The sequence below is a fragment of the Lygodium microphyllum genome, chromosome 7, assembly GCF_053477565.2.
Source record: "Lygodium microphyllum isolate KBCC chromosome 7, Lygodium_microphyllum_v1.1.10, whole genome shotgun sequence".
NCBI classification, from domain to species: domain Eukaryota; kingdom Viridiplantae; phylum Streptophyta; class Polypodiopsida; order Schizaeales; family Lygodiaceae; genus Lygodium; species Lygodium microphyllum.
In genome coordinates, this window is record NC_141141.1 from 9885057 (window position 1) to 10029235 (window position 144179).

Consider the following 144179-nt stretch of genomic DNA (forward strand, 5'->3'; position numbering starts at 1 on the left):
TACACAACTAGGATGGGAGGAATACATCTTAACTCATCATAACTCCAAGCAAAGATATCATGAAATTCTTGAATCAATGACACATAGTCCTGCACCACCATAAGTGCCTGCATAGTGGCCATATTGGGTCCTTCCACGACCCCTAGACATGACATTCTGTTTTTGATAACAATCCCTCTCAAAATGACCAAACTACCCACAATAATGACAAGTGCCTTCTCTCTGTGAAGGACTAGACTGTCCTCTACCTCTAGGGAAAGATCTCCCCCTGCCTCTATGCATGAAGTCACCACGGCCAAAGTTACCTCTTCCACGAGCAAAACCATAATTAGCACGACCAAGTGAAGAGCCTCTAGCTCTAGATGAGCTGCCACGACCTCTTTGGTGATAGAAAACACTATCTCCACTTGCATTTTTGCCACTGCTAGATGCATTTAATCCCATCTTGATTTCTTCTATAAGTAGCAATCTAATAAGCTCCTCAAAGTCAGGCATCGAGCCTCCTCTAACTGAAATAGAGGTATCCAAATATTTGAAAGCTGGTCCAAGTTCATTTAGTGTCACTGACACTAAATTATCATCATCAACAGGTGCATTAATGGATGCAAGGTCTTCAGCAATTTGCTTGATTTCTGCCACATGGTCATTGATACTGCGATTGCTATCCATGCACCATGTAATCTCTACGTGAGTTGTATCTTATGAGCCTCTGTACATGTTCCATACATTTTTTCTATGATTTCCCATGCCTCCTTACAAGTACTTGCCTTTTTTATATGAGGAATCAAGGCTTCTAAAATACATATGGAGATCCAATGCAAAACCTTCCTATTCTTCCATGTCCAATCCTTATACGCTTTCTTTTGGTCTTCAATTGGATGTTCAGGAACTTCTGGACATTCATCATCACTTGTTATGAAGTCCCATAGACCTCTACCCATCAAAAAATTCTCGATCCTATAAGACCAAACAGCATAATTGTCTTTGGTCAATTTATCTCCCACAATTTGAGTGATCTATGCCGTGTCAAACATTATGGCTGCTACAAATTCAGAAAAACTAGCAATACAAACTGTCCACAAATGATATTCTACAGCGTGCCCCAATCCGAAAAATCAATGGTCCAATCCAAGACCAGACCAAAAAGCATAAAAAATAGCCCAAAAATGCATGTAAAAATAGCTTCCAACAATATGACTATCATACATGTGTCCAAAAATTGTCATATGCATCCATCCATGATGCCAACATATCATACATTCAGTTCCCAACAAGAAACATCCAATTCGGATCCCAAACGATGTCCGTATGACCCAAAATGCATTAGAAACGCGAGTCTAAAATTGACCATTTTTCCTGCACTTTTTCTATAGTTTTTTAATGCCAAGCTGGAAGTACAGATCAAGCTGAAGCTACAAAAATTTTCCCAAAAATTTTGAGCAAAAAAACGGCCTCCAAATAGCCTTCCGTAAGTTGCATAGAACCTGCCCTTGACTTCTACACATTCCCAGAATAGATATTGAGTAGATTCTTCATGCATTTTACAGATATTCCAAATATGTCATGGGAAGGATTGTCCAACTGCTGAAGAACAATATGTGATACTTTCTGTTCCGTTTCAAGATTAGCCTTGAATGTATCTTTATGCAGCTCATTTAGAGAATCTGATATGGCCATATATCGGTGATCCTAGTGTATGGCCTAAAGCAATTGCTCCGTTGTAGTCCTCTCTCCTCTCTCAACCAAACAAATGACAGGAAGTTTGCTCTTTGCTATCGATAGTAGAATTGTCTCCAAGCCCTTGCCTATGGCACAGTTTGCCACCATTGATTACTAATGATTGGGCTGACCTGCTCTTTGAGCTACCAAAAAGGCATTCATGTGATGGTGGCACTAGCCCGAATTAAAGCTGTTGTCACAACGCAATCTCCCCAAATCTATTGATCTCTTGTTCAAACCATGGGCACCGTTTGTGCTGCGATCTGTTTAATCATCGCTTGAATTCCCAATTTCTCTGCCATAGTTTGGCTTAAAAAGAGCAATGGAAACTGTGCAGAGGGGAGACAATCCGACTTTGGCTATGGTATGCTCGAGCTTTCTTATCTCAAATGTAGGGGACTCCTCTAGAAGAACATCACAAGCAATCTAATCGTCTTCTTGGCCATAGCAGCTCACGGCCTGAACACGTGCTTTTGACCCTTATTTTCAAAGAGTGGGACATTCTCCACATGCTTTCTACTTACATGCAGGAACTAGACTTGGAGGGGATGCAGCAATGATGTTGAAATACCTTAGGAGGGGTGTGACACAAGGAGCCTCGTAGTAGCAGCGCAGCCTCTCGTGGCCTCCCATATTGCCATTCCTTCTCTGCCAGACATGGACTCATGAGGAAGCATCACTCATGCCCATGGCATTGGGCATAATTAACTATGGCTGATAGTGGTGTATCATTTGATGCTCTGATACCAAATGAAAAACATAAATTAGAGGAAGACTAGGATGGAGCAAGTAGTGATGGTCAGGAGCTACCTGCTATCTTCTCCTTCATTATACTTCTTTCATTCTCAGAGTCGACTACAAGTGGTATTCCTCCAGTGATGGATACCCTCAACTTAGGGACACTTTACATATGCTTCTACTTTAGGATACATACAACCATAGGGTATGAATGTCATATTTATCAACAAACTGAGCTAGTTTCCAACCTTGAGATTGGTAAGCCAGTTTTATTTACAACTATAATGATAAGATATGAATCTATTTAAACTAAGCCAAATCTTGCTAAAGTTTGGATTGTCATATTAATAAGCATAACATTTCTATTTTAGAATAAAGTTTGGGTACAAACCACTAAGCAAGTAATGCATTATGTTGACCATTAATCCAACATGGTCCTTACATAGACCATAAGTATGAAAAGGATATCTCATCTTATTTTACTGAAACAAGAACTCATAATATGTTGGCATTAAAAATGTCGCTTACCTCCTTATAACATAATTCTATTCCCATATTAGGATTAATCTTATGGGTATGATTTTATTTTATGAATCAAAATCAAGTAGGTCCATTTCTCATCAAGATTCTAGAACCATATAAGTCCTCCAAGTTATAACATCCTGTTAAGCTACACATATGAGCAAAGGAGTATATGTACCCATGCATGCTTTCCCTACATAGCTACTGAGCCAAAAATTAGACTTACCTAGCCAACTATATAGTATGTTCTATATGGTGATTTTCATATGAGACTCTATTTTTGTCCATCAACTAGGTTCTTATGCCTAAAGAAGGAGTAGCCTTACTAAGTTGCGATAAATCTTAGTACATCTAAGACATAGGCAAGCCTTAATATCCACAATTACTATGTTTAGTATATCATTTCTAGAGCTATAAGTTCTAGATACCATGGATTTATTTGCCAATTATACTATCCAATGTCAGAATCTTCTCCAGATACCAATTCAGTTTATAGTTTCCTATATAATAAGAGGGGTTAGTATTTTAAATTAGTAAAAATAATTGTTATGCCTAGTCCATCATATTTAGAGTTATGAACTCTGGTTTATTACTGCTAGATACCATGGATCTATTTGTCCATTACACTATCACATGTAGGAATCCTATCCAAAAATTAGATTGATTTATAATTTATTGTATAATAATTGGGATCAATATATTCAAAATATTAGTACTCAAATCAAGATTTAGCTAGTATTTATAGGCAATAACCAGCATTCTAGATCATGTAACAAAGGGTCTAAAATGGTACCTTGACATCAAACAATATAGTCCCTTTAAGCCAACATGTGTTCGCTTCAATTTACCATCGATACTTGATGTTATAGATAATCTAAATATCCCTACTCCCTGTATTGTTTGTATGTAAAGTCCAATTTGTGTTTGTTTATCTAGATCAAATATGTGTATTCTATAGGTGGCCTCTTCATACATTTCATAAGACTAATTTTTTATCTCCATTCATGGTAATGTAGAATAAATACTATTTTATTACCATTGTCCCTAGTGGTTTATTATGTCAATCATTTCTTATTTCACAGTTTGAAGCAATTTCAAACCTAATCTATCAAATTAAGCAATGCTCATATCAGTATTGTATTCAATACAATTTACTTTGCAATGGAGGACTAAGTATTTTGGTAAGTCTTGTCATAATAAAATTCTCTTAGATAATATATATACCTTTTTGCATCAATCTTTATCTTCACCATCAATCTTTGCATCCATAGCATTAGTCAGATTAGTGTAGTCAAGCATTTTTATCAAAAATTTCCAAATAACCAACTCTGTTACATTTTTAACCAATCCACTCACCAACTAGTTCTAATGGATAATATTTGACTAATCCTTTAAAATTTTAGTAAACAACATTATCAATTTTCATTATAGGGTTAGTCAGTAGAGCCATTGGAAAATCCATATTGCCATAAAGGATTAAAAACACCTATTGTACCTTAAAAGGGTGACTTATTAGTAGCCATATTCATCAAGTTCCATTTTTCTTATACCATCTATTTAGACAAGATACATGCATTACTACATACCATATTAGTCCATACATTTCTCTATAACAATATCCCTTTTGCAAATTAATGTGTGAGTTAAGGACATCTAATGTCATACCATTCTATGCAAACTTGACATGTTTTTTAGATACGCCTTGGAAGATTTATAGTCACACAAAACCATGTATGAAGTATGCTTCATTACACTCTGCTTAGAAGTTTTGCATGTATATGATGCATAAATTTTATGCAAATTACACATTCCATAATGTTTATATGACTAGACCTAGAAATTTATCATTTTTCAAGAATGAGACAATATGTTTAATTATCATAATTTTAGAAAAAATCATTTCTTTGAAATAAGTGAACTAAGTGCAAAAGATCTTGATATGCAATTACAACAGAAGAAACATTATATTATATAGGTAATACTTGTGATATACAAACCTCTTGTGCCATGTTTTTTGGCTTGTTACTATGAGCATATATAATTGATTCTTTGCCATGGTAACTTATCCTTTTTCCATGCCATACTTGACATATAATCCCCAATGTATGGTCTAACTAGTTTGATTTGAGTGTTTAGAAATGTGGCACCAAATGTGTTATAAGTGTGTTTGATGGAAATAATGTGTTATGGGCATATACTCAAAGGATCATCCTAAAGAAAGAAACATGTCATCTTCTAAACTGTTAGTAATAAACTTATTGCTTATGATGCATAAATCATCCATAAACTTGAAATAAAGTTTTTAATTAACGCTTAAAGTTCTTCAAATTTTTCAAGTCTAAAAAGTTTCCTTATGAATTATATTTCAAAAAAACAAAGATAAACATTACACCAAAGCATGGATACCCCATAGGAATACCTTTAATTAGCTATTTTATAATGTTTCCAACCCTAATGAAACAATTAACAAGAATCTCTTGGTTAAGGTCTATAAAATTTTCAAGACTTAGGATCACATCTTTTGTTTTCTTAGTCATTTTTATTGATTTTTAACATTTTTTGAGGCCCAAATATCCTTTTTTAAAGCAAATTTTCTCAAGCCAATGAGTAAGTTAATCAAGAGTTCATATTGATTTTGGATGATCCAATAAGCATTTGTTTGGAATTTTGAAAAGGTGGTAATATGCTTATGTAAGCATTCTGTATATTCTTGAATGGCAATATCTAAGGCTTAGAGAGCCTTGGCTAAAAATGAAGTGACTGAGGAAAATAAGCAATTATGCACATTTGTAATCCATCTAAAGGAATTTTCGTAGACTTTATAAATACCCATGATGAAAGGAAGAGATATGTTTTGAGGTTTGGGAAGATCCAATTCCTTGAGAAGAGGAAGTAAGCTAGTAAAAAAATCAACTTCATTGAGTTCAATTTCAACAAATTCTAATCCATCAATTCTTTTTAGTGTAGTGACCCTAAAAAACTTTTTGCACAAAAAATGGGTGTGTGTACTGCTTTATCAAGTCCAATTGTAAAAATTATGTTTAGTGGCACATCAAAGTTCATTTAATAGACTTTTATCAAAGAACCAAGGATTTTGATTTTGTTTATATTGTGGGAATTTGTTAAGAGATTCAGACATTACTATACTTTTAAGACAAATTTTATGTTTCTAACATATCTGGACAATGATGATTTGGCATATGTTTTTCCAACTATCTCATAATTCCTCTATAATTTTGAATGGATTTAAAGGTACTTGTGGAATATGGTTGAGACCTTTACTAAATATTGCAATAAGGGGTGCATCATGGAAGATTTGTACATTGTCTGTGATGACATGTAGGCCAAATTCCTCAAGTTCCTTACAACATTGTTGAAACCTATTAGATTTACTACATGCACATTCATTTTGAATATTAAATGTTCTTCAAAGACTTCTCTAGGTTTATAGGCAAATTTTCCCATAGAGTTTTTAAACTTCCAACCAAAAGCAATCCGGCTATTCTATTTTCCAAAATTATCAACTATTTCAAAGAATACATCCCTAGGTTTAATGAAGTCAAAATTTTTGTGGTTTCCTTGCCTGTTTTCCAAATTGACAGGGTTCACATACCTTATGCATTTCTGCAACCTTGAATTTAGGCAATCCTGCAACAATATTTTGGGCCTGCATTGATTTAAGTCGTTGTACATTAACATGACCAATGCGTTTATGCCAGATATCAATATCTGCAACTACACCGATCCCATGTGCAAACATTGCTGCACTCAATTCAGGCATGTCTGCATCCAACGTAAACATTCTGCCCTTCTTCTTTCCTTTTGCTATCAAGCGACCTTTATTTTTCATATCCTCAACAAAGCATCCATGAGGATTAGATCTGACCTACAAGCCCTGCTCAACCATTTGACCAACAGAAACTAGATTCTTGGTGATATTCGGGACATGAAATACATCGGACAGGTATTTCTTTTTCCCATCCTGCATAGACAAAGGAATTTTTCCAATCTGCACAATAGGATGTGCAGTATCATCACCAGTCTCCACAAATCCTGGTTTTTCCATTTTCCTTACATCCTCCATCCATTCTGCATGACCTGTCATGTGGTTTGATGCACCTGAGTCAACATACCATACATCATTGCTTTCTTCTGCACTTGTCACAGAATTGTTCGTGTGCTACACCATAAACAAATGCTCATTTCTGTCATCACCCTGTCTACTAGAAGATGCATAATTCCCTTGTTGCAGTTTTCCATTCATGATGTCATTCTGCTTTTTGTAGCAGTCTTTAGCCATATGACCCATTTTACCACAGTAGTAGCATTCAACATTACTGTTTGCATTTTGGCCTCTTTGCCATCCACCACGACCTCTTTGGCTCCCCCTGTCTCTAGAGTTACCGCGTCCTCCTCCATAGGACTGGTTTTCTTGAGTTTGCTGCATATTCTGATTTCTACCACGGCCTCCAAATCGGCCTCCTCTACCTTTGCCTCTACCTCTTCCAGCATTTGAGTAGAAGACAACTTCTTTTGAAGTTCCTCCTGAAGAGGATGCATCACCATTTCTCTGCTCCTCAGAAATTAGAAGAGCAATCAACTCCTCAAAATCAGGAAATCTTTCACGGACGGAAATGGATGTTCGGAACTGTGCATAATCCTTTCCTAGACCATTCAAGGTCACGGAAACTAAATCATCATCTTCCACTGGCAACCCAATGGAAGCAAGTGCATCTGCGATCTTCTTCACCTTCATGTGGTAGTCATTGATGCTCATACTTTCTCTTTGCACATTGTGCAACTCTTGCTTGAGCTGCATTTTCCTGGCTTGCGTATTTGTACTATACATTTTTGACAGAGTATCCCATGCCTCCTTTGGCGTACTTGCATCCTGAATATGCACAATCATAGAGTCTGAAATGCTGATAGACAGCCAATACATAACTTTCATGGCTCTCTCATGCCATGCTTTAAATACCTGCATTTGCTGTTGATTGGGAACATCAGGAAGAACTGGTTCTTCTTCATTTCCTGCAACAAATTCCTAATATCCTTTTCCCATAAGGAAATTCGTCATTCTAAACTTCCATGCTTTGAAGTTGTTCTTGTCAAGCTTTTCAGTGACAATCTGTGAGAGAGAATCAGACGCCATTACAGAACACTGCAAAAAATTATGTCACTGCAAAGAACACAGCTTCAGCCTCACAGGGGCAAATCTGCAAAACTGACGGAAGTGGTATTTGACCACACAGTCACTTCCTAGTGACAATTTTGCATCAATAGGCAACAAGGATGATTCTGTAACTCCCAATGTCTCCGCACACAAGCATACAATGCAATTTCTACAGTAACTTTTCACCGACCTATAGAACAGTGGTCGCACAGCATAAAACTGGGCCTTTTCCTGAGTGCGTGCAGAAAACTTCCGCCTCCAAAACAGGCCCCGAAATGGTCTCAAATCAAAAAAACAGGGTCACCTGGGGCTAAAGCCTGTTCCCGCAGTATATACTGCCCTCTTACTTCACCGCGAAGGGTGTCTCAACTTGAGACAATTCACTCTTGCACTTTCCGGCTGTGCTACCTGCAGAGACTTGTTCCCAAACCAGAAAAATGAAAGCAACACTGGTCTTCTTACCAGAACACCGCAAACTTGGCTTGCTTTCTTGAGCTCCTTACCACGAACAAGGCTCTGATACCATGTCAAGATTGTGGGAGAGAAGGAAGGAGTCTCACTTGTAGCTTTCTTGCTTGCACAATGGGGGAATACACACAGAGGTGGAGGCTGAAAAGAGTTTTCCTCTTCTTAGTTTGTGTAAGCCAAAAGAACTCTTATACAAAGAAATAGAAGAACCCTATATATGGGTCTCAAACCAAACTCAACTAACTAAGGTGGCATACTAACTGAGCCACGAACTAGAGTAGATAAGGATAGCTATCATCTAGCTATTATTCATGGGCGGTGTACCAACCGCATCTGCCAATTGACAAGTCGGTGACATAAATGCACAACGGTCACCCTGGCATATCACGAGTGGAGCTCGATATCTCAACAAGACCTACTCTGCATCACCAATTTTGAGATCTCTCTCTGTGTGTTGTTCGGATGAAAAAACGTCCAACACGAAAGTTGTAGACCTCGTTGTTTCCGATAACTCGAATGAGCCATTTTTAGAGATCGTCTTTCTATCACAATATATTTTTAAAATGGATTCACCATGTCTGTTTTAAGAAAAACAGCTTTTTAAATTGTACTCTTAACTTGTGGTCCATGCAACCACCTTAAGGAGAGTTCATTAGATTGCCTTGGGCCTCAACCTTAAGATTGACTTCCACACAAAAGCTTGTGTCACTTTAGACCTTAGAAATGGAAAATCACTTCTCTCCTCACTTCCATAGGATCATATCTCTCGTCTTTCTTAGTGAGAGAATTACCTATCTCATCTTTCTTAATGAAATACCTTAAAACCTTGACTTGTAAGGGAGAGGATGACCCCAAATGAATGCAATGCTCATTACACAGAAGTAGACATTCCCAAGCATCCCCGAATGCACACATAAATACATATACACAATGCTAATGCACTTCCTGTTCTTAGAACTCAATCTATCTTCATTTATGTGTAACTCCTTGATTCTTGTGTACACTCTTACACTTGGCAGTCACTTCTTTCCCCCTTCATAACTTGTACTGCCTGTACCAGATATCCCCATCACAGTGCTCTGATCACCCCATTAAGTGATGCACTAGGAATACTAGTCTCTAAATGGTCTCATGGCCATGCTAGTTCATCATCAACACTTAAAGAAAAGCAAGTCATTAATTTATTGACATAAATTTATTAAATAGAGAATGCGTAATAAGCAATCAATTTAGCGACATTTTATATATAATTTGAAGATATTATTGTTTTTGGGTACAAGTATTATTGTCGAATTAGGGTTCTCTGAATACTTTGGTGCCTTGGTAACATCTTGCATGTCCATTGTTCCTCTACATTGACATGGTCTTTTGGAAGATGAAGATCCTCTACTTGATGATGCCGAAGAGAGCAACCTTTTGTTACCAAGTTCTTCTTTTTGTGGTCATAATATAAGTTCGATGGTATTTGCAATGAGAGTATTAGCCAGTTTGGGCAAGAGACTCATGGTTGGCGAAGAATAGTAAAGATTTTTAAGGGCCTCAAGCATATAAGAATGGAAAATTTAGTAAATGATGAGGGTTGATCTAATTTCTACTAGGATAGTGGCGACCCATTGAATGAAGGCAAAGACTTGTGTAGATCTTAATGAAAAAGTAAAGAAATTGGGAAAGCTTTGGAAAACAAACCAAAGTAAATGGTCTATCTAGATAATAGAGGATGAGCAAGGATTATTAGAAGTTCCACATTGGCATTTGATGATGGGACAAGATGCATTCCAATAATTTTTGAGAAATTTCTTTAATTTGGTTGTTTTATCAACATTTAAGACACCTTTGGTTCATGCTATAAGATGCTGACTAGAGCACTTATTATGATGAAGATTAGATAGGTTAATAAGATGGAGATCAAAAGGAAAATCAACAGACAAGAGTTGTCAAGATTGAACTATAGAATATTTACACTGGTCAATACCTTCTAGAGAAAGACTACATATAAGCACCGATGATTGAACAGAGAAAGGGCTACAATGGTTAATTAATTCAAAACCCCATTACTTGTGCTCAAGTCAAATAGAATCTAGTTCAAGTTGTCAAGAAGGAAGGAGGGGAATTACTATTGCAAAGGCTATTGGAACAATTCTATTATATTCTTTTGGAGCCACTTTTTTAGTAAGTGAGGATATGGTTTTCTCTTCTTCTAGGTCCAAGAGATCAGGGTCAATAAGTGGAATATATTCGCTTTCCATTGCAATGGTGGGAAGAGGTATTAGGGGTAGGTCATTAACCTGGTATGATTTGTTTACTATACTTGGCAAGGAAGAAACATGGAATTCAAGATCACAAGCATCTTCACAATTAGTATTTGGAAGAGAACCCAAATGTCTTATCAAATTATCAACCAAAGAATTGGGTTCTTTATGAGCTTTTATTAAAATAGCAATCCAAGCATTAGTTGATGCTATCTTAAGTGTGGAGAGCATTTGGTCAACTAGGGCTTGGGCTTCAAAATCCAAGAGTTTTTAATGAAAATTAGGGCCTTTGAAACAAGCTAGTATGGATTGTGTAACAATGGGAGGAGGTTCCAATCAAATTAGTATAGTACCATAGCCTAGCTTTACCAATGAAGGGATCCAATTCTACAATTAGATAGGAATATATTAACTCAATCCAAAGCATATAAGTCTAAATAGCATACTAGCATACTTATTTTCTTAAATAGGTATAGTGTTAACCTAACCAAAGGTTAACAAGAAAAATGGGGGTGTGTGTGTGTGTGTGTGTGTAATATCAATATCCCTTCAAAATTTTGAACTATACATAATTAAGAAAAAAGTATGATAAGGGAGAAGTAATTTATTGATTATTTAGAATTTTAGACAGTATCTTGAACTAAAAAGAAGAAAAGATAAACTTTAGCACAAGTCTTTGAGCAGCTACGATTAGCTCCACTTGGTATTGTAAGGTTTAGGACTATACCTACATCCATACAACAATACCCAATTAGAATTAGCTGTATTGATGCATATTATAGGTGTTATTATTCTTAGCCACTTATTATCGATGCCCGTGATAACAAATGGACACTAATCCTAACAACCCTTAGACCCGTATTGGAAAGATAAGATCAGATGAAAAGGTGGACAGTGGGTAACTCTTCATCCATTGCCCACTAAGTAAATATTATAGCCGGTGGACATATGACAATTTAGATATTTCATAAAGCCTAGATTGAGTAAGTAATGGAGAACGAACCCTTGATCTTTCAATATAAATTTTATATATAATACCTATTACATCAAAGTAGGTTAACAATTAAAACCTTAGACTAGTAAGCCACTTTTATTTACGACTAAGATCATAGGATACTAATCTCCTTAAACTAAGCTAGTTCCAACCTTGAGATTGGTAAGCCAATTTTATTTACAACTATAATCATAAGATATTAATTTGTTTAAACTATGATAGTTTCTGCTAAAGTTTGATTAGCCATATTAGTAAGCCAAAAAGTTCTATTTTAGACTAAATTTTGGGTACAAACTACTAAGCAAGCAATGCATTTTGTTGACCATTAATCAAACATGGTCTTTATATAGTCCATAAACACGAAAATGATTGCAATGTATCTAATCTTATTTTATTGAAACAAGGAGAGCTCATAATATATAGGCATTAAAAATGTTACTTACCTCCACGTAACATAATTATGTTCCCATATTAGGATTAATCCTATGGCCATGATTTATTTTATGAATCAAAATCAAGGAAGTCCATTGCTCATCGAGATTCTAGAACCATATAAGTCCGCCAAGTTATGACATTCAACTAAAGATGAGTAGGCTACATATATGAGCAAAGAAGTCTATGTACCAATGCATGCTTTCCCTACATAGGTACTGAAAGCCAAAAATTGGACTTACTTGGCCAACTATACTGTATGTTTAATATGGTGATTTTCATATGAGATTCTCTTTTTGTCCATCAGCTAGGTTCTTCTACCTAAGAAAAAGTAGCCTTACTGAGTTGCAATAAATCTCAGTATATCTAAGACAAAGGCAAAACTTAATATCCACAACTACTATGTTAAGTCTATCATATCTAGAGCTATGAGTTTTGGATACCATGGATTTATTTGCCAATTACACTATCCAATGCCGAAATGCCTTTGTGAAAATGTTAGCTACTTGATTCTATGTGCTAACATATACCAAGTCAATCTCTCCTATAAGTACCTTCTCTCTCACAAAGTGATAATGCACCTCAATGTGTTTTGTCCTAGCATGGAACACTGGCAAGTGGACCATCTCCCTGCACATCCAAATCACCCAATAACTTTTGCGACCATACCACCTCACATGCTGCCATAGCAACACATCTATATTTAGCCTATGTACTCAATAAAGCAACTATAGGTTACTTTTTGCTTCTCCACGTAACTACTACACTAACAAGGAAAAACATGAATCTAGTAGATCTTCTATCAGACATGCTACCAACCCAATTTGCACATGTGCATCTAAATATATGCATCTTCTTGCCTCATAAAAAAGTCCATAATGCAAAGTGGACTCCACATACCTCAACATGCATGTAATTGCATCCAAATGAGGCTTTTTAAGCATATGCATAAATTGACTAACAAGGCCAACATCATAACTCAAATCTAGCCTTGTGATAGTCATGTAAATTAGACTTCCTAGTATCACTGAAGTTCACATTTTGCTCCAACGGCATTGAAAGAGGCTCACATGTTGTCATGCAATACTTGGATAACATATCCAAGCCATACTGCATTTGGAACATTTATATACCATCATCACATTTGATCACCTCAACACCAAGAAAGTACCTTAGCTCACCCAAATCTTCATCTCAAACTTCTTCTTTAAAAAGTCCTAGACTTCAGTAATCCCACTATCATTACCATCTATAATAATCAAGTCATCCTTCCACATAGATGACTATGATGAGATTAAACTTGCATCTCCCTTTCTCACATACAACAAGTGATCAACATCAGAAACATAAAAGCCAACATTGACAATATACTCTCCAATCTTGTCAAATCATTCTCTTGGTGCTTGCTTCAGCCCATAGAGCACATTCTTTAACCTACATGCATATATGGGATACTCTACATCCTCATAAGCTATTGGGGTTGCTCCATACACACCCCTTCTTGCAATTCATCATGCAAGAAAGCATTCTTGACATCCATTTGCTATAAACTCCAACCTTTGGTTGTTGCCAAAGCAATCACACATTTAATAGTTGCCATCCTAGCAACTGGATTGAATGCCTCTTCATAATCTATGCCATATGTTTGAGCATAACCTTTTGCAACCAGCCTAGCCTTATACTACCTGCTAATAGAACCATTTGTATTATGATTAATTTTGTAGACCCACTTATAGCCACTAGGTTTCTTGCCCTTAGGCAATGGTACTAAATTCCAAGTCTTATTGGCTTCTAATGCAACCATCTCCTCATCCATTGTTGCATCCCAATGATCATGACCAATAGTATTTTCAAAACAAGTGGGCTCGACATCCTCAACCGCCTATACCATATAAGCATGATGGTGAGTTACATAATCTTCAAAACAAATCTTTTAATAGGGTATCTAACCTTACTAGACCTATGTACCACTAGATCACTCGTTGGAGCCTTTACATTACCATGTGTTCTCTGTACACTTGGTGTCATGACTAAAGGAATACCAAGTTTATAATCCAAACTCTTTAAACCATTCGAATCTCTATCGAGCCTCAAATGACTAGTAGATGCATCATTACTATTCGACACTTTCTTATTCCCTTTGTCTTTACCTACAACACTTGCATATGCACTTGAAGATGTCAGGCTAATCCTGAGCTCACCGGTTGCTTGTAGAACCTTTGGGGTCTGCCCAATTGTGCTAGAATCAAAATTGCACATACTAAGCCTCTAAACCAATAACATTGCAGAGAAAAATTTAAATAATATATCATTCAACCTTTTTAACAAGTTGAATCTATAAATCCCCAAACTATGTCCGCACTTCGATCATGGCAAGAGCTAGTCAAGCTCTATTGAGAGGTCGGTACTACAAGTTGATATCCCATGAAAGCCCAATGATAAACAACCTTGAAAACTCAATACGGAGGAGGTTTGTGGTTGCTCTTGTTGATGCAGCACCCAGAATTTTGGAATTTTCTTACCACTTTGAGCTGCTAGGTGATTTGACTAGTTCATCCACCATTGACTAGCTAGATTGAGTCCACACTTGTTTTATGATTAATCTTGCTTTCAACCACCTCAAGATCAAATCTTAGAGAGCAAGTACATATATTTGTTTTTTTTTTCAAATTTCAATTCAAATAGTTAATCTCCCAACATTGGTGCGACCTCTGAGGAAGCTACCTATGTTTGTTACTGTGTTAACCTTTGCTCAACTAGGGCGATTGGGCGCCACCGCCAACATATGAACTCTTGAGTCCTTAGTGAATAGCCTAGTGAGGGTCGTGGAGAGCTAACTTTCGTGACATCTAGCTCCGAAAGACCGAGGGTGAGAGTGATAGCTATACGTGTGTGTTCCTCTCCGAGAGCTGAAAACGATGGAAATGAATGCATATCGTTTTCTAGAGCTGGCCCCATCGAATGAACATAACCCCCTAGAATAATGTATACGGAACGTGGGAACGTTGCAGCTGGGATGGGAAAAAAGACACGGCCGTCTTCTGCATCTTCCGATCTTCGTCGCGCTGTTCTTTCTTCTGGATGAAGATTCTATCGCGTGGGCGCACAATCGAGCAGCAAGCATCTCAGCACCAGTCTTTCCACTCACCATCGTACACACGTTTGTGTCAAGGTTACATTCATGAAAGCTCTCTCAATCAACCTCTAGAAGAGCGGCCAGGAGGGAACGACCCTGATCATCCATGGCAGTTTCAGAGCTTCTTCCTGTTCCATTCTAGGTTTACCGATCCAAACGAGCCGTTTCTTATTTGCCGTTTTCTCTTCTTACTAGCTTTCATATTGTTTCACCCTAGGTTTACTGATCGAAATGGACTGTTTCTTATTTGCCTTTATATCTTGTAATCAGTTCTTACAGAGAGACCTTGTTCCTATGGCACCACTAGGCCTTCTTCCTGTTTTATTGTAGGTTTTCTAATCAAACTGCTTGATTTCACTGTCTAATTTAGCTCTTACAGAAAACACTTGTGACTGTGGCAGCCCTAGGGCTTCTTGCTGTTCTTTTCTAGGTTTCTACACAAATCGGTAGTCTTTTTGGTTTTTTGTTTGGTAGTCTCCGTTACCATGGCTATGATAAGATCGGCTTTGATTTCGTACCTCCTTTCTCTTTTCTGCCTTTTCGTATTCTCGTCAGTTGCTTCTTTGCATCCTGATCATCATGCTACTTATGGCGCTTCTGCTCTAAGTCATCATTCATATGCAAGTGGAGTTTACCATGACTCCAACAAAGCAGGACAGTTGACTTCGGATCAAGCATCAGAAATCCCTTTTTTTGGCGCAGAAAGAGTTCTATCACACAATAGCCCTATCCCCTTGGATGCTGATGAAGAGAGTGATCCAAATGCAGATGATAGAATGCCAAAACAAGAGGTAGGAGTCACTCCTTCAAGCTCAAGAAGAACGCTCTCCCAGGAGGTTGGAAATCCAGCTACTCTCTCTGCAGGTGAAGCTCAAGTAATGCTCATCCCATCCAATTCAGCTGTGCTTTATAAATTTTGGTTGATTGTTATGCCCTTTCTTTCACCGAGCTTGATTAATGTGCTTAGATAGTGCAATGTGCAGTGAGACACGGCTTAGGTTAACGTAGAAGATATCTTTATGATTTTTGCAAAATTGTAGCCAGAGGCTAATTGCAGTATTGATACAGGATGGCAAGGCAAATAACACCGTGAAAGATGGCAAACATGATAGGGCTTCTACAAGGACTGAACAGACCAATCAGACTCCAGGTCCAGAACATCAACCAGCTCCGGCGGTTGCTCCTAAAGTCAATCCTGCAAGAAGTAACAAGACAGAAACTAAGGAAAGAAAGGATGCTAGTGAAGGTCCTGCCAATAAGGATGAAACTAGAAAGAAGACAAACAGTTCAACTGAACCCATGCAGCAATGTGATGATAGCTACTGTGAAGTCCCCTCTAAGGTTGTTACTGCTTGTTTGCAGATGTTAGGAGATGGTAAGTCTTTGCTTATTTGATTTGAATAAAGGGTCGGTGTATATGTATGCTATGGCTTGTGGTTTAAATTAATGTTCATTTTTTCTCTGGTTGTAGTATTGGTTCTATTGTTTTTCTGGATGAGAAGAAACTTTTTTATTTTTTGGTTTTATGAATGTCTTCCATCAGTCAAAGTTTCAAATAAGGAAGCCGCAAAAGTGTCCTATTTGGCATGCTGCACCATTATATCCACCAATACTTCGCAAGGGACTCACACTCTTATTTGCTTGCACTCAGTGGCACTGCCATTTTTTAAGTATTGAAAAAAATGCAAGGATTGTACAGTTGTGATGGACTGTGTTAGATGAATAGAGTTGTTTCTACTTCTCTAGAGCAGGATGTTGAGAAACCCTTCACCCGTAGTTTGCGTTTTTTGCGTTTCTGTGTTTTGCGTTTAGGATTTGCAGCCCCAAAAAGGGGTGCTATCCTAGACTGACTGTGCCTATCTATAGGCCACTCTCTCATTCATTCCTCACGGCTAATTCATTCAGTCCGTCACCTCTTCTCTCCAGTCTCTGTACTGCCCTCACACCCCTTTAGGAGGACATTGTGGTTCGTGGTTTGTGGCTATCTTCATTATCTTCCTTGTGCTACGGCACCCTTGTTTCCTTGTATCACATTCACTCCATGATTCAGAACTTCATCATTCCATTCATCAGAGTTTCTTCTCTCTTCTCTTCTCTTCTCCATGTTTATCGAGTTCACTCCATGTTCCTCCCCGCCAACCCTACTGTCTCGCTGGTATGTCATCTTTTGACATAGGATGGTATGCACAAAGCAGTAGGGAGTTGCTGTCGGTGTTTGATTTCCTTTTCTTGGACAAGTTGCCACACGAGTGTTCCTAAGAGTAGAGCTCTTACTTGGTATAAATGAAATGATAGACAGCCTTATATAGTGAAAAGGAAGTAGTAAAACCACTTTGGTTGACAAGAACGAGGCTGCTGCAGACTCATTGGGCATGTTAAACTAAGAAATGTGTATTTCAACTTAAACCTTAATTAGCTCATCTTCAACAGTCCCAAAAATGAAAATGTTACAAAGCTTTTATCTCCCATAAGTGAACCCTAAACTTTGGTTGGTTCCTCATTTATAAAGAGAAGGGCTGCATAGGCATTCAGCCATCCTTTGTTTTATAGATTAGACTCCCCTATTGTTGGCTTTTGATTCCACTGCTGTCCCACCTAATAGATATCTCAGTTTGTGGTGCTACAGCTTGCATTTTGCCGATCATGACTAATCCTCACACATCCTCGAATATCCAGCAGCTGTTGCCATCACTCAGGGTGTTACTAAATTGATTGCTTATTATGTAATCTCTATTTAATAAATTTATGTCAATAAATTAATGACTCACTTTTCTTTAAGTGTTGATGATGATCTAGTATGGCCATGAAACCATTTAGAGACCAATATTCCTAGTGCATCACTTAATGGGGTGATCAGAGCACTGTGACGAGGATATCTGGTACATGTAGTATAAGTTATGAAGGGGGAAAGAATTGTCTATCAAGTGTAAGAGTGTACACAAGAACCAAGGAGTTGCACATTAATGAAGATAGATTAAGTTTTAAGAAGAGGAAGTGCATTAGCATTGTGTATATGTATTTATGTATGTATCTGGGGACGCCTGGGAATGTTTATTTGTGTGTAATGAGCATTGCATTTATTTGGGGTCATCCTCTCTCTTACAAGTCAAGGTTTAAGGTCTTCTCTCACTAAGAAAGACAAGAGAGGTAATTCTCTCACTAAGACAAGAGACGTGATCCTTTGAAAGTGAGGAGATAAGTGATTTTCTCTTTCTAAGGTCTAAAAAGACACAAGCTTTTGTGTGGAAGTTAATCTTAAGATTGAGGTCCAAGGCAATTTAATGAACTCTCCTTAAGGTGGTTGCATGGACCACAAGTTAAGAGTACAGTTTGAGAAGCTGTTCTTTTTAAAAAAGACATGGTGAATCCATTTTTAAAATATCTCGCGATAGAAAGACGATCTCTAAGAACAGGCCACGTGGGTTATCGGAAACAACGAGATCTACAACTTTCGTGTTGGACGTTTTTTCATCCGAACAACGCATAGAGAGATATCTCGAAATTATTGCTCCAGAGTAGGTTCTGGAACAACTACATCTTGCATGAAGATCAACTCAAGTCTCTCTCCAAGAAGAGAAGCTCTTGAAAGCCTAAAAAAGAGGAGGCTCTCCTTGGGTATAAGGGAGGAAAAAGGAAGCATCACTTTGCATGCATCCAAGAGGAGAAGAGAAGGTGCAAGTGCTGCGGAACGTTTAAATCGAGTTCCAAGAGGAGAAGAGAAGGTGTAAGTGTTGCGGAAGCTTTACTGAAATCAAGTGCTAAGAGAAGAGCCGTACACATACTGTGTAGAAGAGAAGGAGACTCAAGAATGATCAAAAGGTGCCAACTTCTAAGTTGTGCAAGTGTTAGCCGGTTGTATACCGTGCAAGGAATTGTGATCTTGTTTCCAAGATCTACAAGTAAGAACTAGCTTATGTGTAACGGAGGAGCTTGCTCCTTGTCAATAATATAACTCTACAAGGGGGGGGATTGACCCATCTTCTAGTCCCTAGTGTGTTGCCAATTTCTCCCTCTCTCTCTTTCTCTACATATTTCTTGTCTCTCATCTATTCTTCCTTTGTATCAGCATAATATTCGCTATATATATTTTAAGTATATGAGAAAGTCGAGCTTGTATCTCGGTTTTTATAACAGTGGTATCAGATCATGTCTCTTTGCTTTTCTCAAAGTAAAGGCGATCCTTGCAAGAAGAAGGTAAAGATGGCAACTGATGAAGTGCCTACAAGTGAGCAATTACAGGCTCAATTGACAGAGTATCGTAGCTTGTTGGAAATTTCCAAAGTACGTCAATTGATTGACAGCTTAAGGGCAAGGGAAGAAGCTACTTATGAAGGACCGAATCCTCCAAAAGATGGTGATACTGGAAGAAACACCATTGCACCAATTGATGGTGAAGGTGCAAAGCATCCAATTGTTGAGAAACTTCCTAGAAGGAAGAAGGACTCTCGGGTCAAGAAGAGTAAAAAGACCTCACCTCGAGTGAGGCGGATAAAGATGGAGTCATCTCCCTCAGCAACTAGTTATTCCCTTGATTTCTCAAGTTCCTCCTCCTCCTCATCAACTTCTAGTTCCTACTCTTTTAGTTCTAAGTCTCGTATAATCCGCAAATGGACAAAGAGGAACCATAAGAGGAGCAAGCTTAAGAAGGCTAAGACTTTCAAGTCTGGGGATAAGGACATAAAGTTTGACTCGTACTATGGTAAGAGAGATCTTGCTAAGGCGTTTGCCTTTGTCAAGCAATTTGAAGTTGCTTGCTTTTTCTAATGGTAATTTCTCAGAAAAGTCCAAGCTAAGGCATGTAGGCATGCACTTGAAAGACACCGCTAGCAATTGGTGGTTGACCCTCATTTTGGAGGGAAGGAAAACCACGACTTGGGAAAAGTTTAAGAAGAAGTTTGTTGCTTAGTTCTTGCCTCCTAATTTTGAGAATGATGTCAAGGAGGAGTGGGATTGGCTAGGCTAGAAAGAGCATGAGAAGGTCACTAGTTATGTGGATAAGTTTTAGTCTACTCTTCTCAAGGTTACTCCTTTCATGGAGATCAACGATGAAAAGAAGAAAAGGAAGTTTGAAGCTGGCCTACTCCCTCATTTACACAGAACCATGAAGGTGTATCCACATGAAACCTTATCTCGCATGATGGAGTCTGCTATCATAGCTGAAAGTTTGCATACACCTGGCACATCTCGAAAGTTAGAGATGAGTTCTTATAGAGCTAGACAAGGGCAGCTCTATGATCAACTAAGAGATAGGACTAATCGAAGAAGACCTACCTTTTGTCAGAAGTGGAGCAACGGTGGAAGCATAAACATGTGCTGAAATAAACTGCTGAAACACAAGACAAAAAGAGAAAAGAAAAGAACACGATACAGATGAGAACTCAGATGTATGCACGGGAAATGGAATCCATATATCTGAACACGAGACAGTTGCATACAACAATGAGTCACTGGCTGCGTGGGCACTGGCACTGGCTCCTCTCTCCACAGAGTCTGTAGATGGTGAAGTGAAGTGACTGACTGAGGAGGAACCACTAAGTATAAATAGGCTGAAAAAGTGGGGAGCAATAATGCTGGTCGGACAGCATTAATGCTGGCCGACTGGTGCATAAAAATGCTCCACTGGCATAAAATGCCACACCAGAAAAATACCTAAAATATTTAATAAAAATGCCCAGCCCAGATCAATCTCAGACTCACACATGAGCTGACAAATACTCTGCTAACACCTTTATCCATGACCAATATTCAAAGCCAGAGGGTAACAAGAAGAAGCGTAAGTATCTCTTACTCTTTGAGATACAAAAGTACAAAGAGGAAGGAAGGTTCTTTCTTTGTGGTGAGTTAGGTTATATGAAGCCTGATTGTCCTCACAAAAGAACGGAAGCAAATGTGGTTAAAGATCCTTCTCCGCCATCCTCAAATTCTATTCCGGATGTACAAGTTAACACTCATTCAAATGAGAAGAAAAGACAACTCTTAAAGCGTTGGGGGACCCTCAACAATCAATAAGTTTTGATACTCTTTGATCTAGGTTCCACAGATTATTTTGTGTCAACGAATACTGTTGAAAGACTACAAATTCCATTGGATCGATTGGGAACACCAATTGGATCAAGTTCGGCATTTGAAGGACTTACAACCAATTCTACTTCTATCCAAGGAAAGTTGAATCTTAGAATTGGGGATTACCGCGACCAAGAATCTTTCCTACTTGCACCCATTGGTAACTGTGATGTTATCTTAGGCATGCCTTGGCATTACAAGATTAGATCTCTTTCTGATTTTGTTAAGAAGACCCTTGCATTTTAATTCAAGGGTCGGAACATAGTATGCATTGCTGATGCTGGAGATTGGGCTGTGCCAATGGTTAGTCATGTTAGCATTTCTAAAGAAATGAAGAAAGCTATTTTTGCGTACATGATTTTTGTGAGAGAGTCAAAAGAAGCTAATGATTCAAGGGCACTTGATGCCTCTAATGAACACATAATACCAACTAATGCTTCTAAGTTTTAGACTTTAAAAGAACCCTTCTCTTTAATTGATCAAGCCAGATATGATTTTGTTAAACAATATGAAGATTGTTTTAGTGATTCACTCCCAGGAGAGTTACCTCCTAAGCGCTTGGAACATACAATTGATCTTATCCCAGACAGTTTACCACCTAACCAACCGCCTTACCGAGTAAGTGCAAGTCAGCAAGAGGAGATTCTAAAACAAGTAAGCGAACTGCTGGAAAAAGGGTTAGTTCAACCTAGCTCTTCTCCATACTGCTCTCTAGTCTTACTTGTTCAAAAGAAAGATGGTTCTTTCCGTATGTGCATAGACTACAGATCTTTGAACAAGATCACAATCAAGAATCGTTTTCCTATCCTAAGGATAAATGATATCTTGGATAAGTTGCAAGGGGCTAGTATCTTTAGTCGCATTGATCTGAAGAGCGGCTATCACCAGATACGGATAGTACCTGAAGATCTTCATAAGACAGTTTTTCGTTCAACATTTAGACTATACGAGTTTCTAGTCATGCCATTTGGTTTGACTAATGCACTTGTCACATTCAATCGAATGATGGAGAGAATTTTCAGACCTCACTCAAAGTTCACAAGTGTCTTTTTTGATGACATTCTAATATTTTCACGGTCTGAAGAAGAGCATAGAAAACTTCTATCTACTGTTTTTCAAGAGCTTTGCAAGCATAGACTATAAGTCAATGCTAATAAGAGTGAATTCATCCTTTCGGAAATTCATTACTTGGGCCATATTGTTTCTCACAATTTGGTGAGAATGGATCCTAAGAAGATTCGAGCATTGTTGAATGGCCTACGCCTACTTCTGTACATGAAGTTAAAAGTTTCTTGGGCCTATGTTCATACTACAAGAGGTTCATACGAGATTTTGTGTATGTTGTATCTCCTCTACATGACCTTACTAAGAAGCGAATGCCTTTTTGCTGGGGATCAAGGCAACTACAAGCCTTTGAAAGAATTAAGTTTCTTGTGACTCAAGAACCAATTCTCATAGTTTCGGATCTTCAAAAACCTTTTAAAGTTCAGTGCGATGCTTCTAGGGATTGCATTGGAGTTGTGCTTAACCAAGAGCATCATGCAGTAGCATTTGAGAGCCGACGCCTCAAGGATCATGAGCTACATGCTCCAGTATATGAGAAAGAGCTTATGGCAGTGGTACATGCTCTTCAAGTATGGAAACACTACTTACTTGGTGCAGATTTTGTTATTAAAACAGATCACCAAAGTCTAAGATACTTCCTCACTTAGAAGAAGCTCTCAGAGAAACAGATGTGCTAGGCAAATTTCTTATCTATGTTTCATTTTCAAATCTTTCATACATGTGGAACTAAGAATGTGGTAATAGATGCTCTATCACGGCGACCTCGAGTGAATGCAATCATAATTGTTTACCATAACGAGTTCATGGATTTACCCAAAATGTATGCAACTGATTCCGACTTCCCAATCATATGGGATCAGCTTAACTCAGGTCAGTCAATTACACCTTACTCAATTGGAGATGGTTATTTGTATCATCATCAAGCAATTTGTATAGCATTACCATTGCGACACAAGGTAATGGATGAAGCATATACATCTCCATATGCTGGACATAGGGGTATTCTACCCACTACTCAAGCATTGGAAAGATATTTCTTTTGGCCCACTCTTAGAGCTGACATTGAAAGATATGTCCGTGAGTGCAAGATATGCCAAAAAGTAAAGTATGACAAGCATAAACCACCTGGTCTACTGAAGCCATTACCTATTCCCAATGAGCCTTGGGAAAGTATAGCCATGGACTTGATCATGGAGCTTCCTCGCACACAAGTAGGCAACGATGCAATCTGGACTATCATTGATAGATTCAATAAGCAAGCTCACTTTATACCTGTGCGAAAGACAATCAAAGTCGATCATATGGCTAAGCTATTCATTGCTCACATTTTCAAACATCATGGCATGCCTAAGTTCATTATAAGTGATTGAGATCTCCGTATGACCAGCCTCTTTTGGCAAGCTCTCTTCGAGAACCTCGGGACAAAGTTAAAGTTTTCATCCTCTTATCATCCTCAAACGGATGGGCAGAGTGAAAGTGCTAATTTTATTGTTCTGGACCTTTTGAAATTATCTATCTCTGATAATCAAAGAGAATGGGAAAAATATTTGTCTTTAGTAGAGTTTGCATACAATAATACGGTGCACTCTAGTATTGGTAAGGCATCCTTTGAGATCATCTATGGGAAGCCTCACTTACCACCCATCCTTCTTACGAAGGATAAGATCTTTGTAGGAGATGAGTTTGTTAGAGACATTGACACAGCTTTCATTCAAGTAAAAGCTACTATCCAAAGAACACGAGAAGTAGAAATGCGAAGCTGATAAGCATCGACGTAAGTTAGATCTCAATTTGGGACAACATGTTCTTCTTAAGTTTGAGAAGGCTTGCTTAAAGAAGCAGAAATGTCAAAAGGGTAAAGTGGTTAAGCTTTCTAATCGCTATTATGGCCCTTTCAAGATCACATATAAGATAAACGATTTGACTTTTTGTTTGGATCTACCAAGTCATTGGAACATTCATAATGTTTTCCATATAAGTTTGCTACGTCCCTATATTGGAGAACCTCCAATGGAACCAATCAAGGAAGATTTATCTGACATAGAAGAAAAAGAAAGAGTTCCTTGTGCCTGAAAGAATTTTACACCATCAAGACAATATTCTAAGGTTAGGTAAGGTATTACGAAAGTATCTGGTTAAGTTTAAAAATTCTCTCCCATTGGACGCTCAGTTTATGACTAAGAGAGAACTACAAGACTTTCCAGATCTTCTTAATAAATTCATGACTCTATTTAATAAATTCATGTCAATAAATTAATGACTCACTTTTCTTTAAGTGTTGATGATGATCTAGCATGGCCATGAGACCATTTAGAGACCAATATTCTTAGTGCATCACTTAATGGGGTGATCAAAGCACTGTGACGGGGATATCTGGTACAGGCAGTACAAGTTATGAAGGGGGGAAAGAAGTGTCTGCCAAGTGTAAGAGTGTACACAAGAACCAAGGAGTTACACATAAATGAAGATAGATTAAGTTTTAAGAAGAGGAAGTGCATTAGCATTGTGTATATGTATTTATGTGTGTATTCGGGGATGCCTGGGAATGTCTACTTCTATGTAATGAGCATTGCATTTATTTGGGGTCATCCTCTCCCTTACAAGTCAAGGTTTTAAGGTCTTTCACTAAGAAAGACAAGAGAGGTAATTCTCTCACTAAGAAAGACGAGAGATGTGATCCTATGGAAGTGAGGAGAGAAGTGATTTTCCCTTTCTAAGGTTTAAAGTGACACAAGCTTTTGTGTGGAAGTCAATCTTAAGGTTGAGGCCCAAGGCAATCTAATGAACTTTCCTTAAGGTGGTTGCATGGACCACAAGTTAAGAGTATATTTGAGAAGCTGCTTTTAAAAAAAAAGACACAGTGAATCCATTTTTAAAATATATTGCGATAGAAAAACGATCTTCCTTGGATTGGAGATCTATCAAATGGCACAAGGCAGTTTTATTTCACAACACAAGTATGTTACCGAACTTCTCTCAGAGTTTTGTGGGTTATCGGAGACAACAAGATCTACAACTTTCGTGTTGGACGTTTTTTCATCCGAACAACGCGTAGAGAGATATCTCGAAATTAGTGCTCCAAAGTAGGTCCTGGAACAACGACATCTTGCATGAAAATCAACTCAAGTCTCTCTTCAAGAAGAGAAGCTCTTGAAAGCCTATAAAAGAGGAGGCTTTCCTTGGGTGTGAGGGAGGAAAAAGGAAGCATCACTTTGCATGCATCCAAGAGGAGAAGAGAAGGTGCAAGTGCTGCGGAAGCTCTACTGAAATCAAGCTCCAAGAGGAGAAGAGAAGGTGCAAGTGTTGCGGAAGCTCTACTGAAATCACGTGCTAAGAGGAGAGCCGTACACATACTGTGTAGGAGAGAAGGAAACTCAAGAAGGATCAAAAGGTACCAACTTCTAAGTTATGCAAGTGTTAGCCGGTTGTATACCGTGCAAGGAACCGTGATCTTGTTTCCAAGATCTACAAGTAAGAATTGGCTTACGTGTAAAGGAGGAGCTTGCTCCTTGTCAATAATATAACTCCACAAGGGGAGGGGGGGATTGGCCCATCTTCCAGTCCCTAGTGTGTTGCCAATTTCTCTACCTCTCTCTCTCTCTCTCTCTCTCTTTACATCTTTCTTGTCTCTCATCTATTCTCCCTCTGTGCCAGCATAATATTCGCCATATATATTTTAAGTATATAAGAAAGTTGAGCGTGTATCTCGGATCTTATAACACAGGGGCTGTGTTTTCATCTGTTTGCGCCTGCCATCAGCTGAAGACAACTTTTCAGTTGTCGCCCAGCCTTTTTGGGGCAAAAGAGAGCTGTGTTTTCATTGTACAGCAGCTGCCCTGCTTCCTGCCATTGCTTTGGTGCTGCTGCCCTGATAGGAGGTGCTGCTTTTTCACTATAGCAGTTGATTGGAGTTGTCATACCCAACATTTTCAGGCCTGTTCAGGCCACCCTGCTGCCTATTGCTAGACTCAGCCTCAGGACTTCACTGTCTGCATTTGCAGCAGCTGATCGCTTCCTAAAGCTGCCTGCTATGTTTTGGGATCCATGTAAAGAAATACTTGAGCAAAGAAGATAAACTCAAATTGTATGATAATAACACAGTGAAAAACAGTAGAACGCAAGGGTGAAGAGTAACTCAAAAGAGAATGCAAATGAATAATCAAGCATACCATGCTAATGTGAATGCAATGACCTCAAACCTCCGTGTTTTGGTTGGATGGGGGCAGAAATGAAGTGAAGAGTGTGTTGTACTTTGAACAAATTATGAGATGTAGTAGGCACGCTTAGGAATTCCTTAGTTGCTGTAAACACAGATTGAAGTCTGGATAGATGGAAAACAGGGTCTGATAGCTCCAATCGATTGTTGCAATGAAAATGCAGCACCTCCAATTAGGGCAACAACGTTAGAGTGACAATAGGAAGCATAGCAGCTGTTGTATGATAAAAATACAGCTGTTTGCTGCCTCAAAAAGGTTGGGTGACAGCTGAAAAATTGACATCAGCTAATTGCAGATACCACTCCCATGGCTGAGTAGTTTTAGAGTAGGCCGACTGCATACTTTTAGGGCAGATTTCAGGTCTGCCTGATTTGGGGTTTTTTGGCTATTTATAGCCCCCTAACTAGTTGGGATAGATCATCTTTTGTCTTCCTTAGGTTGCACACTCCATCTTTGTCTCTGTCTCCAGTTTTGCCATCGTCATCTTCAATGTGATTCGGCCCATTGTTGTATTCGGCATTCCATCAGAGCCTAAGTAACGTTGTCGAAGGGTTTGTGAAAGCAAAGTCACGTCTTCAGAAGACCTTGAAAAATTTCAGGATAAAAGATCGAACAGATGAATAAACAAGTTGAGAAAATAATATCAGGACTTTGTTTTATTTCTGTCAATAAGAGTTTCAAGATTCAAGATGAAGAAATCCAAACAGCCTCTGGAATGCATAGATCATCTATACATTTCAAAGAAAATTTCCAAGAGTATGGTCTTCATTGATGAATAAGAAAGTGAATGAACATGGATAATTTTCTGATTCAAGTTCCATCATGATGACTTTTTACTGATATTGAGATGGCTTACGGTTCCTGGATTATCATCTGTTGCCTTTCAGTTCTTTCAGCTATTAAAGGTCACAATCCATGTCCCAGTGCTGTCATCAAAGATTCTCAGCTATTCAATACCTTATAGATGAATAATCGAGCTATGAACATAAGCTTCAAAATCTCCCTTCTCCCATAAATGAAACAGGGAATATGAAGCCCATAAATTGACCTTTAATATACCAAAAATGCATGTATCCAACAGTTACTGCAAGGATTCAAACATTGTGTTACCATCAAATTCTTGTTGTGCTGGGCATACGCTTATATACAACAAGTAGACCACTTTCAGCATCATTACAATTACTCCAAACAAGTAATAGGTAGGTTTTGGTGATTCAATTTCCAGAATGCATTGGAACAGTATGGCTTCATCTTTTGCTTTTTACGTGTGTAAACAGAAATTGTCTTGTAATTGAAGATCATAAAGAGACAAGGTATGAGGGTGTATTCCAGCATCTTCTAGTTCTTGAGCTGTTACTACCGCTTTGAAGAAAGAACATCCTTTGCAGGAGATCGTTTTGAGTACGTTTCTGGAGTTTCTATGTTGCTCTTGCATTTCACACCCTCGCAGACTTCATACTACTTTGTCCCGTTGAAACACCGTACCTTTGCAATTCAATACAAATTCAATCATGTGCGTACTGAAGAATCTTGACGGGGCATTGGTTGATCAGTCGGTTCACGGTAGCACACAACGAAGAAGGTCACTGAAAGAGAGAACAAATCAGTGGTGCTGATTCAATAATTGGGTTCCCTCTGCCAAATCCCTGACCGATCCTCTTCTCTTCCTCTCTTCCGTTTTTCCAAAGCAGATGACGATTTGTGAACAATTGTGAAAGGCTTCGCTTGTGGAAATCCATCAAACGGCGTTTCAATTCGTGGCAGTAAATAGGTCACGAATCCGCTATTGCCGCAGCGATGGAAACATGAAAGATCACCACCCCACCAAGATTGCTCCATTCCTCTTTTTCCCCGTAGACCCCAGAATGCCCGTTCTTCTGCTTTGTCTTCCTAGCACGACATCCTCTTCACATCGTCTTTAGCATCGACGTCCTCTACACAGTCGCCTCCTCCTTCCAGTCCATCAATACTGCTCGTTGAAGTTGTAGAGAAAAACGAGTCCTATTCAGCCGGCAGAGTACCGTCTCGTCGACTGGGTAATGTTTGCCCTCCAGATGACGACCTTCAATTCCATTTCGGATACATTCAACTCTTGAAGAACAAGTCCCCCATCCTCTCTCTGAACTCCTCGTAGATCTCCCTCGAATCCTCTGTTCCCCCTCAGATTAGCCTTTTTTTTTTTTTTTTTTTCCCTTCGTCAAGCTGCCGTTGAAGTCGCAGAGAAAAACGAGTCCTATTCAGCCGGCAGAGTACCGTCTCGTCGACTGGGTAATGTTTGCCCTCCAGATGACGACCTTCAATTCCATTTCAGATACATTCAACTCTTGAAGAACAAGTCCCCCATCCTCTCTCTGAACTCCTCGTAGATCTCCCTCGAATCCTCTGTTCCCCCTCAGATTAGCCTTTTTTTTTTTTTTTTTTTTTCCCTTCGTCAAGCTGCCGAGTATTGTCCCCTTTCCTTATCTCTGTTTTTATCCTTTCTTCCCTTTTTCAGGCTCCTTGCTTTTCCCTCAGAAAAACAAAACGCCCGATAAAGCTCTTCTTTTCTCCCCATAATAGCCTCAGAAAGGCGGCCCTTTCATGGGCTCGAATATGCCTCCACTAAATATGAAACACTAGAACCCAAAAATGTCCCAACAAGTGCCTTAGAACCTTCTTAGACCCTTCAATCATCACATGGAACCGAAAAGGTGTTCAGCACTAGTGGGAAAACTGCATTAGCAGCAGATTTCAGCTTTTCTACTCTTTGTACATCTGATAATGCAGTCCCATTCATTTCTAATGAAAGTAATGCTTCCCACCATTGTTGTACCAATTGCCACAAAAGCCATCTTAAACAATCAACTTTCTTTCTGTGAGAAGATCCTTACATAAACCGAAACCTTTCCAAATTCCTTGCTGTTGACGATATTAATTACACGCTTATTGTCTGTGAAAACATTGCAGTATTTGCTATTCACAGCAATAAGATTGATCGTGTACAGATGACCAGGCACCATGATCTTCTTTCCAATGACTCCACTGATTGCCATGTGAAATCGATAGTAATCCTGTGTGAGCATCTGCATGTAATGCTCGGAAAATTTCCCAAAAAAACTTTTCTTGGTTTCCCATCCATGTTCATAACATCTTCCTTCTCAATGAGGGCACCACAATGTTGAAATGTGATCTTAAATGTATACTGATTTGAGAAAATGCCCTCCTCTTGCATCTGTCTGTATAGTTGTAATGTCTTCTCTCCTTGACCCTGCTCAACATAGACTGAAAGCAACCCTTCATGCTCGCCACTATACTCATACGCAGAAAATAAATGTAAACACAACAACTAAGTATGTACAAAGTATCAAATCACACACACAACTTTTGGGTGGTTTTCACACCTCGAATGCGCAGCAATACGACATCCACCCCCTCTAATCCTGCGCATCCTCCGGATGGGCCAACTACCCATGATCGTTATCATCAAGATCCACAAACAGATTAATCTCTTCATTGTGCATTTCCGGTATATAAACAAGATTATCTGTCGTACCATCCGTCTCTTCCATTGGAGTTTCTTCACGTTGCTCTTCTCTTGAAAATTCTTCCAATGTATAATCTTCATCATTTCTTTTCTTGAAAATCTTGATTCTTTTTCCAGCAATAGGCACTCTAAGCACTGTCCCATCCAATTCTGTCAGCTCATATGTTGCATTATCAAAGACATGTCTGACTATGTACGGTCCAAACCATCTTTTCACCATCTTCCGAAGTGCAGTATGCTGATTTTCAAGACTGCTATCAAACACCAATACCCAATCTCCCTCTTCTATTGCTCTTGGCCGCAAGCGATGCCTGCTATCAAACCTGTCCTTATTTCTTAGTCTAGCAACCTTCAATCTGTCAATAGCTAGCTGAATATCCTCAGGTCTCCTCTCTAACTGTCGAATCCGAAGAGCTAAGAGCTCTTCTCTCGTCAAATCCTCCTGCCAAGGTAAAACTGACCAAGTCAAAGCACAAGTCTCAATCGGCATAACAGGTTTCTGACCATACATCAACTCTGCAGGCATATATCCTGTGGTAACACTATGAGTCGTACGATCAGCCCACAAAGCAAATGGTAGAAATCTCGGCCATTCTCCAATCCGTCCTCTGCATGCTTTGGCTAATGCTTTCACTATCGGCGGATGCCCTCTTTCACTCTTTCCGTTTCCCTTTGGATTATATGCTGTAGTTAGAGCCAACTTGATTCCTAGCTGAGAGAAAAACTCCCTAGCTTCATCTGCATCCAATTCACCACGATCCGCAATGATCTTACCCACACAACCATACCTGCAGAAAATTTCCTCCAATAAGAACTTACACACTGCACTAGTGGTCTTCGTTCTCAAATATCTGCCCTCAACATGATTAGTAAGATCCTCTCTAGCCAAAACAATGTATCTCATCTGCCATAGACCCATAGGCATGGTAACCAAATCAACTACCCACTTATAATGAATGCATAGCGGATAGGTCGGATGAAGCTCATCTCTATGACGCACTACTGAATACATCTGGCAGTCTCTGCAAGTCTCAACAAAGTGAGAAACATCTCTGTACATGCCTTTCCACCAATATTTCTCCTTGATTTTCTCATAAGTAGCCCATACTCCTCTATGACCAGCCCAAGGACTCTCATGAAACTCCCTCATCACCTGTAACTGTGTCTCTCTATCGCAGACAACCCGCAAAGGTAATCCACCTCTTTTCTTCGGATGCTTCCAAAGAAATCCGTCCTTGAGAAAATAACCATAGGCTTTCCTTCTGATCTTCTTAAACTCTTCATCTGTCCATTCATCTCTTTTGCTTAGTGTACTAAGGTACCTGCCAATCTGCAACCAATCTCCAACATAGAGCTCTTCTGTGAAAGCCACAATATCATAGACATGACAAACATGATCAACCATAGTGGCTGAAATTTCTGCATCATCCTCTTCTGCAAGTAGTGTCTCCTCATCATCATATCTAGCTCTAAACAACATATCTGCCACTGGATTATCCTTCCCTGCTATGTGTTTAAATTCCGGATTTAATGACTTAATGTATGCAATCCATCTCAGCATAGCTATATCCGGAGTAGAGCAACTCGTAATCATACCAATCAATGGCAAGCAATCTGTCTCTACCACAACTGAAGCTCCAATAAAGTACTCCTTGTCACATTTGAGAGCCGTGACAATCCCCAATAACTCCCTCTTGATTTGCGGATATCTCCTCTGTCTCTCGTTTAGGACTTTCGCCCCAAACCGAATAGCATACCTATTTCCATCTGCATCATCTTGACCCACAGCCCAACCTATGCCAATTGGACTAGTGTCAACTGTCAATACAATAGGCCTATCACAATTATAATCGGCTTTCCTGAGAGTAGGAGCATTCTGCAATAACTTCTTCAATTTCCGCATGGCTTTAGTGTGGCTCTCATCCCAATAGAATTTCTGTCCCTTTCGGAGCAACTGATACAAACAATCTGCTATGTGTGCAAAATGAGGTATCCAAATCATATAAAACACACAAGCACCAATGAATCTCCGTACCTCTGAAGTAGTAGAACAATACTCTGCAATCTTGCCTATAGCATTCACCTTATCAGGTGAGGGTTTCCTGCCATAATATCCACACATATGCCCAACAATAACAACCTCATTCACTCCAAAAACAGATTTTTGCCCTGAAAGTGTCAAGTTCACTTCTTCTAACCTGGCCAAAATCTTCTCACATGCTGAAATATGATCAGCCACAAAGTATCTGCATCCCTGCTCATTTAGACTCTCATTCTTCTCTTCTTCTGCACACCCCTTAATGGGCACATCATCCAAGAAAGGCATAGTAAGCTGAGGTATGTAATCACGAAGGACCTTATGCATGGCATTCATCATATGCGCAACAGAATTAGTGGCACCTTGAGGCAAGGTACACATCCTGACAAGCCCAATAGGAGTTCTCATGGTGGTTATGTCCCTGCTTTCCAAAGCCAGCTGAAACTGATCATATCCTGAATACAAATCACCCAAAGAATAGATGGCACGTCCAGCAAATGCCTCTGCAAACTCATCCACAACTGGACCTATACCAACATTCCTGATAGTAACTCTGTTCACTGGCTGCATGTCCTGAATAAATCGGAGAGTACCATTCTTCTTTGGAACTGTAAACCACCTGTTTGAGTATGGTGCAGATGAAGGCTCAAGGATTCCCATCCTGATTTTCTCATTCAACAAATCAATTAGCTTTGGCAAGTGTGCTTTAGGCACTGGAATAGGTCGGAGATTCCATGGAATATGAGGAATAGTAAAAATGACCATAGGAGCAACAATATCAGGATTCACACATCCAATCTCATGTGGGACAAAAGCAAATCCCCTTCCATGACGCTCAAGCATCTCCTGAAAGCATTGCTTCTCTATAGGTAACAAGAAATCACCATTTCCAATTTTCAATTCAGCAAGAGTCTCTGCTGAAAACTTATGACCAATATGCTCCGGATTCCTCAAAATTTGCTGTTTAGCAGCCCTCTCTATTTGCTGATCACTGTCAGATGGAAGCGGTACAGCAACCGGCTTCACCTTCTTATCCACAGTTTTGTATTTCGTGTCAACCCTGGCTTCATTATGCTCTTCTGCATTACATAAACCTTGCTGTAAATCAGCAATTCTGCACTCCAATGGCTGAATATTCTCAGCCCTCTGCTCTATGGACTGCACAGAAACAGCCCCAAACTCTGAATGCTGAAATATTTCAGCAGTAAACTCTGTTGGCTGAAAATTTTCAGCCCTCTGTCTCTCTGAAAGCTGATCATAACCAGCTGGAAACTCTGTTTGCTGAACTTCTTCAGCACTCAACACTCTTTGCTGAGTTACCTCAGCCTCTGACTCAATCTGTGACATAAAATCTGCAATTTCATGAAACATGTCCAGGGATTGCACTAATACATTACCATGACAATTCAGCATATCAGTTTTCAGCATATCACCCATCTCTGTCATCGTATCTGCACAAATCACACTGTCATACATCCCATCTATGTGCTCATCATCCTCCAAAATTCCTGCATTTTTCAAATTTTTCTCCTTCCTGCATATATACTGCCTGGCAGCTCTAGGCAACCTAGAAGTCTTCTGATAGCTCATCGAACTGTTTGCTGAAATCCCAACATAACTGGAGGAGAAAACACCGCTGTCAGGAGGCGAGAACTCCAATCTCCTCTGCTCTGTACCACCGTCGTCTCGCGAAACGGCGGTACCTAATGAAAACCCGAATCCCTCACAGTGGGTAAGGGTGCATCTCTGAGAGTATCTCTGTTTCTAACATGGTTCACACATACAGTCATAAACTGAACTGCTCTCATACCATCTTTACTGCGAATCCGTGCACAAGCAGATCCATCATCCATGACCTTTGTTTCCATGCGCATCTCTGTAATGAATGGCTGACCAAGAATTATGGGATAAGAGCATGAACTTGCACAAAGAAATGAAAATCCTCCTCTACATCACCAATAGATACCCTGACACTAGGACAGGCAGCATACAAATCACCTGCAGTGTTATTGGCGGCTCTCATACGCCACCCATGCTCTACATCCATAGGCCATCTGTTACTCTCATAAACTCCACGAACTATGAGATTAATCTCTGAACCATGATCAACCAATGCAACATAAGGCACCTGTTTCTCTCCAATCTTTACCATCGTCTCTGTAGTTGCCCTAGCCCAATGGCTCCGCGAAAAGTGGCTACGCGGTATCATGACAGGCTCATCAATTTCAGCATAATGCATAGGCTGAACCCTCTTCTCTACCTGCGGAAAAACAGAAGCATTATCAACCATAACCTCATCCTCATCCTCATCCAACTCTCCAATCAAAACTCCCTGTGTATCAGTGGTAGCCAATGCATGTCTTTTCCTCTTCAAGACCTCCTGAAACTGATCCTGAAACTCTCTTTTTGAGATGCCCAAAATCTCAGAAATAGTGAAAGTCACCTCACTGCCAAGTATCTTATCATTAAAGATTTTCTTCATGTCTGTAGATGTCTCAATATCGGACAGCAATCTGAATCCTGGCTGTTTTCTCTCTCTAGGCTCTTGCCTCTTTTCTCTCTTTTGAGCATCCTCCATCTGTCGATCTGGCCCTGGTCTTGAAGACGGTCCTGCAGTAGGTGGAGTAACAAACTCACCCCCTCTAGTCTTCTTAGCTGCACTTGGATTTTCTTCATCCCTCTTACGTTTCTCCTCAACAAATACATCTGCACCATGAGATTTAGCCAAATAAGCATAAATAGAGTACCTGTCAACAGGCGAGTCCCAACCTGTCTCTGATCTGATGCTAGAGCCTGCACTAGTCAAAACAGTTTGCTGAATTTTCCCCTTGTTTGCAGTCTCCATAGCATAAGTCCATAGCGCTGACTGAGTCTCTGATCCCTTCTCAATCTGTACTCCATATGCAGAAGCATCACCTCTAGCTGTCACATAAGAAGTACGCGCAGCCATGTCCTCCACTAACTTCTTCATTCCACCTTTACCAAAGTTGGTAGCAAGTGGAGCTCCTGTCTCAGTCAACCAAATCTTACCATCTCCCCAATATACCAAATTCTGCCTCCTTGCATCCTGGAAAGAGTCACAATCCCTGCAATGCTGATGCTCCGTACTATCACACCAAATACATCTCCGATCTCTCCTAGGTGCACTAGGAGCACTCCTAGGTGCAGTAGGAGCACTAGAAGAAGTAGTAGGCACAGTTGAAGCAAACTGCTCCTTCAACTTTCCCACTAACTCCGCTTTGACTGACTCAAGTGTCAAATCTGTGATGCCTTTGATTATGTCATCAATAGAGGTAGGCACCGATGGAGCGGATGGTTTTGGAGCAGAAGGTGTAGGCATCGGTCGTGGAACAGGAGGAATAGGTGGAGTGGTAACAGTAGGCACTGGCATAGGCCAAGAAACTGACTGAGGAGGAGAAGAAATAACAGGGATTGAAGTAGGCATAGGAGCTGATGATGGTGTAGGTGTCATGGAACCATTCTGTAGGCGAGTCTTCCATATCCTCCTCTTGGTCAAAGTCGAGACTGCATCCTGAGCATCCTGCCAATCAGTTTTAAGACCCATAGGCTTCATGCGATCTTCAAGAAGCTCACCCAATTCTTCTTGAAGAGCAGGATCTGCAGCTTGCAAGAAAAGCTCAACTTTTTCAACATCCAATGCTCTTTGTTCAATGGCATCAAGCTGACTATACCTCTCTTCGAATTCTCGAATCAACTCCGAAGCAGCGAGACCTTTGTTTGGCATGTAGACCCACTCTCGGAATGACCGCCGAGTAGCCATACCAAAGTCTTCAAGGAAGTATTCTTCTTTTAGGGCCTTCTTAAAATCTTGCCAATGTGTATTTTGAATAAAAAGATCAGTCACTTTTGTCCTCAAAGCAGGTGTGACAAGACGAAGGAAGTACTTACTCATAAGTCCAGCTGGAACTCCAAAAAACCCCATCTTGATCTCATATGTCTTCAAATATGCTGAAACATTGCGCCCGTCAAATAGCTTCTTCTCATTTTCAACTGCTTCAATAGCCTTAGTCGCGCTGTTTGCATTCTCCTGCTCCGAATAGAGTTGCCTTTGCTGAGACAACTGCTGTTGATGCAATTGTTGTTGCTGCTGCATATACAATTGTGTTTGCTGATTTTGGAGCTGCATATACATGGACATATTCTGCAAAATCTGTTTTAGATCCTCCGTTGAAGTACTTGATGCAGCAGTCATAGATGGAGCTGAAGTAGAGGCAGCTGGAATTGTAGAAGAAGTTGAAATAGAGGCTGAAGTGTCTCCCATCCTGAAATTTCTGCGACGCTTTCACGTCGGGTTCACCAAAGATGTCGAAGGGTTTGTGAAAGCAAAGTCACGTCTTCAGAAGACCTTGAAAAATTTCAGGATAAAAGATCGAACAGATGAATAAACAAGTTGAGAAAATAATGTCAGGACTTTGTTTTATTTCTGTCAATAAGAGTTTCAAGATTCAAGATGAAGAAATCCAAACAGCCTCTGGAATGCATAGATCATCTATACATTTCAAAGAAAATTTCCAAGAGTATGGTCTTCATTGATGAATAAGAAAGTGAATGAACATGGATAATTTTCTGATTCAAGTTCCATCATGATGACTTTTTACTGATATTGAGATGGCTTACGGTTCCTGGATTATCATCTGTTGCCTTTCAGTTCTTTCAGCTATTAAAGGTCACAATCCATGTCCCAGTGCTGTCATCAAAGATTCTCAGCTATTCAATACCTTATAGATGAACAATCGAGCTATGAACATAAGCTTCAAAATCTCCCTTCTCCCATAAATGAAACAGGGAATATGAAGCCCATAAATTGACCTTTAATATACCAAAAATGCATGTATCCAACAGTTACTGCAAGGATTCAAACATTGTGTTACCATCAAATTCTTGTTGTGCTGGGCATACGCTTTTTCTGCAGAACATATATACAACAAGTAGACCACTTTCAGCATCATTACAATTACTCCAAACAAGTAATAGGTAGGTTTTGGTGATTCAATTTCCAGAATGCATTGGAACAGTATGGCTTCATCTTTTGCTTTTTACGTGTGTAAACAGAAATTGTCTTGTAATTGAAGATCATAAAGAGACAAGGTATGAGGGTGTATTCCAGCATCTTCTAGTTCTTGAGCTGTTACTACCGCTTTGAAGAAAGAACATCCTTTGGAGGAGGTCGTTTTGAGTACGTTTCTGGAGTTTCTATGTTGCTCTTGCATTTCACACCCTTGCAGACTTCATACTACTTTGTCCCGTTGAAACACCGTACCTTTGCAATTCAATACAAATTCAATCATGTGCGTACTGAAGAATCTTGACGGGGCATTGGTTGATCAGTCGGTTCACGGTAGCACACAACGAAGAAGGTCACTGAAAGAGAGAACAAATCAGTGGTGCTGATTCAATAATTGGGTTCCCTCTGCCAAATCCCTGACCGATCCTCTTCTCTTCCTCTCTTCCGTTTTTCCAAAGCAGATGACGATTTGTGAACAATTGTGAAAGGCTTCGCTTGTGGAAATCCATCAAACGGCGTTTCAATTTGTGGCAGTAAATAGGTCACGAATCCGCTATTGCCGCAGCGATGGAAACATGAAAGATCACCACCCCACCAAGATTGCTCCATTCCTCTTTTTCCCCGTAGACCCCAGAATGCCCGTTCTTCTGCTTTGTCTTCCTAGCACGACATCCTCTTCACATCGTCTTTAGCATCGACGTCCTCTACACAGTCGCCTCCTCCTTCCAGTCCATTAATACTGCTCGTTGAAGTCGCAGAGAAAAACGAGTCCTATTCAGCCGGCAGAGTACCGTCTCGTCGACTGGGTAATGTTTGCCCTCCAGATGACGACCTTCAATTCCATTTCGGATACATTCAACTCTTGAAGAACAAGTTCCCCATCCTCTCTCTGAACTCCTCGTAGATCTCCCTCGAATCCTCTGTTCCCCCTCAGATTAGCCTTTTTTTTTTTTTTTTTTTCCCCCTTCGTCAAGCTGCCAAGTATTGTCCCCTTTCCTTATCTCTGTTTTTATCCTTTCTTCCCTTTTTCAGGCTCCTTGCTTTTCCCTTAGAAAAACAAAACGCCCGATAAAGCTCTTCTTTTCTCCCCATAATAGCCTCAGAAAGGCGGCCCTTTCATGGGCTCGAATATGCCTCCACTAAATATGAAACACTAGAACCCAAAAATGTCCCAACAAGTGCCTTAGAACCTTCTTAGACCCTTCAATCATCACATGGAACCGAAAAGGTGTTCAGCACTAGTGGGAAAACTGCATTAGCAGCAGATTTCAGCTTTTCTACTCTTTGTACATCTGATAATGCAGTCCCATTCATTTCTAATGAAAGTAATGCTTCCCACCATTGTTGTACCAATTGCCACAAAAGCCATCTTAAACAATCAACTTTCTTTCTGTGAGAAGATCCTTACATAAACCGAAACCTTTCCAAATTCCTTGCTGTTGACGATATTAATTACACGCTTATTGTCTGTGAAAACATTGCAATATTTGCTATTCACAGCAATAAGATTGATCGTGTACAGATGACCAGGCACCATGATCTTCTTTCCAATGACTCCACTGATTGCCATGTGAAATCGATAGTAATCCTGTGTGAGCATCTGCATGTAATGCTCGGAAAATTTCCCAAAAAAACTTTTCTTGGTTTCCCATCCATGTTCATAACATCTTCCTTCTCAATGAGGGCACCACAATGTTGAAATGTGATCTTAAATGTATACTGATTTGAGAAAATGCCCTCCTCTTGCATCTGTTTGTATAGTTGTAATGTCTTCTCTCCTTGACCCTGCTCAACATAGACTGAAAGCAACCCTTCATGCTCGCCACTATACTCATACGCAGAAAATAAATGTAAACACAACAACTAAGTATGTACAAAGTATCAAATCACACACACAACTTTTGGGTGGTTTTCACACCTCGAATGCGTAGCAATACGACAACGTGTTGAAAACAAAAATTTCCAGCTTGTTGTTTGTTGCAGAAAACACAAAATTTCTGCATCCATGTGAGTGCGTAACGGAAGAGGTATAGAAACATGAAGAGAACGGGAGAAGAGAGAGAGAGGAGGAATGGGGGTGGGCTTTTTCATCCCTTGTTTTCCCTGTAGTAGCTTGGCAGTAAGTTGTCAAACAAACTCAAGACTTGCTAAGAAGCATTAAAAAACCATTTAATGAAACTTTCGATAATTTAGATGTATTGGGGCTGTTTTAAAGGGCTAAATAGTTTATAATGCATTTTTAGCTCAATGCTCCCTCTTAGGCCCAAAATTGGACTCAGAAAGGAACTATAAGAAAATGTGAGAAATGGCACCGGCTATGGAGTGTTGAGCTAAAAATGCATTAGCTTTACTTAAACAGCCCCAAAACGTACTTAATGAATCAAACTTGTTCTTTAAACAGAAATGTGTTCTTAGAGAGTGTCTGCGTCCCATAAGCACAATCCCACTTGGGAGAACCCAAACTTTCTATAAATAGGTATGCTGCCCTCCATTCAGTCCATCTCGTTTTTGCAGATTGCTGCCATCAGTCAACTCACACATGGCAACCTCTCCAGCCTTGCAATGCCTTGGCACCTTCTTCTAGTTGTCACCTACTGTCTGGCATCTCCTTCTAGGCTACGTTTAGGTAAGCCTTCTTAACTAATAGCCTCAAGCTAAGCGGAGGCAGCCTCTCCACCATCATTTGGTGCTTGTGTTTGATCTTCATCAGCAAGGTGTTAGTCTCCACACCCTCTAGTTGCTTGTGTTTGGGCCTCCATCAGCTTGGCGACAGTGTAGTTGCTCCTTCTTCATTTGGCTACATCTTTTTGCTTGCGTTTGCACTCATCAGGAGCCGCTTGACATCACCACACCCTTTTACTAGCTGTTGCCTTTGTCTCCAGTAGCCTCTAGTGTGAGTGCTTCGTAGATTCCTCTCTCTTCTCAGTTCGACTGGTGGTCACAGACTTTGGATCTGTCTCTGGTGGACATCACTCTTCGACACATTGCTCTGCCCTGAGTAGCTGTATACTCTTACATTCATTTGCAGTTTTCATTCACTTCAGAGTTGTGTTCTTCTCTCCCTTCTTCTGTTTGTGTTTGAGTTTCTGTGTTTGAGTTTTGAGTTTTGTGTTTAGGGTTTGAGTTTTGCTTTTTGTGTCTGTGTTTGTCTCTTTGTGTTTTTGTTGTGGTCGTACACTCTGTGTTTCCTTAGTGCAAACCCTAGCAGTTTTCTTCATATGATATCAGAGCCGGTGCTCTTGTAAAGAGTATCCTGCAGATATTGTGGAGAGCTAGTCTTTGTGCGAGGCACACAATACAACTTGTAACAGAATCACAATGTCCTAGATACCTTCTTCTTTAATTCTTATAATGTCCTATCAAGTTGGGAGGAGGACACTCTGCTTTTACCTTCACCTTCTTTTTCTACTCCTATTCCAGATTTCACTAACATGATAGAGGACTTTGAGGAGTTGTAATAAAGCTAAATTCCATAGCAAGCTTTTAAACTAAAAATACAAGAAATAGATATAAAATGCCAGGAAGCCATCGCCAAGGTGGCTTGACAAGAAATAGTATTACCAATATTGGTTGAGAATCAAATGATGAGAGGCTGCAGTAAGGTATGCATCCCAAGCTATGGTGGCCAAGAGTATTCACCCTCTTAGATGGTGGGAGGTTGAGACCTCAAACAAGTAATGTTTGTAAAATGGCAAAAAGATGCTACACATGTTACACCTCCACCTTTTATACTTACCCTAGACTAAGGCATTTATGCTTTATTACAAGCCATCTCGGCCTAAAAGAGCTTTGTCCTCAAAGTTGGAATTGGGACAATTGATGAAGAAAGATTACAAGAATAGCTTGTAAGTGATGAATCCATGCTGAATGAAACTCCAAGCCGAAGAAGATCTCATATATCAATGAAGTATAGGTATGAAATTTGAATATACTGCTGGAAATTGTCCAAAACAGGCTGCTGCACAAGAATGGCCATAACTTGAAGAAGGAATGTCCAATCATCATGGATGAGCTATAGAAATGTAGAGGACAATCCCTAGTATCCAGCCATGCCATAAAAATCCAATTTTGATGACCATAGAGCAATTATTTTTAGGACAGAAATTTAATACAGCAAGCTATCCTGTTCAGATATTACTCTGTTTCTTGCAAAAGCCATGGAAAAAAATCAAGGTATGACGATGGTTTTCAAGTAGACTCCTCCATAGGCAAACCTCTCCATTTAATAAGGTACTCCAGCAGCGAACGGTTCCTTAAAACCTTTTCTCTTTTGCCAATAACCTTTTGAGGCTGATAAATGATAAGACAATCTTCATCCATGGGAGGTAACTCTTCTAAAACCTTTATGGATGGACCCACATATCTTAAGTTGGGAAACATGGAAGGTAGAATGAATCCTTGTTGAAGAAGGCAAATCAAGCTTGTATGCAAGCTCACCAACTCGTTTGAGGATTTGATAAGGCCCATAGTAGCGATGAGCCAACTTATTATGACCGCCTTTGAGAGAAGCATACCTAGATTTAGGCACTTTGAGGAATACCTAATCCCCTTCTTCAAACTTCAAAGGTCTCCGCTTTTCATCAGCATAAGCCTTTATAACATATTGTGCCTTCCGAATGTTTTCCTTGCATTGATGCAAAAGAGCTTTCATTTTCTCAACTTCAGACTTGGCCTGTGGATTCATGTCTTCTTGAAAAAGGGCTGAAGGTGTTTGCACTTTGTATCCATAAAGCGCTTCAAATGGTGACATGTCAATGCTTATATGATGAGTATTATTATAACGGAATTCAGCAAGATGTAACCAATGATCCCACAAAGCTCGAGTGTCATGGCAAAAATAACGAAGATAGACTTCCAACCATTTATTGACACGCTTTGTTTGGCCATCGGTTTGGGGATGATATGCCGTGCTAGGAGTCAAAATTGTTCCCATAGAAGTGAATAAACTCCTTCAAAAGCTTCCCATGAACTTAGTATCACGATCGGATATTATCTTCAACGGTATACCATGAAGCTTAAAAGCACATTTCATGAACTGTTCAGCCATTTACTTTGCTGTAAATTGAGCCTTGGTAGGGATAAAATGAGTTGATTTAGTCAACCGGTCCACCACCACATAAATGCTATTTTACCCATGCTTTGTTGTAGGTAAGCCCACAATAAAATCCATTGTAATATCAGTCCACTTGTCTTTGTTGTGCTAAGAAATGCACTTAGCCACTTAAACAGCCCCAAAACATGCTTATTTTAGGCTTATTTTAGCCAAAACCCTAAAACGAGAAGCGGATCGAGAAAGTTAAGTGGGAGAGGATCTGGAACTGTTATTTTCTATAAATTGGCAGTGAGCCCTCCACTCTTTTATCTATCTCGTTTTTACAGGTTTCAGGTGTTACCAGTTTGTTGCCCACACCCTGGTCACGGAGAACATCTCAACCCTTGCTGTCCATCACTATTCCCTACAGTTTGGTGCCTGTTTCTAGTCCTCCACACGCCGATTGCTGCTGTTTTTGCCTGGCGACTGACTGTTGTTCATCTGCACGGTTGTCGTACAGCCTGCCACGCCAACAAACATTTGCGTTTGCAGACTCCAGCTGCCGCCCTGACAGTTTTCTCTCTCCTGTCTACTGTCGTTGCAGTCTTTCTCTCTCCTGCAAGCTGTCATGCTTGCGTTTTCAGTAGTTCTCTCTCCTGCATGCTCCGTTTTTAGTCTTTCTCTCTCCTGCAGGCTGTCCTACTTGCGTTTTTAGTCTTTCTCTCTCTTGCAGGCTCCGTTTTTAGTATTTCTCTCTTCTCACTACTGTCTCTATCAGATCTAGCTTCTTACTGCTGCGTTTGTTGGTGTTCGATATCCGGAGGCTGACTTGCTGCGATTCGAGGTCCGTTCTGAGTACGACACTCTTCAGCTCATGACCCCTACCCTGATCCTAGAGATACAAGAGTTCGAGGTTCACTATTCATTCACTGCATAGTGTGTTTGTTGCATGAGCATCGTATTATTAGTAGTCATATCATTTCATTTATTCACTGTGTTCATTGTCTCTGAGTTATTCTAATCCTAACCCTAACTGTGTTCTTTTTATCAGTCTGTGCTTTGTCGTACGGTTTTTGTTTATGTTTCTGTGTTAGGGCATTTTTCTTCATAGCCTTGAGGAATAGGAAGTGACTGAAATAAACCACCGGGTAGAAGAGAGGAATCTTTATTTTGTTGACACGGAAGACATTGCATAACATAATCCTTAACATCCCTCCAAATGCCCTTCCAATAGAAACTCTTATAGATATTGTCAAACGTTTTGAATAACCTATGATGTCTCGCTAAGGGTGAAGAGTGTATCTCATGCAAGATACGGTATTTGAAAGAAGATTATGGTGTCAAGAATATTCTACTACGATACCATAAAAGACCATTGTGCCATTTGAAATTTGGATACTCTTCTCCTTTGCCTTGCTTAAATTCCTTTATCATCTTTGATGCTTGCTCATCAAGCAAATACTCCTCTTGGATATCATGGATCCAATCCTTATGCACGGTTGAAATTGTAAAAATGGAACATGCCCACATTCTTGGTAAGGTATCCGCCACCACATTGTCTTTTCTAGCCATATAAGATATTTCGAAGTCATATTCTTAAAGAGTAGCTAACCATCTTCGTTGCTTGGGAGATAAATTTGGTTGTGAAAGAAAATATTTTAGTACACGATGATCGCTTTTGATCTTGAAATGGCTACCATAAATGTAATGATGTCACTTTTTGATAGCATGCAATATTGCTAATATCTCTTGCTCATAAACATGTAATTAATGCTCCTTGTTATTAAGCTTTCGGTTCTCATAAGCTATGACTCCATGATCTTGACATAAAACAGCCCCAATTCCTCTTCCACTAGCATCCGCACACATGATAATTTCCTTAGAGAAATCCGGACATACAAGGATGGGTGTTGAAATTAGAAGAGATTTCAGCTTATTAAAACTTTGATCGGTGATGGAGTCTCAAAAGAAATCTTTCTTTTTGAGCCTATCCGTCAATGGAGCCACCACATGAGCATAATTCTTGATGAACCTTTTATAGAAGGATGACAACCCAAGGAATCCTCTCAAAGAGGTTGCATTCGTAGGAGTAGGCCATTCTTTGACACATTTTACCTTATTGGGGTCCACTCTAATCCCTTGTTCTCCCACAACATGACCTAAGTATTCAACTTCATCTTCCATGAAAAAACACTTCGTCATCTTGGCAAAGAGTGTGTGTTTTCGTAAAGTGTCAAAGACCTCTCTCATATGCTTCAAATGCTCATCCTTGGATTTACTATAGATTAGGATATCATCAAAGAAAACAAGAACTGTTTTGAACAAGAAGGGCTGCAATATTTTATTCATAAGGGCTTGAAAAGTAGCAGGTGCATTGGAAAGTCCAAATGGCATAACCAAGAAGTGATATAACTCTCTTTCAGTTCTAAAGGCTGTTTTGAACTCATCTTCTTCCTTCATTCGGATTTGATGATAACCTGATCGAAGATCTATTTTGGTGAAGACCTTTCCATCTTTAAGCTTATCCAAAAGATCATCAATTCGGGGAATAGGATGCCTATTCTTGACTGTTGACTTGTTCAAATCCCGATAATCAATACACATACGAAATGATCCATCCTTCTTTTTGACTAAGAGCACGGGAGAGGCAAACGGTGATTGACTTTGCTGAATTAAACCCATTTGCAGCAATTCCTTGACTTGATGCTCTACTTCTTCCCTTTCAAACTTGGACAAGCGATAGGGAGGTTTGTTGATGGGTTTTGTATTGGGCAACAAGTTAATAGGATGGTCAACCTCTCGCTTTGGAGGTAAAGATGATTGTGGCTGAAATAAATCCTTGTACTCCTCCAATAGCTCTTCTAATCTTGGATCCCTTTCCTTTGAAGAAGAAGATGGTTGATTTGTTCATTGTTCTTCATCTACTTTCGCAAGCAAAAGAGTGAAGATGCATGACTTTGCATTGATTTCTTTTCGCAATTTCTTCATGGAGACAAGTTCTATTTGTTTGTGGTCTATGCCTTTCAACTCTATGTGCTATCCTTGCTAATTAAATTCTATTAGCATTTGCTTCAATTCCAAGGTAAATTTGCCAAGTGTTTTCAGCCAATTACAACCAATGACAATGTCAATAGGCCCCATATCCAAAGTGATCAAATCCACTTTTATTGTGCAAGAGGGCGATAACTCAATTGAGGTACATGGACACATTTCTTTACTAGACTCATATGCACTGTTGGCAACTTGTATCCGCAAGGAAGAATCTATATCAATGGGTAGTAACTTCAGCCCATTCAAAGATTTGGTGTTGACGAAGCTATGAGTGCTGCTCGTATCCACTAGAATATGTGTAACCTTGCCATTAATGAAACCTTTGAGTCTAAGTGTATTTTCCCCTTTGCAACCGGTCCATGCATAGTGTGAGATGGTATACAAGGAAACATGAGAATCATGATTATCACTTGGATCAAAAGGAAATCCATCCATGGGATCATAGAATTCTTTGTCGGTGGCATGCTCCTCTTCATGAATCTCTTCAACCATTGGGTATGCATCAACATGCAGTAAATTTCTCTCTTGATCTTCTTTTTCTTCAACTTTCACTTCTTGAGTGATCACCATGTTGATTTTTGAGTTCTTAGCTTTACACTTCAGCTTATGATCTTGTGACCACTTCTCCCCACACTTAAAGCATAATTCTTTTGCATGCATTTCCCGAAGTTTATCGTGGAGTAAGGAAGTTGTTGTTAGAACTGTTTTGGGGCAGTTTAGGAGCATTTTCAGCTCTTGAAAAAGTACTTCTTGGCTCAGCCACATTTCTGAAAGTTTGCCCCTATTTTTGTACAAAATTTCCACTCTGTTTAGAGGCATAAACAATGGGAAATGTTGGCACTTTGCTGTTATAATTGTTTGGATTGTTATAACTTGTGTTTTCTTGTCTAAAAGAGTCTCTTGATTGGCTGAAAACTTGTCCATACTTTGTAGGTTGATTGGAAATATTATTACCCATACTTCTTTGCTGAAAATTTCCTACATCCCTTTTGTACTTCAAAGAGAATCTTTCAGCCAACTGTATGGCCTCATGTAATGTTTTTGGTTGTTGAGCTTCTACCTGCGATGATAGGGCAGGGTCAAGACCAAAAATGTATTTATTCAGCTTAGCAAAATCTGAAATACCTTCAACATACATGGAAAGATTCAAGTAGGCATTGGAATAGTCTCTAACGGACATTCCCCTTTGAGTGCACGCATACCATCTTCTTTGAAGTCTTTTTTTTTCCAAAGGAGACACAAAGACATCAATCATCGCTTACTTGAACTCCTCCCAAGAGTCAAAACTTTGCCCAATCTTTTGCATGTAACACCACCAAGTATGAGCATAACCTTCAAGATGAAGGGCCGCAAAATAAATTTTGGCATCTTCACTTTTAGGGTAAAGGGTGAAGTACAATTCAAGCTTATTGATCCACTCCTTCCATTCTGAAGATGATGCATTATCTCCTTTGAAATTAGTGATATTGATCTTCTCTTTATATTCTTTTTCATTGTAAGATGGCTGCCCATGAGATTGTTGTCTCCATGAATCTTTATTCCATGAATTTTGTCTAAAAGTAGGTGGCCCAAAACCATGAGATGAGGGTTGTCCATTTGAAACACGCTCTTGGTTTGGGATGTCATGGGCTAATCTTCGCTCATCATGCCTTCCACCTTCATGAACTTGATTGTTGACTGCATTTCCTTTTTGTGAATTTGAGGGCTGATGATAAAAATTCTATAGAAGAGGTCACATCCATGATAATCACTGTCCCATCGAGTGTTGTCCTGTTTCCCTTCATGTCTATGATTATCCTTTGGACTGCTAAACTGAGGCCTTGGGATATGAATACCATGAATTTGTGAAGGATGATGGTTGCCCCTGACTCTAGATGGCTCTCCCCTTTCAAAGGTGTGCAATACTGGCTGAGACTTTTCTTTGTTTGGATGGGAAGGATTACCAACAAAGGAAATGGCATGGGAGTCTTCAATATTTTGATGTTCACTTTGTGGTTTGCTTCCGATTTTCTTTATGGCTGAGATGAGCTCTAGGAATAAGAATTTATTGCTTTGTTGCAATTCAGAGATTCCTTGGTTTACTTGTGCCATCCCTTGCAACAAACCTTGATTCATATGGATTAAACCTTTATTCAAAGCCTTCAAATCCTTAGAAAGGCCTTCATTGACATGTCCCAGCTCTTTCGACAGTAGGAGATAATCATTCCTTGCATGCTCTTCATGTATGCCCTGTTGTCCTTGATGTGTGCTATGGGCAATCCCAATACTTAATTCTTCATCTCCTTGATCAACATTATGGGCTTCAATTGTGTAATTTTGATCCTCTTGGAAGTCTCTGACACCATCATTCAATGCCTCAGTAATAGGGTCTTTCTTCTTATTCTTGGCCATTAGGAAACAATGTTGTAATAGTATACAGTTTGTCACTAAACCCCTTGTTTCTCTCTGAATATGGCACCAATCCCAATGCTTAATAGCTCTATGGAAAACTTATTATATGGGGATATACGAGATTTAATAATATCTCAGCTTGCAATAAGGTATATGGGTATAACGAACTCAAATAGTGTATCCCAGACAACCTGTTTAGGTGCAGTCCACTAGACCCCCTGTTAGTAAATTAGCCATAACTTTTGCTTCCGATATCGGATTTAGAAACTTTTTGATTCAAATCGGAGCTTAGGATTCCCTCGTCGAATCAAGCTATTAAGATCCCAAATCAGATCACGACAGAATTTTCTGTAATAGGAAGTGTGTACCTGTCTAGAGAATTCATTCAACCTGTTAACACCCTATGGAAACCCTGTTTGACCTTGTAGGAATGCCCTGAGTGAAGGAAACCATTGTAAACCATTGTAGCAACCATGAGAGGGTTATGGGGCACCTGTAGGGCTCAAGGACAACCTGTAAATGGGTATATACTTGCTGTTTTATCTGTCAAACACTTGTAGGTGTCCTGAAAAATAGAAGATGCTCTGCCCTTCTTCCAATGGTTCACCAACCACTTATGGAACCCTGATTATTGTTGATCAATGCTGTACTTGGACCAAACTCTGATAATGGAAATGTACCTGCATCTAAATTTGAAAATAGCATGGGCTCCGAGACAAGAGGGATGTGCAAAGTTCCACCTCAAGCCGGGTTGTGCACCCCTTCAGGGTCTTAATCGGGAAGGGAGGGTCACCTCTCTTTTGTCTTCCCGACTCGCTTGGCATCTGCTTTTCCTCGCGGGAACCAACATGGCAAGTACATTCTAATGGCTAATTAAATAAGGATGCTATGCATTGACTGAAAAAGCCTTGGAACTTTTAATGAAATGCAAGTGGGTATTGGGAAATGACCGAATTGAAAAGGCTATGGATAGGACATACCTTTTTGTAGTGACTCACTGCTTTTACAATGTTCCCACTTACCATTTTCATCATTATTTCAGTCCTATAGCATCAATGCTCAACCATTCAACAAAAAATCCAAGTGAAGTAGGCAGTGAGTAGCATTTATACAATCAATTGAGCTTCAACATTTGAATGGGCAGAAAAGAACTCATCAAACAATCATAATCAGTCCAGGGCTGAATTCTACATGCCTTCAATAGGAATTAAGAGGTTCTACTACACTTAATCTCTCTTATGAACAATAGGACTGGTTCAACAATTGGATAAAAGAGAGATTAAGCTGAAAGTACTAGAATTACCTCTTTAATGCTGATGGAAAGTAGTGGATGAATCCAATCAATCAACCTTCAGCATAAGATCCCATCAATAGACCGAGATTTAAATCAATAAGACCAATCTTTAAGAAGGATTTGTCCAATATGATTGCTCCAGTGTAATCAAAATAAGTTAATGACTTGATAGAAATCCACAATAGCTTGTTGAAGAAGATCCTTTGAGCTTTGATACATGTAATTTCTCATTAAATTCATGATTCCATGAATTTTCAGACATTGTTATGTATAAGGGCTGAAAATGCTTTTAAACTTTAAGAATTCCTTCAATGTAAACCAAATCATTGAAGAATACCTTCAATTGAACCTTCCCGGGATTGTAGACAACAAAAGCCCCATGAAATTGAAGAAGATAATCCAAGAATTGGATTCTTGAAGCTTGCTGCCCTGTTTTGACTCCATAGCCACCATATTTTGAAGCTTCATGTCCAAGAAGGCTTCAATGTCGGTCCCTTGAGTGTTGAGGAAGCTCCAGGATACTTGTTAGAGTAAAAACCCTTTGATTCTTTGAAGAAATTTCAAGAAAATCATTGCTGTTCTGAAATCTGCCATAGCTAGGGTTGTAAAGAAAGCTTGAGGGCTGAAGGAGAGTGAAAGATCAAGCAATAGAGTGTAGGTACTTCATGTCAGTGATGCCAATGATCTATCAAATGAAGGAGAAGCTTAGTGATGAAGGAGATTGCTGAATAACCAGCCAGCAAGGAGCACCAAAAAAATGACGCAAACTGTCCAGGAGCTTCTTCTTCTCCACGTGATCATTATCTTGTTGAAGATCCCTCAAATAGGTAGTCCATTTGTTGCTCAGGGCCTCAAGAGTCAACTCCAGTAGGTGGCTTGAAGAGAGATGATCATGGCAAAGAGAAACGAGCAAAGATCTCCATGGCAGTTTTCAGCAAGAAGCTTGGAAAGATGAAAGAGAAGCTTGTTCCAAAAAGTAACCACGGTTTAACCTCTCCAAACCTTGTTTAGGCTTTAGTTAAGTCCATGATCCTTCAAAATGGCCCAAAATTGACCACGTACCACCAAAATGACCATGAATCCGCTATTGTTTCTTCAGACATTCTTCAAGACCATCAAATTTAGTCACGGTTTATTGTAGACACCTTAACTAGTCACGGTTTTAACTAAATCAAATCCTGTAACTTATTCTTGTCCTCTAGTTACTCTGTGCCTAAACTGTAACGAGATTCACTATGAAAATGACTCTTCCCATGCATCAAAGTCCATGCTTTGATACCAATGTAATAAAGCTAAATTCCACCGCAAGCTTTTAAACTGAAAATACAAGAAATAGACATAAAATGCCAGGAAGCCATAGCCAAGGTGGCTTGACAAGAAATAGTATTACCAATATTGGTTGAGAATCAAATGATGAGAGGCTGCAGCAAGGTATGCACCCCAAGCTATGGTGGCCTAGAGTATTCACCCTCTTAGATGGTGGGAGGTTGAGACCTCATACAAGTAATGTTTGTAAAATGGCAAAAGATGCTACATATGTTACGCCTCCACCTTTAATACTTACCCTAGACTAAGGCATTTATGCTTTATTACAGGAGTACTATTGCAACAAGTACGGTAATGTTTTCAGCCAGGTCCAATGTCAGGTTCGTACAACCCTTTTGAGTTGAATGAATCAAAACCCTCGCTTGTTTCTTCTTTTGAGGTGCAGGATCCAGATGGCTTTGCGTATGTGAACTTTAATAGAGAGGGCTCACAAAGCAAACGGAATTAAAGTACATCTAAAGCTTCTGTTTCATTTGAGCATGTAACACACACTTCTTACTTTCCTCCCATTCCACCCTCTTCTACCTCCACCCTTCATTATCTCTCTTCATCCTTTCAAAATCTCGGATTACACTTCATATCCGCTTTACACACACTAGGGGTTGGAAATAAATTGCTGAACAAACACAAGACAAAAGAAAAGAAAAAGATAACACAATACATATGAGAACTCAGATGTATACTCGGGAAATGGAATCCATATACCAAGACATGATATAGTACAGATACAATGTGAGTCACGAGCTGTGGAGGCACTGGCATCTGCTCCCTCTCTCTAAGAACTGTCCAGTGATGAATGAATAAATGGAGAAGGGAGCTAGACAATATATAGGACAAATAAATGCCCAAAATATGATAGGTCGGCCAGCATTAAATGCTTGCCGACTGGCTGCAAATAATGCCAAATCCCCATAAATAGTGACAAATAAAATGCCTAAATAATCTTTGTGCCCAACTTGCTTAACCACAAGTCCAGACTCAACCATGAGCTGACTAATCTGTTAACACCCTCTCTCAGATCATGGGTGATCTGATACAATACAATATATAATGATAATGTCACATCATAGTACATACAACAATGTCCACCAGAGTAGAACCATGGATATCCAAGTAGTGGGTGCGCAAGCCACCACCAAGGTGCCTCGGTGAGAACCTGATGTTGATGTCGATCGTACTAGCTCCTGAAGATAGAGAAGATCATAGCAGCTCTCAATGTTTGTCAACAATGCCCCGGATGTAGCATACGTGACCATCTTGTCACCAATGCCGCAATGCAAAAATGACCATGGATTCCCCGTCTTTAGCCAAACCGCCAAAGTGTCCCCTCATGTGAGCTCCAGACAAAAGCCACCCGCTCTCTGTCAAGTAACTAGCCCATCATGAACCTGGATGTCAATCCTAGCTCCAGGATTTGTACTTGCCAGACTTCAGTTGATGCATTAGGGATGTCCCTCTCTGGATCTTGTGCATCTGTATAGACATATAGATGAGGCACGACTACCCCATCTCACCACCCTCTCACACTCCCTCTCTGGCACTGGAGAGTCGCGAGGGATGTCCGCATCACCACCACTAGAAAGTAGCTGTGGAAGGGGCTACTAAGCCCTTTCCACGATCCAAAAAAGAGGATCCCTGCCGCACCTTGGACTTCGCCTTGGCCGGAGGATCGGAATCAAAATCTGAGGCAGATAAGGACTCGTCAGAGGAGTCTGCATCCCGCTTCGTCGTCTACTCCTTTTTCTTCCTGGAAGTCGCTAGCTCTGTGCAGCCCTTTCCTAAATGACCTTGCTTGCCACAGTGGTAACACTGGTCCTTCGACTTCTTTGTCTTCAAACCCCTCTCTAAAGTTGCAAAAGCCTCACTGGAATCTCCATGTAGTGTATCATCAGTGGATGTGGACAGAGCAGCCATCTGGAGAGGATTGAGAAAAGAAGTAGAGAAAAGAAGGGATTGGGAGAGGGAACACAGCCAAACCACGAGCATAGATTGCAATAAGCCAGAGTTCACATGTAGTATAACCCAAAATCTGATCAAAATAAGCCAAAATCTGTTGCACAAAGTTAAAAAATTAGTTCAAAACTGCCGAAAACAGCAAAAACGGCTTGTTTTGCCAGTTGCCCAGCCCAAAAGAGTGCTGAAAACAGCAAAATGCAGGCTGCACATTGCATAAGCAGGTGTAGGGAACTGTCGCCAGCAGCCTCATAAGGAAAACACAGGTAGAAATGGATGCCTAGGCTGTACGGATGCTGATGTTAGCAAAAAACGCAGGAAAAACAGGTCGCCTGATTAGAGCAGCAGCCGCCTGATTCACAAAGGGGAAAATAGTCCAGAAATCAGCAAGAAAACACAGCAATAGCACAAATCCTGAAATCTGATACTATGTCAGAAGTGGTGCAGCAGTGGAAGCATAAACATGTGCTGAAATAAACTGCTGAACACAAGACAAAAGAAAGAAAAAGATAACACAATACAAATGAGAACTCAAATGTATACTCGGGAAATGGAATCCATATACCAAGACATGAGACAATACATATACAATGTGAGTCATTGGTTGTGGAGGCACTGACACCTGCTCCCTCTCTCCAAGAATTGTCCAATGATGAATGAATATATGGAGGAGGGAGCCAGACAATATATAGGACAAATAAATGCCCAAAATATGACAGGTCGGCCAGCATTAAATGCTGGCTGACTGGCTGCAAATAATGCCAAATCCCCATAAATAGTGACAAATAAAATGCCTTAATAATCTCTGTGCCCAGGTTGCTGAACCACAAGTCCAGACTCAACCATGAGCTGACTAATCTGTTAGAAGTGGTGCAGCAATGGAAGCATAAACAATATGCTGAAACACAAGACAAGAAAAAATAAACACAAATATAGATGAGAACTCAGATGTATGCTCGGGAAATGGAATCCATACACAGCACGGATTCACACTTGAGTTGATTAATCTGCTAACACCCTCTCTCAGATCGGAGGTGATCTGATACAATATAATAGTACAATGATGCGGTATCATAAACTATACAACATAGAACCACCAGAAGAACCATAGATATCCAAGCAGTGAGTGGCCAGCCCACCACCAAGATGCCTCGGAGAGTATCTGACGGCGATGTTGATCATAACAACACCACCTAAAAATAGAGAAGAATCATAGCAGCTCTCTGTGTTATGTCACCTATGTCACTCAGGACATACAAGATCAATCTGTCAAACATGTCTCTGAACATGTGACTATGGAATCCCCGCCTTCGGCCAGATCCGCCAAAGTGTCCCCTCATCTAAGCTCCAGACGAAAGCCTCCCGCTCTCTATCAAGTAACCAGCCCATCATGAACTTGGATGTCAATCCTAGCTCCAGGATTTGTACCTGCCAGACTTTGCGCGATGTCACGAGGACGTGAAAATTTGATGCTTTGCTTATGTTTAATTGACATTTGATTAATCTTGAAAATTTGATACTTTGCTTTTGTTTAATTGACATTTGATTTTCAGGATTAATCAAATGTCAATTGAACATAAGCAAAGCATCAAATTTTCACGTCCTCATGACACACGATGCGTTAGGGATGCCCCTCTCTGGATCCTGTGCATCTGTATAGACATATAGATGAGGCATGGTTGCCCCATCTCACCACCCTCTCACACTTGCTCTCTGGCACTGGAGAGTCGTGAGGGATGACCGCATCGCCACCACTAGAAAACAGCTGAGAAAGGGGCCACTAAGCCCTTCCCTCGATCTGAAGAAGAGGATCCCGACCGCGCCTTGGATTTCACCTTGGTTGGAGGATTGGAATTGGAATTTGAGGCAGATGATGACTCCTCGGAGGAGTCCGCATCCCACTTCGTCTTCTGCTCCTTTTTCTTCTTGGAAGCCGCTAACTTTGTACAGTCCTTCCTTGAATGACCTTTCTTGCCACAGTGGTAACACTGGGTCTTTGACTTCTTTATCTTTGAACCCCTCTCTGAAGTTGCAAAAGCCTCACCTGAACCTTCATAATGTGATGGAAGCTGCTCTTGCAGGTGCAAAGTAGCCTCATGCTCAAGTAGCATAGAGGACATGTGAAGAAAACTGACAGGAGTCGTAGATGTCTACGCTCGTAAAGCATTCGTCACTCCATCGAATTCTCGAGGAAGCTTGTAGAGTACTGTACCAACAAGATGTGCCTCTGATAGGGCAGATTGCATAGTGCGAAGCTGGTCCTAAAGTTGGGTAACACGAAGTAGGAAGAATTGAATCATATCTTTGGATTCAAACTTCAGGTGCTAGAGCTCGCCATAGAGAGTAACGGCCCTCATGGTGGAAGGAGCCTCGTATATCAACTGTAACTTCGACCATACGTCTGAAGCTGTCGTACCGGAGGTGACCGCTGGTAGGACTTCTTTGTAAATACACCGAAGTAATGCCGAATAAGCACGGCCGTCATCCGAATCCCATGTAAGCATTGCCTTCTCATGGTTGTCTTCATCAAAATCAAATGGAACCGGAGAAGGTTGTTGAGGACGGGCCATAGCTCCACCAACCACGTACCATAACCGCTTCTGAATAAACCAAGCCTTCATCACCGCACTCCACGTGTAATAATCAGGTCCATGGAGCTTGTCATCAATGGATGTGCATGGAGGAGCCATTTGGAAAGGATTTAGAAAAGAAGTAGAGAAAAGAAAGGATCGGGAGAGGGAACATAGCCAAACCACGAGCACAGATTGCAAAAAGCAAGAGTTCACATGTAGTATAACCAAAAAAATTGATCAAAATAAGCCAAAATCTGCTGCACAAAGTCAAAAAATCAGTTGAAATCTGCTAGAAACAGCAAAAATGGCCTGTTTTGCCAGTCGCCCAGCCCAAAATAGTTCTGTAAAAAGCAAAACGTAGGCTAAACACTGCCTAAACAGGTGTAGGGAACTGTCGCCAGCAGCCTGATGAGGAAAACACACGTAGCAGGAGGTGTTGGACATGCAGGCGATGCATATGCTGATCAAAACGCAGAGTAGGGAAGCCAAAATCTGGTTGCAATTAGGTTGACAGTAGTTGCTAGGGCAGCCAGCAGAGGGGTAAATCAGTCTTGAAATCAGCAATAAAACACAGCAGAAACACAAATCCTATGCTTTGATACCATGTCAGAAGTGGTGCAGCAATGGAAGCATAAACAACATGCTGAAATAAACTGCTGAAACACAAGACAAGAAAAAATAAACACAAATACAGATGAGAACTCAGATGTATGCCTGGGAAATAGAATCTATATCGAACATGAGACAGCAGCATACAACAGTGAGTCACTGGCTGTGTGGGCACCCTGGTACCGGCTCCTCTCTCATCAGAAGAATCCACAAATGATGGCTGAAGTACTGAAGAGGAGGAGCAACCCTAGCAATATATAGGCATAAAATGGGGGGAGCAATAAATGCAGTCGACCAACATTAAATGCTCCCTAGCCCTAAAAAGGGCACCAAAAAATGCCAAATAAATACTACATAAAATGCTATAGCCTCTGCAGCACAGATTGTCATCTGAGCTGACTAATTTGCTAACAGTTGGATCTTTCATCTTTGCTTCTAACACCTTTTCCTTCTCTACCCCATTCTCTATCTCTTTGCACCATGGTACTTGGTTAGGGGGAATGCCACCCTTTAACATAGTGCCTCTCACCTTTTTGCAAATGAGCACATCCTTAGCACCTGGGGCGGTTGCGATGGGCATCCCCCTCAGTATCCCCAAATTCACCTCACATGACCACTCAGATGCAGGGGATTCCATTCTCGGCTTATGGTGCGTCATCCCACTTACCTTGGATTACACCTACGCAGGGATTTCCATCTTCTGCTCCACGTGTTCCCATTCCACCTCCACCATGGGCTACTCATACAACTATCGTGCCCATGCCTAGTCAGCCCATCCCTACCTATGGGTCCACCTTGCACACTACCCGCATGCTTGGTGGGCACTTTGGGGCTCATTCCCAAGTGCACTTCACTCCCCCATTTTATCTCCATTACACTTTTTCACACTACCCATCTTCGAACTCTACCACTCCTGTTGCAATGGCCAAGAATGCCTTCACAGATGAGACTCGTTGTAACGGGTCGAATTTCACCACTTGGTCGAATTTCATGCAATAAGTGCTTAAGTCTCAGGGTCTTTGGGACCTCGTCATTGGTCTAGAGCCAATGTCGAACCCTCAACTAGCTCACCTTGACTACATCCGTCAATGGAGAGTACGCAATGCCATAGCCAATGTTGAGCTGATGCAGGGATTGCTTCTTGAGTTTCACTCTTAGTTACAACACTTTCCACTCGCGTCAGAGCGTTGGAGTCACCTTCTCGACCACTATGTGGCTTGAGATCGTACTCGGCGTATAAATCTCAACTTTGAGCTTCAAGAGTTCTCTATTAAGAAAGGGGATGATCTGAAAGTCAAGTTGACTGAATATAGGTGGTTGCTCGCCGAGTTTGCCATTAGTGGCTGTCCAAAGTCAGATGACGATTGTTGTGGAGCTCAGTTGAGAGTGACACAAGTTCGAGGAGTGAGCGTGAGAGTGTGACCGTTGGAGAGAGAGAGAGAGAGAGCAAAGTGAAGTACAATTTGATATGAGTGTACCAACAATGTGTTGGTACTCAAGGAATAAAATGTATTTATACTTAGGGCACGTATGGGTGCATTCACATGTACAATGTGCGTGTACTATACACGGAGGTTAAACCAGGCCTTTATCCCAACAACCTCCCACTTAAAGGTCCGATGTGAACGTCCAACCGACTCCCACTAGTTGTATGCAATGCTCGTGCTGAGCTTTGCTTAGACTCTTAGTGAGAATATCTGCAGGGTTGTCTTGTGTTTTGATCTTGGTCAATGTGATTTGACCATCTTCCAGAATCTGTATGATGAAGTGATATCGCACATCTATATGCTTTGTGTGTGAATGATACATGGCATTCTTAGCCAGATACACAACACTCTGGCTATCACATCCCAAAGTTGCAGTACCCATAGACATGTTGAGATCCTCTGCAAGTCTACTCAACCATATAGCTTCCTTAGAAGCTTCAATAGCTGATATGTATTGAGCTTTAGTGGTACTTAGTGCAACAATGTTCTGCAACCTAGAACACCAAGAAACAGCCCCACCAGCAATTGTCAAGACATTCCTGTTGGTGGACCTACGGGTGTCCAAGTCACCTGCCATGTCTGCATCATAATAACCTTGCAAACTAAGTGCACCTTGCCCATAGCAAATACACTTTCTTTGTGTACCCTTGAGGTATCTAAGAGTACACTTGATAGCCCCATAATGTGTTTTTCCAGGATTTGATATAAACTTACTAACAACTCCCATTGCATGAGCAATGTCTGGACGAGTAGCAACCATAGCATACATAAGAGAGCCACAAGTTGATGCATAAGGGACTCTTCATAGCATTTGCTTCCACATCATCTTTTGGGCTGTTGGCTTTGCTAAGCTTAAGATAAGGAGGTAAGGGTACCCCAAAAGGCTTAGCTTCAGCCATGTTCAATCTGTCCAATACCTTTTCAATGTACTTTTCTTGAGATAAAAACAACAATTTCTGCATTCTATCTCTACGGATCCTCATGCCTAAAATATGCTTTGCATTTCCTAAATCTTTCATGGAGAAGCTTGATTTCAGCTGATTTTTGAGAGCATCCAAGCTAGTTTTTCTTTTCCTGGCTAGCAGCATATCGTCCACATATAAAACAAGTATGATGGGGCTGCCATCTGTATCCTTTTTCATGTGATGTTATTTCTTTGCCCTCAGAGGGGGCATCTACTTCTTTTACGACTTTAGCTGGGGCCCCTCCACCTCCCACCTCAGAGGGGGAACCTACTCCACATGAAGTTCTTCACCCATCCTCTGCTTTCTTGGGATGGTTGTCTTCGACCAGTTATCTCTTCTACTGATACCCAGGATCTTCAGGTACCACTTAGATCGGGATCTTGGAGGTTCAACTGCGACTTGGTGATGAGGCCCTCGTATTCCTTCCAGCATGGATGCACGGAGCTAGTGGCTTCTTTCCCGAGGTTGAGTTTCGGGTTCTCCAGCTCACTCTATCTACTGTTATTTATTGCAGGTTTCCTTGCCGGTGGAAATCTTGGATTTTAGGGATCCTCCACATCTTCTTCCTCCTCTTCTTCTTGCCTTCGTTCCTTGGTCAGCATGGAGTCACCTCTCGAGATCGAGTACGGGTATATCTTTATGGTTCTCGGCACCACACAAAGTCCGACATTCCTCCTATGCATTGCATGATTTCATTATCTATGTACTAGGGCGGTTGGGCAAGTGAACAATTTCCCCGCAAGGAACACTGTCCAACTGGCACCTGCTGCATGCATATTCTTTAGCATGTAGCATTGCATCTCCACCTCACTCTTCTCTTGTTTCCCTTTTTGGGCCTGAGAGGGGGTGTTGAGAAACCCTTCACCCGCAGTTTGCGTTTTTGCGTTTTGCGTTTAGGGTTTGCAGCCCCGAAAAGGGGCGCCATCCTAGACTGATTGTGCCTATTTATAGGCCTCTCTCTCATTCATTCCTTACGGCTGATTCATTCAATCTATCACCTCTTCTCTCCAGCCTCTCCACTATCCTCACATCCCTTCAAGAGGACATTGCGGTTTGTGGTTTGTGGCTATCTTCATCATCTTCCTTGTGCTACGACAGTTTGCGTTTTTGCGTTTCTGCGTTTCTGCGTTTTGTATTTAGGGTTTGCAGCCCCAAAAAGGGGCGCCATCCTAGACTGACTGTGCCTATTTATAGGCCACTCTCTCATTCATTCCTTACGGCTGATTCATTCAATCCGTCACCTCTCTTCTCCAACCTCTTCACTACCCTCACATCCCTTCAGGAGGACATTGTGGTTTATGGTTCATGGCTGTCTTCATCATCTTCCTTGTGCTACGGCACCCTTGTTCCCTTGTATCACATTCACTCCATGATTCGGAACTTCCATCAATCCATTCATCAAAGTTTTTTCTCTCTTTTCTTCTCTTCTCCATGTTTGCCGAGTTCACTCCGTGTTCCTCCTCGCAAACCCTAGTGTCTTGCTGGTACGCCATCTTTTGACAATTCATGCTGTACAGCACCTTCATTTCCATTACCAGCACCTGCATTTTCATAATCAGCAAGCCTATCTTGCTGTCCAGGACCTCCTTGTGCTCCTATTTGCTGTCCATCATCATCTGGCTCAAAAATAACAGGCTGATCATCAGTTTCAGCTTGTGGTATAGTACCAAGAGGCTCATTTTCTGAAGTAATAGGTGGTTGCAAACTCTGAAATTTCACCTTTTTCATATCTTCATTTGAGGCTAAAGTACCTTTTAGCAATTTTGCCTCATTAAACACAACATTATGGCTGTGAATAATTTTCTTGGATTGAGGTAACCGTACTTTGTAGACAAATTCACCCTCATCACCATAGCCCATGAAGATGCCTTTGGTGGATTTTGGGTCAAGTTTGTTCCTCGGCTCATCCCTAACGAGCACAAAAGTATCACCGCTAAATATGCGTAAATGGTCATATGAGGCTGATTTGCCAGAGCAAACCTCCTCAGGATGCCATTATTTAAGGATTTGTTTGGAGAGCGGTTGCAAATGTGAACCGTGGTTTTGAGTGCCTCTCCCTAAAATTCATGAGGAAGATTAGTAGTGGGCAGCATGCATTGCACTCTTTCACATAAAGACCTATTATATTTTTCAGCCACCCCATTTCAAGAAGGGCTACAAGCTCCCTCTTAATTCCATGCAAGTCACAAAAAGACTTGAATTCAGTTGATGCGAACTCACCCCCATTATCAGTTCTCAAGCATTTCAGCTTTCTACTTGTCTGAGTGGTCACAAATGCATGAAAAGTTTTAAAAACAGCAAACACTTCAGTTTTCTTTATCAACAGGTATACCCAAATCTTTTTGGAACATCATCTATAAAGGAGATAAAATATGCAGCACCACCCAACGATTTTACGGGCATACTACATACATCAGAATGTACTAAGTCCAAAACATTGGACTTACGAGAGACACTAGAGTAAAATAAATTTCTTATTTGCTTTCCAAACTGACACTCATTACAAAAGTCAAGTTTAGAGCCTTTTCCATCAACCCTCTTTAGAGCGGTAAGGACATCAAGTCCTTTTTGGCTCATATGACCTAATCTCTTATGCCATGACTCTAAGTGGCTGCAAATTTTAGCAAGTGCAAGAAACTTGCCATTCAAGGCTTTACAGTGCAAACAATACAAAGTGCCATTCTTAGTTCCATTTGCAATCAGCATGAAATCCTTTTTCACTTTCCACAAACCACCACCAAACCTGTATCTAAACCCTTAATGTCAGTCAAGATGTCATCAGTGACACCCATCTTAATGTAAGCCAGTCTTTTTGTTTACTCTGGCCCAATCTGCATCAGACATTAATGCGGGTTTATCTTCCTGCAAAGCATCCTCACAATCCTTTATGAACAAAATGCCTTGCATACAGTCTTTCTAAAGGTCAAATCCATGACCATCAAACCGTTTGATTTCCATCAAACTCTTGATGTTTGAATTGAAAGAAGTTGCAACCATTTTATCACTAAAGTAAATGCACTAAATTGCAGAAGCACAAGTTGAGCCAACAAAATACATTGCTGTTCTTTCTCAACCAGGAATAAATCTTTGCTGTTTGTACATGAATCAGCCACCACACGAGAAAAAATGCAGAAATTAACCAAATTTTGTGCAAATCCCCAAAATTTCAAGTCCAAAATTGCATAAATGCCAATCAATTTGACCAAGCTTTTACCAATACATGAAAAGCCCCAAAAATTTTTGGGATCCCAATGTCAAGAGATTTTACTCAAAGGAACAAAATTCTGACTAATTTGGCAAAATCCCAAAATTAATTGAGGTCACCACACGCAATGTTTGCAATTTTTGACTTCAAAATCACTGACATGCATAAACAAAGTCAAATCTGGAAAAAGCCTCAAATTTTGGGGTAAAAGTTACACAGAATTGATAACTGTGCTTTCACACGTGAACTCCCATCAGGAAAAGTAATGAAAAAAATCAAAGAAGAAAATTTTGACCAGAAGATTGATGAGCGGGTGTGCAGCCAGGGGGGGGGGGATTCGTTGACTCGTCGGCTTGTCGTGTTAGTCACGCGACATGGCCGGTCGCTTCTGTCCAATTGTGCGCTTCAGTCCGCGTTGTCTCGTCCTACCCAACATGCTACGCCTGCGCTTGCATTGTCGCTCGTTATACGACCACTATGTCTACCCGCCGTTGGACCCGTCGCGTCAGTTGCTTGACACATTGGTCGCCAGGGGCTCGAATTGTCTGCCGCTGTTCGTCAGCATTGTTGATTGATCTCTTCAGATCTCGAGAAGCGTGCGAAACTTAATGCTTTGATACTAGTTGTTGTGGAGCTCAGTTGAGAGTGACAGAAGTTCGAGGAGGAGTGAGCCTGAGAGTGCGACCGCTGGAAAGAGAGAGCAGAGTGAAGTACAATTCGATATGAGTGTACCAACAATGTGTTGGTACACAAAGAATAAAATGCATTTATACTTGGGGCACGTAAGGGTGCATTCATATGTACAATGTGCGTGTACTATACACGGAGGTTAAATCGGGTCTTTATCCCAACAACGATTAGGTTATGTTTTTCTTGAATAAGTTGCTCGAAAAATACTTCAATTTCATTCAACACATCATTTCACAACCTCGATTGCCAACCTTCTACGAGTTCGAGTGTCAGTTTTTGTGTTACGCGAGGCTGCATGATTAAGTTCACAAGAAATCCTTATCACAGCCTTATTCAGAGCAGAGGGGGTTGGTTGCCTCTTCTTCGGGAGGAAAAACCAATAGTGGCAAGAAGTTGCAAGATGTGAAGGCAAGCTAATCAAAGGATGACTCCTCTTCCTCCGATGGAACCAAAGAATCTAGATCTATCTGGTAGCAACTCCGTAAGAAAAATCGGTTTTGCACACATTGCAAAAGAGCAGGCCATGTGGACGAGAAGTGTCACTCCAAGGCCTAAGGTTCTCCACCTAAAAAGCCTTAGCAGACCGTTGCGACTGCACAGTTGAGTGGGGCTACACTTTCCGCTCCTGCTTCATCTGCTCCTTCAGCACCCGTTGTTGCTATTGGACATGTGGCCTGAGTACAGTCTCAGCAAACAGTCTCTTTCACTATCCCTGAGGGATTGGCTGATTGGCTTGTAGGTTCCGATCCCGTTGCACTTCATGCATCCATCTCACCTTTCTCTCCACCTCGTCAAGCATTTCCTCGGCAGAGCCTTGCTATTGGACGTACGCGATGGTGGACACCTTCTTAGACTAGCATGTCTCTAGGTCCTTTAGGATACCCTAGGTTAGTCTAGCATCCATTTTTCGCACTCTTAGTTAGATTTTCTCTCTGTTATGTTTGGCTTTGGAGTATCTCACCATTGACCTACGTATTTGCAGATTCTCATCTTTTGCAAGGTATTGTCTTTCAGTGTAGGGCTAACTTGCAGATTGCTTTGGTCCTACTTGGGCTAGAGCCGTGGGGATATGCATCGTTCCTTTCATGGTTTCATCATCCTAGGAGTGCTTGCTTTTTTTTTTCAGCATGGAGGTTTCCTCTTCTGAGGTGGATTGTGCAGCATCTCTCTAGATGCTATCATGGCGACGACTTCTACCTTGCTCTTCGAGTAGCGTGCTTCATCCACTTAATCTTCATCATCTTCTTCCATTCCTTATGGTTCTCGGCACCACACGAAGACTGACATCACACTCTTCCTTTGGCATCTACATCCAGGTTAAGAGGGGGTTCCTACCCTTCTTGGTTTTTTACAGGCTTTAGCACTTTGTCTTTGACATCGGCTTTTTTCCCCTATTATACCTTTCCCTTTGCGTTGCATGATTTCATCATCTTTGTACTAGGGCGCTTAGGCAAGTGAAAAATTTTCCCAGGAGAGACAATGTCCAAGTGGCACGTGCTGCATGAGCATTCTTCAGCATGTAGCATACTTTGCATCTCATTGTGCAAAGTACCACTTGAGCGGATCCTAAGCTATTTCCACTGGCAATTGTTGACACCACACCACCATACTCCCTCATTATATTTTCCTTAATCATCGACACCCAATGATGGTAGGGATAGGATGCTTGTTTTGTGAAGGTCTTTAAAAAAAAGTCCATGTTGGTTCTATCCGTCTTTCTAGGGCTTGGTAGCGACGTGCACCCTTTGTCCAATGCCTTATCCTCTCTGGGGTGATCACTTGGGCTCCCTTGGTAAAATAACCATCGCCTATGTAGTCTTAGCAGGCCACCGGGCAATCGACGTGTATCCTTTGTCTGATGCTCTGGCTGCTTTGGGGTGGGACGCCTTGGGGTAAAAGATAAAGAAAAAGAGCTTGGTTGGCCTTTATCTCGTGGCACCGTTGTTGGGCTTGAGAGGGGTTGTTGAGCTAAAAATGCATTAACTTACTTAAACAGCCCCAAACTGTAATTAATTAATGAATCAAACTTGTTCTTTAAACAGAATTGTGTTCCTAGAGAGTGTATGTGTCCCATAAGTACAACCCCACTTGGGAGGATCCAAACTTTCTATAAATAGGTATGCTGCCCTCCATTTAGTCCATCTCGTTTTTGCAAATTGCAGCCATCAGTTAACTCACATGTGGCAGCCCCTCTAGCCTTGCAGTGCCCTGGTGCTTTCTTCCAGTTGTCACCCATTGTCCGGCATCTCCTTCTAGGCTACGTTTGGCCTCCAATTGCCATCACTAGCCTCTCCACCATCATCTGGTGCTTGCGTTTGATCTTCATCAGCCAGGCGTCAGTCTCCACACCCTCCAGTTGCGTGTGTTTGGGCCTCCATCAGCCTGGCGACATGTAGCTGCTGCTCCTCCATCTGACGACATCTTCTTGCTTGTGTTTGCAACTTTGCACTCATCAGGAGCCGCCTGACATCACCACACCCTTCTGCCAGCTGTTGCCTTTGTCTCCAACAGCCTCTTGTATGAGTGTTTTGTAGATTCCTCTCTCTTCGCAGTTTGACTGGTGGTCGCGGACTTTGGATCCATCTCCGGTGGATGTCAGTCTTCGACACACTGCTTTGCCCTTGAGAGTATCTGCACACTCTTACATTCATTTGTAGTATTCATTCACTTCAAAGTTGTGTTCTTCTCTTTTTTCTTGTGTTTGTGTTTAAGTTTTGAGTTTTGCGTTTAGGGTTTGAGTTTTGCTTTCTGTGTCTTTGTTTGTCTCTTTGTGTTTCTGTCGTGGTCATACACTCTTTGTTTCCTCAATGCAAACCCTAGCAGTTTTCTTTTTATGGAGAAGAGAGAAAATGAGATAGTGATAGTGTATGAGCTGAAGAGTAGAGTGTACTTATTGAATTGAAAAGATAGAGTGAAAGTACAACTAATGTTTAGGTTAAGGGTTGACTTAACTAGCCTTCCACCAATTAACTAGAGTTAGGTTTTTTACTCTAGAGCGTATTGTGACTACTTTAATGTCAGGGTCAAAAGGGCTGAAATTAATTTTCAGAATTAATTAAAACTGAAAATGAATTTAATGGTTGGATAATGCTGAAACTTGGGTTTAGAAGGCTATCACTTGGCACAAACACCCATGTTTTTTGGGCTTGGTTTGAGCCATTCAGTGAGTTTTCTAAACCTAGTTTTCAGCATTATCTAACCATTAAATTTATTTTGAGAGAGGCCTATGAGACCAAAATGTTGCATACAAAATATCTGGGAGATTTCAAAAGTCCCAGTAAAGCTAACGTTTATGCTATGTTGAACTAAATTGAGTAGGCACTAAATGATATCTAGACTAGATACAATCTAGAGGTACTCCCAGTGCGGTGTGGAACTGCTCCTGGAGTGTTCATCCTAGGATGTCCCGCATGGGTTGGTCTAACATGGAGAGACTAAAGCGGCGGGGCAGGGCCCTCCGATGGCGGCGTAGTATCCCTTGTATCTTCGACATGTGTCTTCTGCGGGGACGAGGGCCGGCGGGGCGTGGGCGCCGGGCTTTGCCTCTCGCTGATGGGTCGGGAGGCCGGTTGGGCTGGTGGGGGACTCGGTGGTGGGGAGGGTAGCTGGTATTTGTTAGAATTTGTTGAGTGTGCATTTGTTGGTGGCTCCTTGTCTTTGCTTCGTGGTTCGTAGGAGGTGGTCTCTGTGGCGTCGTATTTCCAGTAGAAAGAGCCCCAGGCATCTCTGGTCTTTTAATTCCATCACCTTGGAGAGTGGTCCAAATCCTTCGCTGAATGGGTAGTGGAAGCGTCCCCGGATTTCGTAGTACACTAGGCATCTACAGATATAGTGTTCCTCTGTCTCTGGCTCGAGATGGCAGAGCTGACAAACTCGGTCTTCTAGGGGGAGGGGGTTGGTCCCGTATCTGCCCGTTTCGACCCGTAGTTGGTGTGAGGACGTGCGGATCTGTCCGATGGTACTTCTGACCCTGTGAGACAGGTGTGTCCATGTAGCTTGGGCGGGTGATGAAGCCATCCGGGGAGATGTGCAGGAAGTGCTCTCAGTAGAAAGCCTTCTTGGTTCCTAGTTCCGACGTGGGGGTCACCCATGTCCTGGCTGCGTCTGTCTGGATGATATCCATTCTGATGATGCGATTCACCTCCTCTCGGTTGAGCTCTAGGTGTGGACAGTCTAGGCTGTATTGTAGTGGGGGGGGAGGTGGTCCATGTGCAGGCCATGGAGCCGTAGCCAAGTCTCTGTTCGGGCATACCAGCACTCAGTGTCCCCTTGTGTTGCTAGCTGTTTGGATGACTCCAGGGCGAGTCTGGGGTACCGGTGCCGAGGCAGGTACCATATTCGGTGCAAAAAGGTCACGGTCTGGAAGAGGGCCTCAGCCAGGAGGGGCGGTGCCCCCAGCTCTGCGCGGATGATCTCGTGTGGTACGGAGGGCTTGCTTCGGATCATCCGTGAGATCATAAGTATTAAGGGTCTCTCCATCTGCTCCCATCCCTCATAGGTGGCCTCCTCCTTAGGCAGTGGCTGGTCTTGTGGGGCCCTCCGCGTGTGGTAGAGACTGGACCCCCATATGGGAGCCCCGTATAGGAGGGCTGGTGTGACCAAGGTGTCAAAAAGCCAGAGCTTTGTCCGGGGTTCCTGGAACTGTATGCGGGCACATTGGTTCTCCATTGACCCGAGGGCTGCATAACCTCGGGTTAGTCTATCTTCTGCTGCTTTTCTCAGGGTAAATCTCGGTCCAGAGAATGTAGTCCCCAGATAGACGTATCTTTGGACCACGTCCACGGTCTCTCCGCCGTATGTGAAGGGGGGTACCGACCATCGGAGCCATTGGGTTGACGTGTTGAACACCATGACCTTGGTTTTACCCAGGTTCACAGTTAGGTCTTTGTCTTGGCAGAAGGCTTGTAGTGCGTCTAGTTGGTGCTGTAGCCCTTCGGGTGTGTTGGAGACGAGGACTATGTCGTCCGCATATAGTAAGATGGGTATCGGTGTCCCTCCCAGGCTCGATCCCTCCTCGCCCAATCTATCTATGTACTCTGAGATCTCATCAATGTAGAGGCCAAATAGGGTGGGTGAGAGTGGGCATCCCTGCTTGACTCCGATGGTGCTGGTTAGCTCCTTTGACAGCCCTCCTGGTGCCCGAACTCGACCCGTTACCGATTTGTATAGTACCAGTATCCCTCATCGCATTTCGGTTGGGGCCTCCAGTTCCTGTAGTCTCTGCGTGAGCCTCGCTCGTGGGACTGTGTCAAAGGCCTTGCGGAAGTCCACGAAGCAGCAGTACACTCGTCTTCCATGTGCTCTGCCCTCCTCTATGATGGCTCTCAGTGTGAGGATATGGTCAAGGGTGCAGAAACCCCTCCTAAACCTTGCTTGTCCTGCCGCCCGATGTTGGTGTTGCTCTGCCCACTTGCTCAGCTTGTGGTCCAGTATGGATCCATAGAGCTTGGCTAGTACATGGCTAACCATGATTGTTCGGTAGTTCGTGGAAACCATGGGGTCTCTGGTCTTCAGGATAGGTATTATGGTGTTGGCTGACCAGCTCGCAGGGAAGCCTTCGCATAGGGCTCTGTTGAACATGTGTGCTAGGAGAGGTGCCAATATGTATTTGGCATGGGTCAAATGCTCTGCTACCAAGCCTTCGTGGTCTTGGGCACGGCCATTTTGGAGTCTATCAATGGCGTCCCGAACCCGCCCCGTGCTGAAGAATGTGGATGATCCGGGTTTGCTCCTTGGGGGCCGAGGTAGCTGGGGCTGCTTGGGTACTTGGTATAGTGAGGTTGCATATGCGTGCCAAGTGTCCGGGGAGGTGATGGGCGTCTGGGCTCGGGGTTCTTGAAACGCCTTCCATGCCTCTTTGCTGTCCTGTCCTAAGAATAGCTGGTAGAATTCGTGTTCCACTTTGGAGAGATAGGCTCGTTTCTTCCGTCGCACTAGACGACGGAAGATCAAGCGTGCCTGTTTATGCGTGTGTACTCCCCGTGCTTCGTCCTGTTGAAGACGGAGCCGGGTTTCCCTGCACTCTGCGTCGTACCAGCTATTCTGTGGGACATTCTTGTTCGGAGGGGTGGAGTGGGGGGATGTGTGGGGGAAGTATTCGGCAGCCGAGGTGTGTAGTGTGCCTGCCAACTGTGCTATGACCTCCTCCAGGGGTGCGTGGGGGTTCATTTCTTGCAGGCTCTAGTAGAGATGGTCGGAGTATGCGCTCGCAGTTAGCCTGGTAAAGTGGTACCTGGGGAATCTTGGGGGGTTGCTTGCTGGGGGGGTTAGGTCATACCTGCAGGTTATGTCAAATTCCAGGTAGGCATGGTTGGCAGCCACTGCGAGTGGGCAAGGTTGTTGGAGCGCACGGGTAGCGGAAGCGTGAAGATTTGCAGCAGAGGAAGTGAACAGGTGAGTGAGAGTGAGAGTAAGAGTGACGAACTGATTTGGGTGTACCAACAATGTGTTGGTACACGAAGAATAAAATGTATTTATACTTAGGGCGCGTAAGGGTGCATTCACATGTACAACATAACAATACACGTGTAAAATACACGGAGGTGAATAAAGGACCTTTACATCCCAACAACCTCCCACTTAAAGGTCCGGAGTGAACCTTTAACCAACTCTCACTAGTTGTATGCAATGCTCATGTTGAGCCTTGCCTAGACTTTTAGTGAGAACATCTGCAGGGTTGTCCTGTGTTTTGATCTTGGTCAATGTGATTAGACCATCCTCCAGAATTTGTCTGATAAAGTGATATCGCACATCAATATGCTTTGTGCGTGAATGATACATGGCATTTTTAGCCAGATACACAGTACTCTGGCTATCACATCCCAACACTGGAGTACTCATAGACATGCCGAGATCCTCTGCGAGTCTGCTCAACCATATAGCTTCCTTAGAAGCTTCAGTAGCTGATATGTATTCAGCTTCAGTAGTACTCAGTGCGACGATGTTCTGCAACTTGGAGCACCAAGAGACGGCCCCTCCAGCAACTGTAAAGACATACCCGCTAGTGGACCTGCGAGTGTCTAAGTCACCTGCCATGTCTGCATCACAATAACCCTGCAGATTAAGTGCACCTTGCCCATAGCAAATACACTTTCTTTGTGTACCCTTCAGATATCTATGAATACTCTTGACAGCCTCCCAATGTGGTTTGCCAGGATTTGATATAAACCTGCTGACAACTCCCACTGCATGAGCAATGTCTGGACGAGTAGCCACCATAGCATACATAAGAGAGCCACAAGCTGATGCATAAGGGACTCCCTTCATAGCATTGGCTTCCATGTCATCTTTTGGGCTGTTGGCTTTACTAAGCTTAAGGTATGGAGGTAAGGGTACTCCGAGAGGCTTAGCTTTAGCCATGTTAAATCTGTCCAGTACCTTTTCAATGTACTTTTCTTGAGATAAGAACAACAATTTCTGCGTTCTATCCCTACGAATCCTCATGCCCAATATATGCTCTGCATTCCCCAAATCTTTCATGGAAAAAGCTGATTTCAGCTGATCTTTGAGGGCATCCAAGCTAGTCTTTGTCTTCCCAGCTAGCAACATATCATCCACATATAAAACAAGTATGATAGGGCTGCCATCTGTATCCTTTTTCATATACAAACAATGATCTGCATGGCTGCGTGTAAACCCATGAGAGAGCATAAAAGTGTCAAACTTTTTGTACCACTGCCGTGGTGCTTGTTTCAGCCCATATAAGCTGCGTTTTAGTTTACACACCAACTGCTCTTTTCCAGGAACTACAAAACCCTCGGGCTGTTTCATGTAGATCTCCTCATCAATGTCACCATGCAGAAAAGCTGTTTTCACATCCATTTGGTACAGCTCTAAATCCAATACAGCAGTGAGAGCAAAAAGCACACGTAGTGTGGTCATCTATTTGCTGTCCATCATCATCTGGCTCAAAGATAACCGGCTGATCATCAATTTCAGCCTGTGGTACAGCACCATGAGGCTCATCATTTGAAGTAATAGGTGGCTGTGAATTCTGAAATTTGACATTTTTCATGTCTTCATCAGAGGCTAAAGTACTTTTCAGCAACTTTGCCTCATTAAACACAACATTACGGCTGCGAACAATTTTCTTGGACTGAGGTAGCCACACTCTATAGCCAAATTCACCCTCATCACCATAGCCCATGAAAATGCCTTTGCTGGATTTCGGGTCAAGTTTATTCCTCAGCTCATTTCTAACATGCACAAAAGCATCACAGCCAAATATTCGTAAATGGTCATATGAGGCCTGTTTGCCAGACCAAACCTCCTCAGGGATGCCATTATTTAGGGACCTGTTTGGAGAGTGGTTGCGAATGTGAACCGCGGTTTTAAGTGCCTCTCCCCAAAATTCATGAGGGAGATTAGCAGTGGACAGCATGCACCGCACTCTCTCACATAGAGTCCTATTGTATCTTTCAGCCACACCATTTGAAGAAGGGCTGTAAGGGGCTGTAAGCTCCCTCTTGATCCCATGCAAGTCACAAAAGGACTTAAATTCATTAGACGTGAACTCGCCCCCATTATCAGTTCTCAAGCATTTCAACTTTCTACCTGTCTGAGTGGTCACGAATGCATGAAAAGTTTTAAAAACAGCAAACACTTCACTTTTCTTTTTCAACAAATAAACCCAAATCTTCCCGGAACAATCATCAATAAAAGAGGCAAAGTATGCAGCACCACCCAACGATTTCAAAGGCATGCTACATACATCAGAATGCACTAAGTCCAATACATTTGACTTACGGGAGACACCAGAGTAAAAGGAATTTTTCATTTGCTTTCCAAACTGACATTCATTACAAAAATCAAGTTTAGAGCCTTTTCCATCAACCCTCTTCAAAGAGGTAAGGACATCAAGACTTTTTTGGTCCATATGGCCTAATCTCTTATGCCATAACTCCAAATGACAGCCAATTTCAGCAACTGCAAGAAACTTGCCATTCAAAGCTTTACAGTGCAGACAATACAGAGTGCCCTTCTTGGTTCCTTTACCAATCAGCATGGAACCCCTTTTTAATTTCCACAAACCACCACCAAACAGTGTGGTGTAACCATGCAAGTCAAGCTGCCCAACAGATAGTAAACTCTTCTTGATGCCAGGCACATATCTGACATCTTTCAACACAAGTTCTTGCCCATTATCCAAAGACAAGTGTATGGTGCCAATCCCATCAATGCTGCAAGCATGATTATTTCCAAGGCAAACCTTGCCATAACAGCCTGCATCAAAAGTAGCAAAACACTCCAAGCATGGAGTCACATGGAAAGAGGCACCAGAGCCTACAATCCAAGTCTGAGTGACACAATCATCAATTGACAAAAGTGCATCAATCACATCAGCCTTGGTGATTTGCATATCCTGCATGTGACATACAAGGGCATCATAATCCACTGCACATAATACATCAGCCTCTGCATCTGAGAGCTCCTCTATGACAACACTAGAGGCCACATTGGCCTTTTCCTTGCCTTTACCTGCCTCAGATGCATCTGTCTTTTCCTCTTTCTTTCTTTTTGTCTCCTGCATTCTTCTTTCTCTCTTGTTCCTTCTTGTAATACCTGCAATCAGGCTTCTTGTGGCCCTTCCGACCACACCGATAGCATGTAACATCACTCTTTTCTTTTCCTTTGCTCTTGCTCCTGCTTCTCTGTCCAACATTTGCATTTTTCTTTTCAGCCCTGCCTCTAACATTATAAGCTGAGTTGCTGCCTTCTCCACTAGACTTACGTCTAATTTCTTCATTCAAGATCGAACCCCTCACACCATCATATGTGAGATTGGGGTTATTACTGAGAGAAACAACCAAAGTCTCCCAAGAGTCATGCAATGTCATGATCAAAAAGATCGCCCTCAACTTATCATCAAAATCCAAACTTGCATCCTTGAGCTGATTTAAAATGCCAGTAAATGCACTTAAGTGCTCAGCTGCAGGCTTGGACTCATCCAGCCGCATATTCACCAACTTGCGCATTAAATGCACCTGATTAACAGGTGTGGTGATCTCATAGGTAGTTTTCAACTTCTCCCATATTGCATGACCAGTGTCTAAACCCTTAATGTCTGTCAAAATTTCATAAGTGACACCCATCTTTATATAAGCCACAGCCCTTTTATTGACTTTGGCTCAATCCGCCTCAGACATTTGTGTGGGTTTATCCATTTGCAAAGCATCCTCACAATCCTTTAAGAACAGTATGCCCTGCATACGATCTTTCCAAAGATCAAAGCCCTGACCATCAAATCGCTTGATTTCCATCAAACTTTTAATGTCAGAACTGGAAGAAGTTGCAGCCATTTTATCACAAGTACAAGTGTAAAAGCACTGAACTGCAAGAGCACAAGCTAAATCAGCAAATACACTGCTGTTCTTGCATAACCAGCTATAATCCTCTGCTGTTTTGACATAAACCAGCCACTGCACAGGCAAATAATGCAGAAATTTATCAAATTCTGCACAAAATCCCAAATTTCCAGGTCCAAATGTGCGCAAATGTCAGCCAAACTGACTCAGCTCAGCAAAATTACATCAATACATGAAAAGCTTCAATTTTTCTTGGTCCAATGCCAAGAAATTTTACTCGGATGAGCAAAATTTCAACAAATTTGGAAAAATCCCCAAATTAATTGAGGTCAATGCGCACAATGTCTGCAATTTCTGACACAGATGTCACTGTCAAGCATAAACAGCATCAAATCTGGGAAAAGCCCCAAATTTCCAGGCTCAAATTTGCACAAATCTGAAAACTGTGCTTCCACGCGCGAACCCCCGTCAGTAAGGGGCTGCTTGCAGGAAATTTTAAAAAAATGAAGGAAAATGCCTGAAAAAAAGTGACGAATCTGCTGCAAAATATGACGAATCACCCCGTCACCAGCCATTGACTGTCGCGTGTCCTGCGTCTGATGTCGCCTGCTCAAAAAACATGACGAAACTGCATTGCGTGACCTATGCAGCCTGCGCCTGGCTGCTCGTGACCTGCGTTGACCTGTTTGACTGCCTGCCTGGTCAAAATTGACCTGTTGCCTGTCTATCAGGCTGTCGCTTGCACAAAACGTGACCTGCAACACTGTCGCCTGACTGTCCAGCACATACACGTGCCTGGAAACAGTGACGACCTGACCTGTATGAGTGACGACTTACTGATTTCTCGCGAGCGAAGAGCTGGTGATGTCTCATGCGGACTTCGAGGAGCGCGAGCACCTTAACCTCAGCTCTGATACCAGTTGTTGGAGCGCGCGGGTAGCGGAAGCGTGAAGATTTGCAGCAGAGGAAGTGAACAGGTGAGTGAGAGTGAGAGTAAGAGTGACGAACTGATTTGGGTGTACCAACAATGTGTTGGTACACAAAGAATAAAATGTATTTATATTTAGGGCCTGTAAGGGTGCATTCACATGTACAACATAACAATACACGTGTAAAATACACGGAGGTGAATAAAGGACCTTTACATCCCAACAAAGGTGATATTTTAAAGGACTGGATGTCGGAGATAAGTGATAGAGGGTCGAGGATATAGCCCATTGTGCTTGCTCCCAGTTTCTGTGTGGGTGATCCATGTGCCCCCCGTCCGATGCAATTGGCCGCGTGCTTGTGTGGGAAGCATGTGAGGGCATCCGACCCGGGCCATTTGTCGAGACCGTTGAGGATGGCTAGTCTGTGTGCCCCCCCTAACGCCAGTAGGTGTTCACCATATTCGGTGCATTCAGCTGTGTCCTGTGATGCCCGGTTGAGTCCTATCTCCTTTGGTGCGATCTCTTTGTACATGTGGTCTTCGCTCTCGAAGAAGGGGGTCTGCCTCTGTGCTGTGCGTGCGTTGAAGTCTCCAGCCAACATGACATCCCCCAAGCTGGAGTAGTGCATGATATCCTCGTACAGTGGTAGATATGGTGACTCGCCCTTTGGTGATGCGTATGGGGAGTGTGCTGGTGGGAAATAGCATACCGCCATGTATATGTCTCGGGGCGATTTGTGTGTATCCGGATCCACATGAACCGGGCTTCCTCATCTTTCCGCATGACTTGCACCATGGGCTGTAACTCCTCCCTGTACAACACAGCCACCCCTCCGGACCCTCGGGTCCCTCCTTTTGTTTGGGCTCTAGGGCGGCATGCCGTTTCCCATCTATATCCCCTCACTTCTGGTAAGTAGGTGCTTGGGCTTTGGTGGGTTTCTGTGTAGAGGACGATGTCCTTGCCGGTGAAGGTCTCCTGGAATAATCCTGCATCTGTTTTCATAGCTCTGTTGCAGTTCCACACTGCAAACCTCAGGTGGGTCTCATAGGCCGCGCCCGGTCATTGGCGTTTATCTGTGATGATGACACGACCGTGTCTGTATACTGCCCATTTTCCCGCTTTGCGAGCCTCCAGGATCTGTGGCATGCATTCTTTACGGTGTGCCACTTGTGCGGGTGTGAGGTCATCCTCCAGGTAGACTTTTTCCCCTTTTAGAGCTGTCCTTTTAGAGAGGAAGGCTCGTCTGGATTCTAAGTTGGCAAATTTGAGGATAAGAGGCCTTCCCTTGGTGAGGTCTTTCCCTATGCGCCATGCATTCTCCACTATTTGAGGGTCCTCTACTCCCAGCTTTTCACATATCTGCTTGGCGTCTGCCAGGGGGACTATCCCCTTCCTTCCATCCGACCACGCGGATGTGGAGCGCTCTAAGCTTTCTCCTTTTCTCCTCCTCCAGTGCTGTATTCACAAACTCCCCTTCTTTGTTGGTGACTTCTTGGCTACCTCAATCCATTTGGAGTTCTCGGCCACTTCGGCTTGTGCTTGTTTCACTATATTCGCCTATGTGTTGAGCTCCTTTGTTACTTGTGTCTTCAGCTTGTTGATCTCAGTTTGCACCTTGGTGGGCGTTGTTTCGGTGATTTCTCCTTCCTCCTTCTTGAGTAGGTTCAGCTGGTTTCTATATTCATCGAGCTCGTGCCTCAATTCTTCGATCACCCTGTTTCTCTCCTGGAGGGACGTTTCAATGTCCACCTTCCAGGAGGTGAAGTGTGATGTGATCTCGGCGTAGATTTCATTCTTCTAGTCTTGCACTTTCGTGCTTATTTTCTCCTTGATTTGGTGTGCAGTTTCCACGCACACTGCTGCCATGATTTCCTTGATGTTGTTGATGTCTTGGTCATGCGCCTTGCATACATCTCGGAGGGGCTTCCATGCCTTTCCTTGTGTGGTAGTCTGTCACCTTGTCAATGCTGCTCCAAATCGCTGAGTATTTCTCATTTTTCTCCCCTCTTATGCGGTTGCCTGGTGACGGGGATGTCTTGCTCGAGCCCATCCCTTCCTCATGATTCTTGGGCTTGCTCAGGGGATGTGTGCATCTGGCCTCATTGTGGTGGCGGATGTGTGATGGGCGGTGGTGGGAGGTGGCGGAAAAGTCGGGTATTGACAGGGCTAGTGGCGGTGGTGTGATATGGGTGCCGAGTCCGGGGCGTGAGGGAGGCCTGTAGCAGGGCGGGGGAGAGGGGGGCGGCTGCTACAAAGAGAGGAGAGATGGCGACTGCTCTTGTCGAAAGAGCAGGGAGGGCGATGGTAGGGGTGGGTTGGCGTGTGGAAAGAGCAAGGAGGGCGATGGTAGGGGCGGGCTGGCGTGTGTGGTCCGGCGACTCGGACGGTATGGTTCAGTTGTCGACTCGGATGAGGGAGCGTGGTCACGTGGAGAGGGGGGCGTCCGATTGTGCGGGGACTCGGACGAGGGCGGGGACTCGGACGAGGGACGTCCGATTGTGGGGACTCGGACAAGGGGTTTAGTCCACGTGGCAGTGTCTGAGTCGGACGAGAGGGTGTCCGATTGTGACGGACGGGGCAAGTGAAAGACGAACGGGGCAATGACGGATGGGCCAGTGACGAGAGAGAGAGAGAGAGAGAGAGAGAGAGAGAGAGAGAGAGAGAGAGAGAGAGAGAGAGAGAGAGAGAGAGAGAGAGAGAGAGAGAGAGAGAGAGAGAGAGAGAGAGAGATGATGGGCGACGGTGACAGGCAATGATGAGCGGCAGAGAGAGGGCTAGTGACGGACAGATGAGGCACTGACGATGGGCCAATGACGAGAGAGAGAGAGAGAGAGAGAGAGAGAGAGAGAGAGAGAGAGAGAGAGAGAGAGAGAGAGAGAGAGAGAGAGAGAGAGAGAAGGTTGTTGGTCCATTTTCTAATTCAGCGAACAACAAATTGCTAGAGGTGATAGTAGCAACTACTTAATATGGGGTAGGTGACAACAATTCTAGTGCCTAGAGGAGTTGGTGACAACAGTTGATGGTTTGGCATAGTAGTTTTTGGCTTCATTGACAATAGTCAAAAGCTCTTGGGGTTGTTAGCAGTCATGTTTGTCATGCCTTGTCATCTTCTGTTGTGAGCCTCAGTTTGAGTCAGATGAGGACTTTAGGAGCTTTAACTTGTCTATCACTTGTTTTGACGGAGGAGGTAGCTCATTCTAGATCACTCAGTTTATTGCATTTCAATGCATTTTCGCCTCCAATCGGGATTTTATGTGTATTTCTTGGGACAATTTCTGCATTCTTTAGCCTCCCTCACTCGTCGGACATTGTCCATCCTTTTTGAAAATTTTCTTAGCATTTTTGGCATTTTTACCCGCATTAAATGCTGATCGGACATATTTTTGGCCCCAAATTTCAAGTAGGCTAATTTGTGGGATTTTGGGATATTTATAGCCATTTTTCACTTGGTAGTTAGTTAGATTATCATCTTCCCTCCTTCCTTGGCAGGTGGACACTCCGACTCCATCATCTTCCTCCGTCTTCGGTGCTGCTGCTGTCATTAGCTTGATCTGGCGTCCCCACTGATGCTGTGGGCTGCATGCAGGGATTGATTAGTCCTTCTTTTGTATTCAACATTTATTCCTTGTTCAGTGTAGGTTTCTTTTCTTCTTCTCTTGCAGATTGTCTCTCTCTTTCTTTATGTTCGAGTTCCTTCATTCGTTGTGCACTTTCACATGGTATTAGAGCGTGGTATCTAAGAGCAACACAGAGTTCGTGAGGCCAACCACGTTTGTGTTTGCTGAAAACGCAAGCTCCTAGTAGCTGGCGATTTGCATCTGGTGCTTAGGCGTCATCATCTGGAGTCTATTGGGTGGAGGTGACAGTTTGTTGGCCAGGCGACTATGTTCTATAGTCAAAAGCAACCTTTCAAGGGCAAGTGACAACATTCACATCAGCGTTTTGGTGCTTCTGCATCCTTCGTGAGCAGTCGACAATATTTTCTCCCTCAAGCGGACCTTCTACATTGAGATCTCTGTATCCTGTAGCCGATTCCTCCTATCTTGGGGTTGTCCATAGCCAAACACAACTTTTTGTGGGTGTTTTGCAGATATATATGAAGATGTCTTGCCACGAGTTCTTTGCTGACTCAAGAGGATGAGGTCTCTATTCCTTCCTTTGAGAGATGGAGAGATTTTAGTACTAGCTCACGCAACGATCGAAGGTCATCTAGCCCGTTTGTATGAGATACCTCTCCCCGTTCTCTCCATGTTTCACAAAAGGCTCGTTTTGCTGGCCTTCATATGCCTTCCTTGACACCCTCTATATAAGTGCGTGTACTCCCTTATTTGCCCAAAGAAGACCGGCTTGATGGTTTTAACTACTTGCTTTGGTTGTGTAAGGTAGAGTGTATTCTTGATCCCTTGGATCTTTGGGAGTTTGTTACCCATCCTATTCCTTGTCCAAAGTGGAGGATTCCACCTTTGGATCATCGATGGATCGTGTGGCCTTATGGGATTAGCTTAACTCAAGAGATCAATCTTTCCGCTTTATGAGCTCATAGGATTTTGTCCTAGTGCATGTTTGCAGGTTGCGGAAAGCAGCGAAAGAGTGGACAAAGCTTGTTTCTTTGTATCATCAGAAGACATTTGCCCATTGGATTACTCTCGAGAAGAAATTACGGATGCTCGTTGTCGATGATTCTTCTTCCATGAAGGATCATATCAACATGTTGAAGGACACGAGGGACGAGCTTGCACTCCTTGGCAGGATGATCTCTTTAGAGGATATGGCCATGATTCTTTTGACTCAACTGCCATCTCCCCGGTTTGATGTCTTCTACACTAGCCTTCTTATATTGAGGACCTGTGGGAGCTTCTATGGGAGGAGCTTGCCTCGCTTGTTTTGGAGCATGATAAGTGTGCCAAAGAGGCAACCAGTGGATCCACCTCCACCAAAGCTTCTGTTGCAGGTTCGAGGGGGGGGGGGGAAGGGGGGACGTAGAAGAAAGGAAAGTCACAGACTAAAAGACAGGAGAATTCTTCAGGTTTTGACTCCGACTTGGAGAAGCTTAAATGCCCATATTATGGGAAGGGGACACATCCAAAGGAGAAATGTTAAAAGAAGTATCCTCACCTGTGTCCAAGAGCGAAGGATGGAGCTAAAACATCCGAGCCTTCTACCTCTACTTTGGCGGTTACCCATGAATCAGTGTTCCTTCGTATTGTTGACTTGGAGGAGCCTTCTTTAGTGGTTGCCTCATCTTCTAAGAGGCCTTGGCTGGTTGATAGTGGAGTTTCTAGTCATATGACTCCCCGAGGTGATTTGTTGAGGATCTATGCCCTTCTGAGGGTTTAGTCATTGTTGGTGACATTGTTTTGGTGCCTATTCGTTGTGTTGGTACTTTGTTTTTATTTTCCAATCGCGTGTCGAGCTCCCTTTCACAGACTCTTTATGTTTCGGACTTGGGCTTTCCACTCTCAGTTTATGGCCTTACAAGGATCGATACCTGAGTTTTCTTCACCGAGCAAGCCATTTGTATTGAGGATTCTTCTATAGGGGTTGTTATCGGGACAGGCTGGCAGGAGAGCGGGCTTTATAGGCTCCATTCCCCTTCTCTTATGTAGGGTCCTCCTAGGTAGTTGTTCATTGCTACACTTGTTCTTATTGTTTTAGAGGGGGCTTCCTAGGATCGTGAGGAGCTTCTTCATCGGCAATCTTCATTGACGGGCTTCATTGACATTGGCATTCTTGTTGCCACCCCAGGATCCGTTTCTCTTTTGGCCTTTTGCCACATCTAGGATTTGGGAGGGGGTGTTAACAGTCATGTTTGTTGTGCCTTGTCATCTTTTGCTTGTGAGCCTCTCAGTCTAAGTCAGACGAGGACTTTAGGAGCTCTGACCTGTCTATCACTTGTTTTGACAAAGGCGGTAGCTCATTCTAGATCACTTAGTTTATTGCATTTCAGTGCATTTTCTCCTCCATTTGGGATTTTATGTGCATTTATTGGGGCAGTTTTTGCATTCTTCAGCCTGCGTCACTTGTCGGACATTGTCCACCCTTTTCGGGAAATTTTTTGAGCATTTTTGGCATTTTTACCAGCATTAAATGCTGGTTGGACATATTTTTGGCCCAAAATTTCAAGTAGGCCAGTTTTTGGGATTTTAGGCTATTTATAGTCATTTTCCACTTGGCAGCTAGTTAGATTATCATCTTCTCTCCTTCCTTGGCAGGTACACACTCCGACTCCACTATCTTCTTCCATCTTTGGTGTTGTCGTCATCATCAGCCTGATTTAGTGCTCTCATTGACTTTGTGGGCTGTGTGTAGGGATTTGACAAAGGCAGTAGCACATTCTAGATCACTCAATTTATTGCATTTCAATGCATTTTCTCCTCCATTCGGGATTTTATGTGCATTTCCCGAGGCTGTTTTTGCATTCTTCAGCTTGCCTGTTATATTAATAAGGTAAATTACGGGAAACAGGCACGAGGGATGACCGTTTGGGGGCCTTGGGCACCCGAACGGGGTTTAGGAGAGCCTAGAATTAAAGAGAGTCCAGGAATAGTAGGACTCACCAACAAGTGACGATTGGCAATCGGATTACGATGAGAGTTGCTAGCAATAACTAGGCAAGGCTGGGAGGAAAAAAGATATCGTGCCCTTTGAATGTCGGACTGAATTCTCTCCCGTTCTCTTTATCTTTTCAGTCGTTTATAACATTGGTATCAGAGCCGCCATCGCATCCTGTTGGAGCCGTCGGGTCCTGATCTTGTTAGCTATTCACGAAGTCTTTTCCAGGCGATTCCGAGGGTCAGGTGATTAAGACGAGGGCCAGGCGATTTGACGGACACGTCATCCGTCACTTGTTTAAAGACGCCGCAGGGAGACGTAGGTCGTGTGACGTCACGAAAAGTGTGACACGCTGCAGGGAGACGAAAAGCGTGAGACGACTGTAGGAAGACGTAACGTAAAGCGTGAGATGGTACTTCACGTGCCACACGTCACACGGTTGTCTTAGGAGAGCAGTTATACAGCGGATTCGTCACCAGCCGATTGAAGCCAGGAGTCAAATCCAATACCAGCTGACTGAAGTCAGTCAGACCCGTCCTATACATAGAAGACATACTGGTGGTTCACTTGATAGTCCCGTTTTCTGCCAAAGAACTTCATTTCCAGCGTGATTGGCTTAGTTCGGGAAGATAAAAATTATTCCTCACTCTTCAGGCTTATTAATAAAACCAGCAACAGTCGCCCTATCATTATAACCAGGGAAGTACTTTACTTTGTATGCAAATTTTTTATATTTGCTTTCCAATTCCAGTGTATTAATGGCAGAAAAAGGGAAAGAAGGAGTAATGGAAGGTTCTAGTTCTGGGGACCACCCTATGGTAGATCCCCATGAAACGGAGATGCAAGAAGAACAGTGGGAAGAATTCTTTGCCACACGAGAACAATTTGATGATCAAACTGCTCGTGTGCAGGCACAGGGGGTTCAAATGGAATTTTTAACTCAAACACTCACTGAAATAAAATCTCAATTAACTTTATTACTAGAAAGGGATAAAAATAAGATAGAAACCTCGGATATCCCATCTTCATCGAAAGATTTAGATGTGACTATGCGAGATCCTAAGGAACTCCACCACAAGTTGAGGGATAATCCAGTTTTAAAAGATATGAAACCCCCTCAGTTTCACGGGGAGGAAAAAGATAGAAATAAAGACACTATCTGTAATTTTCTCCAAAAATGGGAAGATTTACATAAACTTAAAAATACTCCACCACATCTCCAAGCACTGGAGGCCAGTTTAACTTTGGGGCCAAAAGCGTATAAATGGTGGCAAACTTTAAAGGAGGCAAATAAAATACCTGAAACTTGGGCTCAATTTGAATCCGTCTTTTTGAAAGAATTCCTTCTTGAAAATGAAATGGAAAGAAATAGGGAAGATTGGGATTATGTCAGACAAAAGGGAAGACCCCTGCTGACATATTTGGAGGAATATCGTGAGATAATCCTCAAATTGGAAGGAATAGATGAATTTCAAAAGACAAGAGGATTCATTAGGGGACTAGATAAGGCCTGTAAAAAGGAGTTCACCTAAGACGCTGGAAGAGGCAATTAAATTTGCATTAATCAATGAAGATAGTACGCGTCCAGGTACACTCACTAGTCTCACTGATACGGAGCCCAAGTCTAAGGAATTGGAAACCTCAAAATTTGTGGGCAAATTTAAAAGGAAAATGCCATTTTTTAAGGGCAAAAAACAACCTTTTGAAAAGAAACAATATGTAAGGCCAAAGTTAAGTCCAGATAACTTTGATAAGGCCAAAAAAGAAAAGCTGTGTTTCAATTGCCTATCCCCTAACCATGCTACTTGGAATTGCCCTCGAAGGAAAAAGGGGGAAGACAATGGAAAGGATAAGGAGAAGGGCAAGGGAAAGGAAAAACAAATCCATGTAGTGCAGACCTTAGAATTAAAAGGGCACGAGATCTTTTTTCCTCCCAGCCTTGCCTAGTTATTGCTAGCAATTCTCATCGTAATCCGATTGCTAGCCGTCACTTGTTGGTGAGTCCTACTATTCCTGGACTCTCTTTAATTCTAGGCTCCCCTAAACCCCGTTCGGGCACCCAAGGCCCCCGGACGGTCATCCCTCGTGCCTGTTTCCCGTAATTTACCTTATTAATATAACATTTCCTTCCCCTTAAAAATCGGTTTCGTCCTCGAAAACGATACTTGGAAGGTCTAATTGTAAATTGGGAAACCTTTTCCTTAGGGTACTTACTCGCTCCCATGTTGAGCTTTCTTTTGAACAATCTTTCCACTTGACCAAGCATTCTTGATAAATTGTATTCCTTGTTCGTCTGTTACGAACATTTAATATTCTTTCTGGTTCATGTGGGATAGATTGGTCATCTAATAGCTCCTTAATGTTATCATTTAAGATTAAATTATCCAAATCACCCAGCTTTTTCCTTAACTTACTCACATGAAAAACTGGATGTATTTTACTACCAGTAGGTAGTTGGAGCTTGTAAGCCTTTTCTCCCACCTTTTTAAGTATTGTGAAAGGACCACAATATCTGGGTGAAAGCTTTGGACATTGTCCCGTTTTTATGGTTTTAGTTTGTTCAGGCACTTTAAGATAAACCAATTCTCCTTCTTCAAAGAAGACATCTCTTCGGTGAGGATCTGCATAAGCTCTAGCTCGATTTTGAGCTTTCTTAATATTTTCTTGAGCAAATTTTAACATACTATTCATATCCTCTAAAAAGTCCTTGGTTGCCTGAACCTTTTCCTTATGCAGTCCTACTGCATGAGGAGCTCTGGGCTGAAACCCATACATTAACATAAATGGACTATATCCAGTGGAAGAGTGCTTGGCACTATTATATGCAAACTCTGCTATCGGTAGATACTCTTCACAATTAGTTTGCCTTTTACTTACATATGTCCTAAGCATATCTTCAAGGATTTGGTTAACCCTTTCAGTTTGCCCATCAGTTTGCGGGTGATCCGCCGTACTCATGCTAAGTTTAGTATCCAACTTCCTAAATACCGCACGCCAAAATTGACTATCAAATTTTCTATCCCGATCAGAAACTATATTTGTCGGAAGGCCATACAATCGGTATATGTTCTCTACGAACAATCTAGCCAATTCTGGTGTTTTAACATCAGTTGAAGTTGGAATGAACATAGCAATTTTGGTAAACCTATCCACAATCACCCACACAGAGTCATGCCCCCTCTGTGTTCTGGGTAATGCAACAATAAAAACCATGGAGATACTCTCCCATTTTCCTGAAGGAATCTCTAGTGGATGGAGAAGCCCTCCCATTTTCAATCTTTGAGCTTTATTAACCTGGCATTTATTACATTTGTCCACATAGTCAAGGACGTCCTTATTCATTCCAGGCCAATAGAACTGCCTTTTAATAAGACTATAAGTCTTATTAACTCCTGGATGTTCCGCGCTAGAGGTATCATGACACTCAAAGAGTATCTGGCGCCTTATTTCTTTATCTTTCAGGACACATACCCTACCCTTGTTGAGTAAATAACCATTATCAATGGTAAAATTCTTCTGCTTGAATCTGGTTTGAGCAACCCCTGATGCTCCATTTCCTTGTTGAACATCCTCAGATATTCCTTCCTCAGTAGAAGCACTTTCATTTGGATCCCCATTTTTTATTGCTTCCCATATGTTGGAATATGCCGGATCAACCTGGCATTTCCCTTTTAAAGATTCAAGTAAGTTGGAAGTGAACTGAGTAAAACTCAATTCATTTATGATGGGCGTTCTGCTGAGTGCATCAGCTACTATATTATACTTTCCTTTTCTATATCTTATCTCATAGTCGAACTCTTGAAGGAGTTCGGCCCATCTGGCTTTACGCCCTTGTAGATCCGGTTGATCATTAAGCCACTTAATGCTTTCATGATCCGACAAGATCAAAAGTTTGGTACCGTATAGATAGTGCCTCCATTTCTTCATTGCATGTACTATTGCATACAACTCCCTCTCATAAATAGAATAATTCTGTTTTGCACGATCTAATTTCTTGCTTTCAAAGGCAATTGGTCGACCTTCTTGTAATAAGACCGCGCCTATCGTCTTATCACTAGCATCAGCTTCAACCACAAATGGTTTATTGGGATCCACAATTAATATTATTGGAGCTGTAGCAATAGCTACCTTAAGTTTTTGAAAACTTTCATTTTGGTCTGTTCCCCAATTAAAGCTCTTTCCTTTCCCATTAAGTTGGTCTGTCATTGGAACAACTATTTTGGCATAATCTCGAATGAATCTACGTTAAAATCCAGATAAACCTAGGAAGATCTGCAGCTCTTCTAGGTTCCTTGGAGATGGCCATTCAATAATTGCCCTTACTTTTTCTGGATCCATCTTGATTTCCTCTTTCGAGATAATATGCCCCAAATATTTGACCTCTTGTGCGAAGGATTCACATTTAGTTTTCTTCGCATAAAGGGAATGTATTCTTAACAGTTGGAATACCAATTGTAAGTGCTCCAAATGTTCTTCTCTTGATTTAAATCAAGATATCATCCAAGAAGACTACTACAAAATGTCCCAGATAGGGCCGTAAGACACTATTCATCAGCTTCATAAAGGTAGCTGGTGCATTAGTGAGGCCAAAAGGCATCACCAAAAAATCATAATGCCCGTATCTAGTACGAAATGTTGTCTTAGGAACATGTTGTGCCTTAATTCTTACTTGGTGATAGCCTGATCTTAAATCTATCTTTGTGAAGAATTTTGCCCCTTGTAATTGATCAAAAAGATCTTCCATTTTGGGCATAGGAAATTTATTCTTCACCGTTATTTTATTAAGTGCTCTATAATCAACACAAAGTCGCATAGAACCATCTTTTTTCTTTACTAATAAAATTGGCGAAGCCCAAGGTGAATTACTGGGTTGTATAAACCCTTTATCAAGGTAATCCTTAATTTGTCTTTCAACTTCTTGGTGCTGCGTTTCACTTAACTTATAAGGTGGTTTAGAAATAGGGTGTGTATCCTTATTTGTGTCAATTGGGTGATTTATATCACCCCTATCTGGTGGAAGGCCACTTGGTAAATCAGAAGGAAACACATCTTTAAATTCATCTAACAAACTACTTAATTCATTATTTACATTCAACTCACAAACATAAGAAAATTGTTGCTTAATATTACAGAGAGTAAAAGTGTTTTGTACAGGAAGAGACCATAACATATATACCTCACAAGCTTCCTTCTTTATCAGCTTCTGAACCTCAGTGGAACACAACAAAGGATTATCAGATACTTCATGTTCACCTTGAATCACAAAAGTCTTACCATCCCTTTCAAATTCCAGTGTATTATGATAATAACTGCGTTTTAAGGATGGTTCCAATCCCCATAGCCACTCCCTCCCTAAAGCAATATCGGCTCCCTAAAGCAATATCACCTTGCTCCTTGAAAGACAAATTTAGCCCCAAATTTGATATTGACTGCTTGGCCTCTTGAATCTCCTTAAAATTTCTTAATTTTAGCTGTTGAAATTCAAGTCCTAGGCCCTCAATTTTGAGCACACATCTTGACGCCGTTGTCAAAACCCTAAATTTTGTTGGGGGACTTTGCCCATGCCACATGAATTGATTGAAATATTAATTTGTCATTTTGGATTATATACCTTGGCTTTAGTACTCCACACGAATTATGAATGGAATATTATTTTTAAATAATTTTAATTTTTTAATGCCATTCTTGTTCCCACATCCCCGTTCCCTAGGGTTGGTGTCCTCGTCACTGTCTTCCGTTTTTGTTCCTTGTTTCAAGTTTCTACGGTGCCATGAGTCATTGGTAGTTAGATGGAGGGAGGGGAGAGCAAAGGAGGGGAGGGGTTTTAATGGGTGGCAGTTAGTTTTAAGTTTTGTACTCATTGTTTAAGTTTGGAAGCTTATTGTAAGGGTTGTGATTTTGTGTTGACTGTGAGCATGAAGGGGGAGTGTGGAGTTAGTTTTAAGTTTTGTACTTATTGTTTAAGTTTGGAAGCTTATTGTAAGGGTTGTGATTTTGTGTTGATTGTGGGCATGAAGGGGGAGTGTGGAGAGAAGTGGAGTGGTGTATTTTATGGTTGCGGGGATTATGCAGAAGTTTTAGATTTTAAACCATAAAGGTTTTTTCTGGAGTAAGTGTTTTAATCTCATGTGGTATTGACTGCAGGAACCCACAAGTTCTCCTTGTCTATTAGAAATAGAGGAGGAAAAGATGTTGATCTGACAGTCAATACTCCCATGTTTTTAAAAGCTGAGCAAGCCAAGTTATTGGTGAAGCATCAAACAAGTGAAACTGTAAGCTCTTGGCTACCCTTTTCTTCCCTGCTTTGCATTGAGGGTTTATCCCAAATATGCTCTTGAGACTTGAATGATCGAAGAGTTTTTGTCAAATTGAATGTTTTTCTCTGCATGTAATATAGCACTAAGTGGATACGTTTTTCTCTTTTTGGCACACCATCGACATTCAGGTTCTCATTGACCTGACAGACAAAACAGCATTAGACTCTGATAAAGCAAAAAACATGAATATTACAGTCAGTAGCATCCATGGTGACTGCAGCCTCAGAGTGCCAGTGGTTGAGGATTTCCAAGGCACATCATCACTCAAATATTCACAGTACTTTGTCTACTTGACTCCTAAGGTAGCTGTGTATATACTCCTAGGTCTGCTTTCTACAGTATGTGGGGTCATATTGTTCTGCAAGTACAGGAGAAAGAAACGTGCTGGTGGTTCTGTAAAGTACCAGCAATTGGAGATGAATACGATTGTAGTAGGTACACCAAAGGAAAGGGAGGAAGAAACTGTTGATGGATGGGATGAAATGTGGGATGAGGATTGGGAAGACACAGAAGCCATCAGATCATCTTCAAGGCTGACTCAAAACTTATCTTCAAGAGGCTTGGCAGCTAGGAGAGGCAACAAAGATGGTTGGGACGACTGATGGAAAGCTGTTTGCTTTAGGAGCATTAGCTTCTCAAGATTGTGTATGAAGCTTTCAAGAATGTTAAGGTAATTTGGCTAGTGGGGGGGGACAATGTGCAGTATTTTGCTCAATTGTGTCATCTTTAGTTTCATCTACTGTGCTTAATAGTCAACACCTCTTTGGACCCCCCTTTCTTATAGAATTATAACGAAGTTCAGTAGATATGCAGTCGGTTCAGAAGTTCAGATGCTAGCAAGTGTAAGGCCCCCCATTATTTGATCCCCCACACTACAAATTGTTCATTTTGGCTTGTAGTAGATGTTATATGAATCTCTCTTGTTTTGTCTGTGTATCTGTGCTTGTTGTGCATTCTATCTAATATTGTGCAGATTATTGTATTACATCTTATACATGTACCTTTGAAGCTGTATTTCAATGTAGTGATTGGTGAGGTTGATGTGAGACCATTATGTAGAGCTATGTAAATACCAACCATGATATGAGATGTATTTTCAAGGAACTGGACTGTGAAACAGCCTGGTATTCAGTCATTCATGCATGCCGTTTACAAATTATTGCACGTCTTTTTGATCTCAATGGAACTCTCTTTTGGAGTTACATCTATACTGTCTCTTATTTTACAACTTACCAAACCTATCACCAGACTTGATGAGGTCCTGTGGCACAATCTCAAAGAGCCTTGACAGAAAAAAACGACTTTACTTTCAAAACTAGTTTTTTTTCTAGGCAAAAAAAAATCTAACTTGTGCTTCATTCCAACCGGAGCATGCCACTCTCTCTCAATATATAACTCAATCAAGACATCCCTCTCTTCCACATTGTCATTAATATTCTCTCTTGCCTCACCTTTAGCAAGTTATCTTTCTAAAAAATAGTCAACCCTTTTGTGAAGATTGCAAAGTCACTTGAGATTAATTCTAATCGTCCTATCCATATCTTTTCACTCCCCTTCTCATCGGTGCCAACAAATTCCTTTTTCATCATCCCTCGTCTTGTCCATATCTTCTTGCCTCCCTTTCCAAAGCTTATGGATTTGTGTGCTCTTCATTACTATATGCTCACTCTCTTCATTAATCTTCATTGTGTTGTAGGCAATAACTAAAAGGTTTTGTGTTGGAGATTGAGCACACCCTCTATGAGACAAGGCAATGGAAAAGGATGCTTGTAGCAATTAGGCAAGCAAGAAGATAGATAGCAAGGCACAATGCGTTAGGTGGGTGATAGGGTGAACGAGCATGAGCTAGGGCCTTGGCTTTGGTAGCATCAACTCCAACCAATTTGTTGAGCATGATGTTGAACTTAGGTGGGATCTCGAATTGCGATAAGCAACATGCTATGCAGTACATCTCCTAGGTATTGACAGTGTGAATTGCAATACCAAAACTAGTTAGGGGCCACAATATATTGTAGGTTCTTGATGGCTTGCTTGTGTGAACCACAATACCAACTAGCTAGGGGTCATAATATGTTGCAGATTCTTGATGATAACTTAGTGCTTCTAGAAGTAGGTAGAGAACTTGTCACATAAGTTAAACTTATTGCAAGATTGTGGAGTGAGTGAATTTGGATGGAAGGAAAGATGCCATGTTGGAGGGCCACACCTAGATTTGTAGTAGTGATGTGCATTGGATGTGTTGTTGCCATGTTCATGCTCTTAGACGATACTCTCATTGAGTGGCTTGATGAGGAAGGCATATCAAAGCTTTTGTACCATTGTCTAGTCTCCATGTGGCCTACCGCATGTGGCTCCCATGCTTACTTCATTATGCTATGGAGATGATTAGTGCATGAACATTAGTTGAGAAAGGTTCATTAGATGATTATCACATACTCTCTAGACTAATCATTTTAGTCATTTGCTAATTTTTTGGATGCTTCTAGTACGATCTCCATCACTCATAGTAGGTATATATAGAATGTTCAAACATGGTACTTGGATGCATCATTGACATCGCATGTGGTCAAAGTCTCAAGTTGCAACCTGGATCTAGAGAGAACAAGTAATATAGACTACCAAGTTAACTATGGGTCGCTAAAGAAACAAGCAACTCTTAAAAACCGCTATTATGACTTGACTAATGTGAAATCATATCATTAGCCTTGAGACGATTGAAAAGTATTTGATGATTTACTGGATGAACCTCCTCAATATGTTATTGCCCATCATCCCCCACATGGAACTGCTATGAGAGTAGCTAGATTTTTACAATCCACATCAGGCCTCAAACAAAAATGTTGAGGTAGCTTGCGTAGTGAAATTCACTAGACATCCAGGACTAAAAGTTGCTAGCACACGTGAGAAGGCAACATTATTTTTGCTTTCTCTCTATTGCAATGGAATAAGTTATTTCTCACCTTCAAGTTGAGATGATTACATTGCACTATAACATTTTACACAATGGTTGCCTTACGACACATTGTGTAAAGTCTAGATGGCCATAAGAATGTTTTGAGGAGAGAGTAGTAACATGGTTTCCAAATGTACTTGAGTGGCTATGGCTTTGTAGTATTAATGTATTGGGGACTCATTAGTTCACAAAATCTAGAATTTGAGATGAAAAATCTAAAGAGAAACTCTCTCTCTCTCTCTCTCTCTCTCTCCACACACACACACACACACACACACACACACACACACACACACACACACACACACACACACACACACACACACACACACACACACACACACACACATTCATTTTCACAAAAGGCCTTAATGAAAATCATGACTATTTTTGGGGGGATATTTCTCATACTATTCTTTGTATCCTTGAGCCAAGCGGTGTGGCAGTAAACGATTCTACAAATCCATGATGGGGGTGGCCTCGATATTATTGTCTTGAACTTTGTAATTGTCTTCACATGACTTACAAAAACATGAACATGAAAGGAACTAGCATCTTGTCTTTCTTGCTTAAGTATCTTGATTCTGGGAAAATTGATTGTTCAAGTATCTCTATGGAGTATCATAATATCCAACATGGCATTGGTCCCTATGCCTGCAAACTCTCAAGTTGGTTCAAACTACAATTATGGTTGATTGAATTCGAATGTAAGTGGAAATTTTTGTATGTAGTCATCTAAACATTATGAAATGTGTAATTTGTGTAAAATTTTTGCATCATACACATGCAAACTTTTGAGCAAAGTGTACTTATGAAGCATAGTTCATACATGGTTCTATGATTGTAAATCTTCCAAGGCATACTTGAAAAACATGTTTGGATTGCTCTTGGCTCGTGCATTAATTTGCAAAAGGGATATTGTTATAGAGAAATGCATGGATTAATTTGGTATGTAATAATGCACGTATCTTATTTAAATAGATGGTATAAGAAAAATGGAACTTGATGAAAATGGATGGTCGACCCTTTTGAGGTACATCATGTGTTTTTAATCCTTTATGGCAATATGAATTTTCCAATGGCTTTCAACCCACCCTATAATGAAAATTGATAACTGGTCATAATCTTATTGATTGAAACTTTAAAATATTAGTCAAATATCATCCATGAGAACTAGTTGGTGGTGAGTGGACTCATTGGGTATGTATTTGGGAATTTTGTTAAAAATGCTTGACTGTGGTAATCTGATTAATGCTATGGATGCAAAGATTGATGGTCAAGATAAAGATTGATGCATGTTTGACTTTTGTCTCTAGTATGAAGTGGGGAGTCTAACAATATTGAAGATTCCTAAAATAATGAGAGCTCTAAAATGTAGGAACTTGGTGAGACAGAAATTGATACGTAGCTGCTTGAGTTTGTTGGTATCTAACAAAGATACATATTTTGTAAATTTTTAAAAAACAAATGGTCAAAAAGTAGGGTTTTTGTTATTGACCGAACCGTGGGAAAGCAAGGTATTATAATAGAATGACATATTAAAACATAGATGGTGTGTAGGGACAGACATTGTTGGCAGGGATAGCAAGCTAATCTATAATAACAAAAAGGTACATATATTACCAGAGAGAAATTTATTATGATAGGACTTACGAAAATACGTAGTCCTCCATTGTAGAGTAAATAGTACTGAATATAATACTGATATGAGCATTCAAAAACGGGTAAGAAGCTCTTCCACCTTGCTTGATTTGCCTTAAGTTATAACCATACGAGACTCCTGAGGTTTGTAGAGATGCAATCTCTGATTGTAGTGAAACTTGGTGAGCAAGAAGAACAATGTATATATTGCAAACAAGCCCTTTGGGCTTGCCCGATGTGATATTTGGCATCTAAGGTCACTTTGGCCTTTGTTTTGGATCTGCAAGTGGTCTCGACAATAGTTTTTGGGTACACAAAATTTTTGGCTTTGTTAGCGATTTACAGATGTACAAGTTACAAATTTTGAATTTGTAAGGTTTTAAGTGTTTGCTAGGTTGTAGACACAAAATGCATTTCCATATAGATTGTGTGTTTAGTTATGGTGCACTTGGTATCAACTTGCTTGTAGATTGTAGTCTTTTGCAAGGTTTTCTATTTTGTCAAAAAGTTTGATAACTTCAACTAGATTGTTAGAGAAAAGCTTGATAAGAACAATTATCTTGCATGGAAGTTTAGGATAAAAAATTTCTTGAAGGGAAAAGGTGTTTGCAATTACATTGAAGGAGACATGGCAGTACACCTAAAGTTCTTGCACGAAATGCTATTGCAAAACATGTAAAGGGTAAGAAAGATTGGAAGTAGACATAGAGTAAATTCATGTATTGGCTTTTTGTCAATATCATAGATAGCATGATGGACTATTTGCAGAAATTTGAACCCCCGCTATTACATGGAAAAATTTGACAAAGTTGTTTTGAAGTAAACACAAAGGCCTAAAAGCTACAACTCAAGTTTGAACCAAGTAAAAAGAGAGAACCTATCCATTAATGATTATGCCTTGAAGATCAAGAGTATTGTGAAAACTATTGGATCTATCAGTGTGGTAATTGATGATGATGATGGACTTGGAGATTAATATAAGAGCTTTAGGTCATCTATAGATATAAGGGATGATATTCTTGATTTTGTAGACTTGATTTCTATGTTGATACTTGAGTAGAAGAACCTCAGCTTGGATTCCTTTTCTTCTCAAAGCAAGAACAAGTCAGAATAGATATTTTGCTCTATTAGTAGAGGTAGAGGTCATGGGTAGAGGCCAAAGTGATGGTCATGGTCAAGGTTATGATGCATAATAAAATATAGAAGGATAGTTCTAAGGGAGGGGGAGTTAAAGAGAGCAAGTTGCAGATTCTAATATGCAATATAATTCTGGTGATAGCAAGGAGTGCTTGCATTGTGGTAAGAAAGGCCACATTTTGATAAATTTTTTAAAAAGAAGGCTATAATTAGAATTGGGAATAAGCAACAAGGTATTTATGTATCCAATAGTAGAAACAATGACGTGACATAAGTAAATACTATAACTGTTGATGGTTCATCAAATAATGATGTGTGGTATGTAGACTTAGGTCATTCTAACCACATGACTTCTCATGGAGATGGCTTAGAGAGTTGCACAATCCATAGTCTCCAGACTATGTGGAGATAGGGAATGATATAACTCACCCCATTACTCATGTTGAAAATGTTCCTTTGAGTATGTGGGATGGCAAAACTAAGTACTTGGCGGATGTGCTGCATGTACTAAATATTAAAAAAAAAGTTTCTATTGGTTAGAAGGTAGAATAAGGATTGCAGGTTTGGTTCATATTTGATGGTTGTTATGTAGAAGATCTAAAAAATGATTGCAAAAGGGAAACATGCTAGCAGATTATTTACTCTTGATGTAAGTCTACTTGAAATGGATGCTAATATATTTGCACAAGGTTCATGTGCTGTGGCTAATATTGAAATTTGGCATAAGAGAATTAATCATAAGAATGTGTAGCGGGGGTTGAAAGACGTGCAATCAAAAGAGATTGTGGATGAATTGCCTAAGTTTAAAGTTGATGGGATGCATAAAGTATGCGAAGCATGTCAATTTGAAAAGTAAGCAAGGCATGTACTTCCACACATGAAAAGCATGTCTGCAAGAAGCCACTTGAATTGATACACTTTGATGTGTGGAGTTCTGCAAAGATTGCAACTTTAAATGGTTGTAAGTATTATGTTTTCTATATTGATGATCATACTCGCAAAGTATGGGTTTACTTAATGAGTGAGAAAAGGGAGGTATTCACTCACTTTAAAAGCTTTGAAGCTTTGGTTGAGAAGAATACATGGTTGCATATTAAATGCCTAAGGTCAGATGGAGGGAGAGAATATCTCTTAAATGATTTTTTTGACTTTTTGTAGAAAATTGGTATATAGAGGTAGTATATGTATAGAGATACTCCACAGCAAAATGGAGTTGCTGAGCCAAAAACTAGCATATTATAGAGGTAGCTCGTGCATTGATATAAGAAAGAAACTTGCCTCATTACTATTGGGATGAAGCAGTTGCTATGGCTATATATATGACGAATAGGATACCCATTGCTACTCTACATGGTATGAGATCCGAAGAGAAGTTTACAGGTATAAATCTAAATCTGTCATATCAGAAAGTATTTGGATGTATTGCTTATGTAGATATTCATGATGAATTGCACAATAAATTGGATCCCAAAGAAAAAAAGAGTGTATTTGTTAGATATTCTCTTAAGTAGAAGTGATATAGATGTTATAATCCTATTACATGTGAGTTGAGAGTTAACAAGGATGTTGTTTTTGATGAAATGAGTAGTTGGTATAGTAATGTGCAGAATGTACTTGAGGTTGATGAACATGAGAGTGTGGTTGTGTAGAAAACATATCAGCGGTGGTCACAGACATTGAGTGGACCACAAGAGCCTCCTAGGCATGGTTTTGTTGATAGACCTTGGAGTGGAAGATTGAGATTATAGGTTACTCCACCAAGTACATCATCGATGTTAAGAAAAGATAAGAAAAATGTTGCGGACTCACCTATTATGACAGATATATCATCAGGTTTCTCTCATGTTGATGTTGATTCCGATGGCTCTAAGTAGAGCTTGGATGAGAAGTTTGGGACTCCATCTATTTAAACACCTACTGTGTGGAAGGCACAAGAGGATGCTAAAGGATCTGGTAGTGATCCATGTAGGTCAAATAGAGTAAGAAAGCCAACATAGCATTTTGACCTATGATAGGTATGTAGCTCATCACTATGTATACATGGCTAAGCTTATGTAGGATGTGGAACCCACTAGTTTTAAGGATATAGTGGGTAATGAGTATTGGAATCATGCTATGGATGAAGAAATGGCTACACTTATGGATAATGACACATGGAAGTTGGCACCTTCACGTGAAGGCAAGAAAGCTATTGGATGCAAATGGGTTTACAAATATGGATCTATTAAGTGTTATAATGTATGACTAGTTTCCAAAGAGTATGTGCAAAATCATGAGTTTCCAAAGAGTATGTGCAAAATCATGGTATTGATTACGAGGAGACTTTTACTCGAGTGGTTAAAATGGCCACTATAAGGGCTATCATAGCAGTGGCTACATTGAAAGGTTGGATCATACATCAAATGGATGTTAAGAATGCCCTCTTGTAGGGGAGTTGCAAAAGGGAGTTTATGTGGAGTAGCCACTTGATTATGTATATGAGAGTCATTCTAATTATGTATGCAAGCTTTGTAAGGCCTTATATGGGCTAAAGCAAGCACCCAAGTCATGGCATGATAGGATTGTAGAATACCTTGGCAGCATTAAATTTTGTAGAGCATAGGCTCATCACTCACTCTATGTCTATGAGAGTGATGCAAGTATTGTGGTTATTACTATATATGTGGATGAATTGATCATTATGGGTGAAGGGTCTCTTGAAGACTAAATTTGAGATGAAGGATTTGGGAGAGCTGCACTATTTTCTTGGCATAGAGATAATTAGGACTTCAAAGGATATATGGTTATCACAGAGACAATATGTATTAGATATGTTGAAGAAGTATAATATGTTTGATTGCAAGCCTATTTATATACCTTTGGATATTGATGCTAAGCTTAGTGCAGATGAGGGTGACTTGATTGAGGATGTCACTATGTATCACAAGATTGTGGGTAGCCTTATCTATTTGATGATCACTAGGCCAAACCAAAGCTACACAATTGGTTTCGAGCATCGGTTTATGCAGATTCCATAGAAGCAACATTTGGATGTGTGCAACGGACATTGTGCAATATCAAGTCCGCATTGGATGCAGTGTGACAGACATTGTGCTATGCCATGCAGAGATCAATGAGTTCTTTCAATCAATAAACCTACGAGACTACACTTTCTCTCTCATATATGTCACCAAGCTTATTCAATACACTATAAGCACTTTTTGTATTCTTCATGTTGCAAATTAAAATACAAGGACTCTAGAGTGTCAACATAATCGTGGAGCGTGCTAGCTCATCAAATTCCTCCCATACATTTGTATTGCTCTTTCTACTATAAAAAGTTCATATCATCAAGCTTTTCAATATTAAACAATGCAATGTCTGAACTCGATGAAAAAGCCATAATGACAAAAGCATATTTGCACAAAAAAAAAAAAAAACGAGATATACCCAACTATAAGCTCAAAATGGACCAATGGACTGTAAATGGAGTACCTCGCAAAGACAAGCAACAGCTATTCAGATATCAATATTAAAAAATGCATTGTCTAAACTCGATGAAAAAACCATAATGACAAACGTATATTTGCACAAAAAAAAAAACGAGATATACCCAACTATAAGCTCAAAATAGACCAATGGATTGTAAATGAAGTACCTCTCGCAAAGCCAAGCAACGACTATTCAAATATCAAAATAGCATAAAGCTATTGTAAAAGTAATATTTTAGCACTTCCAAAGGCATATGAGTTTATGCAGGCTTTGCCATGTATTCTAGCTATGTTTTAAGCATAAAACAATCACACAGGAGACTAAGTACATGCAAATTGCCTTCACAAATCAATTTCAACTTGCATAATCTCTATAAAATAGGCATAAAATAGTATAGAAAATCCTTCAACTTCAAAATCCATTAAAATATATGTGCAATTCGATTTTAGGAGTAATCTGAGAACCCCTTGTGCAAGTTATTGTTCCAAGGTGCTATCCAAATAAGAACAATTTTGTTATGTGAAAAGCAAAGAACTAAAAAATACAAAAAATCAACTATATGATTAATAAATCTATAGCTCTTGTCACAATCTTCATTTTGAGCTATAGAACACCTCAATATGATATTGGATGCAAAAGTTATATGGTTAACTACCATAGTTGTCCATGACTTCTAGTGATGCTTTGTATTTACTCAAAATGTATAGATTGGATCCTCAAAGTGAATGTTTAAAATATATTCTCACTTTCTCCTTTGCTAAAAATATATTTTAGAGGAGGAAAACAGAAGATAATGCTGATTTATCTTCTCTCGAAAAGCTTCAATGTTGCTTCATCTTTCTCAACATCCAAAACCTCTTTCTAAGTATCCAAAGCCAAGTTTTTTTTGCATCCATTCCAACAACTAATAACTATCCAAATGCAACAAAATTGAGCTATGGAAGCCCTCAAATTGAGCCTTAATGGCTTCTTAAGCCAAAGCGCATGTTTGTCTTAGATATAAAGCTTGGTGATGTGAATAGTATCTCTATTAAGATGTAAACAACAAGTACTAAAGTTCAATAAAAAGCTCCTCTAATACCAGTTGAGGGGGAAGAAATGGTGGAATGTGAGGTAGAAGCTGTGAAGTGCAAGAGGGTTAAGAAAGAGAAGAACACAAGAGATTTATATGGGTACAAAAGGAATGCTACCCTTATTCTTTGTTATCTTCACTTATATATGACTATACAATGTGTACGCATGCAAGGGGTACTCACTTAGTGATTGGCCACTGGCCTTTATCCCCAACAACTTGAGACCAGTAACGTCCTCCACCTTTCACACTTGGTGCTTTCATGACTACTCAAGGTTTGCCTCTTGTGACATCCATCAATCCTAGGGCACCCAAGGCCTCAAAACCCTAATGTGCACTCACCACCATGTGCTCCTAACTACATGTACCACCCTCTTGGGGCATGAGTGGCACTTGAGACCTTTGCCTCCATGCCCCCTAAATGGCCATCTCCACATGATCTAAACCATCATGCTTCAAGTTGACATACTCTTCCATAATGAGAAGTGATTTGGGTAAATACCAACAAAAAGTGGATGTTAACCACTTGAAATGGTGTATAACCACTACCATTTTGAAATAAAGTGTGCTTCACTCAATTTACATGGTCCTCTACTATTTTCTAATCGTGTGATTCCACTTTTTTGTGTTTATACACCAAGAAAAATTGGAGCAAATCTATTCAACAGTGGTATATAACCACCACAATACTATACTAAAGTGGTGCTATTCTAGTTCGAAGCTCCACTATCATTGCAAGTGGGTGCAATATCACTTTGTATTGGTACTATATCAATTGAATGCTTTTTTTGTAGTTTTGCTCCACCACTTAAATTTGGCAAAGAATCACTCCCATCTGGTTGACAACCATTGTTAGAATGTGGTAGTGCTTTCTAAACTTCGCATTAAAATGCTTCACCAACTGAAAAAATAGTGTTCCAATACTTCAAAAGTATTGTTCTACAACTCTAGTCATTCTTATATTTGCTTTGGAGAGGGCTCATATGCTTTTGTCTTCTGTTTATTTTTGGAGAGGGCATTTTTTCTTTTTGCATACCCTCAAGGTTTCTAAGATGTCGAGCATACTCTTGGTTATGGCACATTCATTTGTGTCACCTCATCTATCCTTAGCAGATTTAGACATAATGACTTTATGTACACATGTGCTAGTATTTCCATATTGGTCCTTTATTATCTTGTAGAGTAAGTTTCTTTTGTGTAGAAGAAGAAGAAAAAGATTTCAATCCTACTTCTGTATGTGATAAAGTCTCCATTATGTATGTGTGCTTTTGGTCACTTTACCTCTCTCTCCTCTTGTCTCTTTACATGGTATTAGAGTAGTTCCATGGCCGCACAAAGCTCAACCAATGGTTGAGATGAAGGTAGCAATAGAGCATGAAACCAAGCAAGCAAGCAACCAACCAATAAGAAGCTCTTCCATCTCGTTCTATTAGCCTTGGAATATAGCCACAAGAGGCACTTGAGGCAAGGAATGCTATAGTATTCGATTTACAATTAAACTCGGTGAGCTTGATGAGTAGTGTATATACTATAGATTGGGTTTTTAGGGCTTTCCCATTGTGATTTTTCCCTTCTAAGATTGTTTTGGCCTACATTCTTGAGAGTGGATTTTAGAGGCCATTTTTGAAGCGGAAAAGAGCCCCGAAGGCCATAAAAGACCAAATTTTCATGCAAAATGAAACAGTTGTGGATTGATGAGCTCGATTTTTCCTAGATGGAGTTCGATGCAAGGAACCCACCGCAAGTCTTGGTTCGTCAATCGGAGTCCATTTGATCCACCATTTAATCCTCGCAAGGTTTCGTGTTATAACGCAACTATATGTGATTCGGGAGTTGTAAAGTGTATGACAGAGGCTTGGTTTATAGATTTTGATATCATGAAGTCAGCTGGCTAGACGGATGAATTTGAGCTCGTTTGCCCCACCAAAAAAGAAAAAACCACTTAGGCCAAAGTGTGAACGAAGGAAATTGAACTAGTTAAAAAAAAAACCAAACTTAAGCTTAATTAAGCTTTAGCAAATGAAAGGGCATGATTTTTCAAAACGTGGGGGGAGGGGGTGCCGTTTTTTTTGGTACCCCAAAATTCATAAAAAAATCCTATTTTCCTACAGTTGATGATCAAGGGCAAGCTAAGGGCAGCAATATGCTCGATTTCTTTGCCATCTATCATGAGAAACAGATAAGAATTTGACACATTCTATGAAAATACATTATTTTATTTTTTCTCTCTCCTCTCTCCTCTTTTCTCTTGTGGTTTGTTCTCATGGATCAATGTAAAAGAGAAGGGGGTGGACTGGGATTGAAGAATTTGATCGTGCGATGATGCGAAAGTAAAAAGGGATATGATTCAAGGTTGGATGGATCATCAACGGCCATTGAAGAGTGTTAGCAGGCCTCCAATTTTGAAATACATACGTCATAATATGTGGTTTTATGAGTAAGTGCCGATTTCATTGTTTTATGATTAACTTTGGTTGGAAATGCTTGTAGACTATGTAGTTTAAGGGGAAATATGTGGTTTTCGGGTTTTTATCATGTATATGCCGTTTCTATAGGTTTAAACATGCTAAGAAAATCATTTTCAATAAGATCAATCAATCAAAATCAATAAATAAATAATTATTAGTAATTTTATATAAATAAATAGAATTTTTTTTAAAAAAATTAACTTTTTTACATCTGAAAAATAAGATTTATGTCTGTGAATGTATGGTAGAGTTGAAGCATGAGGTTTAGCCTCATTTCAGTCCTATCTTGGTTAAAGTGGATTTTATTGCTTTCGTAAAAGAAAAATACATGAAAATATGCCTTAAACCTACCAACATGTGCATAACTGTAAACGGTAGAGAGAAGGGGATAGTTGAGTGTTTAAAGTATGCCCAATTCTGATGTTTCATTATGCATATCATATAGGGTTCATTGTTGTTTAAAATTAGAAGGGTCTAGTAGCATGAGAAAGCTTGATCCTAGCTCTATAAGCAACGAAGCAATCGCGTATTAGAAGAAAGCATGAAAAGAATTGTCTTTGCACTTTCATGTTGTTGATTACTAATGAATAAATTTGTTTGAGCACATTCATACACAATTGCATTACATGTAGCATATGGTATCATATCCTGGATACATAGCACCTGTTTGTATGAGTAATGACCTACGTTGAGAGTGCGAGGTACCCTAAGCTGCAAGGCTAGATATTTGGCTCCTTGGGGTTTATTTAGTGAGGATCATTTATTATCTCTTGGATCAATCAATCAAAAGAGTGGAGTTTGTTTCGAATGTATTCTATGTTCACGGCGCATCTTGGGGTGGGCAATCCTCAAGGTGTAGAAGAGTCATAGTGGAGCTGCTGTGATTAGCTGAGGGGTGCTCCCTTTGTGTGTGTTACGTGGTGTATAACACTAGTATGTTCAGGGGCTCCCTCTGATGAGTGGGGAAAGAATTATTCGTTGTACTACAAAATCATACAAATGCAAAGTTATTAGACACTCTTGGCTGTGAGGCCATGTGGGGTGGTTTTAGGTGTAGTAGAGGCCCGACCAGTGGATATAGAGACAATGTCCGGGCTCATTTTAGGTCCTGAAAGGGTGGTGAGTTTTTTGAGAGCCACTAATAAGTGGCGGTTTTCGAATCTTGGTCAATAGGGACCAGTTCATTAGTGTATGCCAAAAGGCAATGAGATAGATCCAAAAGACCGTCAAATCGAGCTGTAGAAGCAAGAAAGAGCTGAACGAGCTAGAAGGCAGACTTAAATTATTAGAAGATATTCTCCGCAAAGGAGTGTCCAATATTCCTAAAAGGGCGGGGTCTTAGTGACCCTAGTTTGACGCATAGTCCGTTAGGAGGAGGAAGTTCTAATACTATCCCCCTTCCAGTTAGTCCACTTCGATTGGAGTAATATTTCTGATCATTTAAAATCCTTTAGTGAATCCGATTTTTACTATGGCACAACAACCCATTGCAATCCTAGCAGGAATGCAAGACTTGCCAGCCTTAGGGTTTCCTCTATCCATTTTTAATGGGTTAGCAGAGGAAGATGTAGAACTTTATATCAATGAATTCCAAAAGTTTGCCCCTGAAAGGGGAGGTCTGTCTAGCTATGTGTTCTCAATGTAACATGTCAAGAGCCTCACAAAAATGTTCGTGGTATGCTAAGAAATTGAAGGAAGTATTCCGTAAGTTGCAAATCTATATTCCTATTCTAGTAGCTGCTACTCAGTTGCAATACTTTTTGAATGGGCTAGACTTTAACATTCAAGTGTAGTTGAGTAGTGTTTCTCTTGCTGACATTGATACAGCCACTATAAGAGTAGAGGAGGTAGAATCGCGATTACAAGCGACTTATACCTCCAGGGGCAAACTAGAATCCGAGTCTAGGTGTTGGAAACACTTTGGCATTGACGAATATAGGTCAAGGGATACCCATGAGTACTCTCAATGGGAGAGGGAGCATGATTGAAAATGTGCCCATGTTGCAAGCTCCTCCGAGTGTGACCTTACCTATGGCTAGTCAGATGGCTCCACCAAATGTTGGAAGACAAACGATAAATCCTATTGTTGTTCTAGGATATCAATAGCCAGTCCCTAATCAAGTGGTTAGGCAATGGAACAACAAGTAGATGATTGCGACTATGAGTCAAGTGCCTCGAATGTCCTTGGCAAAGTTAAGGATATGATGACAAAGCACTATACTGATATGATCACTGAACAATATAGGCAAGTAGCCATGTGGATGTCAATTTCCTTAAGAAACAACATAATTTGATAGGGAGTCGATGCCTTGAAGAGGGTGCCCCCTTAAGATTCAATTGTAAGTGGTGTGGTGGCCAACATTTCCCTAGGAATTGTCCAAATATTAAATGTGACATATACGTAAGTCCGGCCACTTAGCTAGTACCTATTGGAGTAAGATTAGCTCTCTCTAGCAAGGAAGTAAACAACCATGTCTAGTTAATCATTCCGTGCAAGGAAATAATCTCTGGCAAGATGAGGGACCGAAACAAATACTACAAAAATGGGAAAAGCTATGGTAGAGGAGTTGCCTAGTGGCAATGGAGTCAGCCTTATAAAAGCTGTTTGTGTCAATGGCATTGAAGCTTCTAATTTGAGGTCAAAATAGTAAAGTAGCTGATAAAGACAATGTAAAATCTATCAGGGGGAAACCCCAAGCAAGATGATAACGGGATGCAAGTCCTTAATCTCTATATGAAAGGCGGACCTCTAAAGGTCGTAGATGGTAAAGCTGACCCCAAGAAGGATAAGGAGTTGCCATAGAAGAAGGCAAAAGCTAGGAAAGACGCAACAAAGCCGGTTCAAAGACCAAAGGAGAGAATGGTTTGGCGAGAAAAGTGAGCTCTTGCTAGCTATCATGAATTCCATTTAGCAAGTTCTCTTTGCAAAGTTAAGTCGGATGTAAACTCTAGGATTGCATAAAGAATTTAAGAAGATTCTTTGCAGCATTGGGTTTATCGTTGAGCCCTTGGGAATAGCGCGAGTAGGAGATGATTTGTTTGAACATGTTGAAAAGCATTGTCCAAGGGTAGCAATGTACGTTGATGGAATATTAGTGGATCATGCTATTGTAGACATAGGATCCTCTATTAAGATTATGAATTTGGAATTGAAGGAGAGGTTAGGATTAGAAATAAAAAAAAATGCCTCCACGATTCTCTGAATGGTTGATAATAGTTTAAGACAACCTGAAGGTTGCATTACTAAAGTCCATGTGACTGTTGCGAATGTGGAATGCATTTTTGCCTTTAGGGTTATTAGGTTTGCAAGGCGACCTAGCTATCAAGTACTGCTAGGTAGACCATGGATCTTACAAGCGGACTATCATGTTGATATACTTGCTGGCTAGTTGATCTTTGGTAGAGGTGCTAGACGTGTAGTAGTAAATGCCTATCCTGAATCTTCTCAAAGTGAGAGAGTTCCTATGTCCTTGTCCAAGTTAGACACATTAGATGCTCCATCTGCTCTAGTGAGACATCATCAAGTGAGGAATCCAACGAGGGGTCTACTATACATAGGATATCTATCAAGTATTTGAATGAGTCCGTAGAGGCTCAGGAGAGGATAAAAGATATGGACGTAATTGACTTAGACCTTGGTACATTGAATGATTCACAACCAATCAAATTAGGGTGCATGCACAGTCTGGAAGAAAGGAAGGACTATGTGTCCTTGATTCAAGAATTTCACGATATATTTGCTTGGAGTTATGAAGTATTCCTCCCATCCTAGTTGTGCATACCATTCCTCTAAAGGAAGGTAGCCACCATGTGCAACAAAAAGTAAGCATATGCTTTTTGAATTAAGGAACATGCTATTCGAAGAATTAGCAAAACTACAGAAAGCTGGCCTGATAACACACAGAATGGTGTTCACTAGTTGTTATCAAGAAAAAGAAGAACAATTAGATTTGGCTTTGCATAGATTTTAGAGAGTTTAATAAGCAAGCATTTAAACATTACTATCCGTTACCATTTATTGATCAGATTTTAGATCAATTAGAGAGTAGAAAAATCTATTCGTTTATGGATTGCTTTGCTGGATACAACCAAATGGCTATTGTGGAGGAAGACAAATTGAAAATGACGTTTATCACTGTCTTCTCGGTACCTTTATGTATCATGTGATGGATTTTGGATTATGCAATGCACATGGTTCTTGGCAATGTACAGATGATAAGACTTTTGGTGATCTCTCTCCAGAGGAGTTAAAGTCTTCATTGATGATCTGGGGACAACCACCACAAGGGAAAGCAAAACTGATCATTCTAAGTAAATGTTTTGAGAATTGTAGATAGTTCTACATTGCTCTTAATCCTAGAAAATGTGTTTTGGGGTGCCTTATGGGTTGTTACTGGTCCATGTGGTTAGTTTGGCTGGTATTGTGGTTGACCCTAAAAAGATAAAGGTTATAATCGCTATGAGCCTGCCACATACTCCAAAAGAGGTACACAGCTTCTTGTCTCATCAGTGGAATATTATTGGAGATCTATCAATGCAGTGGCAAAAAGAGCATTGCCATTGACAAACCTCCTATCTTTTAACTATTTGTAAGCATGTCAAATATCCTTTGAGGATATGAAGTAGCAACTAGTGAAAGCACCAATCCTAAAAGCACCCAGAAGAGGTGAAGTTTTCTATATATTTTTAGTACCCACAATGCATAGTATCAACTGTTATTTAGCCCAAACTTGGGAAGAGAAATTATATAATCCAATATCCTTTGCTAGTAGGAAGTTGGGGATATGTGAAGTCAATTATACTTATATAGAGAAATTGTGCCTTGGAATGGTTTTCGCAACAAAGAAATTTAGGCATTATATTCTCCATGAAAAGGTGATATTCTTTACAAAGGTGGAAGGACTTAAACTGTTGATGAACAAGTTGTAGCCACTTGACCATTTAGCAAAGTGGTTAATCACTTTGCAGGAGTTTGATTATGAGATAAGGAGTAAGCCACTGAAGTTTCATGGTATTGTGGAATGTCTTGTAGCTTTCCAAAAGCCAAAGGAAATTCTGGCTGAAGGAAGTGACATTGAAGGCCTATTCAAGATTGATACAACTTCCATCCCTTCTTGATATGTAGCTATAACACATTATTTATCCATAGGAGGATTTGGGACTGCTTTATTGAAGTCTAAAAAGAGAAAGATTAATCAACAAGTATTACACATTTCAATTATAGTGGGTGTCTTAGAGAGGAGTAGATGAGATCTATCGTCGATGCGTAGTACTTGATGAGGTACCATTCATTCTTGAGGAATGCCATGATTTAGCATGTGAGAGACATTTTCCTAGATGACTTATTGCCCGGAAAGCTGTCAATGGTGCTCAATATTGGTAGCCATCGATTTTCCAAGATGATTTTAGTTATGTTAAAGATAGTGCTATGATGCCTGTCAAAGACACGATGCCAGGGAGAATCATAAGCGAGATTTATACTCTATTTTAGTTACGTTACCCTTTGAAATATGGGATATCAATTTTGTGAGACCAATATATCCTTCATCGACTACACAAAAGCGTTATATCATTGTAGCAACGGACTACTTTACAAAGTGGTCTGAAGCTCAAGCAAGGGTGAAGGATAATGCTAAGGAGACGGCTAGTTTCATCATGGAGCAAATTGTTTGCTGTTTTGGTCCACAGAAGGAGGTAGTGTTTGATGGAGGGACACACTTATTGAGTAAAGTTATCGTAGCCTTGACAGAAACGTTGAAGATTAAGCATAATAAAACTACCATGTATAATCCTCAAGCCAATGGCCAAGTTTAGAGTACAAATAAATAGCTGGTAGGAATCTTATCGAAGATAGTATCAGAAAGTAAGTGAGATTGGAATAAGAAATTGTTTGTGTACAACATTCAAGAGAGCTATATGCCACACTCAAGTTGGTGTATGGGGAAGAGTGTGTTTTGCCATTGGAAATAGAGTTTCCTATTGTGTGTTTTGCCCTCAATCATTCGTTGGATGAGGTAGAAGCCTTATAAGAAAGATATACATCTCTTGCACATCTTGATGAGATTTGATTACATGCTTTACTACATCAAGAAGTAGGGAAAAAGAGAACGAAAGCCCTTCATGACCTTTGGGATAAGAAGTATAGATTTGTGAAAGGTTAGTTGGTGCTATATTATGATGCTCGATGTGAGCTATTCTGAGGTAAATTGGAACCAAAATGAGACAGACCATACAAAATTATACGTTTAGGAAAGAATGTCTCTACAACCCTTTTAGTAGATTTGTAGGGGGTAGAGTTTAAGAATAAAGTTAACTTTAATAAGCTAAAACCTTACTATGTGTAAGGGATGACCTTGGGCTTGGTGCTTGTGCAAGTCCTTCATGATTGAGCTTTAATGTGCAGTAGATACCAAGAAGATCGGATGGGATGACTCATTCCCTACCTTGAGCATTCGTATTTAGAGCAATATTACCACTGAGGCTGAGTGATTTGGTGGAGTAAAGGTTGTCATGTTATTGAGTAGCAAGATGGATCTTTCACATGGGAGATTAAGTTCTACTGCCACCATTGTCAACGAATTCTGGCTAGTGTTTCTATTGAGTTTAGCGAGGAAGGAGGGATTATACTTGTTATACATCCTCTCTTTCGGCTTGATTTTGATTATTATAAGTACGAGCGAACTGATTAGCATGTCGTGGCCTATCATTGAAGGCTCTATACTTTGTATTTTGATGGAGCTTCTAAAGGGCTAGCTAAACATGCCAGCATTGGGTGGTCATTAAAGATTCCTAACGTAGGATTGTCATGAAGATGGGAGTCTATTTAGGACATTATTTTACTAATAATATGGCATAATATAATGCCTTGATCATGGGGGTCAATGTAGCACGATGTGGTGGTATCTGCTGATTATTGGTAAAAGAAGACTCGCAGTTAGTAATCAATCAGTTGAATGGGACCTATAGTGTGTGGGATCCCATTCTACAAATGTACCGTCATGTAGCCTTGGATATGTTGCATATTTTTGAGATGGTGACTTGTCAACTAGTTCCTTGGCAATGGAATCATTTTTTCATATTCCCTGGCTAATTATGCTTTTGTGAAAGATGTCTTTTTTAATTGTGATCCAGGGAAGCTCTTACAATTACATTCTAATATTAGCCCTAGACTACCTTGGGGTCTTCTTGTTGACACATTCTATTTTTGGTGCATAGATCAGATGCTGTATACGCGCGTAGTGAGCGCCGGAAGGTCCCCAAGAACAAAATAGCTCTATTTTTGCACAAAAAACAAGAGAGAAATCTTGCATGACATGAAGCCAAAGACTAATTGGGTACAATCTCCCCCCATGCCTTGTGTGAGCACTCCATAAAGCATGTATTTGATATATTATTCATCTCCAAGCTCAAAAAAATAGCCCAATTTACAATTAGCACGCTTTAGCTTTTGTGTTTGCTTTTGTCCCACTAAAGAATTAAAGCTATTGGGGGCATCCAAAGAGTCGGGCGGTGCCCAAATACAATGTCCAATACAAATATTTAAATCGTGTGTCCATGACATACAAAATAATAAATAAATATCAAGCACTTCAATAAATAAGCACTTCAAAATAAATATTGGCACCATGCCTAAGATGCGTGCCCATCAAAAATGATAATTTTTTATAAATAACTTGAATACACGCTATCGCCTAATGCTTCCCAATGCCACTGCTGCCTGCTCTACACATCAACTGAAGCATTCAAAATTGTTAGAAAATAATAAAATTAAATCGACAAAAGTGAATACCTAGCAGTCTTCAACTATAAAATAAATAAATTGGTTAGAACTCAATCCTAACCTTAATTTATTACGAGTGCGCACTCTTTTAAATATGTATTTTGCGGAATCACCCACTATGGAATCATCCACTTACACAATAAATTAACAAGATGCCCGAAAAAGACAAGCGTCCCCATCGACTTTTTGCATAAGGAATCCACCTTGTGTATGAGTCCCGGCAATAAATAAAATTTTACGGAATCCACCGCAAAGCCTCACGGAATCCACTGTGGAATATGCCTCTTGGCATCAGTTCTAGTGGTCATAAGGTCAATATGTAGAATAGTTTCAGGCTCAAGGATTTCAGTTTCTTCTTCTAGCAAAGGAGGGTTTTCATAAACAGGGTGTATAGGTAATTGTCCTCTAAATGGTCGTAATAAACTGATATGAAAAGTGTTGTGGATTTTCCAATGTTGTGGTAATTCTAGTTTAAATGCATTGTCATTGATTTTGTGAATGATCTTGAAAGGTCCATAAAATCTAGGGGCTAACTTCACAACAGGGTGTTTGTCAACACTTTGTAATCTTCGCTTTTCAATATATAACCAAACATAATCATCAACTTTAAAACTCATAGCTTTTCTTTTCTTGTTGGCTTGTTTTGTGTATGATTGCTAGGCTTTGGCAATCATATCTTTAACTTCATAAAAAATAGTACTATGCATGTTAGCAATATCATCAGCAGCTTGAACTTTGTTTGACAATGATGTAACATGTGTAGGTAATCTATATCCATAAATAATTTTAAATGGTACTTTCTGTGTAGCTGTATGTGGTGTGTTATTGTATGCAAACTTAAGTAAATGTAAATGTGTATCCCATGTTTGTGGTAATGTTAGTAGCTTCTGTTTGCCCATTTGTTTCAGGATAAAATGCAGATGAAAAATCAATCTTTGTTCCTAAATTAGCAAACAAAGTAATCCAAAAAGTATTGCAAAATCTAGAATCACGGTCAGAAATAATAACTTTTGGCAAACCATGATTAGTGAAAATAGTTTTCAAGAACAATTGAGCAGCTTGAGATGCAGCTAATGTTTTCTTGCATGGAATGAAATATGCTTGTTTGCTAAACCTATCAACAATAGTCCAAATCATGTCATGATTAGCTTTAGTGTTAGGCAAACCAGTGATAAAATCCATTGAGATCTGTTTCCATGGTCATTCTGGAATTGGTAAAAGGCATTAATAAACCATATTGTTTACCATGGTATCTTTTAACTCTATAGCAAATTAAGCATTCAGATAGAAAGTTAGATACATCAGATTCCATGTGTGGCCAATAAAAATCTTCAATAAGTGTACGCAAAGTAGAAATAATTCCTCTATGGCCTTGGTATGGGGGACAATGAATTTCATGCAAAACAAATGATCGAAATGGAACAATTACACATAATCTTTTTTCATAAAACATAAATCCATTAGTGTAAGACAATGAATCAATGGGAATCCAGTTATTTGCAACTAATTTATTCCAATCAGCTTGAAAAGTAGGGTCTTGGTCATAAGTATCTTTCATAGGGAGAAGAGAGTCAAAAGATATCACAGAAATATTATGAATAGTCGGTCTTCTACTTAAAGCATTATGAATAGTCGGTCTTCTACTTAAAGCATTGGCAACAACATTCTCTTTTTCTGGTTGATATTGTATGAGTGTATGAAAACTTTGAATAAAAGCAGCCCATTTAATGTGTCGGTCAAATATTTGTGGTTGACTAAGGAGATGTTTAATACTTTGTTGGTCAATTTTGATCATGAATTCAAATCCCATTAAATAGTGTTTCCATTGACGTAAAGCTTGTACTACAGCTAGCAATTCCTTATCATATGTAGAATACTTAAGTTCGGAAGGTTTGAGTTTGCAGCTAGAGTAGGCTATGGGATGAGAATCTTGCATAAGGACTGCTCCTATTCCATATCCACTAGCATCAGTGACTACTAGGAAAAATAGTCTATTGAAGTCAGGCAATTGCAATACAGGAGCATGAGTTAAAGCATGTTTCAGTAAATCAAAGGACTTTTGTTGATTGTCAGACCAATGATACACAATGCATTTCTTTAATAATTTTATCAAAGATAATGCAAGCAATGAAAAATTTCTCACAAATTTTTTGTAAAAGCTAGCAAGACCTAAGAAAGAATGTAATTCGTGCACATTTTTAAATATGGGCCAATTCAAAATTGCTTCTATCTTTTTAGGGTTAACTCTAATACCTTCAGATGAAACAATATGTCCTAGGTATTCAATTTGTGTTTGAAAAAATTTACTCTTTTCAGGATTAGCATATAATTGACTCTTTCAATAATTTGAAAACCAAAGATAAATGTTCATAATGCTCGTTCTCATTCCTACTGAAAACCAATATGTCATCAAAGAAAACAAGGACATAATGCTGATGCTTCAAAAATATGTGATTCATCATACGACTGAATGTGGCTGGTGCATTAGTTAAACCAAAAGGCATAACAAGGAATTCATAGTGTCCAAATTGTGTTCTAAATGTAGTTTTGAATATATCGGATGTGTCCAATCTTACTTGATGGTATCCAGATTTAAGATCTATCTTGCTAAATATTGCAGATCTTTGTAGCTTGTCCATAAGATCATCTACCCTAGGAATCAGATATCTATTCTTAAAAGTGATCTTATTTAGGGCACGATAATCAATGCACATGCGATATGTATTGTTTTTCTTCTTCACCAATAGTACAGGTGCACCAAATGGAGAACTACTAGGTCTAATGAGTCCTCCGGTTAACAATTCTTCAATTTGGGCTTGAATTTCTTTCTGTTCAATTTGGTTATGTCTATATGGTGCTTTACATGGTGGTTGTGATCTAGGAATTAGGTATATCTTGTGATCTTGGGAAGTATAGGTGGTAATCCAGGTGGTAAGTCCGGAGTAAAACAATCTTGAAATTATGAAAGTAATTGTGCGTGCCTAGGATGCATTTGATTTTCTTTAGCTTCGATTTCATTCACCCATATTAAATAGGATTTGCTACCTTTTCGTAATGCACGTTTAGCCCGAGTATGACTAAGCAATGGAAAATTATCGAAAGTGCGCATACCATGCAATGTGATTTGTTTCCCATTAGAATGAATCTTCATTGAATGCGTGGAATAATCTATATCAAGATTGTACTGATGATGCCAAGGCATTCCTAAGATAATGTCACTAGACTGCAAAGGCACAACTAAGAAATTTCTATGCTCAACATAATCACCAATTTTAATTTCTAAGTCATGCACTTCTTGTGTTCCATTGTATCTAGTGCCTAGGAATACAGCCTTGATGCGATAATGTGTAGAAATAGTAGGTAAATTCCCCAGATGTTGTCAAAGAACGGAAAGAAAAGGGCCTATGCTTTAAATGTGGAGATAAGTACATTGCTGATCATGCATCCAAATGCCCCTACAAGTCAGCTAAGGTCAAAGTTCATAGCATGTATGTCATGGAAGATTGGCACAATGAGGAGGATGACCTGGCCATTGACCAGATTGAGCCCATGGAGGATGTTGATCATGAGCAGTTCTATGACCTGGAGGATGGGTTTCCCTTTGACCTGAGCAGTGCACCCTCACAGATACTTGATTTAACATCCCACCCACCTTCCACTTCCCTTTGCTCAATCTCCTTGGATGCTTGGATAGGTTCGCGTAGCCCCAGTACCCTTCGCATTCAAGGCAGTATCAATGGGAAGCATGTTTTTATCCTTGTGGATAGTGAAAGCACGCACAGTTTTGTCAATAAATCAGCCATTGATCGGTTGAAATGTATTCCTATGGCATTACACCACCCCTTGAAGGTGCAAGTAGCAAACGAAGAAGAAGAAATCAACACACATGTATGTCCTGCAGTTCCCTTATGCTTGGTTGAAAATTATGTGGCACTCGTTGATCTGATTGCCCTAGATATGGGCCCCATTGATGTTGTCTTGGGTTGTGATTGGCTAAAACAATTGGGGAAAATTTTTATGGACTTCTCTCAGCTTTACAAGGATTTTATGATGCATGGACAGCCTATCCACCTAGAGGGAGTTCGAGACCATACTGATTTTCAGCTCATTACAGCAAAGCAACTCAGACGGGAGTTTAAGAAATGCTCACAGATCTTTGTTTTGCAATTAAATGAGGCCAATTCTGATCAGCCCTCCATAGTATCATATGACTCTGCCTTTCAGGCATTAGTTGAGGAATACAATGACTTATTTCCGATGCCTACATCCCTCCCTCCCAAGAGACAAGTGGACCACCCACTTGACCTACAGCCCCATTCCAAGCCAGTGAACAAACCCCCCTATAGACTCTCCAAGTGTGAGCATGAACAGGTTGCAAAGCAAATCAAGGATTTGCTGGAGATGGGTTTCATTGAACCGAGTTCTTCCCCCTATGCATCCCCTGTTCTCTTAGTCAAAAAGAAAGATGGCTCATTCCGCATGTGTACTGACTACAGAGATTTGAACAAGATTACAGTGAAGAACCGCTACCCCATCCCACTGATTGATGATTTGCTAGATGAGTTAAAAGGGGCATGCTTTTTCACTAAGATTGACTTGCGCTTTGGCTACCATCAGATTTGTATGCGGGGAGGAGATGAGGTCAAAATGGCATTCTGGATTGATTGTGGACTTTACCATTTTCTTATGATGCCTTTTGGGTTGACTAACGCCCCTACCACCTTTCAAAGCCTCATGAACAAAATCCTATAGCCCTTTTTGTTCAAGTTCATGCTTGTTTTCTTTGATGACATCCTCATTTATAGCAAGTCATCTATGGAGCACTTGACACACGTTTGGAGGGTGTTTGACATATTGAGAGTGTTGAGATATCGGGCTCCACTCGTGATATGCCAGGGTGACCGTTGTGCATTTATGTCACCGACTTGTTAGCTGCAGATGCGGTTGGTACACCGCCCATGAATAATAGCTAGATGACAGCTATCCTTATCTACTCTAGTTCATGGCTCAGTTAGTATGCCACCTTAGTTAGTTGATTTTCGTTTGAGACCCATATATAGGGTTCTTCTATTTCTCTGTACTAGTGTTCTTTTTGGCTTACACAACTAAGAAGAGGAAAATTGTTTTCAGCCTCCAACTTTGTGTATATTCCCCCATTGTGTAAGTAAGAAAGCTACAAGTGAGACTCCTTCCTTCTCTCCTAGAATCTTGACATGGTATCAGAGCCTTGTTCGTGGTAAGGAGTTCAAGAAAGCAAACCAAGTTCGCCGTGTTCTAGTAAGAGGACCAGTGTTGCTTTCATTTTTCTGTTTTGGGAGCAAGTCTCTGCAGGTAGCACAGCCGGATAGTGCAAGAGTGCATTGTCTCAAATTGAGACGCCCTTCGTGGTGTAGCAAGAAAGCAGTATATGCTGCGGGGGAGGGCTTTAGCCCATGGTTGCCCTGTTTTTTTTATTCGAGGCCATTTTGGGGCCTATTTTGGAGGCGTTTTCCGCATGCACTCAGAAAAAGGCCCTGTTTTTTGCTGTGCGACTACTGTTCTACAGGTCGGTGAAAAGTTACCGTAGAAATTGCATCGTATGCCTGTGCAGAGACATTGGGAGTTACAGAATCATCCTTGTTGCCTGTTGATGCAAAATCGTCACTAGGAAGTGACTGTGTGGTCAAATACCACTTTCGTCAGTATTGCCCTTGTGAGGTTGAAGCTGTGTTTTTTGCAGTGACAGAATTATGTGCAGTATTCTATAATGGCGTCTGATTCTCTTTCACAGATTGTCACTGAAAAGCTTGACAAGAACAACTTCCAAGCATGGAAGTTTAGAATGAAGAATTTCCTTATGGGAAAAGGATATTGGGAATTCGTTGTAGGAAACATAGAAGAACCAATTCTTCCTGTGTTCCCAATCAACAACAAATGCAAGCATTTAAAGGATGGCATGAGAGAGCCAGAAAAGTTATGTACTGGCTGTCTATCAGTATTTCAGACTCTATGATTGTGCATATTCAGGATGCAAGTACGCCAAAGGAGGCATGGGATACTTTGTCAAAAATCTATAGCACAAATACGCAAGCCAGGAAAATGCAGCTCACGCAAGAGTTGCACAATGTGCAAAGAGAAAGTATGAGCATCAATGACTACCACATGAAGGTGAAGAAGATTGCAGATGCACTTGCTTCCATTGGGTCGCCAGTGGAAGATGATGATTTAGTTTCTGTGACCTTGAATGGTCTAGGAAAGGATTATGCACAGTTCTGAACATCGATTTCCGTCCATGAAAGATTTCCTGATTTTGATGAGTTGATTGCTCTTCTAATTTCTAAGGAGCAGAGAAATGGTGGTGCATCTTCTTCAGGAGAAACTTCAAAAGAAGTTGTCTTCTACTCAAATGCTGGAAGAGGTAGAGGCAAAGGTAGAGGAGGCTGATTGGAGGCCGTGGTAGAAATCAGAATATGCAGCAAACTCAAGAAAACCAGTCCTATGGAGGAGGACGTGGTAACTCTAGAGGCAGGGGGAGCCAAAGAGGTCATGGTGGATGGCAAAGAGGCCAAAATGCAAATAACAATGTTGAATGCTACTACTGTGGTAAGATGGGTCATATGGCTAAAGACTGCTATAAAAAGCAGAATGACATCATGAATGGAAAATTGCAACAAGGGAATTATGCATCTTCTAGTAGACAGGGTGATGACAGAAATGAGCATTTGTTTATGGTGCAGCACATGACCAATTCTGTGACAAGTGCAGAAGAAAGCAATGATGTGTGGTATGTTGACTCAGGTGCATCAAACCACATGACAGGTCATGCAGAATGGATGCAGGATGCAAGAAAAATGAAAAAACTAAGATTTGTGGAAACTGGTGATGATACTGCACATCCTATTGTGCAGATTGAAAAATTTCCTTTGTCTATGCAGGATGGGAAAAAGAAATACCTATCGGATGTATTTCATATCCCGAATATCACCAAGAACTTGGTTTCTGTTGGTCAAATGGTTGAGCAGGGCTTGCACGTCAGATTTAATCCTCATGGATGCTTTGTTGAGGATATGAAAAATAAAGGTCGCTTGATAGCAAAAGGAAAGAAGAAGGGCAGAATGTTTACGTTGGATGCAGATATGCCTGAATTGAGTGCAACAATGTTTGCACATGGGACCGGTGTAGTTGTTATAGATATTGATATTTGGCATAAACGCATTGGTCATGTTAATTTACAATGACTTAAATCAATGCAGACCCAAAATATTGTTGCAGGATTGCCTAAATTCAAGGTTGCATAAATGTATAAGCTATGTGAAGCCTGTCAATTTGGAAAACAGGCAAGGAAACCATTTCCTAGACATGTTCAAGAGAGTAAGAAGCCATTGGAATTAATCCACTCTGATGTGTGGACTACTAAAGCTACATCTATTGGAGGCTATCATTATTTTGTCACTTTTATTGATGACTATAGCAGAAAAGTTTGGATGTATTTTATGAAAAAGAAAAGTGAAGTGTTTGGACATTTCAAAACTCTTAAAGCTATGGTTGAAAAAGAAACACGTCTACAAATAAAATGCCTAAGATCAGATGGAGGGGGAGAGTACCTCTCAAATGAGTTTGCAAGGTTCCTGCAGGAGCATGGCATAAAGCAGTAATATTCATGCAGTCATACCCCACAAAAAAATGGAATTATAGAAAGGAAAAACAGGCATATTGGAGAGGTATCTCGTGCCATGCTCAATGAAAAAGACCTGCCAAATTTTTACTGGGCTGAGGCAGTTGCTATAGCAGTCTACATAATGAACAGGACTCCCACTGCAGCAATACATGGCATGACTCCAGAGGAGAGGTATACTGGTAGGAAACCATATATTTCTCATTTGAAAATTTTTTGTTGCATTGCCTATGTTCATGTGCCAGATGAGTTGAGATCCAAATTGGATCCAAAAGCTGAGAAGTGCATCTTTATTGGTTGCTCTCTGCAGAGCAGAAAGGGTATAGATGCTATAACCCTTCTACTCGTAAGTTTACAGTGAGCAGAGATGTTGTTTTTTATGAGATAAGTAGCTGGTATAAACCAGTAAATGTGATTGATGATGTAGATGCACAAAATGGTAATGCTGCATAGAATTCACAGCAGCAGTCACAAAATATTAGTGGACCTGGAGTGTCCTCTAGCAGTGGTTCACATTCTTCGCCATGGACAGGCAGAATGAGATCAGGAGAATCTCCTCAAAACAAGACAGATAGTGGTATGCAGGTTTCACGAAAAGGAAAAGAGAAGGTAGATCAGCCCATGTTTGATGTAAATGCAGGTCACTCTTATGTGGATGGTAAATCCAGTGGCTCGAAACAGAGCATTGATGATGAGTTGGGTATTCCTTCTATTGTTACACCTGGAATAAGGAAGACCAGGGATGTTTTGAGAGCGCATGGGAGTGAACCTACTTTGCGCAGGTCTACCAGAGCTAGGTATCATGTGGATAGACTGAAATATGATGGATTTACAGTCATTCACTATGCCTATATAGTCAAAGTGATACAGAAACCAGAACCCACTTCTTTTGAGCAAGCCATGGGAAAAGAAAAATGGGAGAAAGCCATGGATGAAGAAATGGATGCTTTGGAAGCAAATGTTACATAGGAATTGGTACCTTTGCCTAAAGATAAGAATGCAATTGGTTGTAAGTGGGTTTATAAGGTGAAGCACAATGCAGATGGTTCTGTGAACAGATACAAGGCAAGATTAGTAGTCAAGGGGTATGCACAAACATATGGCATTGATTATGAAGAAACATTCAGTCCGGTTACAAGGATGGCAACCGTAAGAGCAGTCATTGCTATGGCTGCATCAAAGGGATGGTCTTTACATCAGATGCATGTAAAGAATGCCTTTTTGCATGGTGATTTGCAAGAAGAGGTCTATATGGAGCAGCCACCATGTTATGTGCATGCTATTCATCCTGAGTTTGTTTGCAGGTTGAAGAAAGCCTTGTATGGCTTGAAGCAAGCACCTAGAGCATGGTCTGACAAGATAGGACAGTATCTTTTCACTATTGGCTTTCAGATTTCCAAGGCAGATTTCTCACTTTATGTGAGAAAAATAGAGAAAGGTATTATGCTGCTTGTCATTTATGTTGATGATTTCATTATCACAGGTGATAGTGATGAAGATATCCTTCATGTGAAAATGCTATTGAAGCAGAAGTTTGAGATGAAGGATTTGGGAGAGCTGTGTTATTTCTTGGCCATTGAGGTGATTAGATCACCAAGTGGGATATGGCTCTTGCAGAGGCAGTATGGATTGGACATGCTGTCCAAATATGGGATGACAGGCTGTAAGCCTATTTCAGTTCCTTTGGAGCAGAATGTGAAGTTGAGCACAGATGCATGTGAGCTTCTCGAAGACCCTACTATGTACAAATGCATAGTAGGAAGTTTGATTTATATGACTATTACCAGGCCAGATTTGAGCTATGATGTTGGATTGATAAGTTAGTTTATGCAGGCTCTAAGAAAACTGCATTTGGATGCAGCTAGACGCATACTCAGTGTGAAGTCCACATTGCAGTATGGACTATTTTATGAGACTGGGGTTCAGATACAGTTGCATGGATACACTAATGCTGATTGGGCTGGTAGTATTTCTGATAGACGATCTACCAGTGGATATGTGTTCTCTTTTGGGAGTGCTGCAGTCACTTGGAGCAGCAAGAAACAGCCTACAGTTGCCTTGTCGAGCACAGAGGCTGAGTACAGGGGTGCAGCAATGGCTGCATGTGAGGTAGCTTGGTTGCATAAGCTACTTTATGATATGCATCAACCTACAGATGGGCCAGTTGTCATTTATTGTGACAACATAAGCAGTATACACTTGGCAAATAACCCAGTCTATCATGCTAGAACAAAGCACATTGAGGTGCATTATCACTATGTGCGGGAGAGGGTTTTACTAGGTCTTATTGATCTAGTTTATGTCAGCATAGAGGATCGGGTAGCTGACATATTCATGAAGGCATTGGGCGCAGAGAAGCTGCGCAAGTTCAGAGACCTACTTGGTGTGCAGGAATTGGGATTGAGCTCGAGGGGGAGTGTTGAGATATCGAGCTCCACTCGTGATATGCCAGGGTGACCGTTGTGCATTTATGTCACAGACTTGTTAGCTACAGATGCGGTTGGTACACCACCCATGAATAATAGCTAGATGAAAGCTATCCTTATCTACTCTAGTTCGTGGCTCAGTTAGTATGCCACCTTAGTTAGTTGAGTTTGGTTTGAGACCCATATATAGGGTTCTTCTATTTCTCTGTACTAGTGTTATTTTTGGCTTACACAACTAAGAAGAGGAAAACTGTTTTCAGCCTCCACCTTTGTGTGTATTCCCCCATTGTGTAAGTAAGAAAGCTACAAGTGAGACTCCTTCCTTCTCTCCCACAATCTTGACAGAGAGAGAGCATCAACTCTTTGCTAAGGAGAGCAAATGTATATTCATGCAGATATCTGTGGAGTACTTGGGACACATTGTAAGCCAAAATGGTATACAGGCTAACCCCAACAAGGTGCAATGTGTTAAGGATTGGCCCACTCCTTCCACCACCACCACCTCCTTGCATGGCTTCCTTGGTCTCTCTTCATTCTACAGACACTTTATTAAGCACTATGCCACCATTGCAACACCTTTGACTGATCGCTTAAAAGAAGAGTCATTCTTTTGGGATGCCACTATAGATCATAGCTTCAAACAGTTAAAGGACGCGCTTACTTCAGTCCCCATCCTTGTTTGCCCTGCCTTCTCTAATCTCTTTACCATTCATTGCGATGCTAGTGGCCAGGGTATTGGTGCAGTATTGTTGCAAGAGCATGGTGCGATTGCATTTGAAAGCCACAAGCTTGATGAGAAGGAGATACAAATGAATGTATACGACCAAGAGATGTTGGCCATCCTCCATGCCATCAAGAAATGGCACCATTATTTGTATGGTAGCTGCTTCCAAGTGAAAAGAGATCACCGAGTCCTCCAATACTTCTTGACTCAGTCTACTTTGACTCCTAAGCAAAGGCGATGGGTGGCAACCTTACAGAACTATGACTTTAACATTTCACACACACGGGGCAAGGATAATATTATGGCTGACTCTCTCTCTCGAATGCGGGCATGCAAAGCATCATCTATCTCAGAATTGCACAGTGATTGGGTTGAAGAGCTCCAGGAGGCTTACTTGTTAGATGACCATTTTAGCCACATATTTCAGAAATTACAGCATGGGGTTATGGCAGAAAACTCCCAATATCAGCTCAAGCATGGCCTTATTTGGTCCCATGGCAAGATTGTCATCCCACACACTTCCCCCTTCACGCAGAAGATCATGGAAGAGATGCATTCTTGCCCCACTGCCAGTCACTTGGGTGTTTTCAAAACATATGACAGGATTTCCAAGAGCTTTCATTGGAAAGGCTTATGGAGGGACGTCAATGACTTTGTGACCAAATTTGTTCCATGCCAATAGAACAAGGATAGTACCCTCAGGCCCGTTGGCCTCTTGCATCCTCTCCCCATCCCTGACGGGAAATGGACTCACATCACAATGGACTTTATCACCGGCCTTCCTATGACTAAGAAAGGGTGGAAACTTATCTATGTGGTAGTTGGTCGCCTCACCAAAGCTGCCCACTTTACCCCCACTAAGGTCCAATATACTGCCTCTCAAGTGGCCACTCAGTTCATGGAAAATGTCTTCAAATTGCATGGCTTACCACAAGTCATAGTACATGATCGGGATGCAAAGTTTATGAGCAACTTCTAGCAGACAGTTTTCACCTCCATGGGGACCAAGCTTGCTCCATCCACTACATACCACCCTTAGACTAATGGCCAAATTGAGAGAGTGAACAAATGGCTTGAGACATACTTGAGACACTTTTGCCATGATATACAGCACTATTGGGATACGTGGCTTCACTTGGCTGAGTTTGCATATAATAACTCCACACACTCTAGCATTGGAGTTTCCCCTTTTGAGGCCTTATATGGGTATAAAGTTCCCCTTCCTATAGTCTGTTTATGGATAAGATCAATCCTCAGAGTCAAGTTGAATTGGATCGCATGTAAGCTTTACTTCAGCAATGCAAAATGAATCTTCAGAAGGCCCAAACACACATGAAACTCTATGCTGATGAAAGACGTAGGCATTTGAAATTCCAAGAAGGGGAATTGGTCCTTTTGAAAGTGCCTAAGTCCTCCTACTCCACTCTCAAAGAGGGCAGCAGTAACAAGCTAGCCCACCACTTATATGGCCCATACTGCATCCTGAAGAGAGTTGGCGACTTGGCCTACCGCTTAGAACTTCCCCCTACCACCAAAATCCACAATGTGTTTCATGTTAGTCAGTTGAAACCTTTTGTATGCTCCTTAGTGGACTATGTGGAAGAACTTCCCCCCATCGATGAAGAGGGCATCACTCAATATGTTCCTGAAGCAATCATTGGGCAGTGAGATAAGCACTTACGATCCCGATCCATCAAAGAATACCTCATCAAATGGCAAGGCCTGCCCTTGGAAGAAGCCTCTTGGCGCCCAACAACCATTCCAAGAAAGTGGCTCCAAACGCCAAACTTCAGACCAGGGGACTGCAGGCATTTTTTTTTCAAAAAAAAATAATTTGGGCTCTTGGCCACCTAACGAGTGTGCGTATGAAGTTTCGTCGCATTCCGATACAAGGTTATGGATTTACCATCACACGATGGACAGTGCATATGAAGCTGCATTAACCCGGTTTTGGGGTTTAAATGGATTAAAAGTTCATTCTTCTTCTCATTTTCACAACTTGATTTCTTTGCTTCCTCCATTTTCACATCCCCAACCTCTGTCTCTTTTTCGTCTTGCCCTCCTTGAGCTTGCATGGCACGGACAAGCAAGCATGTCGTCGTTTTGGCCCCATGAAGACATCACGCCAAGGCCCGCCACCTGGAGCACAAGGTGGAGTATCTTCTAGTGCAGCAACAAGTGCTCCCCATAGAGCACAAGGACCACCACAGAAGAAGAGGAGATGGAAACCGGGCACTGTCGCCCTTCGAGAGATAAGGAGAATCCAATGTGGATATGAGCTTCTCATCCCGAAAATTTCTTTTCATAAAGTTATTCGAGAAGTCATGCAAGACTTGGAGCTGAAAGGGATGGGAAGATTTTGGGCACAAGTGCGGGATGGCCCACTAGCAAGAAGGTGGACTGCTGCAGCCATGGAGGCCCTACAAACCGCTGCAGAGGGGTTTCTCATCGACTTGTTCAATGATAAACAGCTTGTAGCCATCCATGCAAAGCGTGTTACAATCACAGATAAAGACATGAACTTTATCATTCGGCTTCGACACGGCAAGGGGACCCCGCCATAGTTTACTAGATTAATGATGCAAGGTTTGTAATGAGTGTTACAGTGCCATAACATCTTGGAAGCCCAAAAAATTTTGTATACTCTGCCACATTGGAATATTTATTTATATATACATAATATCTCATGCGATGTAAACTGAATTCAAATAATTGAGTAAAGTTGTTTTGTTTTGTTTCTTGAAACGCATGACTCTTAATTTTTATTTAACGTACGAACGCATAAAAAGTAGTAATACGTATGGATACAAGTTACATTATTGCTTATGCACAATCGCAAGTACAGTACTATGCGTTGAATTATGTTAATATATGCAGATGCGTCATTCACGTACCACACATTATCGTCACACTTACACAATTGCAAGTTCAGTACTACGTATTGAATTATGTTAACGTATGCGAATGCGTCATTCACGTACCACACATTATCATCACACTTATACGAACCACACATTTATTTAATAAATATTTATTTGTAAGGACAAAGTAAATTATCTTATATTCATCAAGAAAAATACATGTGATGGTTGTTAGTGATAGTAGATACAAAAAGCCGATAGCCAACAAGAACTCTCAATTGTTCTTTGGATTTTTCTTCGGTGGAGAGGAGGGGCCAGCTTCCGACGAAAATATAAGTTCCTTCTTTACTTCAAAAATGATGCGCTCCCCCTTTAGCTCTTTCTCCAGGAGAAGCAGATCCAACACTTTAGTGAGATCGCCTAATGTCACAAGCACACACATTGCTCCACCCCGCGTTTGATCAAACTAGTAAAGAAGCTTTGACCGCTTGATTAGCACCACCTTCTCCAAGCTAGATGTCACAAGTATCCCTCGAAAAGCTCCAAACTTGGTTAAAGCTCAAATTTTCATGATTATTTCTTGCCCTCTTGGTGAGCACTTCTTATGGAAGACCACCAAATCTGCAACACAAGGTTACCAATATACTCCTTAAGAGCTGAATCCTTGTGTCAATCTGCATGTCAAGCTCCTCCTTGCCTTGATGCAAACTCATCTATATACAATATGTCCTGAATGACAAAGTCAAATCAAACAATTTATTTAGCGACTAACCTAGAGTTATCAAAAAGTGATGAAACTTGATGGTAGGGTGTGTCGGGTCCCCTGGAGTCCATCGTTGAAATCTTGGCTAAAAATGATGCCTGCAACTGCCCTGTCTAAATTCTGGCGTCTGGGGCCACTTTCTGGCACTTTGGGAGACCCAACGCACCCTACCATCAAGTTTCATTTTATAAAAATATATGGTAGTTAGAAATCTCACCTTCTCCAGATCATCTTGTATCTTCATTTTCTCATGTGTCAAGGAGGCACCTCTTTGGGCAGAGAGATCTACAAACTCCTTGGTAGGAAATTGGGGCCTTGGTCCAAACAAATCATGCTGTAGTGCTTCAAATTTAGCATCGAGCACAAGGTAATCTTCTTCAACTGAGGTAATATGCTCCGGTGCTACTATGATCACACTCACAGTATCTAAGCTTGTGCCATCCTATCTTCCAATCTCTGCCATTGTTGGATGCACATCCATGTAATCATAATCGATCAGGTCTTCCATTGAATCCCTGACTAGGATAGAAAATAACTCTTCTTCCTTCATTTCCAAGTATTGCAGTACATCTGATAGAAGTAAGTATTGTACACCATCTACTTAAATGGGTATCAAGGAGGCAAGGTTGGGTTTGTCGACTTGTGGCTATTCTGAAGAAGATGGCACCATGAGATCCAACCCTTCCTCTGTCACCACTTGATGTTTGATAGGACCTAAAATGGGCTGGCACTGGCTATGGCACTAGTCGGACCTCATGCTCATGACACACAAACACCCTCACGGCCTCGCGGACCAGGAGCGTCAATCTAATGCTAAAGGACAAACTGCCCTAAAGCTTAATTCATGCGTTTATAGTTTATAGTCCAACGTTCCCTTAAACTCCTCAGAGGGAGAACCCAAAATACATAGGCATAACGCCTCGTCACACACACATAGGAGGCACTCCACCGACTAATAGTCGGAGCCGCACTGCAGCTCTCCTACATCGCAGGGATTGGCCCTTTGATGCGCTGCTAAACATATAACACAAACGAGCACAAACTCCTCTCAAGGTATCAATATTTTATGTTCCAGGATGTACCATTCCTCACTACACTTTCTCCTTAGGACCCAACGACTAACCTACAGCTTAGGACATCCTCTCACGCTCATCGTTGGTCACAACCTAAGGAAGACAGGTGCCATGCATCCAGCAGGTTTTTCTAATACCTTTTAATTATTATGCTTAATGCAAATCGTGTATGACTATGTGCTCAAACAAAAGAAAGATCAGCATCGTGCATGGTGCATAAAGCATTCTTTCCATGAATTTTACTAGCGCGTGCTGCGTTGAAAGGAGGCACCGAGCCATATATCCATGCTACCATCCTCTTTATTTAAACAGTTTCCTATGTGCCAAGTGCAATGCATAAATCAAATCTTTTCTTTATCTTTTAGTGTTTCAGCCCCTCTTCATCGAACTCTTAGCATTTTGCATCATTGATCAGTTAGATAGGGTTTCTATACATTTTTCCCTTTTAAAAGAAAGATAAATACGCACAAAACATAGAAATGGGGACAAACCGAGGCCAACCTCGTGCTTTGCCATCGTTATACATTGTACAAACATAGATATAATTTTCCCTAATTTTTCTTAGCCCGTTTCCTATTTTCCCCTAATTTTAAACCCATTTTTTTCATTTTTGGACATTTTTCTCTATTTTTCTTTAATAAAAAAGGATTGAAATTAAAAATTGATTGTGGGCTGTGGCCCTTAGGTTCATTGACAGAAAAGACTCAAATTTAGTTGGTGTGACATATCATATTTCTCATTTATATAGCAAAAAACCCAATTTTACCCTTACAATGCGTGTTTTTCATGTATTTTGACATTAATTCCGGCCATGTAGCCTTATATTTTCTGATTTTCAGGTTGCAAACAGTTGAAACTCATGGCAGACAATATTTTAATGAACTTTCATCCCATATGAACAAAGTTTCATAAAGCAAATAGCATAAAAAGATCATTTTTCTTCATAAAAATAGCATTACCACTTATTTTCAGGTCTCGGTTTCTTGGTCTTGATTACGGGACTGATTTCTAACATGCATTTAATGCTCAGCATCTTCAAGAATAGCACTCTTCATGTCTTCATCCATCCGAAAGCAATCCAGTCTCATCCAGACAAGCTTTCCTCCACCATTCTTCATTGTCTTCTTCCACACAAGAACAGCCCCTTAACACCTGCATGAATCCCTTTTAACAAAAATACTTGCATGAATCCCTTTTAGCAAAAAATATCTAGATAATTGCATGAATAGAAGCGATACAAAACAGGGTCAATTTACCTATAAGCTGATTTGCTGAAGATAAGATTGAATCATTGCTCATCAAAACCCATTGCAAATGATGGACATAAGAAAATATCAATCCCATCAAATATAAAATTTACTACTTAAATGAATAAATTTTGGCACCACAAAATATGGTAGATTTACCTATAAATTGAGCTATAGAATCTCTGCTCTACCTTGTGTTAAGTGCTGCAACAATAATTGATCCTTAAGTTAGAACTACCATCAAACCCTACTGTAAAGATAGTAGAAAAGGGATAATGTAGAGAGGAAGAAAGAGAGAGTTTGTGTGAGTAAGTGGGAGAGAGAAAGAAATGAGCACCTATCCAATCTTACCCAAATTGATATCTGCAAAAGATAATTTTGCAAGAGTTAGTATTTACATGAAGGTATACTGAAAAAATAGTAGAAAAGATAAAACATAGACAGAGAAAGAGAGAGGGAGAGAGAGATAAGCACTTATGCAATGTCACCCAAAACGATCTCTACAACAAAACAACAACAAGGGTTAGAACTAACATTGTGTTGTATTGAAAAGATATCAGCAAAAAAAACCAAACAGAGAGAGAGATTAACACCTTTGCCTCTTACTCCAAATAAACTCTGCAAGAAAACAACAATTAGAACCAACATCAAATTCTATTGAAAACACAACATAAAAGAGAAACAACACATAGAGAGAGGGGGGAAAGAAAGGAGAGAGAGATGAGCACCTCTGTCTCCTGCCCCAAACAACCTCTACAATAAAACAACAACAACAGTAAGAAGCAACATCAAACCCTATTGAAAAAATAGGAAACAAGAGAAAATGCAAAGAGAGATGGACACCTGTGTTTTGCCCAAAATCTGGAGCTGCCTGGAGAAAAAAGTGCAGAGGTAAGCAGAATGCTCAAAATCCTAATTACTCTCAGCAGAGAGCTTCAATGGAGATGAAAATTCATAAGTATAGAGAAGAGAGGGAAAGTGGTCTGTTGCTCAACTTTTGGGTCAAACTGATTTTGTGAGAGGGAAAAAAACCGAAATTGAAAATTCTCCAAAGAAAAGGGAGAAATACGAGATGAGAGAAACTCAAATTTTGTGTACTATTCATTCTCCCGACTACCCCTTTTTTTAATAGAAAACCCAAGATTTGGAGAGAGAAGATTCACCCTTTATGGATGTCAACATCTAGCCTTCCTATTGGACAATCCAAAAGGCCCACATCTTAAACTATATTATTTTTAAGGGTCCATTTGTGAGTTCATTTTTTTCCTAATGCCCACTCTTACCTTTGATTGGTTATAAAGTGGTCCTTCTCAGGTAGGTGTTAGACTACTATTTAGGAGACCTTCATATGTTTAAGAACCCTTACCTAATGCCCACTCTTACCTTTGATTGGTTATAAAGTAGTCCTTCTCAGGTAGGTGTTAGACTACTATTTAGGAGACCTTCATAGTTTAAGAACCCTTAAGTCAATCCTTTGGGTTGAGGCATTGACATTTTGCTATGAGATAGACTCTTAAGTCTGTGCATCCAAATTGGGTCCAATGATGCTACTCACAGAGAGGTTTCCAAGTGACTAATGCCTCCTCTAACTAGCTAGGGGTGGGTATGTTACACATGGTATTAGAGAAAAAAATTATCGAAGTTTAGGGTTTTACGAAGGTAAAATTTTGAGATCTTGAGAGTTTATTGTTGTTAACCCTCAAACGAAGGAAGGTGGAAAATCCGGAAAAGCTAAAGCAGAAGACAAAGAAAAAGGCCAAGGCAAAGAGAAACGGAAGACAAAGACGCACAAGGAGAAGAGTCCTAAATAAGGGAGAAAGGCGCACAAGGAAAAGCGCAAGTCAAAACTTTTGTAAAAGAGCGCAAGCGCATCATGGTTTAATTCAAGGAGCGCCGGGCTCTCACCCGTGCAATTTGTAAATATAGACGGGCGATGGAAAGGAAGCTAGGAAGATAGAAGGACAATGCGAAAAGGGGCCTAGGCTATGGCCGGCCATGTAAAAAGGGGAAAAGGGGATGACCGCCCAAAAGGGATTTAGGGTTTTGTATATAAAGTTGAAAAGTGAATGAGAAGCTCATTCTTGTGTGTGGCCAAAAGTAGCTCTCCTCTTCTTCTTCTTCTTCTTGCTTGCTTGAGCTTGTGCTTGAGAGAGGGAGTGTGAGAGTGTGAGGAAGTGAGTGTGTGAGGGTGAGGGACCGTGGGGTGGAGAAGCTCTCCATCTTCTCCTCTCTTCTTCTCTTCTCTTCTCTTCTCTTCTCTTGTCTTGCTTGCGGCAATGGAGCTTGGAGCTTGGAGTGGGAGGATCGAGCTTGCTTGAAGCTTGCACTTGGATCGTGGAGCTACCGGAGTGCGCGGGAGAGGAGGTAACTCGAACGGCTCGGAGGTAAGCTCACTACACCCATAGATATGGATGGCGCGTCGGTTATGTGAGAGGTAGCCATTAGTGCTCGGCTTGGAACGCTTGAAACAATAAGCGGTCCGTGGGTCTTGGCGGTTGAGTGAAAGCTCCCCACATTTTGGTTCCGTTGCCGGGACCAACGGATTCAAGCCTTGAGCGCTTCCACTTCAAATCGAGCATTGGAGTAGGGGTTTCCCCGAACCGGTGCTTGAGGTAGATAGGTAGGAAGCGAGGGGGTTGAAGAGGGTATTCGATCTCCTTGGCAAGTAGGTTTTTTGCTTTCTTGAGATTTATGTTGTGGAATGGAGTAGTGTAGGTATTTATTTTGTGATTTGGATGCATTTAGGATAGGAAAAAACAAAGAAAAAGAACAAGCAAATAGTAGGGTTTTCTGTTGATGTATAACAGGCTAAAACAGGGAAACAGGGGACCAAATTCAAGTTTCTGGGTGAGACAGGGACAGGGAACTAGCTGTAAGGTTCTGCAGCACTGGGAAAGGACCTTAAGAGGCCTGGGAGGCCAGGACAGACCTCATTTCCTTGGTTGGCCTTGTGTAAGAGAGAGAGAGAGAGTGCTTCATTCATCAGCTCTCCAGCACTCTTCGTCCCAATGTTCTTGGGGTCCACCAGGACCCTGGGCTAGGTCGACCGCTGATGTGCTTGGTTGGGCCTCAACATCCTCCTTCTCTAGAGTATCCTTACGGGACATAGTTGCGGCCTGCGGAACAACCTCGCTAGGTTGTGAGAGCACAACTGCCTCCCTTTTCGGAAAGTCTAGCTCTTCAGCCAACTCCCTTGTGTATAACTTCTCCAGCCTTGGCTTTAGGCACTTTGAAAGTACTGGAGTTGTCAATGAAGTTGCTTGCGACACCTCCTTCACAGGTAAACCACTAAGGACACGTTCCGCAAGGGGCATTGTCACGGCCAAGGGCTGTGACTGTTGTGATCCCTGATTGGAAGTAGTAGCAACTAGTTTAGTGGGCTGGCTACCCTTGGTGGATTGTGGTGTCAAGTCCCTAGGGAGATCAGAACTGGTTGTGTTTTTTGTTGGCCTTTGAGCACTCATCTGTGTAGATCGAACATGAGTTGACCTAGTCGCATTAAGTGGCTCAGGCGTATCCTTGGGTTGAGAGCTACAGATGGCGTCATGTCCCACCTCTTGGACATTTGGAAACTTAGATGGAGATAGAGATTGAAATTGAGCCGTTTCCCTTGACAACCGCTATTGTGCTTCCTGTGTCCTTTTGGAAAAAGAGGATGTAGGAGATCTAGGACTCTTAGGTGGACTTGGCACTGGCTGAATGATTTACTCGAGGCTATTAGACGATTGTGCCAGTTGCTTTGTTGAGCGATCAGCCTTGCCTTAAGCAATGTTGTGCCTATGATGCTTGCTCTCCCCTTGGGAAATCAAAGACTCCTTGGGCACTAATGATTTTTGTGCATGCTCAATGGCTACATCTGGTGTCCGCTTGTCAAGCACACTAGGCTGAGGATCTATTTTTTGATAGGCCATGTTTGGTTTCTTGATTTCAGTAGTGAGGGGCTCGATTACTCCAATATTTTTGGTTCGAAACTTGGCCTTTCGTTTAGTTTTCCTCCTACACCCCTTTGCTTTGGACATAATTTGGGCTTCGGATAGAGGTGGCTTAGCAGGGAGTTTGGGTACCCAAATCCAATGATTGCCTGCATAATATCCTTGAGCGCAAAGCAATGCCTTGGATATCCATCGCGGTGTTGTATTGGCCTTCCATCGATGCCTGCGTCTATAAGGCTTGGGCTTCTTTTGGGGTCTTCTACAATATTTGTAAGTCCAGAGCCCGTCCTTGGCATTGTCTCTTAACCTTCTTTTTTCAGGCCTGGCCTCATTCACTGGTTCTCATTGTTCGACCTGCGCTTGTATTAGTTTTTCCAACAAGTCCTTGCTCTCGTTAGTAGGCTTGACTATTTCGTCAACACCTTCCTTGCCTTTCCCTTGAGGTTTGATGAGGTCACCCTTGCTAAATGTTGTGACTATCCTCACCCCTGGTAGTGTCAGGTGTATCCTCTGTGCTACATAGTCGGCCTCACACTTGGTTGCCCTTTTGAAGGGTCTTTCTAGGAGGGTTTCTTTCCCGCAGCTAGCACTATTTGGAGGAACATGAAATAGGATAGGAAAGCTTTCTGTTTCAATTGTCGCAAGGATTTTGCACTTCCCTATGAGTGCTTGTGGATGTCCCCCAGAAGGGCTAAGAGTTGCACTAGTCGGTGTGAGCTCTGGTTGGCCTAGTAGGGTCCATGATTCATAGGTCAAGATGTTAAAATCTGCTCCTTCATCAATTAGAGCATCGATAGTATGCTCTCTTTTCGCGGTGAGTTTGACCCTAAGGTAAGCAGGTGGTACTATGTCTTCATCTTCCGGGTCCTCGCTTGTAAATTTAAGCATTCTAATAGATGCCCTTGAGTCCCCACATGCATGACCAGACGTGGATTCTCCACCAATGTCTTGGGTTGTCTGTGCAGTGTTGCTCAAGGTACGTCTCTCGTCAAGAGTGTCATGTCTAGTCATCTTGGCATTTGTAACTTGCTGATGTTGCATTTCGCTCTGACTAGACATGGTATGAACACAATGCCTTTGTGTTCTCGTGGTGTGGCCTTTTTACCCTTGATGGCTAGATTGACCCATTGATGTTCTAGGGTCTCTGTTTCTCTCTGTTTGGGTATGGGCTTTTGGTTGCTCTTTGCAAGTGAGAATCCATGCCCATGTAGAGCCATTACTACATTAGGGTCCAATTTGGAGGATCTGTCACGGCGCGCGTTTTCCCTCCAACCTACTTGGGGGAGGTGCGGAGGGGGCAGAGCCCCTCTGCGGGGGTCCGAGGGGGCAGTCCCCCCAGCCCGTAGGGCCGTTACGGTAGACGCCATATGCTTTTTGGAGGATCATTTATAGCCAAATTTTGAACTATGTGCTCTAAATTTTAGCCCAGTGAGGATCTGTGATGTGCCTTTAGCTCTCTGCGGTCTTTGGGGTTAATCTTGGGGTTTAGATGCGTCAGAATTCGTATTCTAGATACCTGTCCGATTTTGACAGTTTTCTGTCCGATTCTCAGATGTTTGATTTTTAGGAGTCCGAGTATCAGAATCGGACGTCCGATTTTGGGTTGGTCCGATCGGACCAGTGGTCCGATTCTGGCTGGTCCGATTTCGGACTGGTCCGAGTGTCCAAGTCAGACGGGTTGGTCCGAATCTGAGTGGTCTGAGTGCCACGTGGCACGTCCGATCGGGCTGGTCCGATTCTGGGAATCGGACCAGACTGATCCGACTCACTCTCAGTCGGACGGTCCGATTCTGGAAGTCGAACGGTCCGATTCTGGAAGTCGGACGGTCCGACTCCAGAACTCGGGTGGTCCGATTTTGGGAATCGGACCACTGCGAGTTGGTCCGACTGCGTCGGTGACGGGCGCGATTCCCGCGTGTTTGAGCCGCGATTCCGGTGCGTTTGACCCCTCCTTACTGTATGTTGCACACAATCACCACAGACTTCCTAGATCTGATTAGAGCACTTATTGGAAAAAACCAGACTCACCTGGAGCAGCACGAATCGCTGGCGCCTAGAAATCGGGGTAGCACTTCCTCGTCCTGTGAACCAGAATATCAACAGTTGCTTTCAACGCTCAATCCGCTAACAATAGAACCCACATCAACCAATCAAGAGTGGATGCAACATGGTCATAACAAGGTGACGAACTCACACTAGTCACATCCAGGAAGAACCATAACGCAACAACGAAGCCCCTAGAGAAACATGGAAACCCCAAGGGCATGAGCAATCCCAATGTTGACCAATCTTGCTCATCCAGGCCTAAGCCCCCAGCTATGCTAAAGCTCAGGAAAATTCCTAGAACCTTGCATGAGATGGCAACCGAGCAAGCCCTCGCTGAACATAGAAGCATCGCAGAATGCTTAACTGAGTTGGATGCTAAGCTCAAAGCATTCGCACGTATCTACGCCCTTGCGGACATGGGCGCATGCCCTAAGGAGCAGCTTGAAGAATACTTGCCATTCCCCTTATCTTGGGAAGAGCAAGAACATCTCGACGAGCACTATAACAAGCTCTTACATGAACGCATGCAACTCATCTCTGACGAGGAGGCTAACAAACTGCGCTTAACCGTCACGTTCAATGAAGTGCTCTGCCGACCGAATCTCGTAGACATAGAGCAACTAAAGCAACTAACAGAGGGCTGAAGTCAATTTGAACAGTGTTGGTGTGAACGTCGCGTTGCAATGGCCGAAGTAGGGGCTCAGATCATGACAATCTCTGAGGAGCGATTGGCCACATGGCGATCCCAAAGGGACCCAACATATGTGGCACCAACTTCCCTTCGAGTGTTGACTGCCATTCGGGGTACGGACTTAGCTGGAACTAGCCAAGAGAACGCTCTGTTTAATAAGGTTCTCACTGAGGAGGAGTTACATATTGCCAGTAGACTCGGACAAGGTTCCATGCTGCTCGATGTGGCAAAATATCTATTAGTACTAAGTAAGCTGCCACGAGTCCTGGATGCGTGTGCCACGCTCCATACAACCCCGAGTTCTACAATTGGTTCTTATCCTCGTGAAGTGACATTATGTATATAAATAAACACTGATTCTTGTGTCACCTTGTATAAACAATATCAACACACACAAGTAATGATAGTCAAGCGCAGGCAGAAGAGTTGGGTCTGACAGGCTAAGCTCCTCAAATCCTCTTCTCATCACACATTTAAAAGCCGTGTGGCCATTCCCACCTCCAAGTGAAGGGCATGCAACCCACATTACCGCCATAGGAGGCCTTGACCAACAACACTGATGTTGTAGACAGGGTGCAGTCCCTTTCTATACACCTTCTTCCCGTTTTGGTCTACCCTTCCGAGGATGTGCCCTATCCCACTCCATGACAACCAGTCCACACAACTTAGCATAAGCCAATATCGGCTAATGGCTGGAGGCTAACCGAAGATCATCATGGGGGCCATCCCTTTACGACGAAACACTGCATGCCTCACCCCTCCCCTTCTTGTCACAGGCGCTTGATAAACCACACTAAAATCCCTTCCATGCGAACAGTTGTATCCTGTATCAAGGTCTAACCCTTGGATTGCATCTTGTAGGCTTCCAGACGGAACACATGGAGAACCATGGACATCTGGCATGCAAAGACGCTCTTCACAGACGACGGGAGCACGTGGCACGCGCCCCTCCACCGGAGCGCTATGTGCCCACCATCAAGAGGTATGCCAAGAAGTGAGGCCCTAAGCGCCACTATCCAGGGCGAAGGGCGAAGAATCCTCGAGTCAAGAAAGCCAAGACTCAAAATGCGCAACAGGTGGCAGCACTAGTGGCACGAGCCCCCAGCTCACGCCCGGGCCCCAGATGCTCAAGGGTAGAAAGGGCAGCTCGGGAAAGGGAAGAATTCAATAAATTGTTTAAAGACATTCTGGAAACGGTAGCGGCCCGAGACTACACCATTCATGTCCCGGCCGACATGTTCCCTACCCAACCCCACAGGAGCCCCACGCCAGCAGAGCCCCAATCAACCGGCCACCCAGACTCGCCCCGCTTCGTACAAATAGAGTAGCCCCATGTCGTATAAAGGGGTCATCAAATGCTACCTGGCCATAACTTTTTGTCTTTAAATGGTTAAGTGTTGACATGTCCCCGAATTGTACGAAACTTTCATGTATTTCACGTCTTTTACAAAGAAAAAGCTAAGTAAGCGCAGGTGATAAATGTCCAAATCAACACCATAGAATTCAGATAAGTGGTGTCTCCTTGCATTGCACTGGTTTATTATAGTTGCGGCATATACCATGCATGTACTCTCATAAAGCGACAAGTGGATACAGGATCCGACAGGTCTTTGGGCAAAAGTGCTCAATGCCCGATCGCCGCAAGACCATCAACCCCACACGGAGCCGCGGCAAAGCCACGCTGCCGAGGGGTAATGTTAACCCTCAAACGAACGAAGGTGGAAAATCCGGAAAAGCTAAAGCAGAAGACAAAGAAAAAGGCCAAGGCAAAGAGAAACGGAAGACAAAGACGCACAAGGAGAAGAGTCCTAAATAAGGGAGAAAGTCACACAAGGAAAAGCGCAAGTCAAAACTTTTGTAAAAGAGCGCAAGCGCATCATGGTTTAATTCAAGGAGCGCCGGGCTCTCACCCGTGCAATTTGTAAATATAGACGGGCGGTGGAAAGGAAGCTAGGAAGATAGAAGGACAATGGGAAAAGGGGCCTAGGCTACGGCCGGCCATGTAAAAAGGGGAAAAGGGGATGACCGCCCAAAAGGGATTTAGGGTTTTGTATATAAAGTTGAAAAGTGAATGAGAAGCTCATTCTTGTGTGTGGCCAAAAGTAGCTCTCCTCTTCTTCTTCTTCTTATTGCTTGCTTGAGCTTGTGCTTGAGAGAGGGAGTGTGAGAGTGTGAGGGAGTGAGTGTGTGAGGGTGAGGGACCGTGGGGTGGAGAAGCTCTCCATCTTCTCCTCTCTTCTTCTCTTCTCTTCTCTTCTCTTCTCTTGCTCGCGGCAATGGAGCGTGGAGCTTGGAGTGGGAGGATCGAGCTTGCTTGAAGCTTGCACTTGGATCGTGGAGCTACCGGAGTATGCGGGAGAGGAGGTAACTCGAACGGCTCGGAGGTAAGCTCACTACACCCGTAGATATGGATGGCGCGTCGGTTATGTGAGAGGTAGCCATTAGTGCTCGGCTTGGAATGCTTGAAACAATAAGTGGTCCGTGGGTCTTGGCGGTTGAGTGAAAGCTCCCCACAATTGTCTTGTTCTTAATTTATTAAAGTAATTAAGTAATCATTCAAAGAAAAGAAATTCCTTCTCAATTAGATAAAAGCTTTAAACGTCAATGGTAAGGGTGCCAAAGTCGAGGTAGATGTGGAAGTTTGGATTGATAGTGTAGACAATTATTTCTTAGGGTTGAAACTAGTGAAGCAAATAGATCTAAGTATACCTTACTCGTGAAGCCAAATTGCGGTGGAATCAATGGTGCCTTGATAATGCGACATCAAAAAAGTCAAGAACTTGGGATGAGATAAAAACTATGGTAAGACAAAGATACCTTCCACCATCTTTTCAAACCTTAAAGATGAATGAATTCTTTAGCCTTCAACATTTTGACCTAACCATATAAAAATATTACTCAAAGTTTATTATCCCCTAAAAGTATGCTTCACAAATGTCTATTACCCAATAGATTACAAGGTTTTTCCAATGCTTGATTTTTCCTCTTCATTGTCTTGAATTGATGTGGTCAACCAGTTTACAAGATGCCCTAATGTGAGCTAAGCCCTTAGTCAAAGAGATTAGTAAAGATCATGGGAACACTTACATTCCAAGGGGGGATGTAAATGATTGTGGTGCAAGATCTACCTCACATATATGGCCATATTTGCATAGTAATAGAAACTCAAGGGAATAGTCGATACTACAATAGTGATGAAGTGGATCACTTCAACGTAGAACACCTAAAAAGAAAGTGTTATATCTACAATGAGCTCTATCACTTCAAGTTTGAATGTCCCAACCCCATCATTGGAAAGCCAAGAACTAACTAAACCTTTAAAAAGTAGTATACAAATTTTAAATTTTAGCTATATCCTTAATAATAGATCAATTGTATTACCCAATTGATATATACTAGGATATTCTCTTTTAGTTAGCCTAGTGATAAAGTTACAAGTATACTAAATCACTTTCAAGAATGCACACCTAGTTTTTGTCAAAATGAGAACATCTCAATTTTTTCAAGGGGAAGTACATGTAATGTATCCACCTTGATATCTTACATATTGTGTAATATGATAAACATAAATAAAGATATTGAATATTTTATTACACATCAATAACTTCAAGAGCAATAATGTTTGGGAGTATCGAAGCCCTTGATTTTCTTGAGATATTAGGGATTTCTTATAGAAAATAATGAAGATTGAATTTTGACATTTTTAAAGTTCTTAAAACATAAAGTAAAGTGGTAGGTACAAGGATAGAGCTCATCACCACAATTGCAAGGTTCAAATAGATCCAAATTTTGTATTTTAAAATAAAAAGTATAAACAATTTAAATTTTGTCCACTATGGAGGAATTTTTACATGAAAGCTATGTGCAAGCACAAAAAAGGTTGTATTTTTTCATTTTTTGGACTTTTAAATTCATAAAAATACAGATGGTCACTAATTTGAATTAACTACCTAAAAAGCACTTGAAATAGCTTCTTTTAAGCTTAAGGCAATCCCCCCTCGCTATCAATATAAATAGCCCACGGCTAGGCTCAAGGACACACACAGCTCTCTTAGAGGAGATACCACTTTATGGGTGTGGGTGACTTGAATTTTTCTCTTAATCATCATCTTGAATCAATGAGGCCAACCACTTTTGAAGACAACCTTATGTGAGCTAAGCCCTTGCTCAAAGTTATTAGTAAAGATGATGGGAACACTTGCATTCCAAGAGGGAATGCAAACGATTGTGGTGCAAGATCTACCTCACAATATGGCCATATTTGTGTGGTAACAAAAACTTAAGAGAATCTCTTTTGCTACAATTGTGATAAAGTGGGTCACTTCAAGACAAAATGCTTTACAAAGAAGGGATATAACTACAATGAACTCATTCACTTTAGGCTTGAATGTCCCAATCCCATCATTGGAAAGCCAAGGACTCTGACTAAACCTGACTAGATGAAGTAGTACACAAATTTTAAATCCTATTTTTATCCTTAATAGTGGATCAATTGTATTATCCAATTGATATGTATTAGAATATTATCTTTTAGTTACCCTAGTGATAAAGTTACATGTATATGAATCACTTTTGAGAATGTACCCCTAGTTTTTGTCGAGATGAGGATATCTCAAAATTTTCATAGGGGGAGTGGATGTAATATACCCACCTTGAGGCTATAGATATTATATAATATTTAGTGATAAACATTTTTAAAGATGTTGCATATTTTGTTACACATCAATAACTTTAAGAAAATTAACATTTGGGAGTATCAAAGGCCTTGCCTTATTGATTTTTGTGAGATATTTGTAGGGATTTCTAATAGAAAATCATGAAGATTCAATTTTGACATTTTTAAAGTTTCTTAAAAACATAAAATGGTAGAAGGGTAGAGCTATGATCTTAATGGTTGAAACAAATACAAAATTTGAGTTTTGGATCAAAAGTTATGGCTATTACAAATTTTTTCTAATGTGCAAAAATTTTTACATGCGAGTTGTGCACGTGTAAAAGGGTCATGTTTTCGCTTTGCTTGGACTCCTAAATTTGTTTAAAAGTGGATGATCATTAATTTGAGTTAAACCATTGGAAAGACACTCAAAATAGCTTGCTTTAACCTTAAGGTAAGCCCCCCTCTCTATCTAAATAAATGTCCCATGGCTAGCCTCAAGGAGACACACAACTCTCTTTGGGGATACACTACTCTGTGTGGGTGTGGGTGAGGCTAAAGAGAAGATCTCTCCCTTCTACAATTGTGGATACACCAATTTGTGGGTGTGGGTGAAGCTAAAGAGAAGATACCTCTCTCTTCACTTTCTCTTTCTCTTCTACAATTGTATGTGAGCTTTGTCAAAATCTATCAATCTTCTCTCTGCTTCTCCATATGTGTACAGAAGCTTTACTCAAAATCCAACAAGTTTATCTCATGATCACCATACATATGCGAGCTAGTTTTCTCTTCTTTTCTACACGTGTGCAGAACCTTTGCCAAGACCCACCAAGCTTCTCTTCTCTTCCTCATACATACGTGGAAGCTCTGTCCATGCTCACCAAGATTTTCCTCTCTTCTCCTCTACCACACAGAAGCTCTATTGAAATCCACCAAGGTCTTTCTCTCTTCTCTAAAACCATGTGGAGTCTCTATTGAAATCCGATTGCCTTTTTTCTCCTTTTCCACAATTGTGCAAAAGCGTTGTCAAATTTAGTTTTAAAAATGGTCCCTAAGAGACAAGCATTATGAAAGAAAGGACGTCCTTCAAGAAGTAGTTTTTTAAGAAGTTGAGGAAGATACCCTAGCAAATAACATAGAAAATTGCATCAAGGATGTAGACCATCATATCAAGCCATAATATTTGGGTTTGAGTTGTTTATTTTGTATTTGCTTATTTTTATCTGGATTAAAAGTGTTGCATTAGTTGAGCTTATTTATTGACTGGGAAAAGACTTGCTTTGATATGTCTACTTTATGATTTTACTTGTGAATAAATAAGAAGATTTAAGAGAATACGTGGCTATTGGATCTGTGAGACCAACAAAGCCATTGGTATTTGGACTAGTCCCAAGGTCTAATAGGAATGTTGGAGCGATTGAGATAAACTTGTAAGGACACCATTTGGTATCTAAGGCCAAGAGCTAAGTAGTGAAAAAGGCCACGTGCATTGTTGCTACATCACCTTAGGCGGAGGATCTTAGAAGGGCACTGAGCTAGTAAATCCCTCAATGACCTATGATAGGGGTGTAGAGCTTTGTGATCCCCATCGAATGACCTTGAATACTAGTCAAGAGGTGGTATAACCTTGAGAGGTTGGGAATCCTCATAGTAGGGGATTGAGATAACTTCGTGGAAGTCAGGATTATTGTGGGGATCATAATAAAGGAATTGAACCCTAATTAACCCGAGTTTCTCTTCTTATTGATTGTTTATATCTCATGTCTAAATTATATGCAATGAACCTTGTGTAATGAGATAATAAAAGGAAGCTGCTTTTATATGTTATGATAGTGCGGTAGCACGTTTAGCTACTTAGATAACTAAAACAAATCTTTCGAGAAAGGTGGGAGGCCTTGGTCTTGACGATTAAGAGTCTATGGTTGGGTGTACCTAATTGTCAGGTAAACTTTTCTAAATACTAGAGAGAGTTGTTAGAACATCAATCCTGACTTGATAGGATAATTAACCATCTTAACACCATTTTAGGGGGTCGAAGTTGAGATCTTACCTTTGGGTTAGGGGATTAGTCATGTAACTTTTTTAAATACTAGATAGAGTTGTTAGAATGTTACTCCCAACTCAATAGTAGTTAACTAACTTAACACCATTTTAGGGGCCTAGAGCTAAGATTTAACATATGGGTAGGGGGGATCAAGTTACACTCTCCCCTTCTCTCACTCTCTTTGAACCAAGTGTCATGTTAGTCCACTCTCTCACCTTTGATTTGCTACAATGTGACCCTTCTTGGGTGGATGCTAGACTACTATTCAAGAGTCTTTTGTAGTTTAAGAACCCTCATGTCAATCCTTCAAGTTGAGGCCTTGATGTTTCACTATGAGGTAGACCCATTGGAGACTACCAAATCAACTAATTATGTGCATCCAATTTGAATTCGGATGGTGTTGCTCATGGTGGAGAGGTGTTGGAGTGACTACTAAATTATGCCTCCTCTGGCTTGGCTAGGCACACTTATGTTAAATAATGTCTCTCTTGAGATTTATCTATTTTTTCCTCATGTCACTTGAGATAAGATGGAGATAGGTTAGGCAAGAGCATACAGAATCACTTGAAGGAATAAGTGTCTCATTTGGTCCCATCCATTGAGCACTATGATTAGCTCTACCAAATGTAAAGCCAAGACTCTACAAGTAACTACTAATATGTGCATGCAAGATGTGATGATGATGCTGAAAACTAAATTTGACATGAAAGATTTGGGTGAGTTGAAGTTCTTCTTGGGCATTGAAGTGGTAAATTGAACCAATGGACTTTGGCTAATGCAAATACAATATGCATCGAAAATGCTAAAGACGTATGGCATGAAATATTGTAAGCCACTTGAGACTCCATTGGATCAGAATATCAAATTGGATGAAAACATTGGAGCTAAAATTATAGATGTTACCATGTATAGGTAGATGGTGGGAAGTCTAATATACTTAACCATCACTAGACTTAATCTTAGTTATGCAATTGGGCTTATCAATCAATTTATGCAAAAGCTCGAGAAAGCCTCATTTGGATGCAATGTGAGAAGGATCATGTGTTATGTCAAGGCAATAGTAGACTATGCACTTTTTTATGAAGGAGACAAGGACCTCGAGCTCATGGGATACACTGATGCAGTTTGGACAGTATGTCATTATCATAAACGGTCTACTAGAGCGGCTATGCATTTAGCCATGGCAATGGAATGATTAGATGGAGTAGCAAGAAGCAACTGATAGTTGCACTATCTAGTACTGAGGCAGAGTACAGAGGTGCTGCATTAGTAGCCTATGAGATTGCTTGGTTGCTAACGTTGATGGCTGATTTGGATATGCACACAAAGGCTCCAGTGACATTGTACTGCAATAATATGAGTAGGGTACTACTACCTACAAACCCTATTTATCATGCCATAACAAAACATATAGAGGTACACTGTCACTTCATACGTGAGATGGTACTTGCAGGAAAGGTGGATCTCCTACATGTCAAGACAGATGTTCAAGTAGCTGATATCTTTACCAAGTCACTAAGGTAAAGATAAGTTCAGTCACTTTAGAGATAAATACTTAGAGTTTACTACCCTTCTTGAGCTTGAGGGGGAGTGTTGAGAGAGTCAAGCTCATCACCAGTATTCTATCCCTGACATGATAGTTGTCTGGTCTAGTTATCACTAGCAGGTGTGACTGTGTGTGTGTGTGCTCTAAATAAGTCAAGCAAGTTGACTGACTTGTGTTAGTTAATTATGGCTGGGTTGTATAACCCAGGTTGTTTCATTAGTGTTGTGTGAGATTGTGAAGATATAGAAAATGGTTGAAGAATAATGAAAGAGGAGAAGAGCATGTAGCTCCACCTCTACTTGCTCCATCTCTGCCTTTCCTTGCTTGTAGTTTTTTTCAAAAGTTTGTATAAAAGAGCACCCCATCTCGCAAGTTTAATAAGTTCGTTTAGAAGGGAATGATGAACAAGTCACACACTAAAGACGAGTTTGGAAATTTTGAAAGAAACTCCCATCGTGTGCCTTGTGCAAGAAGAAAGAAGAGAATATTTACACATGTTTTATCAATGTTGAGTAAGAGGAATCTAGATGGCCATGAACTAAGCCTCGCAAGGAAAATATTATTGTTCTAGTTAAGGATTAATGATTGTGTAAGACTTTTTGCAAGAGTTGCAAGGGGGTTTGAGGGAGCTTAATGTAAAGGGTATAGTCGTTAAGGATTTCTTATACTTCTTTGAGCATTGTCTCTTAGTTCTTCCAATTTTAGGAGTGAGAGTCACAAATTTGCTTTCCTTTTGGAACAAAGCATATATGGTTGCATCAAAAGAATGTTATGGCAGTGGCACTTTTGAGGAATATACAAGCATGACTTTGAAAGATTATGTGAATATCTAAATTAAATACTATCATTGAAAATATTTTATCATTAATCAATAATGGTTTTTGTAATATGTCAACATGTTGTGTATTCTCATCATATGTTTTTTTATCATTCTAAGGTTCGAATCCCTAACTTCCACCTTTCTTATGATTAGATTGTGGAACCTAAAGGATAGACATGACTAATTTTGTTATGAATTAAAAAATGTGGATACAACTTTTGATACAAGAGGTTAAAGGCAATCATCTCTTCTCAAATACTTAGATAAGCATCATTGGGACATCCAATCATGTCCATCAATAAAGCTTATGTTTAGAAAAGGTGCAACTTCCTCATCTGAAAGCTTATGTGACCATGGGACCCGTTGAGACTCGTCTGCTCCACCACCATAACATTTGTATTGCCCATAATACACACTCCTGTAAAGTAAATAATTAAAGTTATCAAAATTAGTTACACCTTGAATTGACTTATTTATAAATTGTAGATTTATTTATTTTTTGAAATTTAAATGAGCTTGTAAAGGGTGTGCACAATTTTAAGAGTTATCAATAGAAATCTTATGTTATTTACTAGCAATTAGTTGATAATAACAAGCTTTAGTTATTGCTCTTACTGGTCTTTAGTAGTGTCGTGATCCCAATCATCCCAACCTCTTGGATCTATAATATTGTTAAATTGAGAATATGCAAATATTATGCGAGAGTAGGGCCCCATTGCTCGCCCCAAGTAGATGGGCCCGGTCCCAGTTACTTTACAATTGACAAATGCGAAGCCTGTGTTATCAAGAGGGCTTTGTCTGTCTTGGGCAGCAATTGATCCATAGCTTTGTGCAATGGAATTCAATTCACATTTCTGCATAACCAAAATCCAAATAAGAAAACCAAGAATTAAATATTCAACCTTTGGCTCACAAAAACATAGGCAATGCACATCTGTTCAAACTACATTTATTATTGATATTGTCATTCAGATTTAATTAGTGATGTTACAATAATAGAGTACGAGTTTACATATTTCTTTGAATGATGGAAAAGTTGTGCATGATGCAAATGAAAGATAATATTAATCGTGTATATGCTCTTAGATTAGAGGACATTATATGGATGCCTATTGAGTTTTGGGTTTATTAAACTTCAATGTGCATGAATCACAAAAGTGAACATGATCATATGAACATGGTGACATATCACATACATGCATGTGTAAACTAAGCATTCTAAGGTGCAAAACATCTTTTACAGCATCCAATCACAACCTACATGCATATAGGCATATGCACTCTCAACATAAAAGGACATGGCTTATGAGATAGTTACATTGTAGAAAGAGCGTGCATCTCCAAAAACAAAGTCAATGGAGCCTTGGATGAAACAACTTTCAAAGTAGTGACGTCCTTGGTCATCACAAAGAGTGTCTTGAGCCCCAAAAAAGCCACAACGGTAAAAGGCTGCCATATCACCTGATATTCGAAATGCGGCAGCTTGACGCCCATCGATTCCTGGTGGAGGAGCTGGCAATGTGTTCTACTGACCATCTCACATCACACATTAGATCTTAGCATAGAAAACAATTATGATTGCTGAATTTCGATTCCCTATCTAAGTTTTGTATAGTAAGCAACATGCTAAGGATGTAAGTTGCATTCATAGGTTGCCAATATTGTCATGATGAAACTCAACCTTGCAAAAAGTAAATGTGTTTGGGATGTGCTTTTATATGTTAACTATTTGCATTAGGTAGCATTTTTGTGCATATTAAAACTAAGTATTGACTTTTTCTAATCCAAAAATGTCATTATCACACGTAGAGCTCACCTTAAAGCTTATATCTTTGGCAACAAAGTTGGATGCTAATATTGTAACAGAAGCAGTATTGTATGCTGTAAGCTCCACCCCATTTGGTCCCATATCACTAGCTTTGAGGTGCCATTGAATGAACGTAACATTCATCCCTGCACCTTGCATAGTAATGAAAGGCTTGGTTGAAGGCACAATGACCTTCTCCCTACACCAAAACTAGACAATTAATTTGATATCCAAGGTGTCCCATTGGGAATCAACAAAAGAAAAGGCTCAAATTTACATTGTAGTTGGTAGAGTAATGAGCATAAACTTATGTATGAAACCTTGCATTCTAAAATTTTATTGATCATATAAAGGTGTCTAAGTTGTCAACTTCATAAAGGCTTAGTGCTTAAACACACTTAAAACATGGACCTTGTATAGCCATAGGCATCTTTATTTCTATTACATTGTGGGATTGGAAGTAGCATTATTAGAAAACAGCATTTTTATAATGTGCTATGAAAATAGATTTGCTAAGTTTCCTACATACGACATGTATAAGTATCCATCCATAGCCCAATGCATTCCAGCTATTGATCATGACTAATCACATTAAAGCATAATACGATGATGGTAGGATTAAGTGTAATAAGGTGATGCTAGAATTGGGTAACACAAATTCTAAACACATAAGAACAATATTGGATTTCTTTCTTGAGTGTTATCAACTTAGAGATTGACTACTTCTTCCATGAAAAGGATGGCAATCTTTTAAAAGTTGGATTAGGTTTGACCCATTGGCTGGTACATCGCGCACTCTTGGGTAGGGCAATTGAACTTCATCAAGCTAACTAAACTTGCTATGTGTACATGGCAATTGTATTTTCTTTGATTCCCCTTCTCTTTTGATTTATTACACTTAGAGAAGTTTGAAAACAATGCAAACAGACACATTATGCATAGTTTTTTTTTCCCCTTTTGAAGCTAATCAAATTAACCCATTTTAGGCACGTTTGGCATGCCCTTGTTTTTCTACTTACTCTAAAGAAGTTCTATCTTGCACTTCAAATAATTACACTTTTTTAATTCTTGCTATGAAAAGGTTTTGCTAACTCTTATACAAGGCTTGCATACTAGAATAACTAATGGTGGAATTGACTAGGCCAATAGGGTATGGAAGGCAATCTACTAGCATTTAAATAGAGTTTTAAAACTACTACTGTGGATAAATCTATGTTTGCATGAAGACAGTAGCTTGCATTTAGTCACAAACATTCACCAACCATTTGAAAAGTGGAAAAAGAATGTTTCAAAAAATATAGGTGATTCTATCAAGTCATAATGCGAAAACTTTCTCCCTTAATATGACAAAATTGGTGAATATAGTTTGACTTAGGGTTGAGGGAGAGAATCGTAACACTATTTGATTGCCCTACATGGCATATGCTTGACTCCCCTTTAATGAAGGTTTATACAAAATAGTAGGGTAATGGGCTCATCCTTCCATAGAGTGTAACAATGCTTGTTTCCAAGAATTTTGTCATGAAGGTTTGTATCCAAGTAGCCATATTATGCTATCCTCCCATGTGGGGTCTCTCTCTCTCTCTCTCTCTCTAATGCATGTGAAGGTTTTATCCCGATTCCCGCTCTCTCTCTCTCTCTCTCTCTCTCTCTCTCGAGTCTCTCATGCATGTGAAGGCTTTATTTATCTCTACTCCAATTTCCGCATTCTCGTGGACTTTTCTAACTTAAGTCACTTTTCAACGTACCTACAAAAGCCGTTTCCTTTCTTTAAGGAGCCCTTCGTGAATAACATTACCTTGCGTTTCAATATCGTGAGAAAAATGGCTTTTTCCAAAAGCAGACCTCGGTTACTTTTTATTTTGTCCCCAACCAAAACCATACCCGTGATCTTATTTGTAGGTATGCCACTCCTTCCTTGGTCGAAGTCTGCAGTAAGAAGTAAGTGGCCTACCCGCACAACCACAAAAGTTTTACCGGTGGGGGGTAAAAAAGTTTCACCGGTCGGGGCGTGGTAAAAACAGTTTCACTGGTTTGGCCGGGGGGGGGGGGGGGGGGGGGCAAAAAGGAATGACGCAGGCCAAAAGGAATAAAAGCTGGGAAGGAAGCCAAGCCCAAAACGTACGCCTGCTGGCCGCAGTAAAAAATAAAAGCTCGTAACCTAAACTTTGGCCTCCGTAGTCCCCCCCCCCAAAAAAAAAAAACTAAAATGGGGAGAGAGAAGAGAAAGAAAGGCAGTTGCCGCGCTGGTGCGATCAGATCAACCCAACGGGTAAATAAACGGACCAATCCCCAAGACCTGTGAACAAGTCCCCTCGGCCCCCCGTACATTATCACGATCCTAATAATTATTAAGAATAATAGTAAAGAAAAGCATATCCACGTACTTTCCAACAATCCATCATCCTTTGACTAGTTTATCAATTATACACGTCGATGCTACAAAGCCCCTCCAACTTTTGTTGAAGATTTTCCCCGTTAGCCTTAGAATTTCATACATCAATTCAGAAATGCTCGGTTGTTGGCCTTGTTTTGAAAGTAAAGATACCCCCACGCCACACCCCGCAGAATACCGTTAGATTGGCCCTTGATCTTGAAGGTATTATTACTTGGACATTTTGGCAAGTAGCGTAGGCTTTTATATCTACCCCTTGTTGCAAAATTAGCTTAGCTTCCCCTCAAAATTAAGGATTGATAGCTCTTGAGATGCAAGAAATCAAGTGGTTTTTAAAGCTATTGCCTGTGTCATGGGCATTCCTGATGATTGTTTTGGCAAGGTTTGTTCTTGGCAATGCATGGCAAGGTGGCTCGTATGCAGGCTACTAAAGGCAAAGAATAGCCTCAATAAGAGCAAATGAACATGCTAAAAATGGGGATCGCTACAATGAAGTAATTAAACAATTAGTTATGCATGTGGTAGAACCACACATCTCATCTTACTCTATGAACTATGATTTGGTGTATATGATCCAAATACATAACTTAGGGGCACTTACTCTACAAAATTGTGTGCATATCTACTACCTCATCCAATGAGGACTTTGTAGATTAAGAGCACCACAAGAAGAACACGAGACCCATTATAGATGCCTTATTATGTAGAGCCAATTATAAATCTTAGGAAGAGAGAATTGTAGTATTACCTAGGAATTCTAAACAATGATTTTGCATACCTTTCGAGCTGTATTTGGCTATAAAGGTTTCATAAAGTGGCTATTTTACAAAAGAACTTATATTTAAAGTGTAGCGATAGGACAAACTTGCTAAGATTTAAGCCTGTCTTTTTGAGTTATGCTTCTAAGACAAGCAAGCATATACTCCTCCTCTG

The 144179-nt window shown here is 40.8% G+C and overlaps 2 protein-coding genes across 3 annotated transcripts in view; one reads left to right on the forward strand and one right to left on the reverse strand.

Moving 5' to 3' along the window:
- The first annotated feature begins 15188 nt into the window (after window positions 1–15188).
- Window positions 15189–86817, forward strand: LOC148033172 (uncharacterized). Its single transcript, XM_087681044.1, has 4 exons — window positions 15189–16306; window positions 16500–16806; window positions 85869–85996; window positions 86170–86817. Exons 1-4 carry the CDS (start codon window positions 15917–15919, stop codon window positions 86641–86643), a joined length of 1299 nt encoding a protein of 432 aa, XP_087537170.1. The 5' UTR covers window positions 15189–15916; the 3' UTR covers window positions 86644–86817.
- A 52290-nt stretch (window positions 86818–139107) lies between these two features.
- The window catches only part of LOC148033173 (putative pectinesterase 68), a 6528-nt gene continuing 1456 nt past the window's right edge, over window positions 139108–144179 (reverse strand). The window contains exons 2-5 of one of the 2 annotated variants that reach the window (XM_087681046.1): window positions 140861–141050; window positions 140506–140580; window positions 139660–139898; window positions 139108–139462 (exon numbers count right to left, since the gene is read on the reverse strand). In XM_087681046.1, the coding sequence (XP_087537172.1) occupies window positions 139315–139462; window positions 139660–139898; window positions 140506–140580; window positions 140861–141050 (652 nt within the window). In that variant the 3' untranslated portion in view covers window positions 139108–139314. Of the gene's footprint in view, window positions 139463–139659; window positions 139899–140362; window positions 140581–140860; window positions 141051–144179 lie in introns of both variants that reach the window. The other variant, XM_087681045.1, reaches the window with a different exon arrangement.

Bases quoted from the DNA above. Each gene is read 5' to 3' on its own strand.
- LOC148033172 (XM_087681044.1), top strand. From the start codon at position 15,917: ATGGCTATGATAAGATCGGCTTTGATTTCGTACCTCCTTTCTCTTTTC. The intron at 16,807-85,868 runs GTAAGTCTTTGC...TATTGACTGCAG, and splicing joins TTTGCAGATGTTAGGAGATG to GAACCCACAAGTTCTCCTTG. The intron at 85,997-86,169 runs GTAAGCTCTTGG...ATCGACATTCAG, and splicing joins AGCATCAAACAAGTGAAACT to GTTCTCATTGACCTGACAGA.